The sequence below is a fragment of the Acanthaster planci genome, linkage group LG08 (assembly GCF_054643075.1).
Source record: "Acanthaster planci isolate LZ-2023a linkage group LG08, COTS_SCS, whole genome shotgun sequence".
Taxonomy (NCBI): Eukaryota; Metazoa; Echinodermata; class Asteroidea; order Valvatida; family Acanthasteridae; genus Acanthaster; species Acanthaster planci.
The window spans coordinates 2,479,945-2,622,314 of NC_141784.1; the positions used below are offsets into that span (position 1 = coordinate 2,479,945).

At 42.2% G+C, this 142,370-nt stretch overlaps 10 protein-coding genes and 1 non-coding gene across 20 annotated transcripts in view; 7 read left to right on the top strand and 4 right to left on the bottom strand.

The window, feature by feature from the left end:
- The window catches only part of LOC110976019 (divergent protein kinase domain 2A-like), a 22,418-nt gene extending 20,261 nt beyond the window's left edge, over positions 1-2,157 (bottom strand). The window contains exon 1 of the mRNA XM_087140201.1: positions 1,688-2,157. The gene's annotated coding sequence lies outside the window, so the exon portion shown is untranslated. The remainder of the gene's footprint in view (positions 1-1,687) is intronic.
- A 6,078-nt stretch (positions 2,158-8,235) lies between these two features.
- stt3b (STT3 oligosaccharyltransferase complex catalytic subunit B) lies at positions 8,236-48,967 on the top strand. Its single transcript, XM_022228934.2, has 18 exons — positions 8,236-8,583; positions 18,141-18,249; positions 19,475-19,584; positions 23,833-23,921; positions 26,989-27,077; positions 30,540-30,605; positions 31,917-32,016; positions 32,357-32,455; positions 33,886-34,032; positions 34,157-34,205; positions 35,145-35,299; positions 35,778-36,007; positions 36,599-36,786; positions 37,768-37,939; positions 39,006-39,179; positions 40,407-40,520; positions 41,417-41,620; positions 43,592-48,967. Exons 1-18 carry the CDS (start codon positions 8,270-8,272, stop codon positions 43,709-43,711), a joined length of 2,529 nt encoding a protein of 842 aa, XP_022084626.2. The 5' UTR covers positions 8,236-8,269; the 3' UTR covers positions 43,712-48,967.
- A 2,235-nt stretch (positions 48,968-51,202) lies between these two features.
- LOC110975977 (uncharacterized) lies at positions 51,203-53,914 on the top strand. Its single transcript, XM_022228867.2, has one exon. The coding sequence runs from the start codon at positions 51,753-51,755 to the stop codon at positions 52,959-52,961; it is 1,209 nt and encodes a 402-aa protein (XP_022084559.1). The 5' UTR covers positions 51,203-51,752; the 3' UTR covers positions 52,962-53,914.
- Positions 53,915-56,737: 2,823 nt separating this feature from the next.
- cul1 (cullin 1) lies at positions 56,738-87,700 on the top strand. 4 transcript variants are annotated; one of them, XM_087139914.1, is made up of 20 exons: positions 56,738-56,937; positions 61,497-61,944; positions 62,869-63,034; positions 64,617-64,784; positions 69,956-70,006; positions 70,539-70,629; positions 71,072-71,235; positions 73,468-73,630; positions 74,402-74,532; positions 75,230-75,337; positions 76,011-76,166; positions 76,531-76,662; positions 78,957-79,151; positions 80,149-80,280; positions 80,383-80,475; positions 81,018-81,063; positions 81,381-81,459; positions 82,070-82,175; positions 82,882-82,995; positions 83,769-87,700. In XM_087139914.1, the coding sequence occupies exons 2-20, from the start codon at positions 61,799-61,801 to the stop codon at positions 83,847-83,849; spliced, it is 2,322 nt and encodes a 773-aa protein (XP_086996040.1). In that variant the 5' UTR covers positions 56,738-56,937; positions 61,497-61,798; the 3' UTR covers positions 83,850-87,700. The 4 variants fall into 4 exon arrangements, with proteins under 4 accessions (XP_086996040.1, XP_022084554.1, XP_086996039.1 ...); XM_022228862.2 differs by lacking the exon at positions 56,738-56,937 and adding an exon at positions 57,396-57,554 and having other exon boundaries at positions 81,018-81,065; positions 81,392-81,459; XM_087139913.1 differs by lacking the exon at positions 56,738-56,937 and adding an exon at positions 57,396-57,554.
- Positions 57,044-57,115, bottom strand: Trnaq-uug (transfer RNA glutamine (anticodon UUG)). The gene has a single exon. It is a non-coding gene; the product is annotated as a tRNA-Gln (tRNA).
- On the bottom strand, positions 65,604-68,047 carry LOC110975975 (uncharacterized). Of its 2 annotated transcripts, XM_087139917.1 has the most exons (4): positions 67,873-68,047; positions 66,937-67,674; positions 66,280-66,597; positions 65,604-65,984 (listed from the first exon to the last, which is right to left on the bottom strand). In XM_087139917.1, exons 1-4 carry the CDS (start codon positions 67,877-67,879, stop codon positions 65,872-65,874), a joined length of 1,176 nt encoding a protein of 391 aa, XP_086996043.1. In that variant the 5' UTR covers positions 67,880-68,047; the 3' UTR covers positions 65,604-65,871. The 2 variants fall into 2 exon arrangements, with proteins under 2 accessions (XP_086996043.1, XP_086996042.1); XM_087139916.1 differs by having other exon boundaries at positions 66,937-68,047.
- A 1,881-nt stretch (positions 87,701-89,581) lies between the features above and the next one.
- Positions 89,582-94,918, top strand: LOC110975974 (uncharacterized). Of its 2 annotated transcripts, XM_087139918.1 has the most exons (3): positions 89,582-91,992; positions 92,423-92,522; positions 93,304-94,918. In XM_087139918.1, the coding sequence occupies exon 1, from the start codon at positions 89,918-89,920 to the stop codon at positions 90,902-90,904; it is 987 nt and encodes a 328-aa protein (XP_086996044.1). In that variant the 5' UTR covers positions 89,582-89,917; the 3' UTR covers positions 90,905-91,992; positions 92,423-92,522; positions 93,304-94,918. The 2 variants fall into 2 exon arrangements, with proteins under 2 accessions (XP_086996044.1, XP_022084555.2); XM_022228863.2 differs by having other exon boundaries at positions 92,423-94,918.
- A 3,728-nt stretch (positions 94,919-98,646) lies between these two features.
- Positions 98,647-113,540, top strand: LOC110976072 (ras-like protein rasG). Of its 2 annotated transcripts, none has more exons than XM_022229040.2 (5): positions 98,647-99,060; positions 105,733-105,869; positions 108,648-108,704; positions 110,159-110,232; positions 110,384-113,540. In XM_022229040.2, the coding sequence occupies exons 2-5, from the start codon at positions 105,800-105,802 to the stop codon at positions 110,864-110,866; spliced, it is 684 nt and encodes a 227-aa protein (XP_022084732.1). In that variant the 5' UTR covers positions 98,647-99,060; positions 105,733-105,799; the 3' UTR covers positions 110,867-113,540. The 2 variants fall into 2 exon arrangements, with proteins under 2 accessions (XP_022084732.1, XP_022084731.1); XM_022229039.2 differs by lacking the exon at positions 98,647-99,060 and adding an exon at positions 104,343-104,673.
- An 11,557-nt stretch (positions 113,541-125,097) lies between these two features.
- On the top strand, positions 125,098-127,159 carry LOC110975988 (dynein light chain Tctex-type 5-B-like). The gene has a single exon (XM_087140280.1). The coding sequence runs from the start codon at positions 125,761-125,763 to the stop codon at positions 126,220-126,222; it is 462 nt and encodes a 153-aa protein (XP_086996406.1). The 5' UTR covers positions 125,098-125,760; the 3' UTR covers positions 126,223-127,159.
- Positions 127,160-128,266: 1,107 nt separating this feature from the next.
- Positions 128,267-135,180, top strand: gtf2e2 (general transcription factor IIE subunit 2). 4 transcript variants are annotated; one of them, XM_022228929.2, is made up of 8 exons: positions 128,267-128,422; positions 129,048-129,301; positions 129,870-129,979; positions 131,060-131,167; positions 131,696-131,878; positions 132,052-132,145; positions 132,452-132,564; positions 133,567-135,180. In XM_022228929.2, exons 2-8 carry the CDS (start codon positions 129,163-129,165, stop codon positions 133,681-133,683), a joined length of 864 nt encoding a protein of 287 aa, XP_022084621.1. In that variant the 5' UTR covers positions 128,267-128,422; positions 129,048-129,162; the 3' UTR covers positions 133,684-135,180. The 4 variants fall into 4 exon arrangements, with proteins under 4 accessions (XP_022084621.1, XP_086996321.1, XP_022084620.1 ...); XM_087140195.1 differs by having other exon boundaries at positions 129,051-129,301; XM_022228928.2 differs by lacking the exon at positions 128,267-128,422 and adding an exon at positions 128,526-128,729.
- The window catches only part of txnl1 (thioredoxin like 1), a 13,025-nt gene continuing 5,591 nt past the window's right edge, over positions 134,937-142,370 (bottom strand). Inside the window, exons 4-8 of the mRNA XM_022228927.2 lie at positions 141,965-142,087; positions 139,972-140,132; positions 139,262-139,340; positions 138,716-138,820; positions 134,937-137,517 (exon numbers count right to left, since the gene is read on the bottom strand). Of these exons, the coding sequence (XP_022084619.1) occupies positions 137,488-137,517; positions 138,716-138,820; positions 139,262-139,340; positions 139,972-140,132; positions 141,965-142,087 (498 nt within the window). The 3' untranslated portion in view covers positions 134,937-137,487. The remainder of the gene's footprint in view (positions 137,518-138,715; positions 138,821-139,261; positions 139,341-139,971; positions 140,133-141,964; positions 142,088-142,370) is intronic.

The window sequence follows — 142,370 nt, forward strand, 5'->3', positions numbered from 1 at the left end:
AGCAGATACACGGCGTTAAACGAGATAATTGTGTGCATTTCATTGAAATACTTACAATAAAGCTTCCATAAAAATTCTTAACATACATTGACACGCACAATAACCCTCTCAGGTTTCCGTCCAACGAGGTTGCAAATCGTATGATAATAAGTTCATAGGTAAGGCCTAAGTGCTGGTGTTCTGTCTTATCACCTTTCTGTGTATTTTGGGGGGACTGAACACGTATATTATACATGTTACGCAACTGATTTGGTAAATGACAGTGCATGGAACGTTGTGTTGCTCCATTGCTCATAACAGGGATGATTTAAACCCTTTGAGATGTCCTTTTCTTCCGTGGGAACATTTCTGTACAGCGTGACTATATATAGCTCAGCGAGGGTTTAGACCATATGTACCCTCTAAACACATAGGAACTACGAGTAATTTCGACGTAAATTCCCACGCATTGCGACAAAAAACGCTTCACAGGACAATTGACGGTGCCATCATAATTGATGAAGATAGCCATGGCGTCAGTGACTCCATGGCGCCAAGACGGTTCCATTTTCTGACAGAGTAATAGTTAACTCTCTCCATTCCGCCCCCTCATTGTTACACTGTTCACTCAAGAAAAAAGCCAATAAAATGACTGAATTGTGAGAAGACATTATGTCCCGCTTGATTAGAGCATGCGGTGGGCGATTGAGTTAGCACTTTGGACAAGCTGGTTGGTTGACGGGTGCTTGACAGTTTGTTCAGTACTGAAGCACAGTCATAAAGGATTGTACCACGGGCCTAGGAACTTCTTGGATTAGGAACAGATAATCCCAATTGTCCATGCTATTAAAGGAGTAAGAAGTATCAATGCGTAGGATTATCCACATTATTTGACTGACAATCCTTAAGCCGATTATCTCTCTATTGTGACACGAGAGTGTCTTTATCTTGCGATCTTGTTTTTCCACCCCAATGAAACAGTTCTGAAAGAAATTGATTTTTATTTCTGTGGAAGCTGCTGTTCGCGAGGTAAAACCGGAACTTTCTTTTGTAGTGACTACATTCTAAGGATGCTGCTCCTAAGCATGCGTGTATATATTCCCTCGATCCTTACAAGTAGCTTTGCTAGGCTGCCTAAACTATGATGTGAACAAAATAAAGACGGGATAGGGTATAAGTGATTGTGTGCTTAAATGTCATAGGTTTACTTATCCACGAAGAGCGACGATAGGCCGTTCTTTTAACACTGAGAAAGTATTGTCAATTAATAACTATGCGGGCCGAACGGGAATTCAAGCTCAACGCAAATTTTTGCTGCCAAAAATGAATGCAGAATTTTAGTATAATACGAAATACTCTTGAACAATATAATTATGGACGTTAAACAGTGAACAATGACCCCCCCTGCATGCAGTCATATAACTCAAGGTTACACCAGAATAACGTACAATTTATATGATTTAAAAGTGTAATCTCAGGTCTCTGCTGCGGGAATAAAGGGATTCCACCGTTAGTTAAAAGCAAGGGTCAAACTGTATCTTAAACATATTAACTTACGTCTGACACTCGACGTGGTTTTCTCGAAACACTACTGCCTTCATCCAAATGGGTACTGCGCAGTGATGAGTGAAATGAGCCATCCTATTTGAAACTTTGTACCTCACCTACGTTAACACGACCCGAAACTAATTTGGTCAGATATTCCTACCTTTTGACAGCTCTTAACGAGCCCTGGTGTAGTTTCCAACTTCTCCGTAGAGAGATACTTTCCCCGATTGTTGTTTACCTTCAGGTTGCGAGGTTAATGACCGTTTGAGAGTGATGTCACATCAAACGAGTAGGCACTGACGGTCGCGCCTATTGTTGTTTGTGATTCCAAGTACAACTCCGGCCACAGCAGACAGTGGTTTTCTGTCGGGATACAGTTCAACTTCGGTTAACTTAAAATCGGAAGTTGCTGTCTTAAATAAATCTGGACGATGGTTGGCAGAACGTTCCCTGTCTCCAGTACCGACTCTCAGCTCGCTGTGTTCTGGTATGTGATGCCAGAATAGAACCCGGCATAGCATAAAGCCCTACACGACCCTTCTATTGAATACGCCTTTAGGTTACACCGCCACAAAAATAAGTCAACATCTTTTGACTACATTGTTACACACTTGCGCGGATCATACTGTACATTGTCGTATTTCAAAGGTTCTAGGGGGTATCAACGAGGCGCAGGACTTTTGTATTCGAAATGGCCTGTGGAGGAGGTCTGATTGTTAGGATGCAGACTGCAGAGACCCCCGTGAGAGTGTTACAGGCGGTGAGATGGATGCGCGCGGGGGTTGAGGATCTGCGAACCCTTACAAGTTCAGATTATGGAGAGATGACGGTGCACATAGCAGGTTTTTCTTAGTCTACGCGGGTGCGCTTTTCACCAAGATCTCCGTTAAGTTGACAAAATCATGCAGTCAGTCCAATTTAGAAGTATGTGCTTGTAGTTTAATTGATCGCTGCTTTACTGACCAATCTCTATACTCAGCCATTTCAGACATCAGTGTTCTACGTGATGATTGCGTCCCATGGTTGAAGATTAATCACCGGTCATTCCACGACTGAATCATTTCATGACTGAAGCAACAGATGACGTCCTTGCGATGTCCACTGTAATTATTACACTGATACATGCAGGATGAGGTTACGACCGGAGGTTCACGTAATTACCAGCACTGATCTCACCCTACTATCCAAATTATTCGTCACTGCTGACTTTGCAGATGTAAGCAGCAGTAAGCCGTTGATAAAGGTACAACTGTTTCAATGCGGAATTTAATAAGTTCTTTCGCCACTAATTTAAAGAAATTTCCAGTATATTTGGAGCTTTGTGCTATTTTTTACTAGCTGTAAAAAGGAATAATAGATTTCGTTTGAAGTCGCCCGTACAAGCCAGTATTGGTCCTTCATCAAGGAGACGCCCAAACACTTGATTAGTTTTAATCCACGTACAGTAGTACTCCCTATTCAAGAGCGTTGACGATCTCAAGTGTCTTTGAGCTCTCGTTCGAGGTTTCGTTAATCAATGACCCCTCAAAAACTTTTAATAAAAAATAACTGGTTTCTTGTGTCCATGGCAACAGCGGTACAGCACATTGACACGTTAAGGCCTTTCACATGCGCCAGTCTGCCACTGAGGTTGAATCGGAAGGGCTTGCCTCGTCGATCGAACACCCTGAACTTGCTATGTTGATACATTTCTGTCAACACACTCCGGTCTGCGACGTGTCAGTTCAAGGTAGCCAAGAATTGCACCCACACTGTATCCTTTGAGCATTTTTGCAGACAAAATTCAAGGGCGGATCCAGGAATTTTTGCCGAGAAGGCTATTTTTATTCGGGGGGGGGGCTGGGGGGCTGGTAACTACATGTATTTGTCACACATGGCGAGACCACCTTAACCTCTTCGCCGGATTTGTCCTCAACCGTACACTGAGCATATGACGCCTAGGCCCTATATGGCTCATACTTGTTAAGGAGGCGTCTTCCAACCAGCCGGGGCAGCCTACACGTAGGCCTCTTAAAAATGGGAAGGGGGTGTCCTTCCACCCCAACCCCCTGATGCGTGTGCCTGTGTTTTCATTTAATGAGACTGATGCTCCTGTGATGCTCCTGCTTCTAAGTTACCTGTAATGCAGCAAATTGGGTGACGCGGATTCGTATAGAGGGCGTGTGTCAATTATGACAACCATAATGTTGACACGCTGAGCCTGAGAGCTGTCAGCCACTTGAACCCAGAAGCTGAAAACGAGGTTCTACATATAAACCTCGTTTGGGACTTAGGGCTGAGATTTCGTTTAAGTTCCATGATACGAAAAATGCAAATAAATTGTCATTCCCTAAAATCAGGGAAATACTGTCTTGTGCCTCTCATAAGATCGTTCAACAGGGGTGGATCCAGGGGGCACGCCCCCATCCTGCTTTTTGCACCAGAAAAATAAATAGGGCCTAATAAATATTTTTTTAAAGAAGAAAAGAGGGACTGAGAAGAAAAAAGACGTGTCATACGGTACTGCCTGACATTGCACCATAGAACGCCTCGATTCCAAAATGGCTCCGCGCTGTACAGGCATTTCACCATTACTGCTTCAGTTACCCCCGCCCCCCTTGGGAAATCCTGGATCCGCCCCTGTTCACCTTTTAGAGTGGGCATTAGGAAGATTTTTTTTTCAACTTAAACACCCATTCCTGGGCTACTGTGTTTTAAGTTGGTGACTTTGAAAATTGGCATAAGGGATGTTGAAGAGCAAATAAAACCAAATAAAACGACATACCTTTATTGAACACCCTAAACATAAATTGCCTAAAGTGAGCCACTAACTGGTAGATACGTGTCCAATCAACCGATTGTCGGAACCGTGTGTACTACGTATTGGTTGTTTCAATTGTTTTTCGATTGTTTTAACAAGACTATTAAATTTAGAGTGGTGTGAGCTGTTTGGACAAAACGCTCTTCTTCGGCTTTGTTGTAGAAAGCATTTATCTGTTGTTTAGTATATACCAGTGGAAATCTTATCCTTAAACCTGGTTTACATTTTGTTCAAGCATGAATGACAATCCAATTAAAATAAATCAATTTAAATTAAAATTTTTTAAGTAGGCCCAGAGTAAAATCAGAAATTTGTTGTAAGCTTGATCTCTTATGCTGGTGAATGACCTTATAACAATAATATCACACTATTTATTTTCTTTTCCATCCCAAACTATGTAAAGAGCCCCAAAACTGAACCTCACACTGCATCAGAAAGACCTTAAAGATTGCATAAAAAAGCGGCAAAAAAGTTCGTCCCTCCCCGAACAGTGGTAGGCTCAATGTATGAAGATCTTCGCCAGTCTGAGATCCTTTTCTGTCCGAAAAGGACCAAAAGAGGGCGCTAGTCAGGTGGTCACGGCAGCATCACCTGTGCACCATGGAGTGGGGGCTCCTCACAACCTTACGGAATCCCCTCCACCAACATTCTATACTGGGAACACAAAATGTTTTTGTCAAAACAGAATGCCAGTATATCTCATGTTTATCACTGCAATACTTGCATCCTGTGGCTGGCTCGACTAGGAAACATTCACCCGCTGCGTAGATAGGGAACCTCTTGTCGGTTATCAGCGGGGGACACCGAAAGGATTTGTGTCTTCCACTGTCTTCGTGAACAACACTGGCGCTGTGGTCCTTGACAATACCTGGCCAGGACCGTGACACTCATAAAGCCCCATTTTTGGTCGGTCTCCCTATTTTCAAAGACAAGGTTTGAATATCAGTGGCGGTTCCGGGTTGGGGTGCGGCATACCCAGACATGCCCCCGGCCCAACTTTTTGAAAATAAAGAGACGAGTTTTGTAATTAAATGTATACATGTATTTCATTTTGCTCCCGCTCCAAATCGTTCGAAAGTTGAAATCGAGCCTCACAATTCAGAGAAACCATGAATATTGCACGAAAAAAATCAACAGTTGCTTTTCCCCCTCCCAAAAAATGCCCCCCACAAAAAAAAAAAAATTCGAAACAGCTGTTGCTTGAAATCAGTATGAGTTCCCATTGTCCGTTGGTCAACGTACGTTCATGGCGCTCATTAAACCGAAGTGAGCGTGCGCAAGATTTGCACTTAAAAACAGCATAGTGAGAGGCTATGTCTGATTTCGAGCGTTGTCTTTGTCAATGGATTTCCAGGAAACCGAGCATAAATAGTAAACCTTTTTATGACAAATCCAAACAACATTAATCATTTTGTTTTTCAGTAAGCCTGTATGACATTGATTTTGTGCCCTGCCTCAAAAAAGATCATAATGAACAATTTGGTTTTAAATCACCCCAAAATTACGGTATTTTATTTTCCATATGCAAAAAAATAGTGTCGCCAAATTTGTTCAATATTTATTAAAAATTAGTTTTCCTGGTTATAAAACTAGATATAGAGAGTAGAAGACTGTCTTAATCGATTTGCATGCAAAAATGGGAATCTGCCGGTAAATATTTTTGTAAAATAAGTCTGACTTCGACCCAAATTTTCGCGCCAAATCTTGCGAATCCAGACGTTTCGTTATGGAAAAATCTGTCACATATCTAATTAAAAATGACTTTATGTCCTACTGAAACTTAATTCTTAGAGTCAGGAGTTATTGCGTGTCGAACCTTTGACAAAAAAAGAGGATACCCTTGCACCATACTCTTGTAAGGGCAGACTATTGAGTGCAATCGTGTATGCGTGCTTACAAGTGTGGTTTAAATAAAGGAAAAAATAAAAGCGCCAAAATCCTGTGGGGAACTTGCCCATTTTACTGGAAATGCACTTTTTCGAGAGGGGAAGCCAGAGGGTAGCGAGTATACATGCAAAGTACTCATTGCGACTATGTGCTGATTATTGATTGGGGGTTGCAGTTGTTATTCAAGGGAAACTAGAGGCAAAACAGGTAAAAATGGGAAATCAAGGCGGGACAAAAAAGAAAATACAGTTCTGTTGTTCAGGACACGTAGTAATTTTTCTATTCCCTTTAGTTTTTTTAATCATGTTTTTCATTTTTTTATTTTCTGAAAAAAGGAACGGACGTGCAAATACAGCTGAAAAAAAGTGGAAATAACCCGCTTGAATAAAAATCCTGGCGAGGCTAGGCAGTCCACTTGGGCCTGTATAGCCCAGATATACTTTGATCTCCAAAGTAAGCTCGTGAAAAATACGGCTTATTTTTGACGACGTCATGCCATCCTCAGCTAAAGATATTCTTTTTTCTCTCTTTGAAAAGAACAAAAGTCTCCGTGAATTTAAATTAAGCTGAATATCAAAGCTGAATGAGTTTTCCGTACACGGAGCAGTCAATTCGCATACATGTGCAAAATTGTGCCGGGCCGGCATTGATTATGTCTGTGACCGGCGCGCGCACAACACATGCACGCCCTCATTTCCGAAACTGCCCGAGACTCTTTCGGGTGACCTCGGCTGCGGTCTGCATTGTTGAGTTTAAACCAGCCAAGGGTTTCGTTTTTCCTTTTCCTATTACCCATCTTCTTTTTTCATTTCGGGCAGAAACTTGTGCCTTGGTTTCCATTGGTTTGTAATGGCATTGAGAAAATAAACGCAGGTCAATGAAACAAATGTGGGATTTTTTCATCTCACTTAAACAAAATAAAGGAAACACGAGTGTGCTTTTCTTCTCGAAATTAAACAAATACATGGTTTATTATTCGTTTCTTTGGTGTATGCAATTTCAAAAGGTTGAACTTAACTTCAAACATTTTCTTCTTTCCTGAACAGATATTCTAAAACAGCAAATGCAATAACGCTTCATTTTTTCAGATCAAAAGGCTGCACACGAAAAATGTTTGGGCTTTGTTTAAAATTCAGATTCAAAAACAACAGACTGCAAAGGTTTGGTTTTTCTGTTTTCTTTCTTTTATATTAAAAGGTGGAAAGAGTAACAGGTTGATTTTTCTCTTTTTTCAATTTTATATCATAAAACAGTAAATGGTAATGATTTGTCTGTCTTTTCAGTTTTAAAAACAGAAAACGGAAAAGAAAGCTTTTTCATGTTTTCAGATAAAAAAAAATCAGTAAACGGTAAAGAGTTCATTTTCCTTCTTTTCCCTTTCAGTGGATTCAAAAACAGAAAACGGTAAAATGATAGTTTCCCTTTTTCCTTGTTTGGATTAAAAAAAGAAAACCGGTAAAGGGTCAGTTTTTCCTTTAATGTAAAAAAAAAAAAGAATAAACAATACCAGATTCGTTTTTGTTTTTTCCTCAACACAATTTCAAAACTTAGCGATTGGACTGTATTTACACGGACCCCGGTGTTGTTTGAGCATTTTATGGGCTCTTCTCCCCCACACTATTTATCTATGAATATCGTGTAGAAAACGTGATTTATATATTGAAATAGGGCTACAAGCTTTCAGACATAAAAAAACTCCTGCTATGAACAGTGAATCGCGAAGCAAGTGAACTGACTCGTGCCATGCGGTGGAGTTGGTGTAGAGCTAGCTAGCTGCAGTTCTCTGCGTTTCTGCGCTCACACGATAACACTGTTGATTGGTCTAGCTATTATAGCCTCGATCACATATTTACTTATTTCCTCCAGAATATACGTTTCTGAAACTACAATTACATACTTTTTGTAAGTACCAATGAATAGACTGTTTGATATTTTAAAACATTCATGCTATTGTTTGTTTAATTTAAAAAGTTTACCTCTGCTGAGTATTTGTTGCTCTTTAAATAACAGTCTTTACTGTGACTGAGGCAAAATCCATGTGTGTGCGAAACCAAAATGGCGGAACACAGTGGACAATACGATGCAGCTAACACTGGAAAACGGAGCCAAAATCAGCTCCAAATGGCCCCCAAGAGTCTGGGAAACCGCCACAGGCATGTCCAAAAATCCATCAAGAATCAGGATTCCGGCGAGGGGGTGGAATTGGCGGAATCACCTGAGAATGAGCAGCTGAGATTCCCAACGACTTCCAAAGCGGTGGAAGGCCTCTTGACTTTCCTGATTCTGTTCCTAGCCTGCCTCGCTGCGTTCAGCTCCAGACTCTTCGCCGTCATTCGCTTCGAGAGCATTATCCATGAGTTTGATCCTTGGTGAGAATTGTTCTTTGAAACCTATTGTCGTTGCTTTCATCCCTAAACCTTCTAACATGCCTATGGGCATGGCCTAGTGGCCTATAACTTTATAAGTAATTTAACAAAATAGATTAGGCCTAGGGCTTACACGTTGCACATGTACATGATGTAGCCTATGTATTTTCATCTGTTACGACTTACTAAATGAAAATGTACAAGGCTAATTTTTATGAAAAGGATTGCGGTAGTTGCTAGCCAGTGAATTTGAATGCAACCAGTGTGTGACTCAGATTTTTCCCAGCTATTTTAGCAGCACTTGCATTTGCAAAGACCTCCAACCACAAATCAGAAAAGAACTTGCCTAGGCCTACAGGTACATGCATCAGGCATGCCAGGGACAGGCTGATCAAAATTAATAGAGGGCCTGCGTGGAGCGACCTCACAGTCACAGAGGACAGGTTTTTGTTCCTGTGTGATATGCTTGAGTAGATGCCATAGTACATGTACTTCATTGTCCTCAAAATCTATATTGTCAAGATACGTCCTCTGTGAGGGTACCGGGTGCTCCATGCTGGCCCTGCCCTCTATAGCAGTATGGGGCAGTGTGGACATCCGGGATTCTTGCAAAATGGCAGGTACTGCACCGGTGAAAACAGGAACCATGGCGACGTATGCACGCACCAACCAGTCCAAGGATCGGATTACGTAATCTTTTCGTTGATCAGTACATACATGTACGCGCGCTTGTTGCAGTTGTTTTCATCGGCGCAGTGTGGTTGCTAGTTGCTACCCGCAATTTTGTAAAACTCCCGGATGTCCGCGCTGCCCCATTGTAGCTTCATCATCACTGCTTCCCCAAGTTTTCCCCATCCCAGTCCCCAGTTTATATTTGTTCTTAAATCAAAATACCACCTTTTTGAACCTTGCAGATTGCTCCATGTCAAAAAAAGTGGTCTTGTGTCTTTCTCTGTGCTACCGCAGTCCAGTACTGTCGTGTACAAATTCAATGTAAGGTCTACATGTACACACACAATGACATGTTGGTCATGTTGGTCATTCGTGTTGTTAACTCTGTCATGTAGTAGTGTGAACCATGTCTGACCTCTAGCTTTTTTCCCTGATGGCATCTGCCAGTGTACTTCAAATATCTTGGAAGGGCCTCCCTGCTGAAAAATTGGACATAGTAAATAAGTATCAATTTTGATTTGCCTAATACGTTACAGGTAGTTGTGACATAAGGCATGTAACTAGGAAAAATTAGGCAGTACACATGTAGATACTTGAGAGTAAACTACCCTATCTCAGTGCCGATTGTTTTGCTGTAGGGTAGGCCTAGTAGTACTGGGATGACACTGAACATGCAAAGTGAGTGTTTGTGGAACTTCAATTTTTACTGCGACAAATCTGTCTAGTTTCGTGCTGTTGTCATTGTGACTTTTGGAATGTGAAAAGACAGTCAGTGCAATCTAGTGCAATTTTGGCCTTTTTTTCCCTTTTTGAAAAGTCTTCCTGAGCCAATGGGATAGAAGTGGCAATTTATCCTATCAGGGGTCAACTGAATAGTAAGTTCTGTAATCTTAGAGTACCGTACTATGTGGTTTTTGTGGCCCACTATCAGACAAAAAAATGCAGGACTGGGTCATGGCTAAAAAAAATTATTCCAAGTCACCATCCACATCAACACAGACCAAACCAGTCAACTTTTTTTTAATACAGTGAAAAAAACAATCAGAGACACACTCAAACATCATGTGTATGTGTAAATTTGAGTGAAGTAGCAAATACCGGTATGCTGGATGGGGAAAATGTATGCTTCAATGAAAATGGACTTACAGTGTAACCTACAGCATAGAACCCTGACTCCAAATGCAGACTATGCAAGTGTTGAAGTATTCTAGAAGTCGAGTACACCCTGGGAACTATTGGGCCCTTTGGGGAGGCAGAACGATGAGCCTCATAGTTCTAGGGGTTCCCTTCGCACTAATTTTTGAAGCTATAATAAAAGCTTCCTGAAACTGCATCAGAAGTTTTGCTGTGGCGTGAGTGTGCCATCTGTGTGACAAGAATGACGTAAAGGCTTGCAGCTATCAGAGAAAAGCAACGGGGACAATTTTTGTTGAACACATGACCTTGATTTTTACTCCCCATAAAGAAAAAGCCTGAAAACATTCCTCATTTCTACCAGTTCTTCATCTGGTTAGAATCTGGTCTGAAAAAAGTGAGATTTCAACCCACGGGTCTCCAACGTACAGGTATTATAGTCTCCTGGTTTCCACTTGACTGAGCAAACCATTTGATTTTTGGAAGAGGGAAATCAATAATTTTGTAAACAGTGCAGTAAGGAAAAGGTTGAGGAGATCAAGACAGTTTTCATGTTTTTTTCATTTTTTGTGTATGTGTACCAACATACACAACATGTTAGCAAAATGAAACACTCACCCTTATGATGGTAAACCACATACATGTACTCGTACCGTACACTGCAGATATATTTACTTTATGTGCATGTATTTTAATTCTTTCTTTTCATTTATCAAGAGTTCCTTGACAGTCATGCATGTGTAGGTACTGTAGCCCAGAGGCTTGGGGAACCAGGAGAGAGAGAACCCTGAAAATATATTCCCGAGAGTAAAAATTACAGGGACCGAAACCCAATTCATAATGCTGAAGTGGGTGGGATTCGAACAGGATAGGAGGCAAGGAAGATATCAACCCTGGCCACTCAGTTGTCATGGCACAGTTGACATTTCATGTACTTGTTCAGTTATTCAACCCAACAGCGAACAATGAACGTCGCAGGCTAAGGCAGGCTAACAATTAACAATCTGTTATTTTAGTCTCTGTAATTTGTGCTTTCACTCACATAAGTCAAGGATGAGATCCCTTTGTACAGAGCTGATCAGTTTGGAAATTATGCATTTGCATGTATGCCATCAGGTTTGAGGACTGTTAACTTTAAATTAAGGATAATTTAACATTAAACTGAAATTTATATCATACAGTAATTGCATACAAATATTTTTAAAGTGCCAGTCATTGTTAATTATTCTTAATTGTGACCGTTTTAATCGTCTTGTATTGTTTATTAGTTTTTGTGAGTACAACAATACAATTTCCAGTGATTTGTTTGGTTTTTGTGGGTCAAGAAAGTGATCACGATCGTAAATGTAAAACACCTCATTTACTGTGTGACAGTAACAAGGAAGACATCAAATATCTATGTTCTTATCAGATTTTTACATGAGAGCATGTAACTTGAGGCATTAATACATTAGTGTACATCATGTGACTGTGCTCAAACATTTACATTTATTCGTATTTACAAATGCACCAGCTGCATAGATTGTACATGTTGATCTGAAATGATTGACATTGACAAGGAGGTGATTATCGTTGAAATGACGTATGTGCATGGGGGCGTTTAGTTATTCAACGTTCAAAGTTTGATAAAAACTATTGAGACGTTGCACTGGATTTTTATCCTGCTGCTTCTTGGTGGATTTTTTCTTGTCCCATGCCCATGGTCGCCCCCCTCTAAAAAAAAGCAAGTGAACCATAGTGCACATGTTGCAGCTAATGAACTGTGACTTTCTGCCGTTTTCATCTGGCTAGGATTGCATGTGACACAAACAAGGACAGCAGGAGACCATTCTGAACAGGGCAAAGTCAGCAAAATCATTCCTATTATTTCATGCAGTGAACTTTGACAAAGCAAAACGAACGTGGTACTTCTCATGTAATATATATTTTTTGGGGGGGTGTAGTAAAAATGGTATTTTTCAAGGAAATTGCTGTAATACATGTACCCTGCGGGCATATTTTTTACCAAAGCCCCATCTACATGCAGCAGCCTTGCCTATCATTGGTTATGGATACTTAACCGGGTAATAATAATATTGTACAGAAGTTTTAAAGAAGTAATATTTTCACAGAGAGTATTGCATAGCATATCCTGGCAGACTTGACAATGTTTATTCTCAACAATGGGTATCTGTGATGCAGATGTACATATACATATATGCTGCAAAACAAGGGACATTTGGCAATGTGCTGCGTTGTACCGTGTGAAAGATTGTGATGAAGTCGCAGATGACCCTTACGACAGACACTTGGCGCCAAATATCACAGATATGTGTTTTCATCATTCGTACAAAAGGGCCTAATTTTGTGATGACCTCTTAAACATGTTAAATTGGTCTCCATATGTGTACATACCTACCGTATATCAGTGTAGCAAATATCACTCTATGCTCGGGCCTCACGGTGTTGCAAAAATGAGGTTATGAGAAGAAAAACGGCATCATACAAATCCCGAGCAAGTGACTCTGAACATTCAGCAGTCAGCATTGTAAGAAGCAGTTGAGATTTTCAGTCAAAAAAAAGCCCACCACTCCTGGAGCCTGTACTGTGTGAAAGAAAAGTGTCCACGAGTGGTTAAACTGGGATATTCAAACGTATGGCCAAAATCTTCAGTCATACAAGGAAAGTTTCAATGTACACTCTATGATTCTGGTTATTAAACCTGTAGACAAATTCACTGTTTGCATCTGTGTGTGTACTACTGGACAGGTTGTTGACTTTTTGTCCTCTGTTGTATAGCTTTGCTTCCATTTTTCACATTCAGTTTCGGGTCACAATTTCACAGTGTCACGTTCAGGTACATCCTGATGTATATAAAGTTAACCATTCAAGCAGCTACATGGACATGTATACAGATACATGTATGGGCTTTTCAAATTTCAGTGGCTGGGCAAATCATTCCCCCCCCCTGCCACAGATCCTCATCTTAATCCCATCCCCATCCCAATCTCATCAATCCCATCCCCCCTCAGTGTCCGATACCAATTTATGCCACTGCTTCTAACCGTCAGGACCGTCAAACTGTTGTCATCATGTGAACTTGCCCCACGCTGTGAAGCCTGGGTCTCGTAACTTTCACAGTATGTAAAATTGCCGACTACTTAAGTTCCCTGGCCAATATGAAACTTTGCATGAAATCTACCGTTACACATACTGTACTCCAGCTCATTCTCTCAGGATAACTTTTCTTTAACAGAGTAGATGTTGCTGAGAGGTGTGGTTAAAAAGTGTTTGAGTCAGTACTTTCCCTGTTGGGGAAAGCTTTTATACATCCTTTTCAAAGAGAAGCACATTGACTGTGACATTTTTCACACCATTTCCTTTGTCCTTGGGGAATAGAAAAGTGCCAGCTTCTGATTGTTCAATTCCAGTAAAACAACTGCAAAGTGCCACAAAAAAGCAAGACTCCACTGGGTACGCCCCTCGAATGATTCCTCCGTGGCTCCTCCCACTATCCATTGCTTCACTACTTCAGCACTAAGAAGGCAAGAATGTCTCAGACCACATAGGCAAGAAAGCTGTAGCCTTTGGAGCGCAAATGGGAATAATTCACAGAATGATACATTCCATGCAAAGGAAGATCCTACCGAAGCAAAGACGGATGGGCCTTCTCTGGGGAGCTATTGGTAACTCTTGTTCCAATTTGTTTAAGACCTTGCTGATATTTGCCAATAAAAGATTGGATACATCCAATCTCACCAAAGCCCACACAGGGATCATCCCCAGCCTGTAGTAATAGTTGATTTAAGGCAGAACTAATGTTCCAAAAGTGTGTCAACAAAGGGGAGTCCATGGGTCTCAAGAATCATACTGTTATTTTAGTTTTTATGCCCCTTTTTTTTTTGGAAAAATAAGCTGTCAACTGAAGAAATGTTGACTTAAGAAATGGCTTTTTGATAGGGTGAGATGTTCAAGCAAAACAGCAATGCTTTCTTGGTCTAGGCTTCGGGTTGGTCACTTAAGTAGATTTCCTATATAATAGTCAAACATTCTTTCAGTTTTTCTTCAAGCGTATCAATCTCCCAATTGCGTGAATATGATTTTACACACACCCAAGGGGGTTAGAGTTAGTTAATTGATTACATTTACTGTATTGCACATGTACTTTGATGCCATCTGGACGCTTGGTAGAATTTTCCAAATAAATGGAGTTGTTTGGCGCTCACACCTGAATTGGCAAAAGATAACGTACCGGTACTCCAATTTCTGACAATAATGAGAAGCTTTGTCCTAATTAAATGTGTCTTCAAGAAGGGGGTCAGGGCCCATTTAAGCTTCATGGGCTCTCTCTTCCTTTGTCATGCTGTTGTACAATGTACATGCATCTGTACCATGCATGCACGTATTACTTCTAGGATGTATTCTAGACTTCAACTACATTTGTGTACATTAAATATGCATGTACATGTATTAGTGCTTAAACATAGAGCTACCGTAGTATGTAGGGCATCTCTTTAGGACTACACGTATCCATTACTGCAGTCCGTCAGTTGTATCCCCCCCCCCGACTTAAAGTTGGCTTTTGATGCCAGAAAATATTCATTAAAAAAATCAGTTCCTGGTTAAGGGAAATTGTCAGTTGCTGAGCAAGTGAGTCTAATTCCTACAAAGTACAAGTGAATTGGAGTTAACTTGTCAGGCCAGACAGGCTCTGTAAGTCACTTTATAGTGGGTATGATTTGATCCGCATCTTTGCATCTTGCACTCAAATTGGTTGACATTTTATTACCCTCGTTGGTTGCAATGTGAATATTGCACTCATCTGTGGGTACATTTGAATTTCAATGTGTAACTCTAAACATACTGAATGATTTGAGCAGGTGCATCTGTAGTGTAAATGTACTGCAACTTTAAAGTTGGTCTACGGTGCATGCCGAGTTGCGTGCATTGGTACACATGCATGTACCAGTCCATCCTACGGTACATGTACGTAATGTCTTTTACCAGGCGTGCAGTGTGTCTAGTATGCTTCTTTTTTCCAATAAATATCAATTTACGCATTAATGTGAAAGCTTCACTGTGAACCTCAACCAGGATCGCCATTAGAGATTGAATTCCCACTTCCATATCCAGAAGTTAACGCATGTCGTCCATCACCAATTGCCGAACTTGTCAGATCTACATTGTACAACCGATGAGTGCTCGTACCCAGCTTCTCCTCCCGGCTGTGTTTTTAAAGGGACTTGTCAGCTGATAAAAACTGAAATTAAAGCCACTTAACGGCAATTGTCACAGAATCGTGCATGTACGGGTATTCCTACCCACGCTCACCAAGACTGTTTTTTTTTTAAGAGCGTGCAGTTGATGCATACCGGTAGGTTCTCTACGGATACTAGGTGCAAAACAGAGCGGCCCTTGTGGTCTTGAATCTGGAGTCAGAGCAAGATCTGCGGATGATTTATAGGCTGGAGGAACAGGGGTAACAGATGTAGTTGATATCCATAAGGTATCAAGGACATGTGTCAAGGACATTGATCTTAGATAAGCATACACTGTATGGGTAAGTCCAGAAATGGGGGGCCAAACGTCTGACATTTTTGTGTCCCTGTGACATCTGACCTTTGTTATTTGACACGGAAATATCACCGGAATTGATTTCAAACAAATAATATTTGTTTGGTAGGTAATTTGCATTAATCCATTTGTGTCCTTCCTCCATGATTAACCCTAACTGCCAAGCATATTGTTTGGCTTACAGTACTCAGTACTGCAAAATACTAAGTAGTAGCCTGAGCCTGAAGGACCTAGCGCTACAAATTACTACTTCTGGCTAGGTTACTTCCATTGTTACTAGTACAGAGATCAATAAAGCCATGCATTCATAGTGCCACAGCACTGTATGGTACATTGTCTTTTCTATTTTATTTTATGGCTTCAGAGAACAATAAGGTCATGTCCTCTTACAAGCGACAGGACTGAATACTACATTTTACTACAAGTAGTAATTTGTGGTATACATAGGGTTAGGGTTAATTTATCACTCTTGGAAATTAGAAAATGTGTTCTGAACTTACAAAATCATACCCCTGGTATGTATCGTCAGATGTGACCGGGACACGGAAAAAAAAATGGACCCCTAATTCCTAGAATTATCCTTATGATACATGTACTTGTGCTATACAGTGCTGTATCCTCAATATACCAAACTGTACATGTACATTTTGATTAAAACCTATGCACAAGTATGGTACATGTACATGTAGCATTACCGGTTTTTGTTCTCCAACGTACATTTTTATCCAAGATTTTCACGCACTTAACACTGAACCTATTCTTGTACTGCTTGGATCTTTTGTGAATGTACATGTGTCCAGTACATAAAAGAACCTGTAGATATGTATCATGTGCATACATTTAAATGTTGCAGTACATGTATCATGTATGTACGTGTGCATGCGTGCGTAACGAATCACCTGTATCACTATTCTTGGTAATGCAGGGCTGTCATCTCTCACACTGAGTGTGAGGCTCACGTGTTTCAGGTTATTCTCACCTTCTTATGACCATGTGGGAAGTCTCACACTTAAAAAACAAAAATTTCAACTGAAACAATGAAAAACAAGTGCCTGTAATGCACTCAACACAATCCTGTGCGTTAACACCCCCCTGTAAGTAAATGGCCCCCGTTATGTTTGGTCATTACTGAAGACGTTTTTGTCCGGTGAGGAATGCACGATTCTCATCAACTGTCAGTGCTCGACAAATCTCCCCAAAACATGGTTCCTCCCCTCTCCCCGAACAACTGCTTTCATGAAAGTGGTTGCCCAGGGTTTCAGCTTGGTAGCCCAGATTAAACCTCGCTCGCTCGTGTCAATTTGCAGTCAACATTGAAACAGTGTCCAACTACTAAATGCATGTACTCTGCTGCACTCAAACAGAAAAGATTTGACATCGTGTCTGGCTGACACAGGGTAAACTGTCGCTAAAAATATGGGTCAATCATTTCTTGTACTTATTGTACATGTGCGGATGAATACACCTATATTAAGAATGGGGGGCATTCTTCGAGTGGTTTCTCAATTTTTTAGAACACACAAATAAAACCTTAACAAAGATAAAAATTATGAATGTTCACAAGATTCTAATAAAATTGTGATGTGTACAGATATCAGAAAATATGCAATGGAGACAGGTGCGCAAATGCAAAACAAAATCCGACCAAAAAAACAGTCGGCAAAAACCCACACACATAAAGTTGCTATGGTGATAATTCATTAAACACTCAGCTGTTGCACATTCTCGCCACACACAAATCACAGACTGGAATAAGCCATTTGCGAGTTGAATTTGACTAAAATCTGGCTTATTCTCACACTCAGTCCTCAATCTTCACAAGCCTTTAATGTGTAATGGATCTATGCAAGTAGAACATACAAAGCTCTGCCTCCAAAGTCATGCCTCCAAAGCCATGCCTCCAAAGCCATGCCTCCAAAGCCACGCCTCCAAAGCCCTGCCTCCAAAGCCATGCCTCCAAAGCCATGCCTCCAAAGCCACGCCTCTATCCGTAATCACTAATGCGCACCCAAGAAACCCAAGTCCAAATTCATGGAAGGAATTGTGCACAGTGCACAACAGAAAACATAGGGGGGGGGAAACCTTCACTTCTAGTTCTGCTTAAAGAATGTTTGCACGTTAATTTCTTTTGTAACTTCTTGTGGAGAGATGCTGTCGATAGATTTGACTATCTGTTTCCACTTTTGTTTTACTTTTTGCAGGTTCAATTATCGCTCCACTCATCACCTTGTGTCTCATGGATTCTACAACTTCCTCAACTGGTTCGATGAAAGGGCTTGGTATCCACTGGGCAGGATTGTTGGAGGCACTGTAAGTCACCCAGCAGAAGTGCTCTATGGGAAAAGCTTACTCTTTTGGATAGCTGAGCCAAATTTCATGGCTTTGCTAAAATCACAGAACTTTGCCTTCTCGAATATGATCAACGTACAATGCTTACAGTACCAGCACAAGTGGGCTCAGAAGATTTAGTTAGAGGATTTATGCATACACATGATCTAAACTTCCTTGCTACCTGCGACATACAGCACACTACATGTAACTGTCTGCATGGAATTACATGTAGTTGCTGTAGGTAGTGGCAAATTTTCACTAACGGTAAGCAGAGCCATTAAATTGGGCCCAGGTCAAAAATAAGTTTGAAACATTGATAAAGTACATCTTCCCCTTATAACTTGACGTTTTGGAAACTTACTTTCCTTTGCAAAATTACGTGCATGCATCGCACGTGAACTTGTCATGTACACCAAAAAAGGGTCCTTGATGTGACATGGGTAGATTGAATCAGAGAAGTTGCCTGTTGATGTGTTAAGTCTGCCAAAGGTCTAGCTTTCACAGTTATACCCAAATCATACAAAGTATGTGTACATGAACTTGTAGGGTTTCTCCTTCATGGGGAATTAGATAATTTCAACAACTCTTTTCTTTTTTTTCTTTTTTTTTCACAAGGCCACACTTGAGTATACAGTGTTAAATACATGTCGGGCAGGGCAAATCCAAAATTAAACTCTTTTCTTGAAAAGAGAGAGCTCTGCAAGTGGTTTAGAGATAGAGAAAATGCATGTACTGGGTGTTTGCAGTCCAAATCTTTTAGCGAACCTGTTAGCATTTCAATTTTGCTATCGTGTAGTGTTTCAAAGTTAAAGCATCATCCCCCACACTTTGAAAGCCATGCCGCTATTCCAAGCTTTACCTAGAAGAGGTTGTGGTACGGCACCTCAGTTTTCTGCTGTAAATTGCACATGCAGAAGAAACTGATTCAACTGGCTGCGACTGATAATAGACCCTTTTTGCGGTAGCCATCTTGCAGGGCTGTTCTTTTGTTCCACAGGGAAACCTCCCATGTGCCTACCCTGTGGAACAAAAGCACTGTCCTGCAAGATGGTAGCCATGCATACCCTCTGTACGACACATCAGTGGGAAAGAGCTGCATCCATAAGCCAGTGGCTTCCACAGTTGCGTGCGTCTTTCTCAGCCTTAGCCCTGACATCAGACGCTGCCTTCATACATGTCATCTCTCTGTTTCCATTGGCTACAGGTTTACCCGGGGCTGATGGTTACATCCGGTGCCATCCACTGGTTGGCCCATCTGCTTCACATACCAGTGCACATAAGAGACGTGTGCGTGTTTCTAGCTCCTCTCTTCAGGTACTAGTACTTGTGTCATTGACCAACTCCTGAGTTTAATTTCCACCTCTGCTGCCCGGGTTTGAATCCCGGCCCAGTCCACATGTGGATTGGGTTTTGCAGTCCCTCCCTGATTCCATGGGTTTTACCCAGAATATTCCTCTGGGGTTTTCCTCCCACCTCTAAAACTGCAACTGCTCGTCACTGTCTCCTCTCTACAGGTTTCTTCAGGCTTGCGAGCTACAGTGCCTAGGGCACATTTGAGGAATCCTTGTGTCATTACCAGAAATATAATAATAATAATAACGTGTACATGCAAACTATGTGCACAGTATAACAGCTTTTATGAAGATTAACTTGTAACTCTTTTAAGGTTCGGAGTTTAGTTCAGAGTTTATGGCAGAATGGAAGATCTGGAGTAAAGTACACGTAGTGAGAAGATTCAAAAGTGATTGTCCATACTTGAATTGCATGTAAATACTCAAAAATGAACTAAGAAACACAAGGGATCTGAATGTGATGTCCTCAGATTATTTCCATTCCAATGCCCCTATTCGGGGTTGAGAGGACATCAGACCCAGGTTTCTAATGATTAACCCTAACAGTCCTCAATCCTTCACCTGTTGGAGGACTGAGGACTGTCAGGGTTAATGGACTTTTGAGTTTTTAATTCAACTGTGGGTGATGTGAAAACTGATCAACGGGAGAAAAATCCGATTCAGACCATATGTGACAACTGCACAGAACCCAACGGTAAAAGGCCGACAACTCTGCAGACAGGCCACCTCTGTCCTTTACATCCAGACGGCTGTAAATGCAGAAACTCACGCATGGTAGTGTTGTCGTTGTGGCTGAGTGATAAACCCAATGAGTAGAACTTGAGTGTCATGGTGGACGGATGAATCCATTTTGAATGAACCTTTCTGATATTCTCATTGCATCATGGGATTGAATGGCTTCCATGTGCTGTACCTGCTTTAATACAGGTAATTTTAAAAATCAAAACTTATTTTTTTTTGTTCCTCAGCAGAAAAAAAAAAATGAAAACTGCCTTCACTTTGTTTCTAAAAGGGCTCTAGTCAAAACACGCATTTACAAGAAAAAAATGAATGTGATTGGTCAATGTTGGATGAATGAGCTTAAAGTCCTGTTTCTGATAAGCCAGGGTTAGCTTTTTGACATCAACAGCCATGTTGATGTCTGCCAGAGGGATTTCCTCTCTCATGGATAAATCATAAATTTTGTACGTTTTTAAATTGTTTTTGTAATTTTTTATTTTAATAACTATTCCGGACCAAGTAGAAAAGGTTGATTAGCAATGATGGAGAATGAATGATTACTGAATGTTCATCACATCTCCCACTGTTTCATCTGTCCAATTGCCTGAAGAGGTCCATTCACATGGACAGGATATGGTTCAGTACCGGTACATCTGTACAGCCGAGTTAATCATTAAATTGTCACTGATGAATTCAGGAAAACAGCTTTCTGTGTCTATTTGTTGGCGACTCTGAGCGTGAAGTACAAATGGGTTCTGTAGGTAGCCTAGCAACGAGAACAGAGGAAATATGCTGCATTCTCTGTGTGGTTCACATGCCGCGTGCCGTCACTAACAAGAACCAATGCACAGATACACTAGCGAGGAAAAAAGCTGTATCCAAATTGGTCTTCTTAGGGATACCGCTTCAGGTTCTTGCAGGTGAAGGTGCCATATGTGTGCAATGGCTACATGTAGAGGTATTTTACATGCACTCACATGTACTTTGCCAAATTTCCATTACACACTGAGAATTAAGTGCATTTTCCTGGAAGGCTTTTTCTTGGATATTGACAGCAATATCTGCAATTTTTGCCATTAATAGGCAGGGCATACATGTACCATGTACATGTACAAAGACTGATTCCATATTAAAATAGTTGCAAATTGTATTATGATAATCGTATCTCAGTAAAGGGGCACCGGATACAGATGATCACTGAGCCGTTACTGATGGAAGTTGAGAATAAGTTGATGCCATTTGCAACATATGCGCGGTAAAGAACTGGTACACGTATGTATTGAAGGCTTTTGCTCACACCACTGTCGTTGATCTCTTTGAATACGGGCGTTTCACTATAGTGCGCCCCCAAGAGTTTGAAACGTGTTGGCCAATCACAATGCGCGAAATCTGTCGACCTGTTTTGAAAAAGTTTGTTTTCTAGCTCTCTAGTTACTTTTCCTTTTTTTGATGTCTTTCAGAAGAAATAAAAGATTTTGTTGTTGTTAAAATCAAGTTTCAGCTTCGGCATCCCTATTCTTTTAGATTTCTTGCGACTCCTCCCTTTTTGATCCCTTTGAAAATAAGTTTTGTTAGCGAGTTCCCCAAGTGTTATGCTTTCTTTGAGTCTCTTCTTTATTTTTTTTATTTGAATTGTGCCATTTTTTCCCCGTTACAGAGGCGCGCTATTGTGAATCACCCGTATTGTGCACTTTTGACAAGAAGGATTTGTTTCAACTTGACATTTCAAACTCCGTACTCTGTCCATCATCAGAAGAAACAGCTTGTTCCTCTCAGAACTACACAACTCAAAACAAAGAGTACCAGTAACATCCATTGTGTTACTGCAAACGTCCCATATTTTGTTCATGTCCTGCATGTAAACATACCAGTCTCATTTATACGTACACGTATATGTAATTTGCATGTACAATGCACATGTAGTGACATATCAATCATTCAGGGTGCATTAGCTTTGGCCTATTCATAATACAGCAGTTACTGCAGTTACCACTTTGCCTCGTTTGCCAGACATTGTCAAGCGGGAAGAAAATGTCACCTACAGACCTGTTTACGAATTCAAAACGTACTTTTGATGGCTGTTTGTCGGTTTTGTTCAAGTGCCTACATGTACAGGGTAGTATAAACATATGAGAAGTCTTTCAGACTTCAGCCAATGCAACCTGTGCAGCCCTTAACGTGAATGTGTAAACTTTGTAAGAGTGCAAATAGCTGGAAAAAGAAAATTACAGAGACACTTGTGAAGGATTGTATGTGTAGTTTTGACAAAGGAAAAGACCCTGCCCAGCCACTGCATTGCGTGTGAAGCTGTGTTCGCATTGACCTGTTTTTGTTAAACATTACTGCTGTCAATCTGACAAAATTTCATCCAGCCTGGACCTCTGGTATGTGTGTGTGCTTGTACGGTACTTTATAAATTGTCAATTGTTGAACATTAGTTGTCGGTTTTCCCCTCGACAGAAGTACCGTAAGTTTTACAGGGCCAGCTCGGTCGCAGAAGAATTACTTTGTCAGTTTTAAGTCACCGAAAAATCCCGTGTGAACAGCTGCTAGAAAGCAAAACTTACATGCACATGTGCATTGTGACCACTTGATTGTCATCGAGGTCACCGGGCCAGTGCATGAGTGCGGCAATTTGCTCTTTGAGGCTGCGAATATTTACAGAATCTGCTGGTATGTGTACATGTATGTGTCTTATTTTTGCACAGCATGACACATAAGTCTTGTTCACTGAGGGGAATGCTATTTATGGACATGTATGTGTGGTTTACCAGTTTTTTATCCACATAGTGAAATGTGGAAACATTTAACTGGTAAGCTTGCATGAAATAGGGTTGACCATAGAACCAGCGTGGTCTTTGCTACCTCTTTGGAACCTTACAGTCTGGATTTTTAGAAATAATATCTGGTGACAGATGAGAAGGCCAATCAGTGCAGAAGAGTAACAGGCCTTGAGTCGTTGAAGTGTGAAAGCCCAGAGGAGTAACTGAAATGGAATGTGATCACTTGCTGTAACATTTCATTATTTTAAGCCCAGTCATTTTAGTGTAAATGTGGCTTAAATTGGCTCAAACTGTGGCTTCTGTCATAAATATCTGATCTGTAAACTGTACACGTACTTATTTAAAACAACTATTTTCAGTAGAAGGGGCCAATTTCATAGAGCTGCTTAAGCACAAAATTTGCTTAAGCACAAAAAACCTTGCTTAAAAAACCAAAGGTTACCAGCTCAAACTCTATGTGATTGTCATGCTAACCAAAAGACAGGTGAATATCATTCCAAAACAATATACATTACAAGAAGTTTTGGCTGGCAACCTGATTTGTCAAGCAAGGTTTTTTCACGCTTTGTGCTTAAGCAGCTCTGTGAAATTGGCCCCTGATGTGAGTGGGAAGCTTATCATGTTTCATTCATTGAGTGCTCCTGTTCTCATTAAAGTAAGAACCCGTTGAGATATTGTGGACTTGTTTTGTCTAATTCTGTTTGCAGTGGGTTAACTGCACTGGCTGCCTATGGGCTCACCAAGGAGCTGTGGAATCCAGGAGCCGGTCTTCTAGCAGCTTGCTTCATTGCTATTGGTAAGGGACCCCTCCCAGACCACCCCCCACTTCTAGCCCACTTGCACGCCCCAATGCAGAAAGGGATTACTGTGGAGTGTACATGGACACGAACAGAATCTTGTATTGGTTGCCGGAACATGCATGTGTTCAACAGTTCATTGAATGCTTTGAAGGGTGAGGAAGTCATGTCCACCTGCAGGACATTGCTTCCTTGCCCTCCAGATTGATACCTGGCATCCAGGGTGAAGCTGTGTGTCCAAGGAGTAAACAGAGGTGAGTCAGAGTAAACAGAGATGAGTCAGGGTAACCAGAGGTGAGTCAGAGTAAACAGAGGTGAGTCAGGGTAAACAGAGGTGAGTCAGAGTAAACAGATGAGTCAGAGTAAACAGAGGTGAGTCAGGGTAAACAGAGGTGAGTCAGAGTAAACAGAGGTGAGTCAGAGTAAACAGAGGTGAGTCAGGGTAAACAGAGGTGAGTCAGAGTAAACAGAGGTGAGTCAGAGTAAACAGGTGAGTCAGAGTAAACAGAGGTGAGTCAGGGTAAACAGAGGTGAGTCAGAGTAAACAGAGGTGAGTCAGAGTAAACAGAGGTGAGTCAGAGTAAACAGAGGTGAGTCAGAGTAAACAGAGGTGATTCAACAGCTGTGCTGTGATATACCTGTCAGCCAGTGCTCCACTTCAGTCTCGCATCTCTCCTGAGGACGATCAGAGCATTCTGGTCGAGTGGTCGAGTTCACACTCGCCAGTTCTTCTCAGAACCACCACTGTCATAGAAGAGATCGATTCCACATGGTGTACCCACCAAAATCTCAGTCCAGACCCCACCATGCAAAGTTTCAAATTTAAATCGTGCTGTGATATCATGCCACCAAGTAAAAAAAAAAGATGAAAAGTTACAGTGCGCCAGACTCAGAATAGTGAATTTATCTTCAACTCGTGCGCGTGTGCCTGTGAAAAACTTCTGAGTCCTCTTTGTGCATATTTACACTATGCTTTAGGTATGCATTTCCCCGAGCTGTCTAATCCAAGAGCCCTGCTTAGCTAGTGAATGAGCTTGCTGGCCACTATCAGCTGCTTTTACAACACGGGCAAGAACAAGTTGAGCTTGTTGGTCCATTAATTTGCCCCCCCCCCCAATCTCCAGAAGCAATCATCCACTTATGTCTCTGCACACTGACCCCTGACAGGCTTCTCCTCTCCCCATCCAGCAAAACAGCATGAATAGAGTATTGCATTTCCCAACAACAGGTCTCGCTTTCTGAGACAGCAGGCATCAACTTTCCCAGCCTGACAGTCAAGTTGGCATTCGCCCTGCCAATTCCTGTCTCAAGCGGCTGCGGCACAGCGATCAGAGATCGTGCATACATGTACCAGCATGTACATTTGACATTTCCAACAATGATTGTGTTGCAAGCTTTTACATCTTGTTTATCCATTGGGCACATTAGATGTGCATCTTTGACCTGTATATGCTCAGTGAACCTCTGTCTCTAGGAGCTCTTTTCTGCACCACCTTGCAGTTCATTAGGGGCTGTTTTATACATTTGGTTTGTTGGGGACTGGTGTACGTTGTATTTCTCGTCAGAGTTAACCCTGAAATCCCTTTTTAACTGCTACTATAAGATAAAGGTTGATTAAATACAGCAGATTTCATGGGTTCATTTCTTAGAGCTCATTTTATATGTATAGTAAATATAATGTATCCAACTTGAAGATGACTGAACTCTCTTCTCTTTTAATTATTCAGATTAAAAAAGTCACAGTGATATAATATACAGTTCTTTGTATGCTGCTACATGCCTAGTCTTTGTTGTACACACGGCCGGTATATGTACATGTCCACTGCTTCAAACAATGAGTTTTATTTATTAATTAGAGTAGACGCCATAACTACATTGGCACCGCACTCAGACGCACATTCTTCAGCTCGACGTGCGCATGCATTTGGCAAATCAGAAGAAGGCGCATGTAATGTGTGTCTACCACCTGTCCACGAGCGTTGTGCCACCGCAGTGATAGAAGATTCTTGTGAATTCCATTCATTTTCTGCCAGAACTGCGCCAGTGTTTGCATTACCAGAAAATGTTCATGTTCATCAATATGCCGCTCAGCATTGGAGTTGCCATGATTTCTGATCATTTTAAAAGCAGTACTTACTGTCTTATTCAAGGGAAGGCCCATTTTCCTGTGTTTGTTAAGTACATCATGTACCTTGGTTTTTTTGTCCCAAATGTTCATTTATGCGTATTTGTTTCCTCATGCATACAGTGTATTTACCAAATGATAGACGTGTGTTTACATGTATTGGTTTGTATTGATTGCCTGTTGAGCTCAAGAAAAGTCCTCCGTTTTAAAAATCTCAAACAATAAAAAAATCATTTCTATTTAAACAACGTTTACTGTCTACAGGTAATTAATTCACAGTGCATGTTTGTTACATGTTTGCAACTCCTTAAAATTGAGTAACTTTTGAGGCTTCAATTTCAGTGACGTTCTTTGAGAAAGCCCAGAGTAAAATAAACCCGCATGCAGAGACAAAAATTCTACCTGCATGTACCCTCTACCTTTAAAAAAAAAAACCCCACTCATTCTGTTATTGATGAATAGGATGAAAACTATTTTACATTCCTTGTGGGTCACGTGTAATGAAAAGGTGCACACCTTTAAACATTACATACTGTCCACGCTTTTCTGGGAACTGAGCGTGCTCTTGCTATGATGTCAATCCAGGAATACACTGTTCTTTTTAGTGGTATGGTTTTTCTGTTAGAATTGTGGAAAACACTTCTGAGAAAGGGCTGTTCATCACTTTATCATACAACAAATGACAATTCCAGCATTTTTTGTGTGCACAGATCATTGCAATATTGAGGTTTTCCTCTAGGGATGGCATGACAGTTTTGCTCCTGAATATGGAAATACTCATTAAACTAAAATCAAAAAAGCACCAACTATTCTTTAAAGTAGAAAAACATTGAAACAAAAGTTTATTAAGACACAAAAGTGCATTTTGAAGGGTCGTATGAAGGAAAATGTTTTGCCTGGACCTTTCAACTGGAGCTTTTCTTCTTTCCTTTTTCTTCCAGTGCCAGGTTACATCTCGCGCTCGGTAGCCGGTTCCTATGACAACGAGGGTATCGCTATATTTGCTCTTCTCTTCACTTATTATTTGTGGGTAAGGACTTAATCAACCAGCGGCGGCATGTAATCATCCCTGGACGTATCGTGGGACTTGAAACGCTCCTATCAGATGTTGCGCACGCCGTTTGTAATCTGTGATCATTGTGCATCTATTTTTAGGGGCTGCTTTGCTCCAGAGAGTATTGCTCGCCATAACATTCTGTACCTGAATAATTTCAGTGTGAATCAGCCAAATTAGTTTTTCTTGCTCTGTAGGGTACAAAATATCCTGGCCAAAAGGTACGAGAGGCTTTTTATATCTTGTTTTGAAGTCAGAAATGTGAATGCCTACCATTGTATAATGACACAGGTGACAGATCAAATGGCAGTTGACTTGTAAAAAAAAACTGTGTTAACAGAAACTACCGGTTTTGTAAATAATAGTAACATTTCTAGTCCCAGTTTTGTTTACTTTGTTGAGAACCCAGGTGGCAATCAGTTTTCTGTGGTCAGTCATGAATGCATGTTTGAACAGTCCCACGAGGAGCTGTACATCATAAATAATGAAAGTGAATGAACAGCAATGTAAGGAGTGACATAACAGGAGTGGCTCTCCCCTCCCCTCCCACCAAGACAAATTGGCTCCTCCCCCTCCCCAGCTCTCCCGTCTGAAATGTAAAGATTGTAAGAAAGGAGCATTATTCAGAAAAACTGGCTTCACCAGCTCAGAGTAAATGGTGCCTTGTGATAATTTGCCTTTCCCGCCCGAGTCTATTTACGTTTTTTTTCCAACTCATTGATTCCTTTATCAGCTATTTCTATTTGAATACACCTGTTGCTCAGTGCACATGCCCATCCCAGAACCAGACCTAATTTGTCAACCTAACTGAACCGCTAAACGTATACTAGGCCTACTTAACTGACTGTTTGTGCTACAGAAATCTGCACATAATCACTTTCAAAAGCAGTTTCACAGGCATTCTAGCAAAACCCTGTTAGCCCTGAACCAATAGCCACAGAGGGTAGACGTTCTCACAAGTCCTGAATATTCCATATTAGCCTACTGCTGTTGGCTAAATTTAGTGATGTGCATTTGAGCATGCCATTCGGTGGCATGGATGTACGTTTATTTACTCATACTGCGTTCCCCACTGCTACTGTTACAATCATGATTGTGCATTTCATGTCTTTGTTTATATCATCCTGCCCTTCAACGTCGTATGACAAAACACAGTTAAGGGGCCACTCATGTTAACAGCGCTTCCTTAACCCTACCCCCCCAGGGTTGCTGGCCTTAACCTTCCCCATTCACACACAGTTAAACACCCATATGGGACTTTGTGCACAGAGACTGTTGGACTTTGTTTTTCTGAGGTATGCCAAACCCAATGCAAAAGCCAGCTGTTATGGGCCTACCAGACCTATCCCCACAGAAATAAACACATTACAACTATTTAATTCTGTGTGGTTTGGGAAGGTTAAGGTTAACATTTATAAATTGTGGCCTGTGCTGCAGCAGGAAATTCGTGTGAATAAGCAAGCAGGCTGTAGTTAAAGGAAACCGCAGAGCATAGTGCTTCTGCAAACCTATCTAGTTTTCAAACCACAGAGCAGATCCAAGACCCAACAATTTTTATTTCCCTACACAGTGAAAAGAAATGGATGGAGCAAAATTCCCCTGACAGTTTTGAGAAAGAAAAGGCATTTATTCTAATTTAAAGCAGAAAGCACTCTTTGTATTGGTCTAGTTACAATGTAGTACCTGCATTGTGGTACTTGCATGTATGAAGATAAGACTGTAGAAAGCTTGTGTGTGGCCCAAATGTTAAGCCATCAGGAAACCAATGCCAGCGTGATGACAACTTTGTTACTGGCCCACTTTCTTATGTTTGTTGTTGCATCCATTTGAGTTCCATTCAAAGTTTGGATAGTGTTATTTCTTTCAATTCATCTTTTAGCCACTCTGCTATTTATTTATATATTTTTTGGGGGGAGGGGAATGTCATGATTGAGGGCCCCCTTGCCAAGTTGAGGCTGTCTCCATATTTCATTTGATTGAATTGAAAGGAGAAATTACCTTTTAGAATTCAGGCCTTCTCATGAGTGTACATATATTCACTGCATATGGCGCTCTTTTAATTAAAAAATGTCAAGGTACAAAGCTGTACAGGGTACGTGTTGCTAGAGTCACGGAAACCTCTTGTGTTGAAAGGCAGTTGTTTGGCATCTTCTTACAACACTGAGTTTTATTACAATGTAACTCAAGCCGACCAGTTTATTGCAAACGTGAGACTGTTTATATAACACAGTACACCCAACCAATCAACCAATTACATTCCCAACTATATACTCGACCATACGCTACACCAGTTGTCCGCAATGAAAGCTTCACGATCACATTGTATTCCCTGGCAGCTTGGATCCAAGTTGCTGCTGGAAGCTTTTTTCAATTTTCATTTTGATTCACTTTTATTGATTTAAATTACTGTGTTTGAAATTAAAATCACGTTTTTACCATGGACGATGTGGTAGTGAAATTCATGGTGACAGGCAAAGATCGTGCTGTTTCGTCCAGGAATGAAATTTCAGATTCATGAATAGGTGTGAAAAGTGTCTTACACTCGGCACATTCCCAGAAGTACTTGTAAGCGTGTACTAACACTCGTACATGTGAAACGCTGTTCCGAGATGTGTTGTTTTGAAACTGGAATACCTCATCTGCATAATTGTTTTCAGGGGTAAAAGAACCACTCAGGATCGGAATGAACAGTCTGACGGCAGACAAACGGCCAGATTTTTCCAATTGAATTCTGCAACCAAAAACTTTCCAGAATTTCAATTTTGCAATCACATAGATCTATTGCGTTGTTTGCAGACATGTAGCAGATTTGAAAATGCAGCTGTGGAGGCTTTATAAGGACAAATGGTTATTTTGGCTGCATATACATGTACCGGTAGCCATAGAGGTTACCATTTTTTATGGCCACATTTAAAGGGTAATCGCATAGGATTTAGGTGAATTTTTTAGTGATCAGTTCTTGAGGCGATGTACATGTAATTTCCATGTTGGTCACATCTGCAGTGTCATTTTGGGAACAGGTGCTGTTTCTGTACACTTATAGGTTTGTACTTTAAAGGGGGACATATTTTGATGGTTTATTTCTAACTCAGTTGTTCGGCCATTTGTATTCTTCTGAAGGTGCAGTGTTTCATTGGAAGTCAACTAAAATTCCTTTGTTTTTTCCTCTCTTGCTGAATGTTTTGAACATCTGGGTTCTTTTCATTCCAAGCACTGGAATTTAAACATCACCACCCCTGAACGTCAAGATGTTTCCCTAAAAACAGTTGAAGCACAAAATGTATTGGCCTCAGATGTACACAGCATCTCAACATACTTGGTGCACTTGCCCATTTCTTTAAAGTTATCAGTAGTGTCCCTGACAAAGTGCTTGTTAGATACATTTGTAGCATGTTGCATTTTCAGTAAAGAATTTGACACCTTTTTGGGTCTCCACAGTTGAAAGCAGTCAAGAGTGGTGCTGTCTCATGGTCGGCTGCGACCGCATTAGTTTACTTCTATATGGTAAGGACTGTATGTGCACAATACTCATTTCATGTCTACAGTTGAACCTCGTTAATAATATGTTAGTACAACATTCTGCTTATAACAAGAACATTTTGAGGTCCCAATCCTTTCATTTTTTTATTGCTTGAATTTCTGATAATACAAGGTTCCTGTTACAACAAGGTCATTTCCCAAGTCCGAAGGACCTCTTATTAACGAGAGTCGACTGTACTTGTGAATTACGTAGTCCATGATGCTAACAGATGGAACAAAATGCAGTCGTTGTTACAACCTGTCTTACGTTGCTGGATTTAGCAGTTCCTGGAAATGGCAGAGGAGCACTGTTACAGGCTTTTATCATGATTGAGCCATATTTGTCTTATTCCCTGTAGACCAACTGGTAATAGTAACACAACTTAACTCATTGATAAAGGGAACTGACTATTTTCCCTTTAGTTTCATTGCTTTGAATGGTAGAAAAGCAAGGTGGCCGCTCAGTGACAAAAGTCTGTTGCACAGTTTCATAGTTATCCGGTTCTCCAGACAGTAGAAAACCCACTGTTGTCTGGATTTTCTTACATTCAGCAAGATTCCAATCTCAACAGTGTTGAATGTTGATTGCATTCAGCCATGCTCTGATGTCGGCCGTGTTGGATTTTTGTTACATTACCGGGGTGAAGGGACACCTGATTTGGGATAGGATGGATATTGGCAATTGATCTGCCATCCAACCTCCTGCCAAATTGAAGTGTTAAAGACATTTTCAGCGGTGGGCTGGAGTCGGCAGGTCTGAATCACGGCCGGGCACATGTGCACACATCTGCTGATAATGTGCAGTCATCCAGGAATTCAATCAAGGTGCCATACATCAATATTACAGGGGTGTGAGAATTCAGCTTTTTAGTCGATTTTAGCTTTTTTTGTGAGATTTTGATGCTGAATTTCAGCTTTTTCGTACACCTGGTCTGTACAAAAATGTGGGGACTTTTTTTAGTTCAGCTCTGATTTTAAGTGGCCACTCACACCTCTGTTATAACCACTGTTTACCAGGCCACAAAAATTCCTAAAATGATTTCACCCCCCTGGGGAGTCTGCAGCTTGATGCTGCCATTTCTGGCGTAAGTGGCTACACAAACACAACAACCATCTAGTGGAGAGAGTCAATCAGGATTAAAGTGACTTGCCCAAGGTCACAGCACGTATAACTAGCAGCAGGATTTGAACCCCCGACCCTGTATTTGTGAGTCACGAACCCTAACCACTAGGACACACACCTTATTCCCTGGAAGTTATTCCATGTGACGTCATTGTGCATTCTCCTGACTGCAGGTCTCAGCATGGGGCGGCTATGTCTTCATCATCAACCTCATACCCCTCCACGTATGTGTGTTACTAATGATGGGCCGGTTTTCCTACCGCATCTATGTAGGCAAGTCATCTCTTTAGTTGTGGCTATGGCATCTGGCTGCTGGCTGGCTAACATTTGACACTCACACACAGATCCATATTTAGAACAATGAGGTATCTGATGTTACTTCCCCCAAATCTCTAGCCCCTTAACGGACACATTGAGGATGTTTTTGAAGTTTACTAACTGACATGAAATTGTTTTTTCTATTTATGCAAGCTTGAAAAACTTCACAAAGTACCGGTAGCCAGCCTCCACAAAGTCAATTTGATCTAGAACAGTCTTCATTTGTTAATGCATTTCTTTCTTTAGAATTTAATTTTTCATCTTGTCTTGATTTCTTTGTTATTTTCTTCTGCAGCTTTTTCTGTGTTCTACATCCTAGGGACTGTGTTTTCAATGCAGGTGCCTTTTGTTGGCTTTCAGCCAGTTCGAACTAGTGAGCACATGGCCGCAGCAGGTATGACATTTTTTTTCTGTGTTAGTTTTTTTTATTCTGTAAAGTTTTTAACTAACTTGTCCCATCTGACGGTGTGCCTGGACTGCATTTTTGGTATTTTTTTTTTATATTTTGGACCCAGTTTTCATGTCTTTGCAGTGTTCTTGACCTCCACAATAATCCTTCGGATTTTTTTTTCAAGGAGGAAAATTAACATTTGTCAATTATCAAAAGTTGCCCACTTCAACCTGGTTTTAGGTTATTCAGTCAGAATTATGCATGAACCTTGACTGTGACAAGATGACAATGTTGAATGCAGAGTGTGATAACTGGTATTTTGCTTAAGCCAAACGTGCCATGCTGCTCTTGAAGGCACTTACAGGCACATACACATGATTTCCCTTGCAGACACCCTGAATTAATTCCTATCTCCTATGGAGCACGGTTGGTGGTGCTTTTACCAGATAAATGACTCGTTCAGACAGTGAATCAACTTGTGGCTCACTGGCATCCATCGGGCTCTGACCTCTTGGCACCATAATCAAACGGATTCAGTCCAAAACTTAGAATCTGTTAGAATCCCACTGTTTTGAAGAAACGACCCTACAGTTGCCAAACCTTAATAGAGCGATTCTAGGCAGTGCTGGACAGTTGTAGAGAGGGGTTACATGTAGCTCCAGCCTAAGTTGAAGGATCAGTCGTTTCTAGGAAGACAGCTGCTTCAGCACAAAATTTGTGTAAGCACAAAAAAACCTTGCTTAACAAATCAGGTAACCAGCCAAAATTCCATGTGATTTGTCTTGTTTCAGGATTGTATTTAGCTGTGTTTTGGTGAATAGAGTGAAAATCACATAGAGTTTGAGCTGGTAACCTTTGTTTTTTGTAAGCAAGGTTTTTCACGCTTAAGCAAATTTTGTGCTTAAGCAGCTCTATGAAATTGGCCCCTGGTTCCAAGGGCTGAGTCAGCAACCAGTGTTAGGCCATTCATCCGAATTCCCTGCCTGCAGCTTGAACTTATACATGACTCTATGGATAGTGGCTGAGGCCCCTAAATACAGGGTGTCTTATATCCAGGTAATATAGACACGTGCTAGTACTATGCTAACCTGCAGGTGCTACTCCAGTCTTTGTCTTTCTGACAAGTGGGGTGTTTTGGCTTCATATGTAGGACAATCCATGCAGGTCTCAAGTTGAAGAGCATGCATGAGCAATGCCATCTTAGTTATGGACTTTCTTTAGATTGGTCCACACAACTTTCTTTAATCCATGGAAATCTTCCGACACTGTATCGTGCATCAAAAAAAAAGATCTTGTTGGGCAGCTTCCCTTAAAAATTGACACATTTAGGGTATTTGAAAACAGCCTATGACTAAGAGTTCTGTTTGGACTGAGATTGCTTTGCAAATGAGCTGACTGTCTCTGTGTTTGTTCTTAACCTGTTGCAACTCCAGGTACGTTCGCTCTGCTCCAGGCCTACGCATTCCTGAAATACATCCAGGACTTTCTCTCCAAGAAAGAGTTCCGTGCACTGTTTTTCTTTGGCGTCATGGGAACGGCTGGCGTCGTATTCCTGGCGGTTGTCCTACTCACGTATGCAGGTATAGTCCTTGGGGAGGAAGAGGACCGTTTTCTCGAGGGCCCTTGTTTTGTTTGATGTGACATTTACATTGGCTGGTTGCACTAATTGCCTTGTTATTTGCTTTGGATGTTTGTGCTTAACAGGTGTTATTGCTCCCTGGAGTGGGCGTTTCTATTCGCTGTATGATACTGGGTAAGTGTGCTTATGGCGTCAATTTTTCAAAGCTCAGTGATCGCTGTGGGCCGCCATATTTTCGCATCCCACTGGCAGGAATAAGTTTTCTTCTTCGTGGGTACACTCAAATTGAGTACAAAATAACCGAATCAAAAATGCGCTTGTGTGACAGATGTGTGTACGTTTGTTTTACCGGCTTGGGTGATCAAATGCGATTCTTTCCAATCTGTCTTGCAATTGAACAGCCATAGCAACTCGATGAGAATGATCATCATAAAATTGTTCATTCATAGCTGAGGAAATTGTCTTGGAGATTAAATCCCAAACTTTTCACTCAATATACAATGAAATAAGTCTTAAATTTGTAGCTCGGTGTTTAAGTTGTAAACAGCTTGCGTGTACAGGGTGTTTTTTTGGTGTGTTTAAGGTTGTAGGAGATGCGTGGATTTGACACTTGGCTTCAAAGAGCAAAGCCCTTGCTGTACCATTCAAAATCCTAGAGGGCAGATTGTGAAATATTTGGGCAAGAAATCAGAAAGATAGAACCCAGTCACTATTACTTAATATGGAGCTTGATATCCTTGAAGTTTGAGTGCAAAAGTTGTTCCTTTACATTTCTACATATTTTGATAGACTTCCCAACAAATAAATGCCAATTTTTTTATTGCCACTGCAAAATTCTGCACAGATTTGTTGAAAACTGCATAGGCAATATTTTGTGAAGGTGGAATTCCCAAGAGTAATACGACTTTCACAATAGTGCGCCACCAAGAGTTTGTAATGCGTTGGCCAATCACAATGTGCGGAATTTGTCGACCCATTGCGCGTTTGGAAAACGACAAATTCTGCGCGTTCTGATTGGCCAATGCACTGCAAACTCTTGGTGGTGCACTATTGTGAATTGCTCGTATTTCAGGATCTCTTGCTCATCAACCGAATTGTTTTCCCACCCTCAAGGTACGCCAAGATCCACATCCCCATCATAGCGTCCGTGTCAGAGCACCAGCCCACCACTTGGGTGTCCTTCTTCTTTGACCTTCACATCTTGGTTTGTACTTTCCCAGCGGGCCTGTGGTTTGTCATCAAGGACATCAACGATGAGAGGGTTTTCAGTAAGTTGCATCGGCCAGCCGCCATTTGTTTGTTTCTCCTTTTGATGACTTTTAGACAAATGAATCGATTGGGCCTAAGCAGAACATGGAAAAAAAATGCTCTTGACAATTTTTCAAGCATTTCACGATCAGATGAAGTTGTAACTAAAACTGGCACAAGAAACATTTTGGAAGCAGTCTTGGACAAGTTTGGATATAACTACACTCAAACCATTGTCAGACCAACTTCCCCCAAATGATAGATACTTGGAGTATCTAGTCTTGACAGCTTGAGAATGCGGGGACCACGAATGTTACAAGGCGTGCAACCAGTGGCAAAGTGTGATTGCAGTGGGATTTCACAAAGTGGTTTCAGTAGGGTTGTCCCGGTTGAATCGTTTTTGCACCAGTGGTCAAGCTACATGTATTGCTCACACTTGACTCACTGTGGTCAACAGCCTCTTTGATGGTGTTTTCTCTGTCTGTTGCTAATCGACAGTTGTCCTGTATGCGCTCAGCGCTGTCTACTTTGCCGGTGTCATGGTGCGTCTGATGCTGACCCTGACACCCGTGGTCTGTATCCTGGCCTCCATTGCCATCTCCAAGACACTGACGGAGTACCTGAACAACGAGAACGCGGACAAGAAGAAAGACGACGAGGAAGGGGGGGAGGAGACTGAAGAGGATGAGGAGGAGGTGGACCGGAAGAACCGCAAGCTGTATGACAAGGTCAGAGGTCACGACGGCCCTCGTTTGTAACAGGCAATAACAAGTGGCAACAGAGAGGTGCAAATTTCAGTTTGCGTTTGAGAGAGCGGACCGAGTTCTTTGCCATGATGTGTCTTTCAGTTCGGGCGAGTGAAAAATAATGAGAGTTTGGATTGATTTCCGTCAGGCAAGACTCTGTTAAAGGCCGTTAACTTAAAAGCCGCTCCCGTAACTTGCCACTCTTTTTGTTAGGTTCAGTCGCATTTGGGTTTGCCTCTTGCCAAGTTAAGTTGCTAAACAGTGTACACTCATTGCCGCCCTAGAACTTGCAAGAAACGAATTTAGCTCCAAAGTTGCCCGCGTTCTGCTCTTAGCTTAATGGCTGGTTTAAGCATTAGAGGAAGGGGAATGCACATGCGGGTTTGTGATGTCACAGTTAGGTATTCATGCTGCTAGCTCATCAAAGTTACACACGCCTCAAGCCAGGCATGTTTAGGGCGTCAGGTTGCATTTGTGTATCAGGCCTTTTTCACGTCCCACCAAAAATGCCAGTGAAGTGTTTCCAGGTAGAAAAGGAATCCATGAAAAAATTTGAACACTGTCACTCTTCAGGCCGGGAAAGTTCGTAAGCCCAAACTTGACCAGGACAAGGACAACGAGGGCCTGGGGACCAACCTGAAGGGCTTTGTTGTCATGGCGATTTTGATGATGCTGATGATGTTTGCTGTCCACTGCACTTGGGTGACCAGCAACGCCTACTCCAGCCCCAGTATAGTGCTGGCAACCTACAACAATGACGGGTGAGATCAAGACTTCAAATCATCCCTGCTAGAGAAAATTCTCAAGTTTTCCTTTTCTGCATCATCTCTTCCAGTTCAACCCCCAAGATTTATAGTTTCCAAACACCAGCAAAATTTTGCAACATTTATCAGGCATCGAACATTTTCTCATAGTTTTGCTAAAGCGACTTCATCCACCTTACCACGGTTGCTTTATTTCCTTATAGCAATACTTACAGATTCAATTCAGAGGGGATGAAAGAATGTGACACTCTGCCAAGACAGTTTTTACGACCTTAAAACTTGCCAACTTCATTAAAAGCTGATACTCTCCATGGTGATACCCTTGTCCTGTTCATGGATACTGGTTCCTGTCATTTCACTGTCTTGAAATGTTTTCCTATCAGTGGAAACGTTATAAGCAAGAAAGTGTTTGATTTGTTTGGCTGGGAATAAAAACTCCTCACTCACTGATGTCATCTTTGTAATCATGCCGGGCTGCAGAAACTCGTGTTGGCTCTGTCAGATTGAGTAACAGATTGCCGTAAACTCACTGCATAGGCATTTTCTCAGTTTCCACAAACTGAATATGTGTGATGCAGAACTGAGTGTCTTGAACTTTGTTGGCAAATTGCCAGAAAAGGAGATTCTCCCCATTGTTTTGTTAAACAATGATAATGCCCGGTAGTGGCGTATGGGGGAGGGCTGTGGCACTCCAAAAGGGGCAACATTTTATTTAACTTTGGAAAGAAAGGGAAAAGGTGATTTTTTTGTTTGGGGGCATTGTTTCATTTCAGTTTGTTTCATTCCATTTCATTTCCCAAAGCATGCAAAAGTCACAACATTTAACTGCACCCCTCAAAATATAATAAAAGATTACATAAAGAAATTTCAAATTTGTTGGTCCCCTCCCCTTTACAAATTCTTGCCCCTCCCTCCCCCCCTCAAAAAAAACTTAGTTCTGGATCCACCTTTGATGCCCCCTCGTGTGTTTCTGGACAGAACCCGCAATATCTTAGACGACTTTCGGGAAGCGTACTACTGGCTGAGAAAGAACACAGGCGAGCGGGACCGGGTGATGTCGTGGTGGGACTACGGGTACCAGATAGCTGGCATGGCGAACAGGACGACCCTGGTGGACAACAACACCTGGAACAACAGTCACATAGCACTGGTAAGGCTGAGACATGCTCACATTGGAGTGTTTGCTCGTGGGTGAAATCACGCTTATAGACCAGTCCACCGCATAGCACTGGTAAGGCTGAGACATGCTTACATTGGAGTGTTTGCTCGTGGGTGAAATCACGCTTATAGACCAGTCCACCGCATAGCACTGGTAAGGCTGAGACATGCTTACATTGGAGTGTTTGCTCGTGGGTGAAATCACGCTTATAGACCAGTCCACCGCATAGCACTGGTAAGGCTGAGACATGCTCACATTGGAGTGTTTGCTCGTGGGTGAAATCATGCTTGTAGACCAGTCCACCGCATAGCACTGGTAAGGCTGAGACATGCTCACATTGGAGTGTTTGCTCGTGGGTGAAATCACGCTTATAGACCAGTCCACCGCATAGCACTGGTAAGGTTGAGACATGCTCACATTGGAGTGTTTGCTCGTGGGTGAAATCACGCTTATAGACCAGTCCACCGCATAGCACTGGTAAGGCTGAGACATGCTTACATTGGAGTGTTTGCTCGTGGGTGAAATCACGCTTATAGACCAGTCCACCGCATAGCACTGGTAAGGTTGAGACATGCTCACATTGGAGTGTTTTCTCATGGGTGAAATCATGCTTATAGACCAGTCCACCGAGGTTGTCACCGTACACCAGACGGGTCCAGACATCGGGGATACCATTGTGCCAGCTACTGTGTGAAGTTTGGGGCAGGAAACAATTATTTGCTGAGTGTGCCCGCTGTATTAAACCAGGGGCATCTGTGATGTGTATTTATATCAGTTGTCTGTTTGAGCTGGCAGAGGCTTTTGAGAAAACACATGAAGCATGCTCGATGACTTTACATTTAGCAGTTTGTTGCTTTGTGATCGAGGGAATAACATTTGCAGAAGTCTATGATATACATGTAACATCAATATCATGAAAATTTCCAGTCAGTTGAAATAAATTATTAAAAAATTTTTTTAAATCCTAAAGATAATTATTCATCTGGAGAACTGAATCGCATATCCTGGAAATATCGTTGTTTGAGCATCATGTGATGAATATTCATACTTCCCTCAGGTGGGCAAGGCTATGTCGTCCAATGAGACGGAAGCTTACAAGATCATGAGGGCTCTGGATGTGGACTATGTCCTGGTCATATTCGGCGGTGTGATTGGCTACTCCGGGGATGACATCAACAAGTTCCTGTGGATGGTTCGCATCGCTGAAGGAGAGCACCCCAAGGACATTAGAGTAAGCGGTGTGTCGTTTTTTGGAAGTCGAGACCTTCTGAAGACCAGTCACAAGACCATTCACGAGTAACAGGCTGAACGATGACAGATGAATGCTTTTGTTGCAGTTCATTTGAATAGCGTGTGAGTTTTAAAGTCAGGCTCAGAGGGCTTGTGATGGTCTTGCAACAACTGCCAACCACAGCGCTGGATTGGGTATATACAAACCTAATCTACTTTGCATGGTAGGATGAAAAGTGTGTCAGGCTGCAAATGACATCATTGCTAGCTAACAAAGCACCTCCGCATGTTTCAAGTATGGAGACCAGATGCCTAGTACAATAGATTCAGAGGAAAGTATTGTATTCTGAACTTTGCTGTAATTGGCTATTAACCACTTGCCGCCGGGGTTTCTGGTATCGGACATGTATTCTTTATACGCGTGGCCAAGGTCTCCGAAATTGGACAAAGGGAACTGGGCCTTGTAGCAAAAGACCGTACTCGGAACAAAGGTCCAGGCTGCTGGGCATTACCGATATTTTTTCACTCTCAATAGTGGAGATAATCCAGCCTTGTTTTGAAACAGTATACCACGGTTTTGGGATTTAGTGCAAGCGGATTACCACCGGGGACAAAAGCGCTCCACCACCGCAGCAATGAGCCTCACAGTACCCCTGCACCTTAATCTGGCCCCTATTGAAAAGTGGTCAGCAGCGCACTGTGCCAGTTTCGCGAACAAAAGAAAATTACGTAACACCGTACAACCTGGGCTCTTTTTACAAGGCGGCAGGCCTGGCTGGAATACTCCAGCGTCAATAGATGTCGCCTATCAGATTAGAGTAGAAACCAGACAGTCCTTCAGGTGGGTGTCAGTGTCCAGTAAATGATGATAGGAGTTTTTAAAGAATTTTGACAACCAGAAAAAAATAATTGTCCAGTCTCAGCATTAACAAGATTGATAACTGCCACCGGCGCGAAATGGTTAAACTTGAGAAAAGCATTACAGATTGAGCATACGTGTAGAATGGCCACGGTAGAAAGCCATCATCAACTTTACTTATAAAGAACAGTGTTAGGCATAGACTTAAAAATGGCAACATTTCTAGCATTCACATTCACATGACTTCACTTGTAAGTCCTGTTTTCTGTCCTTATTCCTCCTAGTACCGTGAGAATACTGTTAGCAGTATGAACCTTTAACAGTGACCTTTCAACTTTGACCTTTGTCATGTGTTGTTGATCTGTGCAGGAATCGGATTACTTTACAGTAAATGGGGAGTTTCGCGTGGACAGTTCTGGTTCTCCAACGCTTCTCAACTGTCTGATGTATAAGATGTGTTACTACCGCTTTGGAGAAATGCAGGTATGCCCTGCTAACACAGAGCCAGTCACTTTCAAAATGATTCATTTCAGTTGGACAGTAACAGGATTAGCTCATGGTGGGATTTGTTTTTTTTTGTCCAAGCGTCCCAATTACTTGAGAGTACAACATGTCTGCCATTCAGAATGTTGTAGCAATTGACGTACCACAAAGTGCTCTCTGTCCAGGAAAGCTTTGTTGATTTTGTGATTTGTAAGCATGTTGTTAACGGAATGGAGGTGTACATGTAAGTCATGATTTGAACATCTGGGAAAAGACTTGTTTGGAATTAGGACCTGATGAAGAAAACAATTTTGAAATTTTGAATTGCCTTTCAGCGTAAGCTGACAGTTTGACCAACAACTTGAAAAACCCAAATATTACACTCGTGTGTGGCGTTTCTGCATCTGTGGTAAAATTGGAAGACACTGTTACTTAAAGTAACACCTGAATGTCATTTGCATTTTTTTTAGCCCATTGTCAGTGGCTGCACTCTTGACGCAGAGTCCGTGAGTTTGTTTGCATTCAGGTGAAATTTGAACGCCTGGGATCTTCTCGCATTGACTTTTCCAGGCTCTTGCAATTCAGCGCAAAAGGTTGTGATCGGGGTAGGGGGAGGTTGGGAGATTGTGAATTTACAGTGGCTTTGGTGGTCTCGTTTTATTGGTCAGTTGATCTCTACTAGTGTCAGTGAATAGAGGAGCACCCAAGCTTATGTCAATTTGGCATCCTTCTACAGTTTTCGAAAATAATCTCTGGCCCCACCCCTTCCTAGTAGTGCCATCTGCGTAGATGTCATGAGGACGACCAGTTTTGGAGGGCTCCCCCATCCTTCGTCGGACGTCCATGTGATTGCCTCTGCCAAATCGTCATCTGACTTTGTCCGTTTTCCCCTCCAGCTGGACTTCCGGAGCCCGGCGGGCTACGACCGCACCCGCAATGCCGAGATCGGCAACAAGGACATCTCATTCAAGCACCTGGAGGAGGCCTACACCACCGAGCACTGGCTGGTCCGCATCTACCGGGTCAAGCCGTTGGAGAACAGGGAGCCGTCCACAACCAAGGCCACCAAGAAGTCCAAGAGAAAGTTCTACTCCAAGAAGGTAGGGCACCCCATGAATGTCGTTTTTCAAAACTGCAAGCACATAGGGAGGTAGGGAAATAGATCCTCTTGCAGTTGTTAACAGCTGGTTTGTGTATTGTAGTGATTCTGAGTGACACTTGATAATTGCACATTGGGAACCAGACCTAAGGCTATTATATCAATCGGCAATTTAATTCATCACTTTAGGTAGTCAGCTTAGCAACTTGAAAGCATCACAGGTTCTTTACTCTCATTCCATCATATGTAGCATTTTGATTCTGAGTTTTTCCCTTCCCAACAATACTTCCCCAACATATCCCTGATGCACAGATTTCATCACTGGTCTTTGAATATGGCATCCACTTTTCACTCAGATTCAAATCAACCTCATCCCCAGAGTGACGAGCAGTGCGCCCATACATCTACGGTACCTGCTCTTTCACCCTGGTAGCAGAGCATTCGCATATCCTAAAATGTTGGATATGCATGTTTACAAGGAGTAGTTCAGTGACTGAATCTACTTTCAATCAGCATTCATTTGTGTGTGAAAGCAATTCTTCATAGCATGTTGGATCCAAGAGCATCATGTTTTAAGTTAAAATCTTAATATGTTATTCAGCTAATATGTGATGTCACAGTTTGCATCGAACAGTGGAAAAGGGGATTATTTATGAAAAAAGGGATTATTTATGGAAAAGGGGATTATTTATGGAAAAGGGGATTATTTATGGAAAAGGGGATGAGTAACACCTTGAAGGAGAGTGATTTGCCAAGTGTTGTAGTTGAGACCATCACAAGAGCTTACACAAGACCAGACAGAAGATGGTGACAAGACCTTACACAAGACCAGACAGAGGATGGTGACAAGACCTTACACAAGACCAGACAGAGGATGGTGACAAGACCTTACACAAGACCAGACAGAGGACGATGACAAGACCTTACACAAGACCAGACAGAGGACGATGACAAGACCTTACACAAGACCAGACAGAGGACGATGACAAGACCTTACACAAGACCAGACAGAGGATGGTGACAAGACCTTACACAAGACCAGACAGAAGATGGTGACAAGACCTTACACAAGACCAGACAGAGGATGGTGACAAGACCTTACACAAGACCAGACAGAGGATGGTGACAAGACCTTACACAAGACCAGACAGAGGATGGTGACAAGACCTTACACAAGACCAGACAGAGGATGGTGACAAGACCTTACACAAGACCAGACAGAGGATGGTGACAAGACCTTACACAAGACCAGACAGAGGACGATGACAAGACCTTACACAAGACCAGACAGAGGACGATGACAAGACCTTACACAAGACCAGACAGAGGATGGTCACAAGACCTTACACAAGACCAGACAGAGGACGATGACAAGACCTTACACAAGACCAGACAGAGGATGGTCACAAGACCTTACACAAGACCAGACAGAGGACGATCTGGATCTGGATGTGTGTTATACTGTGCAATCTTCTTTACAGGGTATCCTACACAGTGCGCATACGTGGTAAATGCAGCAGTTTAGTTCAGAGTTCCCTTAGTGAGTGTGATGAGGTTGCTGTTATTGATTGGAGTTTAAAGTCTGTCAAGGTTGGCGAGGTCCTAACGTCTATTGGGAGAGTGTTTGATTGAGCTGTGCTTCTAGGTAGGAAGGAGAATTTGTAGCAGTCCTTCTTTGATGACAAGACCATTCACAAGACTAGTCGTAGGTGACAGGGTGAATGATGACAATGATAATGAACCGTTGCTTGTGACTAGCGGTCTTATGTTGGTCTTGTGATGGTCTTGTGGGGTCTTCTGATGGTCTTAAGAGACAACACCCGTACAAAATGTGCATTTCCCCAGCAAGAATTTGAAAGAGATTGGGTCAACTCAGTCCCAGATAGATTCAGCCTTAAAAAGGCCTCTGCTCTTGAATCTGTACAGTCTTTCTAAAGATATCGGTCTTTCTTCCTTCTCTTTTTTTTTATAGACGAGTAAAAGAAAGCGAGGCTCCATCAAGAACAAGCCCGTCGTGAAGAAAGGCAAACGCAAGACAGCTGCCCGCAAGACCTCACCCAAGACGACCAGCAAGAAACAGCGTACCAAGTAGGCTCTGAGACGAGCACCAGACTTCTCAATGCATATATACTTTTTAATTTGAAGAAAACAATGACAAGAATCATTTGACCACTGACACATGCAGAGTTTTGGAACGCTGTAAAAATGTTGCTGGAGTTCCTTCAGCTGTTGGCGACATGAGAGCATCAGTGTGTCGGATGTCGGTTGTCAAAGTTTTCATGTAGCCGTAGATGAGATGTTCGTTTTCCCTGATCTTGAAACACCAGTGATTTGCCTGTTCTGCTTTGGGCAGATGCTGTTGAAGAAATGTCCCTGATTTGTTTTACCGTTTGTTTCAGAGAACAGTTATTTGAGAAATCTCGTAAAGCACTGTTTCTACCCCGTATCTTAGAATTGAGGGAATGTACATCAACATCACCAATGAATTATTTTGGTTAGTTTTGTACGGCGGTTGTATGACTTTTCTCAGTAAGAATTAATTCAGTGTGATGGGAAAATCTCTTAATACCGTAGCAGCATGTTAGAATGTGATGTTAATGACAACCATAGATAACAAGAAGTTTTGATCATTTTATGAAGATCCTCTCTCATGCAATTAAAACAAAAAAAGCAGCTCTATACCCCGTCTTACCAAGGTGGTTTTATGTCGCTTCCTGAATGAAAGTGAGTTTAAATGACGCCACCCAGTACTGTAAGTACGTTCCTCCAAACGTTGTGCATACATTGCTTGAAGAATTATGTTTTGGCAAAGAGCTAGTCAAATATCCCAACTGCAAGCGTTTGCTTAAGGGCTTACTTTGCTTCAGTTCATTACAAGTGTGTTGTGACTCAGATTGTTGGTCATAGTTGATGTTCTTACGAACAGCTCGCGCTCAGCTTTGCCATACCAGGACCAGTTGGGGAGAATTCTGGCCGCCTCAGCCGATGGTTTTCACAAGCAGTTTGCTACTATGTTGTTTTTCAACTCTCAAAAACCTGTGAGGGGATTTGTCATTTGAAATAAGTGTATAGAAAGTAGGAATTAGGAAGGTCTCGGTCTTGACAAAATGCATCAATATGGCATCATTTCTGTGAAATGTTTCACCCAAACAGTACAATTATTGGCAGGATAATCGAAGTCCAAGCAAGTGAAGCCTAATTTTATTCTGGGTTTTCTGGGTGTGATTTCTAGCAAGACAGGACTTGACTTAAATGCCAGCCGACAGAAATCACATTCCTTGAGTCCTAATTGTAAAAATCAGATCAGTGGGCTTCACTGTGCGAGGATGGCTGTTAATTTCTCTTGAATGTAATTATTAGAATATTGGGTGTATGATAATTTCTCAGTTTATACGACTTTGAAAAAGTTAATGGTGAGATTCTGTCTGTCCTGTCTGTATGTTTCATGCGTTTCTGATTATGTAGTGGGCACCAGTGAAAGAGATATCTCATTGCAAGTTTAATGTCTGTGGGTGAAGGGCATCAAGTGCATTGCTCTACTTTATGCATAATCAGTATGGTTCGGCAGTGAACTGTAGTCATGCATATTCATGAGAGGGAGGTCAGGTTTGCTGGATGTTTGCTCTCAGCCTCTTTGCATAGGAACTGTAGGTAGAGCTTCATGGCTCACTCTTCAGGGCGAAGACAGTGTGACCATGCGGGAAAGGACTGCCAGAGTTGTGGCTCCGTCTGCTGTCAGCTCGTCCCTGCACACTGGCAAAGACTCAGTCCTAGCTCTAGACACCTAGATTAAGACCTGGCCTGTCTGCTGTTAACAGCATTGAGCAGGGTCAATCAGTCATTAGCGCATGCTGGCTGACAATGGTAACACTACTTCAGTCGACTGTGCAGGTCAAATCTACCAAGACCAGTCTCACATATATCACAATATGCAGAGGGAACCTGAGTCATAGATTGCTAGAGTGAGGTTCGACTGTGGTTAAACTAGTGATGTTCTCTACTTCTTCACATTTTCTCCATAGTTATGCCACCAGACTACCGAATGGGCACATCTTTGTAAAAAGTTGGACCATTACCAGACTAGTCTCAGGCTTCATATAGGTCTTGCTTGTTTCACTTTTCGGGTGAAAACTGTAGAAGGAAAGTAACTTTTTAAAATTGAACTGAGAGGAGGCCTTATCTTAGCCTCAAGAAAATGTATTTTGCGAGTAAGGGCGGCATGATTTTTTTCAGTTTGTTTCCCTACAGTCGGGGTCTTTGCCATGTACTCCAATATTGCAGCGAGAGAAGTTTGTTGGGGGGGTTGAGGGATTGTGTAGTAGCAAAAAATGCTTTGCGTCTGGCTTCAGACATTCGTTAGTAAACACAGGTTCTTTTAAATACCTACCAAAATGCACCTTCCCCGTCCTTACTTAAATCATGTGACAGAATAGATCTCTATCATAAGGCGGCCATTTTGCTTGTCCACTATTCAAAGCAATGTAACCAAACTGGGGCTGGAAGGAAAAATAGTCTGTTCCCTTTAATCAACATGTGAAGTTGTATCACTATTGCTGATGGGTCTTCAGGGAACTAGACAAACATGGCAGCAGCATGATAAGGGTTATAGTAGCAAGCATTGGAGGCTTAACATTGCGACGTCATGACAAATTACAGTGCTGCATAGTTCAGGTCGCCAACAAGACCAGATATGGAAATATTCACCCCACGTTCCACTGTGTGTCCACTGTAAATATTGAATGTTACGAAGATAATTTCCTGAACAGAACACTCTGTGAAACGTAAAAAACCTTATGGAAATTTGTGAGCGGATTTATTCATTATGTGTAGGTACTTGGAGAACAGTCTGTAAACAATTTTCCAAACACAAGAGATGATTTGCCATATGCAGGTATTGATGACTTGATGTCAGATGGACGTTCAGACCACAGAATACAATCATATGCATAATTTCAGTCACATGATTTTTGACGGTCAGTGCTCAGTAAGCCTTTTGCGAGTTAAATTTGAATAGAATCTTGAACACTGAGTCCCTTAAATTCACGTGAACATAACAATTTGAATTCTCCACACTAAAGACGCTGTTGCTATACCTTGTGATTCAGGGTAAGCTTTTGCTACATAAGAGACGCCTTGCAACAATACACTGTTCTCACTGGATAAGAAGGGCACAAAGGAACCAGTCCATTCCAGAGATGGTGGTCGCTATGCAAAAGCTCACGAGGTACAGCAACAGTGTCTTTAGTCTGGGGAATTCAAATTGTTACGTTTATGTGCAATCTCATGCTCAGTGTACCAGATTTTATTCAAATTAAACTTGCAAATGGCTTATTTACATAGATGCACACTGAACTGAGCGTGCTTTCACAGTATCTCAACATTTTGGCGTACATGAAATTACCAATAAAAATACCCAGATTCGAAACTGCATGCGCCTCCATGGACATGGTACGCTTCCTGAAATGCGTTTGCCCGTCATGTTACGTCACGTGAAAAACCTCTATACGCTATGTTGCAATTCTGGATTGAGTTTTCACATTGTCTGTATTGGATAGGATGTTCAAGATTTGTTAAATGAAGCACATTCTCAGACTACATGTACTCTTAGTGCTCTCTTTGATCTTTTGTAGGTATTTACACAAGTGAACAAATGTATTTTTGTACTGTTTTTTTTGTTTTCCTGTATGCATGGTGGTAATGGGTGTGGTCTCGATACATTCAGACGTGTATTTTTTTTTCCCCCCGATGTGATGTTGTAGAGGGTTTTTCCAATAGTGTACATTTTGTTGGAAGCATGTTGTTACCCAGAGCAGAATGAGCCATGTTGTCTGTTTTGGGTGCCATGGGTTCTGTGTAAATGTGACTTTACACAGTGAGTCATTGCCTTTAGATAAGGGAATAAATCTCGGCCAGGAATGTTTAAGACCAGAACAGGGGTATGGATGCTGGAAGTGCCTGAGCTGAAGACAAGGGACATTATCAGCATGCTAGCCATGCATATATATATATTCATAAATACCCTGTGAGTCACAAAGGCAGAACAACTTTTTAAAATTATAACTTTCCAATGATTTTGCTTAGCATAGGTACATTATGTTGTTCAAACATCCCTCCAGCTGTATTATGGTATGTTTAGGTAATAGGTTACCCATAATGCATTGCAATGTCTGTTCTCAAAATTTGATTGATCTGTGAGGGTGGAAGAGATGAATGAAAGGAAGATGCAAAGCACTGTGGGTAACTTGTTGTCACAATCATTGTAAATGTGCATACATATTTCATACAAATGTTTCATTGACAAGTGGAAGTGGTCACCCTGGATCACACAGTAAACTGTGTATGTCATATTAGTGCCCAAAGAAATCATGTCCTTAATACTACAGGGCCATGAGTGCCTTCAGGACTGGCTGGAGTTGGGTGATGAGTGAATTCATTTGTATGATGCGTATTTGTACTTGCCAGAGTATTAAGGACTTTTCAGACTTGGGAGGACACTTAGGCAGCTGAAGGCAAATTTCTGATGTTCAGATCTGCACATTCCCAGGATGCCCTGAAAATAATTACAAGGCACGGAACACTTTTGAATGTTTTCCTGTTAAGCTTTTTCCCTGTCTCTTAAGTCATTTTTTTCCCATAATGTCCTGAAGTTCAAATATGGATTTTTTTCCGGTACTTTGTGATTCCAGTTAGGTTGTGTGTTTAAAAAAGGGAACAAAATTCACCTTGAAAATTGCTGGGTAGGTTAAAGCGTGCTTTAATACAGTTTTCAAACGAAATTTACACTTACTTAAACAGAGTTAGATATTTCTGCTAAGTTGATTGAAATTAAGATTAAACTTCTTTGGGCATAGGATCAGTAATATGAAATACAAATGTAAAATTTCAGCAATTCCAAGTATGAGCCTAAGGCTTATTTGTATCAGCCAAATGTTGGAAAAGTGCATTTCTAAGATCAAAAGGAATTGCGGCAAATTTCTTGATGTTTAACAGTTGGTCTTCTTATACTACCAGCATAATGTTGGCATCTTACCAAGTTAACATCAATGGCTTGTTGTTTTCTGCATAGACAAGTACCCCTACCAATAAAAAAAATTGGTTTGTGTATTTAGTGTAAAAGGGGAGGAAAATGTGATATTAATGTTACTCTTAAAAGTTCATGGTATTTCTAAGTAAGTTTAGTAAAAACTGGAATGTTTCTCTAGGTCAAAATTCACAACGATAAATGGCTTTCATTTTAAAACTTTTAATGGAGACGACTGTTTATTTGTGACGTTCAGTTCTGTACTCTTGGAGTAAACTGTCAGATGAATTATGGGATGGAAATAAAGTACATTGATGATAAAAGGTAGTTGGGGTTAAATTGATCTGCTTATGGATTTTCCGTTAAAATTTACCCATTGACAGATCTGGAGAGGTAACAGAGGCTGTCCGAATAATTGGGGGAAAATAAGGAAATAGATTTTTGAGGCACATTTTTATTTCCTTCCCTAAGCGTGCCAAGTCTCCGAAATTGAGCTCCACCCAGAAAGGCCATAAAGGATAACAGAAGAAGCTTCCAAGTCCTCCCCCCCCCCGAAAATGGCCCCCTCTGAAACTTTTTAAGCTGGATCTGCCCTTACGTCTACCATAAGATTTTTAGGATTTCGCAGGAGGGGCTTGATACCCGTCGAAAGCTTAAAAGAATCAAGTTGAAATAGTTTTTCCCTGTTGTACCTTCATAGTTGAGGATTCAGCAGGGTTCTCAGCAAAATGAAGTTTTTCAGACGGTATAATACGATTGTGGAAAATAATGCGGAGGATCACCCAAAGGAAAGTTTCATTCCTTCGAACATTGTCCCAACACCTGAAACCCAGTGGTCTTTTAAACACAATAGATGTTTCTCAGTAATTTGCGATGTGTTGTTGACTATCAAACTCTCCATTGGAAATCTCTGCGGGCGCACAATAGCTCATGTCTCGCCCCATTCAAGAGATTCACGGGCTGGCAGATCACTTTTGCGTCCCCACAAACAATTTCAACACCTTATGCATGCGTAGTGTCTTCATGCGTAAGCTGGTTGTAAAGAATTTGCCAGCCAACATTAATTAAGCAGTAGCGTTAGTGGGATTAGATGTAAATGATGAATGGATTGGTGGGGATTATCCTGTACGCATATTGACAGACCTGTCTTAACCCCTTGGGATTAATGGTATCCAGGCACGCGTAAGTTGACAATGATACGCTGTGGGATTTTGCAAACTCAAAACAAACACTCTGTGGCACTTATGCAACGATGAAACTATAATTGCACGTAGACGGTTACATAAATTGGGGGTGGGGTGGGATGGGGTGGGGAAAGGTGGGAGGATGACTTGCCCAACCATGGAAATTTTAAAAGGTGTGGGGGGCGAAACCATATATTCTATATAGGGTGCGATGTTCATAATAAAGATGTACATCTGTAATATGTATCAAATTCAGGCAGAATCTTACATCATATTTATGGCTTTTTAAAATTGCTTTCCCTTTTTCGTGATATTGCAAAAGTTTAGTCGTAGGAAAATCCTGAAAATGCTTTACAGTCGGCTTTAGTTTTTTGATCGTCACAAACAAGTGTGTGTGTGGGGGGGGTGATTCAAAATAACTCATCCTTCGCAATAAGTGTGGGGGATATATATCCCCCAACTCCTGGGATTTACGCCAATGGTTGTAGAAATTGGAATTATAGCTACTTAAAAGAAAGTGTGATGTGGTTCAAAAATACAACATTGATTTTATCTGTTTGCAAAGGGAAAGACTTTGTTTAATGTGTTGGTTGCTGGAAACTTCGGTAATGACCGGTTGATGAGACTCCTTAGCCGGGAATTTTAGGGGAGGGAATTTACTGGACAGGCAACATTCAGCTGAGAACTGTGTCCACAATATTCTTTACATGACCTTTTCGGTGGTAAGCGTAGATTTCCTGCGCTTAGCGAATAGCTCAGCAACTTCATGAATTGAGTAGATCCAGGATTGGCCGAAAGGGTACAGCTGTCTAGAGTGGGATTTAACTAGATTTTCTTTGGTCATTTCATCAGTTGTCATTTTTTTCCTTCCAATAGTTTGGTAACCCGAGGATGGATTTAACTCTTCAGATCCCTTCCATCAGAGTGTAGGCAGTCCCATTTTAGGGTAATTCCACGGTTAATATGGAATATGACGTACATCCCGATATCCCATCTTTATACAGGTAGTGTGTACGGCTCGTAATAGGGTTTGGAAGGACGGTTGCTGTATCTGTGACATAATAAAACAGACAGCACGCAGCTACCTCATTGAATTGATGTGGATGAAGAGACCTCTGCTTTACGCAAACTCATGCTAGGTCTAGTTCATGACATTCTATATTTTACTTGAAACACAGTTTTGCATGTCTGTTTTCTTTAAGAGAACGTACTAAGTTTTAACAAATCATGTTTGCAGATGCCCAGAAATTCCCGCTGTTAGACTAAGTAAAAAGACAACTTTCCCCAAATATTCAGTGTATAGATTGAAAATAAATACAAGTAAGGAATTCTTTACACTTGTCCTGTTCTTGTTATTTACTTTGGTCAAGACAGGTATTGGCAAAACGCTCATCTTTTTAAAGTGATGTATCCCAAGAAAAAAAATCACTCAGAATATAAATTCTTTTCTAAAGTCGCTTATGAGTGGCATTGCATGTGTGACAAAGATGAGCATCCCCGGGGCACACGCGCCCAGCAACAGGTGGGTCACATTTTGCTCATATTGTTATGTAAATTACAGGTAGCCAATCACTTGGCAAGTTCAGGCGTCTGTTACAGGCAGCTATGTGAGCGCGCGAAATTTGACAGGTCCTTTTCCGCACGAGTGCACCGGCTTTGCTGCTCCATTCGTGGGTAGTCATTCAGCAAAATGCCATGGAGTTGTGATTGGAAGATCATGGTGTAGTTGTTTCTTTCGTTGTTGTTGGCCTTTAGGGAAGTGCTGTTGATCCTGTCTCGTCATTCTTGTAGTGTCGGCAGTCGACTCAGTCAATTAACCAATCTGTTAAGAGCAAACACGTCGAGATTTGATAATCTTTAAATCCCCTTCCATAACCACTTCAGTGTGTGCAAGTCGATTCGCATTCAACGCTGACAACTAGGCCCAGATGACCGAAGCAGCCATGGCAGACGCTTCCGCTATCCAGTCCATACTCGATAGTATTTTAGCTTCGCCCGGGATGATCACTTCGAACCTGACCAGCTCAGTGCAGATCGAAGCGGGGCCTACCGTCATCTCAGCAACATCTATGACAGCTCCAGACGACGACGAGCGGCCCGACCACAGCTACATGGATCTGATCGTCATGGCTTTGAACAGCATGCCGGAAAGACAGGGCACCCTGCATGATATCTACCGCTTCATCTCCGGCAAGTTCCCGTTCTACACCAAGAATCGCAAACACTGGAAGAACTCGGTCCGGCACAATCTGGCCCTGCACAAGTGTTTCAAGAGACTGGACACTGACGGTGAGAACTATTTAAAGCCGCTGCTCGAAGGAAAGAAACCGAAGGTCTGTCCGCTGTGGTCCCTCCTCTGGGACCCTGCCGAGCGTCCAGACCTACACAACTCTCGCAAACGTCACGGTGATAAAAGTAAAAGCAGCTCAAAGAAGAGGAAGGGTCTGTCCGAGGAAGCCAGTAAATCATCATCGGCAAAGAAGAGTAAACAGACTACTGTTCCATCGGACAACCCTCTTCCTGCCAGCCAGACACCCACTGATGACCCCCTCACCAGGATAGCGATGATGTTGCCAGAGATTGGCTCAAGTGATGCAGTGTCATCATCACCTCCATCGGCATCATCGTCCCTCCACCGAGGACTTGTTCAACCTCCACAGACCCCCGAATCCGACTACTGCAGCCTTTCCTCCGACTACAGCCCTTACATCCCGGGACAATCTCTCTCCGCCGGCAGCACCTGCCACAGTGTCTCCGAGTACCAAGAAATCTGCATCCCATCCCCCCGAGGCCAGGCCGCCCCGGGGGCCCAGTTCCCCCCGCTGCCGCTTCTGAGCGTGGAAGACATCTGTACCGTTCTGCAATGCAACGACCTTCTTCCCAGGAGCCCTGACAGCGGTACCGGAGCAGAAATCCTGGAGGGCTTTGGGTGGTTTGACGAGCCTGCCCCCGGCGACCACCAGCAGCAATTCACGTACGAGTACCACCCACAGTACCCAGCAGATTCCTTGTTCGACAACACAATGCAGAACATGGACGCTCCAAGCTTCCAGCCCGAGCCTCCGGCCGTTTGCTTCCTCATACCCAAGGTTCCAGTGCAGCGACCCTTGTCTGTGAACACTGACTTTCCTTGGTGATTAACATTTAATTTTTGTGAATGAAATTGCCACATTTGCCACAACTTCCAGTGTGTACTCCTAGATGATAGCAATTAGTTTTGTTGAAACTGTCACTTGTTTAACGAACCATACCGCAGAACTTAACACGGTGTTTTTGAATTATTTTTATGCATTTACGAACCTTTCCCCTTGCCAAACAGAAATACCAGCTACATATGCGTTCTTCTTTTCATTGTATTTAAATTTAATGCATGCTCATAGCGTTCACACACATTATTGTCTAACTCTTGTTATAATTTACAGATGTTGTCCATCTGTCATTGGCATAATCCTACATGTTCATGTCAGCCTTTTGAGAGGTTCCTATTTCGATTTTTATGCGATTTTTTTTATCGATGCGAGTTTCTTTCCCCCGGTACATTTTCATGCCAGAATCTATGCTTCTTCGTGTACCACACCATTATTGTTAAATTTATTGTGCAGACTGAACAAGATGATTTAATGGTTGATGACCATTCCAAAATGTGATGTTCATTTATTTTATCTTCTGTGTGCGTCGTTCATTTGTGTTTCTCGTTGCTTTGGGTTATCTGTTAGGCAATTTTCCCCTCACATCAACAACTTCCGTGTCACAACCGCCGCCCTTCAGCTGGGAAACTAAAGTAGAAAACTCGTTGAGGTCAGAAGGAATAGGGAAAACACGCACATTCGATACAAAAGTAACATTAAAAATTGAGAGGAAGAAAACAAAAGGACCGAGGTTCAACAGAGCATCCCTTGACCACTACCCCGATTAAAAGTGAAATAAAATCAAAGCGCCGCAGTAATGCACTTCGTAGTGGTTCTCCCAAAATTTTAAGTGGAGGTTAAAACTGAACGTAAATTTACTGCATGTAAATTTCAGATCTACACACGTTGCAGATCTAGCTGGTAGAGTAAGTGCATCATGAATAGCGCCCCCAATGTCAATGATATGTCAAACATTCCACGCTGTTTTGAAGGTATTTATTTTTCAAGGATTTTGTCGACTAATTAAATTTCGGTAACGGAGATTAATAATCAATAGATTCGCAGAAACACCCCCTCATCGGTTGAATAGAGCCAGGTTGGTAGGGATTGTTAATTTTGCTGGTAACAGTGACGCGACCATAACAAGAGCATTAATTCGATCGTTGCCCAGCGCGGAAACAGGGAGCTGGGAAGGGCTGATGGGTGCACTGCCCAATTCAAGGGAAATTCTTCGGCAGGCTGAGGCGCTCAAAAAGTACCAAAAAGTGCAGTTTATTTGGAAAAGAGGAGATTGTGTGGCCCAAGAATTTGTGGGATTGTTAAAGAATGGCCCAGACTGAACTCCCTAGATTCAAGGGCTCCCATCCCAGGGCGAAGCATAGAAAAATGCCACTGAAAAATTGTCCCAAGAGCCTGAAAAGGTGGAGGGATGTCATTTGAAAAATGGCCGCTGACAGACTTGGGAACGTTCACTTTTTGGAAGGTGAGTTTGTTTTGGGTGGATAATTAAAAATTTCATTGGTTAACCTACTAAAAATTGAAAATCAAATGAGAGCTGAATGACCCCAGAACACTTTGTTTTTTGTTTGAGAGGCCTGAGGTACTTCGGTTGCCCGCACCGGGGCTGCAAACTTGGTCGATTTTACATTGTCTTCAATGGGGCTTCAATTAGTTCAGTGCACCCTGATGGCCTTGCACGGAGTTTAATGAAGGAACTACGTCACACAGGGTCACAACTAACGACGCGCAGCCTGAGCATTGTGGGTAAATTTCTGCCAGGCGCGCGAGAATGCACAATGTGGCGGTTATCAATTCGATACTTTTTTTCTTTTTCTTCCTCATTACAGAAAATATTCTCACTACACTTTATTAGTTCATCCAAAATTGATGAAGTTAACCAATGATTTGAAATACATCGCCAAAAGGCACTTTATCAGTGATACTTGGGGAGGAGATAAATTACCGTCATTGTGTCAAGGCCATGTTTTATTATATTAGCCGGTGCTATTGACTAAGCAAATACTTCGACAACGCCTCGCTAACAGGAAGTTATAACCTTACAGTCAGAGGTCACGCACAAAGTAGCCAATCACAGTGCAAAGGCATTAGCCCTTCCCAGCGGCCCTGTTCAGGCGCTGGACGACGAGCAAAGAGCATTCATCGCTCGTGCACCAGCGAAGTGCAGTTTCGACCAAGGAGCAATCATTGATAGGAAAATGTCGTCCCCTTGATTCAGCTCAGGGCTCATACTGTTTGTGAAAGGCCATGCCGACGCTTTAAATTTCCAAGTAAAGAAAAAACCCATGGCGATATGCTTAAGGGAGGGGACAATTTGCCAATGGAAGTACCGTTTTTAAAGTGTTTTTGCTTCCTGAAAAAAAAAGAGCAATTGGGCAACATGTTGGTCGATGCCGGGAGGGGGGTGGATGGAACTGTCTGCCCTACCCAGTGGCTTAAAGGGGGGGGGGGTGTGACTTGCCCGGCAATGGAAATTTGAAAAGTCGGGGGGCAGTACATAATTAAGGCTAAATTTCGGGGGGGGGGGGGCTGGGGGTGCACACATTTTTTAAACGGGGTACCACAAGAAACTAAGCTGTAACTGCATTTGAACGGAGATTATTCATATATTTCAAATGGGGACACCTGGGGAGGGAGGCATGGGCATCCGCTGGGGTGACCTGTTCCCCACCCCTGTAGTTACGCCACTGCCAGGGGGTGGGGTGACACTATGAATATTGATGTACAGCCTCATCTCGACTTGAAACACTAGGGACGATGATTTAATAGCTCGTCTCCCGCCAGTGGTGTAACTAGGGGGGGCACGTGCCCCACGCTGGTGCCCCCCTCCCCCATTTTAAATCAATTAACAACCTCTGCTGCAGCTCATTGTCTTTTGGTGCCCTCTTGAAAAACTTGTGTTCACCCCCCGGATACCCCGGACACAATAGCCATAGTTATGCCACTCTGCACCCTGGTCAAAAAGTGTGGGGGGGTGATGTAAACCCCCACCCCGGCTTGAAGCCTAGTGATCCATAAATGAGTATGCTGCCGGTCAGTAAGGCATTACCCCCACCTCTGGAATAGTAAAAAGCCGATCTGCATTTGCCAAAGAACAGGACAAAATGTTTCTTATATCATGGATGGAGGAAGCAGGACACCGTCTGGTGGCAGCCCAGTATATATGTGCCACAGTATATGTGACTATGGCATAATAATAATAACAGTCAGTTCTTATATAGCGCGTTATTACGGAATGTCGCTATCCGCTTAAGCACACGCTAAGAGAAATATGCAGTAAATGAAAATCATTTGAAACTTGAAACCCAGCGCCAATGCACCATCATCACTGCAGGTCGCAAATTGAGTACAGTCTGTCCTCCCCACCCCAAAACATGCGCAACATGATTGCCCGACGGAGTCCAGTTCTTAAAAACTAAACAGCCCCGTGTGCTTATCCTCGAGGCCCCCCAGTAGATCAAATAAAGTTCGGTGCTCTTCAGCTTTAGTACGACGTGCCAAATTTGTTTCAACAGTGCATGCCACGAGTAACAATTTAATTAATTGTACATGTAACATGTATGGGCATACCAATTGCTGACACGCGGCGTACATTCGATAGGAATCGTCAAAATTACACGGCAAACGCATGGGACTATCAACTCGATCAAGACAAAACCAACAAAGGGTGTGTGTAAACAGGACTGACTCACCTAACAGCACACGTGATTATAACGGTCATTGTAAAACACCCGCGGTACAATGCCTTATATGGATAAAATTTATCCTGCATATTAAGCCCCTCGCATGTGTTGTGAAACTCCCACATAACATCATTTTGAGCGAATTGCGTCTCCATGAAAAGCCGACACGGGACAACTAGTAAAAATGACTTGAAGCTTTCACGGACAGGACGCTGAATTTTGACCTTATTCGGAATTCAACAGCAGAGCTTTGTATTGTAGCCATTGCATGCACACTGTGGGCCGTAAGTATGGAAAGAAAAAGAGGAAACACTTTCTTGGTACTGTACTAAATAATTTGGTGAACTATTCCTAAAGAAAACAAAAGAAAGTGACCGGAAAAAACCAACTAGGTCTTACCGAGATTTGAACTCGGATCGCTGGATTCAAAGTCCAGAGTGCTAACCATTACACCATAAGACCGATTGATAAGGAGCTTAAATCAAGAAAATTATAGACCTTGGATCTTAATTAATACCCTTTTAAGCTGTATTTTATTACTTTTACGATTGAAATGGCAAAAGAATTTTTTGAAAGACATTTTTTTACTGAAAATAACAACTACTGCAGGTTTGGAACCAGTAAATATAACTTTTTTACACACTTTGAATATGAGGGCGCGCTAATTAAAAGCTGGTACCCTCCTCGCATTACATCATAGCAAATAGTCTTACAGCTAAGATTTGGCACCAGACTGTACCGATTCCTGTGCACTGTGTGTGTGCGACAACGACGTCGAAGTTTTCAGAGGTACATGTACCACCAAAATAGGCTAAGGCTACATGAAGATTTCTTTTGAAGATTTCAGAAATAAATGTATTGTTTGAACTGATGGGGAAAAGTCGAGTCTGTGAGAATAAATGTGAGTATATTATCCATATCGTAATGACACATTTTCTGTCAATCAGCGTGAAGAAATGCCAATAGTTTCTTCCTTACCATTCGCTCATGCACTGCATCATCACGTACTACGTTGGCCTTCGGACATGCCTGTCTCGCAGTCGCAGTGAGCCGGGCCCGCATGCATTTTGTGCATACATTAAGCTGGCATTGTGTGCACACCGACCGTTTATGGTTTTGTGCCCGAAAAAATGCACAGATTTTACAAGCGTGGGACACCTACTTTCTGAACCGTACGGCATTAGCCTGCGCTAATATTAGTGGGTCCATTGTCAGATTGTTTTGATGGTCCCGTGCACTAGACCCATAGCATTTTGAAAAGCACAGTGGCTATTGTTAAGTTGTTACGGCAGCTGTAATGGATCTCCCATTTCTATCCCTACGGCACTGCAACTGTGCAAGTGCGCCAACTTAAGCACAGATTTCAGACTTTACTTCCCTTTAAAAAAATCCTCCGAAGCCTCCGATGAGAAAAGAAAAAAAAGATTCCTGCTTAGGCCTATACAATTAGAAACCAACATAAAAAACAATTATGGTATAAAAAAATAAAATAGTCCAAGTGTGGATTCGAACTCACGCACCAGTGGTAGAAACCTTCCACCTTGACCGCTCGGCCACAAGCGTTCAGTCAGTCCAGGGAATTTTAAAATACATAAACCATCGTGGTGATCAGCTACGCCATCGCACTTGTGCAGTCCAGTGCCGTAGCAATAGAAAATGAGAAATGCGTTATGACTGTCGTAACGATAACCACTTTGTTTGAAAAGTGCCCAGCAATCATACCTGAGAAAACCACTGTTTGCGCGCTTTCTGAACCAAATCTTCCCCTAAAACTTTAAAAGCCCTATAATAATAGGTAACTTGTGTGGATCTACGGGCTTGAGTGTATTTTGTACTTTTAAGTTGTAGTGTGTAACCTACATTATTTGCAAAAAATGAGGTTTTTCTACCATCCTAACCTCTCGTCCCAGGACGAACCGAACACATCTGCATTCTCTGTGGCCGTACATCACGTGACAAAACAGGCGAGCGTAACAAATGTTTATGTCGCTTTGGATACCAGACCCAATAATTCCGACTACTCTCGTTAAGGTTATATGTCGCGGAAACTGTGGTCCGGGAACCACACAAGTCACATATCGGCTTGACCATTTTAGAAGTGGGAGGGCAGTGATGTCAGGGCGTGTAGTGTGAAATAGTGATTTGGAAGTGGCGGTACCGCAAATTTGTGCTGGGAACAGGAGTTACTGACAATTTAGGGGGGGGGGAGAAATTTCATTAAAATGTGATGAAATCGGTTCATATACTGTGATCGTATGTCAGCCCACTCCTCCACTTTTGAAACGACAGTGCTACTGTCACTTAACCATAAGTCTGAGTAATGTGCAAGTCAGGCCAAAATTTGTCTGGAGTGGGGAAAATGCCAACTGAAGGCAACATTTTTTCCTCAAAATGAGGGAAAGGGAGTCTTCAGCAAAGAGCAACCTGGGGGATAGTTAGCCCCGTAAGTAGTGAACATACCGGTGCAATTTCAGCTCAAAGAATAAAGCGGATGTCTCATAATATATTGTCCCCAGACATGCTAGATAAACTTGATCAAAAGAAATCAGTATCAATCGGTCCAGGGTCTGGTTTATCAATGAAAAAGTATACGCAGGGCTCTGTTACAGGTCTAGGTGACACCACCCTAAACCATCGTTGGGGGCCTACTACCAGAATTGTGATGCACACTCTGTGTCCCTAACAATTCAGATTTTCATTGCTTTGAAATGCTACGGGATCCTGACGGTGCCCATTTAATCTGTCTGAAACCGCACCAAAGCGGCGACCAGTCCAATAATGCAACCAGTGGCGTGATGGGTACGATCTTGCTGCGCAGTGTTGGTTCCCCGTGAAGGAATGCGCACATAGCCCATGGAGTCGAGGTTGCCAATGACGCGATGTTTCCTACGCCATTGGACCAGTCGCTGACTGGGATAGGACGGGAACAAGCCTTCTGTTCAACGGACATGTGCCACAGATTGCAACTCAAATGTGAGGATCATTTATTGAAGAGAGGCAAGATCATTAATGAACGGCCTGAAATTGGCCAAATATTGCTCGTAGACGGTCCAAAAAGCATCGTGACTGTATGGTAATGGGCTATTATTTAGTGTGGACGGCTGTTTTGGGGAAGATTTGAATGAGAAAGTGCAGTTTTAGGCAGAATAAACGGGCACGTTCAGAATCCCTTCGCGTTTGAAAGCACTGAAAATTTGGAATTTGTGAAGCACACAGAGAGTGCCTCGCAATTCTTGAAGTAAACCATTGTAAATCGCGTAAACCGTCGAAACTACATGTAAATGTTAACCTTAACAACAGTCCTCAATCATTCAATCACACAATCCTACAATTACATCCTAGGGGTTAAATAATAGGGTTAAGGGACATCATTCGTAAATATGATGAAGGTAAGGCCAAAACGAAATAGTTTGTCTCTGATTAGACTGGTGTTCTGGAATCGATGTGGCCACTTGACACTTTTTTCCCTCAAAGGTTGGATTGTACAGACAATTGCAAACACATGTTATTGAGTCATGGGACTAGACCACCTTCTTTATGATTATAAGCTGACGACAAACAACTTCCTATCCATAGTCTTCTATCATTGTTCAACATTGATCTTGTCGGGATCTACTGCCCTGAATAAAAGATTGAGCTGCCTACAAAAATGTTGAAGCAGTGGGACAATAGAGGGCGCTGTTGCAGTTCTCGCAGAGAAAAAACGTTTGTTACGGGTGCTTGAAATCGACGCACGCTGACCAGAGACAAAAGACTTTTGCTCTTTGGCCTAAGATTTAGTCACATTGAATCACTGATTAAGCAAGAGGCTGATCACCATGATTAGTGATTTTCCCTTTTCTGATTCCATTCTCACATTTTTGTCACGATCTCACGATGTCCCTCAAACGCTCACTGGGTATGTTCAGTTATGTCAGTGCCTTGTAAAAAAGCATACAACCTTTTTTTGGGGGGGGGTTCATTACTGCCCTGCTGGATTTTCTTATTCAACCAGATTTTTAATGTTTTTGTTTGTGCTTTTGACAGAATGGTTTTCTTGAATTGGGAGATTTTAAGATAAGTTTCTAATAGGAAATCTATTGTCCTGTTCCTTTGCAAGTAAATAGAAAAATAGTTCTTGATTTGTCCTTGAGTTTGTTCTCAACATTCTCTGATATACTTCAGCTCAGATTTGCCTAGAACAGTTTCTAAGAGGACACTGACATGTACAGTAGACTGAGAGGAGATTAAGTTTCAGCTTGATATCTTTAACGTTTGACCGGTTAAACTCTGCCTTTTATGCCTTTTTTGCACCCATGCAAATTGTGCTAACTGTTGGTGGCGTCCGTGAAGGCTTACGTATTCTCTTGTAATAGCAATGGAGAGGCAAAAATACATGTCGGTGTCTTATCTAAATGTTTCCCATATTTAAAGATTCTTGCAATAAGCATTCTGTCTCTATGAGAAAAGAAAAAAACGAGAAGAACACACGTATAAAAAAGGCCCTCAAAGATACGATGGAAACAGATGAGCCATCAAATATTGAAAAGCTCTTAACTTTACAACTATGAGAAATTTCACACTGATACTTGACTTGACTTTGCTTTGTTTGCCAAGGTATTTTTGGAAATTGTTTTCCCGGCAAATCTGAGTCTCGTCTGGGAAGTCCATGTATCCTAATGATTTGACCTGGAATGTCCCTAAGGATGGTGAAATTGGAAACAAACCTGAAAACAAAAGTGAAGAATTCTAATTTGTTTTTATGTGGACATTTGAAATGTCATCCGAAGTCTGTATTGTTTCCTTGGATAAGCTGAGAATGTGGGAAAACCATTATTTCTATTTCTTGCTCTTGATTCTGCAGGTTAGTTCTAAGAACGTGTCTGACATCTCGTTGCTTAATCTCAGAGGGCTGAAACACACTCTGGCCAAGTCATTGTGCCGATAATTGAACATGCTGAGCTGAAGGAGTGTTCCATCTTGCCTGCGACTCGCGCAAACCTGCTCTTCACTCTGTTCCAGCCGCGGTGTGTGTTTGTGTCAGCCACCAGCAGTAACGCCCGGTGAAAGAAGGACCTCTGTCTACGCCTCTCTGACGATACCCCCTTCCCTCCTCCCTGCCCTCCCCCAGCTCTTCACCGATTGACTCTGCCGGACGGCGCAGAGATGTCCAAGGGACCGGGCAGGGGTCAGAACCCCCACGGACTCAAGCTGACCAGCTTGGACCAGATTTGGGACGACCTGGAAGCGGGCATTCAGCATGTGTACTCCAAGCATGCGATGCTCAAGAAACGATACATGGAACTCTACACGTATCCTTTGGGAATGAAGTTTGACCAAATAGTTTCCTGCTCTCAATACTTGTTATCCTGTCAGTTTTTTTGTTAACCCTGCAAATCCTGATTCCTCAAGTTTTCATTATAATTTTCTACACGCTCTAACAGGTAAAGGTTAAAGGAAAGTGCTTACAGCAAAGTGCAGCAGTTGTAAAATGTCTGATGGACTCTGTTGCACTGAGCAGTTAACAATGAACTGCTCATGATGAGACAACATGAGCTGACCCCATTAAACAATGCCACTGTTGGATCCTGTGGTGGCTTTCAACAACAGACTTCAAGGCTGTTTGGGCTTAGGGATAGTTCACCTATTAGATTTGGTTGCACTGGGCAGGCAAGCCACTTTGACAAATGATGCAGACTGTGAGGCAGCGTTTCCAAACACAAATACCCTGGATTGTTAGGTCAATTCTACTGCATTTCATCAACTTTTTCTTTTCATTTCTCGGCTCCTTGGTTCAGTGACTATACGAGTGATGTAACAGTGACTATTCTGAAAAAGGTGTAAATTAGTCCACAGGTTGTCCCAACATTCAAACCGAACCCAAACTGTAAATGTTTAGACCTTTTCTTAACATGCTTAATGCCATTTGCTGTCATCTTTTACTGTGTAGGCCAATACAACAACTCACAAACAGTGCAATAGACAATGCATCAGATGCATTTTGACATTTAGGTGTACCTCAGGAAGATGTAAAAGATCATTGATCTGTGTCAAATATAGCCTACAGCATGTAACAGGGAGTTACAAATACATGTGCACTGTATTTTATCATTTTTAAACAGTCCAAAGGCCTATAATATATTTATATAATGGAGTGAAATATTCACTTAATTAATGATGACCCTTCGGTATTCCAGCCAAGTGTTTAATTTCCTTAACCAGCCATCTCTCCCTAGTCATGTGTACAACTACTGCACAAATGTTCATCAGCTACAGCAGTCTCGGAGCTCATCGGCCAAGAACAAGAAAGGCTCCACCCAGGGCGGAGCACAGTTTGTGGGTCTTGAGCTCTACAAGCGGCTGAAGGACTTCCTCAAGACGTACCTAGTCGACCTGCTCAAGGTGTGTGCCAATAAGCCTTTTGTGAGTTAAATTGAAATAAAATTTGGCACACCGAGTTATCTGATTGTGCATGAACAAAACAATTTGAATATTCCTGACTAAAGACACTGTTGGTATACCTCGTGATTTAGGGTAAGTTTTTGCATAGCGACCACCATCTCTGGAATGGACTGGTTCCTTTGTGCCCCTCTAATCCATTGAATGTGTATTTGTGCTAGGCGTCTCTTTTGTAACCAAGCAAAATCTTGCCCCAAATCACGAGGTGTAGCAACAGTGTCTTAAGAATGGAGAATCGAAATTGTTATATTTATGTAAAGAGCTCAGTGTACCAGATTTTATTCAAATTTATGTTGCAACTTAGGGCTCATTGAGACGGGCAATTCCATGGCATGAAAAGTCTGCGAAAGGAAATTGGGAAAGGTAATTTCAACTCGCTCTTTCAGCCGACAAAATTTTCATCAGGCCAATACAAGCTTCTGAACACCAGCCAAGTTTGAGTTCTTGAATCAAACACCAAAGTATCAAGCTTTCGCACCAGAAAAATGAAGTCAATATATAGAAAATCACATCCTCCAGCAGTCATTTCATCTTGAAATAATGCTAAAAACCTTGTTTCCCATGCCACAATTTCTTTTATTCAGTGTTTTTTACTATTTGAGGTCTTTGGGCTCTCATTACGTAGTGTTAGTTTGTGTCGTCAGTTATATTTCTGATTATTAAAATTTGGTTGTAAATGATATTTAATCAACAACATGGGCCAAATTTTGTTATGAACTACTTGCCTTGAGGAAAGGAAGATTTAATGCCACAGTCTGTTATTGGAATATCCTGTAATTGGATGTTTTGACTTGTTTTTGGTATTTACTTCTGAAAAAGCTTCACAGGAATCTGGTTTTTCTTTCAGTTACAGCACATTTCCTGAGGCTTAACCAGACATTTGACCTCACATTTCTGACCTATCTTTCGCAGAATTTACTCAACTTGGGTCAAATTGTTTCGGAACTATTTGTAGCACTCAAATTTCCTTGGCATTGTTTTGACTAAACCAGCACGTTTTCGCATTGCATTGCAGGCCAGTTACTTTGGCCAGACCTGAATAGGCGCAAGGCCTAGCATGAGTGTGAGATGGATCTCCGTCTAGTTTAGCTGAAGTAATCCAAACAAAAGCACTGTTACCAAAGAAGATGGAAGACTTGCAGCTGTTAAAATTGATTTATGTAAAATGACATTAATCCACTGTTGTTTTGAGCAGACACACAGCACGACAGGCAGTATTTTGACGGTAGATAAGCCTTTGTCAAAGCTTTGATGAAGGACAAAACACATGCCAAAAATGCAGAGGCAGTACTCAGTGCTGGATTGGCCTTTGATGATCAATTGAAAGTCAATATGTGGTTATTTTATGCAAAAAGAAGCCTCACTGTCTAGATCAGAAGTGTACGACTTTGGGTCGTTGTACAAATGCTTGCCTCCTGCAGTGATGGCTACTATCGGATCTGTGGTACATATTTGAATCCGACACCATACACAAACTCGTCATCAGCAACTCATCCAAAGTTAACCCCAACTACCCTCCCCTCAGGATGGCTCTGACCTGATGGATGAAAGCGTTCTGACCTTCTACACCAGAAAGTGGGAGGACTACCAGTTCTCCAGCAAGGTGCTGGACGGAGTGTGCGCTTACCTCAACCGACACTGGGTGCGGCGGGAGTGCGACGAGGGACGCAAGGGCATCTATGAGATCTACTCGGTAAGCATGTGGCGATGTGGCACGGGGTGCAGCCATTGCAATGGGGGAACGTGGCGATATACCTACTTGGATGGTGGGAACTCAATGCATACATGCACAACTCTGTTAATTGATGTTCATCGTGATGTCACTTTCTGATCGTTTTTTTTCTCTTTTGAATTTTTTTTTAATGACATATATTATTCTCTAAAAAAAGAATTAAAAGAAGGTAATTTAACCATTCTCTTTCACGACCTTTGTAACAATATGATAACGTCACCAAAAATTTTCATTTTAAATGTGTATTAAGATACCAGCAAGTTGATTTTAATTACATATAGTAACCAAAGTTGTAACTAAATGCTCAATATTTTTTACAGCCACTCACTTTTGATGCAGTGCTGAACACAGATCTTTTTCTCACCGGTCATGCCGGTTGGTCAGTGCCCTAGTCTAAAGTTTCAATATTAATATTCATTTAATAACCATCAATATTCATTAATTAGCAACAGTGGCGATTCACAGCTGGAACCCTGCAACAATATACACAGTGACATACGATCTTCATCTGCTTTTTTCTTTAAAAATTTTGAACATTCTTCAAGCATTCTTTGTTATCTACTGTAATCTGACATTGAATCAAAGCGAAACTTTTGAATGCTATTTTCACTGGAGTCAGCTATGAATGTACGCACATTTACATGTCCGCAAACCAGGCATTTCAGACACACTGCAGTAACTACCTATGATAACACATACATACTATACAACTAATACTGGAGAATCTTAAAAATGAAATACTGTTGTGTTGAAGTTTTCGTTTTAATTCAGCGAAAGGTTGCATCTTTGAATATAATGCATGGCTCACCGACGTCACCATGCTGCATTTGTCTTTATGACATTTTGGAGATCAAGTTTTGTTTGTAGCTATTATGGGTTCAAGCACAAGGCTTTTTATCGATGTTTGCCTCACACAAATTCACCAGTGTGAGTGCTTGTAATTGCTCTTGAACCAGTGTGCTTACTGCGGGCTCGCAGGCCAGGTGTGAAACATTTACTTGTGTACCGACCTACTTGTGAAGCACAGATTGTGTGGGTGAAAGCAACACTAAAACCGAGGGTCGACCATCTTGCAAATGAACGGATGGTTGTCGTTTTTGATATTCTCATTGATGGTAAAATCTTTGAAGTATGCCAGTCCGCTGTTGGTGATGGTCATTCCTGTGGATGTAAACAAACGGATTATTTTGAAGAAGTAAGATCGAAAGGAATTTATTACTTTAAGTTTGACATTTCTTTTAACTACAGAACTCGAAAAAAAAAGAGAGGAAACTCCATTTATTGGTCATGTTTACTGTGATGGGGCTTTGTACTCTAAAATTCAAGAGACCAAATGGTCACAAGAATGCTCGTCCATGTCATCATTCATCATAATGAATTCATTTTGGTACAGTGAGTGCAGTTTTTCAAGTCGAAAGTAGGGGCTGTCTTCTTTCTACATCTTCCTTGCACGTACCTTGGTGGATGTGCTGAGAAACATTCACCGAGCCAGAGTTGGCCGTGCAAGTGATGATGTCATCCTCACCGACAAGCCCGCAGTTCTGATCAATCGTCAGTGTCGACTGTATAACGCACTGCGAGAAACTGGTCAGGCTAATCTCAAAGCACCCAGCAGTTGAGTTGCCCAGATCCAGCCGTTGCGCTTCCTCTCTGAGGTACACACTCCAATGAATTGCAGGTCCAGTGGAGGTGCTCGCCGTGCACACGTAGCGAAGGCTGCCCATGTTTTTGTAGGTGTCGTCGATGTAGAGATCACGAACCTTGAGGTCCCAATCTGCAGTGACATGAGAAGAATCAAGATACTTGAGATGTACCGGCACTCATTTTTCTTAATAAGCGCAAGCATGCATGGCCAGTTCATTTCATGCGAGGGCAGGTATGCAGATTCCTATCTTAGAATATAACAGGACAGGAAGCCTTTTAATTTTTGCAAAACTGCGTCACAACATCAGCGTATGCACACAGAACAGCTAAAAATGTAAAAGCGCTCTCTGATAATTGGTTGTGTTACCAGCATATACGTCTATGTGCTACTCAGGTCAGCCCTGGAAAGAGTCCATTGTACACAGCCTGTATAAACTGGATGGAACTTTACACTGGAAACTGCACTCACCTAGTGACCCGCATGCGTAGAGGTTGGATATCTGTTCCTGGGAGAGCAGATGATCAAATACCATCAGATTGCTGTAGGCTGCTGTTCCTCCAAATCTTTTAGATGAAGCTGGCGGATTCCCATCACAGGGGTTCATATTCCCTAACAGTAGTCTGGTACATCGGTCATTTGGCGAGCTGGGTGGCTCCCCGCTGCTGGTAGGGGTAAGTTCCCGGCCGTCCAGGTACACCACGACCCAAGTGCCATTCAGTGTAAGACTCACGGTAGCGGCCAGGTGGAACCACCTGTCCATTGGGATCTGGCTTGGGCTGTAGCGCTGGGAGTTCCCTTTACGAATGTGCCGAGCCGCGAATAGAAAATGACCATGTTGGATTTGTTGCACCAAGACAACTCCCCTTCCTCTGTAGGTTTGCCCTCCAACTGACAGATAATACCTGTCAGGATTGAGACTTGCCGAAGAGTTGATCTTGAGCCACAGCGACCACGTCACACTGGCTGAGGTGCACGCATCAGGGTCAGAGACGCAGGTGCCAGCAAAATCGCCCAGGTCGATGAAAGCGCCTTCCCCGGCATAAGTGGAACATTTGTGCTCCACCACTTTAGGGCTGGGAACCATTCTAGAGATGCCGTTGCCCTTCAAAATTGTAACTGAAGGATTGTGGGTATCGCATGATGTCGAGTGACTAATGGGCTCAGTATTTTCGCCGAGTGTGTTGTGGTAAACCATGTTGTAATTTTCTGGAAAGAAGTCGGAAGTTGCAGGAAGATGCGTTAAAACCCTGCACATTGTCTCTGATTTCTCTATTCATATTTTGTTCACAGAAAAGGCGAATGCTTGATTTACACATTCTGACAGGCACCTGCTCTCTTTAAGTTTTGACGGTAGCTGTACATGTCCATGTACATATAGGTGTTTTCATGAGTATTAAAACTTACCGAACATGCTGTTAGGCTGCCTGCCTAGCTGGACAAATCCAGCGGCAGTATCCAGCGTTGTTGTTGCATTCAAGATACTTCTGATGTACCTGGCAAGGAACAGAACCTCAGTCGGGGAACTGATCTTTGCCAAACTACTTACTCTACCACTGATAGCACGACACTGGCAGTATTTCTCCGCGTCATGATATGAGAGAGGTGTGGGAAAGTAGCGATAACAGTGACCCTGGTGCTTCAACCATTGAAACGGGCACTGGGGACAGGTGGCCATGTATCCAGTAAACACCGAAATAGTTGCTAAACTGACGACAGTGATTCTTATCATGATGATAAGTGGCAGTTTCTCTGTCTCAAGACTTAATGGGGCAATCACAAGTTATACCAGTAAGCAAAGGCTACCTTCAGATATAAATTGAATCTGAACACGCTCTAGACGGGTAGGATCGCATAACGAACTTAACCCAAAGGGCTGATAGCTATCAACTGATCCGTACCACTACTGCCACATAATTTTGTCTTTGCTGTCATGCTGTTGAGAATGATATTGGCTACGTTTGGTAATCTTGGATCAAATTACTGGGAAGCTACAACCCAGGGCTGCAATGATTAATGAGTTTATTAAACCAACTCTTTTGGCCTTGGTCAAAGTATCCCAAGGATTTTTATTGTTTGGTATATGTGGATGATCGTGGCATTAGATGAATGGTTCATCAACTTGTTGGTTTCACCTTGAGATGTAATTGACTTGAATTGCGAAGCATTGGCCAAATTCAGTTTGGGCTAAATAAATGCAGTAATAATGGTCTAATGGGAAACCGGTATTCAGAGGTTTTGATGAGATATTTAAAGGGGTGCTATGTCTCTATCCTCAAAGTCGAAATGACTCAATCATGCTTCATTGCCTCTTTAATGGGAGGATAAGAGAATGTCATGATTATTGCCATTTATTTATTTACAGAGTTGAGGAAGAAAAGGGTCACAAGGTATAGCCAAGGAAATCTTAGGGCTGTTTTCTGTGGGGGGGGGCTCTTGAGTCATATTTCTGGAGATAAAGCAGGCTCTCTAAATGGAGCATTGAACGTGTGAGTAGCTGTAACTCTTGAAAACTAGGTTGCTCTTCAGTCCTGTATTTGATGGGAGAAATCCATATCACTTTGACAGATATATATTTGCTTCAGTGCAAAAACTGTTGCTCAGTAAATAAGGTCACCGGCCCAAGCTCTCTGTATTTGTCTTGCTAACCAAAATGTACAACTAAATACCATTCAAAACCAACATACATCAGATGGAGTTTAGGCCAGCAACTTTATTTTATTGAGTAACAGTTTTTAACACTCGGGCAAAATTTTTGCTTAAGCAGCTCCATAAAATTGGCCCCTGGTTGCAATAGCCACAGTGTTTAAACCATGTATCCATGCAAACTTGTGCTAATGTATGTACATGTACATGTGTACAGTGTACATATATAAACCTCAGAGGTTTACAAATCTTAAATGTTTACATGCATCAGAGTTGTAATGAGTCACTGATTTTTGTGAGTCGAGTCGAGTCATTTTACAGCAGAGACTCGAGTCGAGTCAAGTCATTTATCTCCAGGGACTCGAGTCGAGTCACCAAAAAATGCAACTCGAGTCGAGTCATTGCTCGAGTCATTACAACTCTGAGTTATGGTTGAATGCTTAAACAGTCTTGCAGTCAGAAGCGTATTCAGTTATTGGGCCCAGGAAGGAGGATGAACTGAATTGTTTTTCCAAAACCAAATGTCCAATCTTTAAGGTTGCAATTTTCTGAGGCTTCTGTCCAAAGGACTGCACAGCTAATCAATTGAAACTTGGCTGTAGGCAGGAACCAGTGTGGTTAAGAATTGTACTGATGCCTTACTTACATTTTGGCTATGCGTTATTACAGGTACATTCATATTGAAAGGTGTGAAGATTCTATAGAGGTTCAATATGAAGTAACTGCTTACACAGCTATGTGCTTGGCCCTGTGTCAAATTCTTCGTATCTAGTTTACTTTGAAATTTTATTTTGTTTTTAATCTCTTTTCATATTTCTGTCATCGTTGATTTTTTCCCTTCCAGTTGGCTCTAGTGACATGGAGAGAGCACTTATTTCGACCACTCAACAAACAGGTATGTCCTGAGGATGTGCGACTGCAGTTTTGTCTTTGCAGATCTATCACATTTGACAAGAACTTGATATGTAAAGCACCTTAAAGCAACTTTCTAACACCACCTTGAAATACCTCAAACCATGCCCTCATAATCCAACAGGAGCCGTAAGGGAACTCCTTTGGTAGAACCTGTTGCTCTGAGTAGTGGACTTGAGACCATCACTTCCTTAGAGCTGTGGAGTATGGGACAGGTGGCTGGTGTAGAACAACACAAAACCAATTAGGCATTACATGACATCAACTGTGTGAGCTCATGTACATGTATTCTTTATGGGTTTTCAAACTTTTTTTATCCTCACAAGAGAAATTATATCTCTGTTTCTGCACTTTGGGACAGAAACTGCAAGAACTTTTTCCAGGTTTTGTCGGTACTCAAGTTCAGAAACGGATTTCTCGACCAAAAACAGCAGAGAAGAATTTCCAAGAAAAGAGACCACGATAAAACAGACGCTCATAATTCATTTGGAATTCTGTTGTGTCTTGGTCCACAGGTCACAAATGCTGTGTTGAAATTGATTGAGAGGGAGCGACATGGTGAACCAATCAACACAAGACTAGTCAGTGGGGTCATACAGTGTTACGGTAGGTCCCACCTTTGTAATGTCACACCCTTTATGAATATTTACGTATTCGGTTTGCCAATGGCAGGTCAAGTTTAAAAGATTAGGTTATGAATACATTAGAGGTACATTTACTTGGGGATGATCCCTGACAAAGGAATCGGCTCTTTGCGGGAACAGAATATGGTATGCTTTTACAAGGATGGTCCTTTGGTAAGAACTCACTGTGCGCCCGCAAAGGTAAGCCCATTTGGGGCTTGATGTGCTGAGTACATGACGCTGTCTATGTTCAAAATGTGCTGGGCACCAAGATGAAATAGGGGTGGGTATGTTGGCCATAGTTCTTTTGAAAGATGTAGACTTGGCTTCCAGACAGGATGACCTATGATTGTTTTGTAACGATTTGATTTCAGCTCTTACGCCGTACGTTACGTCTGGTTTCAATTTTATTTCTGTCTGCGTAGTTGAGCTTGGTCTGAACGAGGACGAGCAGGCGATCCGGGGGCCCACGCTGAGCGTCTACAAGGAGTCCTTTGAGAGTCAATTTCTGTCCGAGACGGAGTGCTTCTACATGACAGAGAGCACCGACTTCCTGCAGCAGAATCCCGTCACAGAATACATGAAGAAGGTTGGTCCGAACTGGTGGTCAGTTTGCATTTAATGCTTCTGATTGGCCCTTACATAGGCACATGAAAGACCTATTGTCAAAATTGGAAAGTCACATCAGGGCGTGCTGATTGCATGCGTGTCAATAACTTAAGTAGCATCACCCATCTCGCTGAACCTTGAGCCCGTGAATTTCAAGAGATGATTGGTCCATGTTTTTTTAAGTTAAATGTGTCTGATTTAGTCTCATTCGATAATGATTCTCTTACTTGTTTGTTAACTGCGCATGTCCTGTTTTTATGGTCATTTGCATGCGTAATGAGGGCCATGGGAATTTGTGCCAGGGAACCAGCTGCTTCATTTCATAAAATTTACGTCTTATTTTCACTTGTTGGAAATAAAGATTCCCAAAATACTTTAATGGTAAGATAAGGCCTTTTCCTAATGTGTTTTGTGAAACTAAAATTGAGAAATAGTACCAGAGTGGTCAAAACTACCAATTTTTGTGAAAAGGTCATTTTGTAAGCGGTAGTTTGTTTACGTTTTGATGCAGTTTTTGAAGGCTGAAAACAAAGAATTCAAAGTTCTCCTGAAGTTTTCAAAAGTGGGCTGTGCTGGAGAAAGGTCTGAAGGGTTTAGATTTGCTGACGGTTTTGTGCTAGATTTTTTTCTCTTCCCGACCGGACGCATTTGGATATCAACCTAACTCAGCACCGATTCCATTCATCCCACATAATCTTATGGCCTTACTAATGCAAGAATTCAGTGACCCGGAAACAAAAGACGAACACAGAAGTACAGTAACTTAACATGAAGTTTATCATTTAAATCAAGGTCTATCTGTCGTTATAAAATTGCCAGGATAATCTTGAAATTACCGGTATATATCCCCTGTTTTGCATGTACTATACACGCATGAACCACATGAACATGCACACCGGCTCCATCGAAATTCCATGTACATGTATGCCGTGGTACGTGTGCCAGGCCGCACTGTACCGTGCACAATACGTGGCTGGATCACTTTTGGACATGTAAAACACATGTAGATCGCGCTGCGCAGAAGCATCAAATATCACTCACGAAAGTCGAACAAAAAATCTAGCTACATACATAGAACTGATTGTATTGTGTACTTGAGATTCTTGCCTGTCTCACTGTTGCGGAAAAACTTCTCAAATTGAGAAATTTAGTGGAAAACAGACCAAGTGATCGATTGAAAATGGAAATCATTTATCATCTTAGCAACCACTTTGAGGCTAAATATCATATTTATGTAGCATTTCTTTTCAAGATTCTGTAGTGTTTTATTCAGTCTAAGCCTTCTAGAGCACATACCGGTACAAAGAGTGTCAATGTGATCATTTGTTAACTTTGTTCAAACAAAGTCTTCAAAACAAGAAGGCTCAACAGAGGATTGGCAATTTCCGTATGGTTCACGAGGGTCCGGTCACATTGAATGAGGGTGAAACATACGCATATAAGGCTGAATCAATTTGAATTGTTGAATATTCAATTATTCAACCTTTGATTGGATGGACCATTGGAATATTCAGTTGTACCAAATTCCTGCAAAAGCTAAACAAAAAGTTTACATGTACCTGGTTAAAAACAATTTAACAAAGAAATCTTTAAGGAAAAGTAATTTTTTGCCACGGTGGGCGTAAGCACTCGAATGCAGTTAAGTTCACTCATAACGCCTTGAAATATGCTTTCAGGATGCAATTTTTCAAACATTAAAAACATTAATTTTTTTCCTTTCTAAGGAAAAATGTTAAGTTTCACCTCAAAATGTTCGATTTTGAAAGTAAACATCTAAATACAAATTATCAAATATCTAGGTATTTGAATATCAGCACAGTCCAATAACTTGAAAACCCCCACACTTTAGGTGAGATATTGGAAATTTAAAATTTAAATTCCACAATGTGTGTAAGTGGTATTTTGTCTATCAGGTTTAGGATTTACAGTGTCACAGGCCAGAGTTTAACAACACTGGCAGTTTTTATCATCGCCATGGTTTTTTGATGGCTAAAATCATCAGCTGTGACACAATGGCCGGTTCATAATTAATGCAAAAGCAAACGTCAAATATCCGGGCTGTGATTTCTCAACAGTTTAACACTTTCCAACTCAAGCAAATCTCGCTGCAAATGTTTCCCGGTGTCAAATTCCCTTCGCTTTCATTTCGGCTGAAGCATGAACCAGCCTTCACCCTTTCCTTGGGAATCGTCTCTTCCTCTTTGTGCGTCAGGCCGAATATCGATTGATGGAGGAAAGACGGAGAGTCCAGGTCTACCTACATGAGAGCACCCATGATGAGCTGGCTAAACGCTGCGAGCGGGTCCTAATTGAGAAGCACCTGGACATCTTCCATGCTGAGTTCCAGAACCTACTAGATGCGGACAAGAACGAAGGTAGGTTCTCCTGAGAACGCTCACCCATAAGGTTCAGTCTGCTACTGCCCTTCTGGGTTTGAGAAGCAATTTGACAAATGATTCATCTAGCTTAGAGGACATAAGGGAATGTCTCTAAAGACGAAAGCCAACGAACCTTTCAAGCAGAGCGTTGCTTGTTGCCATTGGGACACCCACTGTTCTGTCTTAGAGCAGTGTGTGCATGGTAACTCGTCTGGCATGCTCAGAAATACATTGTACACAGTCTTCCACAAAGGAGCATTCCAGTGGGAACAGCAACGTTGCAACATTTTTGAGGCATTCCTTAAACAAAGGAGGGTTGTTAGTGCGCGGTATATCCTCACGTGATAACCATTTTTTGGTTTTGTTTGGTTTTTACTGGTATGCAACTTACATGCTGGCTACCAAAGCTGAAGAGTGCCCTCCTTTGTAAAGTTTGAAAATTTACCTGTAAACACTTCGGTGTCATTCCCGATGGGCATAACGACTTCTTACTGATTTCTGTTTATGAAGACAAAGATATGCGGTGCACATGGACATGCTGTGTAGATGTGAAACCATGAGGTAGTTGCTACCCAGCCAAGATCAGTGTCCACTTTCCTGTGTTAGTCCATAGGGCCATTGTCATAAAGTTTCATATGAAGAACACGACAGTGGAAATCCTCCACTTTTGGGTTCATTTCTCACAACAGCTAAGTTTTTTTGGCATATCGGGGCTCAGCCATACTTAATGTCTTTGTTCTCTCTGTTTTTTTTTTTCTGGACTTGCAGACCTAGCGAGAATGTACAGTCTGGTGTCCCGTGTCCCCAATGGTCTGAATGAGCTGATGACACTACTAGAGCAGCATATCTACAACCAAGGCCTCTCAGCCATTGAAAAATGCGGCGACGCTGCATTATCGGTGAGTCCTCAGGACCAAGTAGCCGTTACCCTCTAGACCATGGTCACAGCAGTGGACCATTTCCTGTAAGAATTAAGCTAGTCACATCTTGATATGATGATACGATCGATTGGAACGAGATGTGATTGGTAAGTTTCCCTTGTGTACTTAACCTTTGCAGCCAAATGTGCAATTGCTCAACTTGTTTTTTTCCTCTACCCAAGCCCATCTAAACAGGTGACAAATCCATTTAGGCATGTCTGATTTGAGACCTGAACCACTTAGCGCTGGCTGATGAGTAAACTTCCGCAGAGATTCCCTACGTTCATAACAACGGATGTATGACATTTATATTTAATCCCCACGCTTGAGTGATTCCCCCGTGATTAAAGTTCATAACGTACACAGAGGCTGGAACTAGTCCCTGGAGGTTGAGTGTGTGCGGAGCCCTCAAGCGCCCACGGGCTGCTCATGGAGAGCACACTTGTTATGGAGATCACGCTTGTCAAGGATTTCGTGCTTCCGTAGCAAATTGTCTGTATGGCCTGAAGTGTGGGCCAGGTGGCAAGAGTCGTTGCTTTGTTACCCAGGTTGTAAAAGCAGAGCAAAATTTCCCGTTATTGAACAGAATTTGCATTTCTCATGCCCAATTCATGTCAAATGTAAAAAATGAACTCAAGTTTCTAATTGGGATTAATTGGTTTCTCTCGTGTTGCAGGACCCCAAAATGTATGTGCAGACAATTCTTGATGTGCACAGGAAATACAATGCCTTAGTGTTGACGTCGTTCACCAACGACTCTGGCTTTGTAGCCGCCCTCGATAAGGTGAGAATACTGCAAAAGTGGAATCTTACACAGTTCATTTTATTATGAATGCGTGCACAATGCGGTAGTGGCAAAACTGTGGAGCGTCAACTCTGTTGATTGACACCACGAGCGATTTCAGGTGTTCAGGATTGTTCAGGCCGTGCTGTGTTCTCACATGTTTGAGGTTTCGAGAAACTAGGAACAGAGAGCCACTGCAGGATTAATAATAACCCTTCCCTTTTTTAGCATCAATTCTTTACTTTAATACATGAATCGTTTGGCTTTGTTGGCCCACAAGTGTAATCTGTGTACCTGATGAGTCAATTAGTGTCTTGACTATATTTGATTTATCTAATTGATTAATCAAAAACAGCTCTGTGAAAATAGAGGTTGCCTTTCAGGACACACCAAGAATGACCCAAATTCCTTAAACCCCAAATCTTAAGCATTCCATGCTAAAACCTTGTCAAAAATAAACTTTGACAGACCCATTCGGTTCAATGTTAGAAGAAGATGGTATACATTGCCAAAAATAGTTCCTTCTGATTTTTTATCAGCATTAAGGAAATCTGAAGCCATTCAGTTAATCAAAGCTGTCAACAAGAAGGAAATGATGAATCAGTCCAAAAAACATTCAAGCTTCAAGGACTGTAGCTTTGGTAATTATTTTACGTCTGTTGTCTCATTCCAGGCCTGTGGGCGGTTCATTAACAGCAACGCCGTGACTAAGATGGCCAACTCCTCCAGCAAGTCCCCCGAGCTGCTGGCCAAGTACTGCGACTCACTTCTCAAGAAGAGCTCCAAGAACCCCGAAGAGGCGGAGCTTGAAGACACTCTCAACCAAGTGGTGAGTACTCCACTATTCCACCGAGTGTCATCCGATTACGCCCATTATCCTTGACCCTCGGGGCTATCGACAAGATGCCCTGCCAGAACCCATCAATTCGCATCGTTTGTCATTTTCGATTGCCGTCAATTGTTCCCAAGTGCCAAATGGGTCATTCTTTGAATTTCGGAATTGACAACGGATAATCTAGGAACAGAAAGAAACAGCCAAACAATCCCAGACAGGCTTTGTCCAACTTCGTCAGGCTTCTTTCTGCTGGTCAATAAATTCTTAATTATCCCTCTCGGCCCCTGCGTTGAACTGAGCTGTACGTAAGAGAAGTTGGAGAACATTTCATATGCTTCTTTCCTCCTTGCCGTCGCAGATGGTGGTGTTCAAATACATTGATGACAAGGATGTGTTTCAGAAGTTTTACTCCAAGATGCTGGCCAAGCGACTGGTGCATCACAACTCGGCCAGTGATGATGCGGAAGCCAGCATGATCTCCAAACTCAAGGCAAGCAAACCAATTCTGCCAAAGCTCCTCTCCTTGCTCTCCGCTCTGCATTTATCCTGAAATGTTAAATCTAGGTGGGGACCGTCGCAACACCTTATCTCGGATACATTACTTTTACTGGTCTGGACTGGTCACTTTTGTCCAGTCTGTGAACGTGTCTCTGCAGCACCGTGCGTGCAGGATATCTGCTTCATGCAGGAACAGAAGATGGCGCACTTTTAAGACAGCAATGACGTCCCAACGTCATAGGTGGGGAAATACTGTGCATGTTCAGATTTCACACGTTTGCACGCACACCCATCTTCCATTAAACTATACACCCAATTTCTGTTTCCATCTTTGTTGCATGTGCCCTGTGTGTTAAAGGAAATTCCCCAACCAGCCTGTTTTTTCTCCTATTTGTTGGTGAGCCGGTGGTTGTGGTCACAGTGGCCATGGCTTCTTATAGGGTCCATGGAAGACCTCCGTGGACAAACTGTTAATTAATTGTTTAAAGTATTCACTAGTATGCCAGTAACACAATACGGGATGTAAAAATGGAATACGATTCCCTTTGTTAAGGTTGCATTTTTCATCACTCACAAGTCTCAACCAAAAATACAACTTTACGTACACGTTATGGAGATCATTTCCCAGAACTGCAAACCAACAACACAAACAAGGCAGCCGGAGTAAAAGTATGTTCTTGGGAGCGAAACAGTGACATACAATGTGCGCGTTTTTTCCCCCTTAAAAAATGCCCGAGAAATATTGGAGTCGGTATGCCGGCTTCCTGAAAAGTACCTAGACAGCTTTGGAATGTCACCCCGGTGGCCGCAGTCAGTTGCTAATTCTTCTGTGGAGCCGACCGCGATCACCGCGGTCCGCACGTATTTAAATAACAATAGGGGCTTTGTTAGTCAGTTGCACTGATATGTAAAGTGAGCAGGACACCGCGGTCGTCGGCTTGTAACTAAGGATTGGACAAACCGCGGTGACTTCGGACAAACCGCGGTTCAACCTTTTTGCAAAGCCGCTTAAATTTGACTGACCCCTCAAATGAATGTTTTAATCCTGATAAATGATGGCCTTATGTGTGACGTACATTGGAGAACCCACAATTATAGTCAGGCACGCTTTTGGTACGTCTGGAACGGAGAGGAACATGGACATTGGACACGCACAATTTCCATTCCTGAGGAATGTTAGATCGTAAAAATATGTACATGTACATATTTACGATGCATACGCCCTGTTAAAGTATGTGCATATGCGGTACGACCACCTTATGGGAAATTACAAACGAGTATATTGAGCGGAATAGCTGTCAAACCAATTGGGAAGCATTTCTCACCCTCTCTGTTCACTCCTCTCTGTTCACTGGCTTTCTTTGATTTTCCCGAAGATCGTGGGCGCAGTGTCTGACTTCAGCAATTGATTAACTTAATCCCAACGAATCATACGTGTTCGGAAGATAGCACTGTGGCCAGAAATGTGCACTACACAGTTTGTAGCTCGCTGTCAGTCCTGACCATTTGGCTCTAATCAGCCTGACATTCAATGTCCAAATTCATCTAAATTTTGCTTCGACTGGAAAGTTATGCAGGCTTGTCCGATCTTTATAGGTGTTGCCACAGGCTGCAGCAACAAATCAGGTGAGCCTGATCTCTAAACTCATCCAAAAAAAATGGACAGAATTTTCGAACTCGACCCAAGACAAGCATTGACGTGCTAGCAGGGCCCGACAATGTCTTTTCATATGTACGTCACAGATACGCAAATTTTCTATGTTAATGAGATACCTTTCAGGGGCTGGGCCATTTTGCCAATAATTTGTTTTAATTTTGTTCTCCCATTCGTTAATCGTTAATCTCCCATTCGTTAATTTTTTAAAAGCAGAGCAGTTCTCAATTATAACTGATAAAGACCACTTTTCATTGGCCCTGTATACACTTACATGTATATACACCCCGTGTCTGGTGCTAAGTCGGGGCAGGTGTAACTACATGGCTAATGGTTTCAAAGGTAGGTGTATTCCTTATTTGGTAAGGATTGCATCCCTGTCTCTTTTCCGAGGCAGCTAAGCTCTGACTATTTCAAGGGTACTCTTCATTTATGATTATAGTGCTATTCAAAGGGAAGTTCCCTATAACCCTCCCCCTTCCAAATATTTTTGTATCAGATGTGTCAGATCAGATTTGTCAGATTTGTATTAGATCAGAATTAAGTACCGTGCCCTTTGGTCACAAGTCTGTTACAATGAGCTTTCTGTAGATCAAATCCTTCATAATCCTGAACTGTTGTCTGACCCACAGCAAGCTTGCGGCTTTGAGTACACCTCCAAGCTGCAGCGGATGTTCCAGGACATCGGCGTCAGTAAGGACCTGAATGAACAGTTTAAGGCACACCTGTCCAGCAGCGAGCCCCTGGACATTGACTTCAGCATCCAGGTCCTGTGCTCGGGCTCCTGGCCGTTCCAGCAGGGCTGCACCTTCAACATGCCCAGCGAGGTGAGATTGGCTCAGTATTGCCGGGGAGGTATTGTATTGAGAGGTTCGTTAGGTTATTAAAACCTCACAAGCAGCACTCATGTTTTTGTCTGCTGGATTTTTAAAAATTGACTTGAATTTTCCCTAGAAATGACACTAAAGGATCCTCCAAAGTGCTGTCAGTGTACTTTGACAGCCCAAAGAATCCTAGAGACAGTACATGTGGAAGAAATTATTTGGTTCTCGATCTGGATCAGTATTTCCAAGAAAACCCCTCATAATCAGGTATTTCACTGAACATGTTTCTGCCTTGGTGGCTTGGGTTTGATTTGAAACCAGCTTGCAGTTGCAAAAGGTGAGGAAAGTCACCATGCCCACTGTGCTAACCCAAATGCCATGTTGCATTGCAAACTAAGCTTGACAGTAAACACAAAGCACGGGAACGGTAGATACCTTCACATTGCCTTTTATATAGGCCGGCTGGTCATCTTGATGAGATTCTTGCAATGTTGCAATGATAAATGGCCCCTGTTCCCATTAAAGATGCCCTTCTACCTATGTGTTTAAAGCTGCTAATTAAAGAAACATAGTGAAAACAGAAAATAGTTGCTTGGGAAAGTAGGATACCAGCCCAAAACTGTCATGCATCGTATACTCAATGCAATGGGTCCCCATATGAACATTGCTCAGCGTACAAGTTTGCCGAGGAATTGGACCCTCTATGGGTGTGTTTGAGCGAGCCACTCGTGTTAGCACAAGTATACTTCTGAGCACTCAAATGGCTGGAGTACGACTTGCGGGTCAGCGAGAGTATATTCTCGCTGGAGGGGAAGTACACTCCTGTACCCAAGTGTAATGCGCAAGCATCCTACCCGTGTTAACAGAAGTAACCGCGTGAACGCATCCTGTATTATTGTTGATGTGGCAGACCTAAGACGCAGCTGTTGTCTAAAGGCTCATGGTATCGGCCAATTGCGAAATGTGCTACTGACACAATGTATTGATTATCCCCACCCAGTTGGAGCGTAGCTTTCAGCGATTCACCACGTTCTATGCAAGTCAACATAGCGGGAGGAAGCTCATGTGGGTCTTCCAGATGTCCAAAGGGGAGCTGGTCACAAACTGTTTCAAGAATAGATACACGCTACAGGTAAATTGATTGGGGAAGTTTTACTTTACATAACTGTACTCTTGTGAAAATATGTGTTCCGAGCTTTCAAGAAAACTTTCTCGCCTTGACCTCCTTGTGTAGGCGTCGACGTTTCAGATGGCCGTGTTGCTACAGTTCAACGTGTCCGATGCGTACACGATACAGCAACTACAGGAGAACACACAAATTAAAATGGTAGGCATCCTCAAAGATTGAGAGAGTAGGACTTGATAGTCCCCCCCCCACTGTGCAAATCTCTGCTCTTTGCCCACTCAGTTATGTAAGGTTTTGCTTGAAGGTGGCAGTGTTTCACGATAGTGCGCTGCCAAGAAATTGCTACACGGTGGTCACTGTACGCAATGCGCGTTTGAATGGGTCGACACATCATGACGTGTCGACTAGCAGTGCATGTTCAGAAAGGGTCGACACATTTTGCGCATTGTGATTGTCCAACACGTTGCAAACTCAGGGTGGCACACTATTGTGAAAAACGCCCGTATTAATGGAAATCTCCAGAGTCATGGAACTCCACTGAAATGTTTTCGGTCTTAAAACTTGATCAAAAGATTCTCCAGGACAAAAAAGGGTCAGTGCAGTGGACTACCAGTAGATGGAAGAAATATCTTTTTCTTGATCAACCCAACACTGCTACATGTATCTGGTGTGTTGAGTGAGGTGTCTGGTGAGTTTTTCCTTTTTTTCCTGAACCTATTTTTTCCGTTTTTATTTGTCAACAGGACATGCTTCTTCAGGTCGTTCAGATTCTAGTCAAATGTAAACTGTTGGTAAGTATGGAAAACTGGTTTGTTTGCTTCTGGTGTTAAGACTGTAGATTTTACAACATAAAGACAGCTCGTCGGCAGGTTACTGGGCTTAAAAGGGTATATACAGATATGAGGAGACGCCATTAGTGCAAGGCCATCAAACTCACGCACAGGTGTAAACTTGAGTGCGTCTATGCATTTTGGCCAAGTCGAAACACCCTGTTGGTATAAGAGAGATGTAACAGGTGCGTACCACCTGCTTACGAGCAGGATGGCCCCACTGTAATGGCCTTCATTCCAGTCGCTGGATTAGTTTGTCTTTGTCCTTTCAATCACTGATTCAACAGGAATGTGAAGAAAGTGAAGAGGACCTCAAACCTTCATCAGAACTCAGGCTGTTTACTGGATATAAAAAGTAAGCATTCCTGGGGTTGTATAGTATTGTGTTTATCAAAGTGTGGCGGTCAGATCACGTGATCCAGCCCTTCTCTGATTCTCATTGAAACATACGCTACATTTCCGGGATACTATCTCAAAATTTTACTCATCTGGAGATCAATATAACTATGCATTTTGCATTGAAAAAGGGTTCTTTAATTTTGATAAAGTGATAAAGGGCAAGCAATACAAGAACATTTCTGTTCAGTTGAAAATATGAAACAAAACCCTATAATGAAGAGTACTTGGGCAAAGAAGAATAATTTACTTGGCCAACTGGGCCTTCAGATGGAGTATGCGACATAACATACAGATGGCGTTGTGCGACGTAACACACAGATGGCGTTGTGCGACATAACATACAGATGGCGTTGTGCGACGTAACATACAGATGGCGTTGTGCAGAACTCCACAAGAGCACTGGTCAAGTTTGGTAGCAGAAAACACTCTAGAGGGCACTTCTAAAACCTGTGCACAATTACCACGTAATGTTATTACCTGAATAATTGCCTGGAGTGCTTGAGATTAAGTGGAATTCAAAAACACCAAAGGTGAACTTGAATGTAATTGGCATGTGCACATTGCAGTAAGAAGTTGCGCGTCAACATCAACGTTCCGATGAAAGCAGAGCAGAGACAAGAGCAGGAATCCACCCACAAGCACATTGAGGAGGACCGGAAGTTACTCATACAGGTAGGGAGAGCACTGACGGACGTAGGCCACTCCCTGGACTGTCCTCATGCTGTGTTCCTGGCCTGTGTGCGATGGCACTGTACGACATAGCCACCAATAGAGGGCGTTCACGCACACAGACTCTTGATCCTGAACACAGTCCTGTTAATTTGGTCGACTTCCCCCCCAAAAAAATCTTGGGGAAACTTTGTTCCGTCCAGGCGCTGCCGGATTTGTGGTGATTGCTTTACACATGCATAGCTCTGTATGCATATCACGCGTACACGCACAAGAGCATTCCTGAACATTGCTCAGTATGCATGGTATGGACGCATGTAGTGGCATGCCTACCTATGCTCAACTTGTAGACCTTGACCTTCGGTATCCACGGAGCAAATGATCTGGACTTTTGTCATTGAGTTAGACTACACCATTACATGTACACGGGGAGAAATTAGAAATAACGGTTGATGAGCTGACGTTCATTTCAAGAGCATGTCAAATTTCAGAGAATTCTAAACATAGTTGAGTTGCCTGAGAGTAGAATTCTAACCAGGTCTGTGGGCAGCCTCAGCAATTTCCCCCCACCAACTTAATAAGGCCTGATCTTGACCCACTGATGCTCAGTCAAAATGTTTTATCCCTCTATTGGCCTGTGATGACACGGTTGTTCGTTTGCAAGACTTCCAGTCGTGTTTTTCTCCTGTTGTTCTGTCTCCTTACGCAGGCTGCCATTGTGAGAATAATGAAGATGCGCAAAGCTTTGAGACACCAACAGCTTCTTGGAGAGGTCCTGAACCAGCTCTCCAGTCGGTTCAAGCCCAGAGTGCCTGTCATCAAGGTGAGGCCAGTCCAGAGTCTTGCAGACCCATTGCATTCAGTTTTCACCAGTAAGGGCTCCATTTGTGGCCTTTGCTCTTTGTCTACGTACTTACAACAAAAAGGGGAGCGTCTCAAAGATTTCTTTTTGGATAAATTTGTAACCTGCAGGTGGACCTTCTAATTCCAAAGCTTTAATTATATCACACAGTCTTTCACCTTTTCTTTTCGAGTAGCAAACACTGACTTTTGTGAAAGGCAAGATATTCCAGCCAGCTGTCTAAATACAACTAAATGCCCCCCGCCCAAACTGACTTGGGAGAGCCATTTTAGCAATATTTCTACAGTACTTCTTACCGCAACCTCACATTTTGCAGCACCCTGTGGGTGCCACCACTGAGCGACTAGTGCTGTGTGGTATCTTAAGTAAGGAGTCCAGGAAGGAGGTGTTGAGTTTTTGCTCTTGATTCGTACATGCTGGTGATGCTGACAAAGTCTTTGACTGAGTACGCACAAAGCACATATAATCCCCAGATGACAGGCTCACAATGAATATTATGCTGAAGGGTCCTTCTTTAACCAGAATGTTATGTAGCTTTAAACTCTGACCTCACGGTTTCTGTAGAGATTCCTTTCAATATTTAGTCACCCTTTAAACTAGTGTCATTCTTTTCAAAGGCTGATGAGCATAGCGATATACATGTATTTCAAAGACAGTTACTGGAGCCTGCAAACATGTTGGCAACACACAAACTTGACTTGGTTTTCATTTCTCTACCTGGTTTCTTGATACAGAAATGCATCGACATCCTAATAGAGAAGGAATACTTGGAAAGAGTGGACGGCGAGAAAGACATGTACAGTTACCTAGCATAGCTCTCCGAGTTAATCCAACCCTAACCCCTTACCCTCACACCTGCGTTGCACCCTTCCACCATAAAGGTACAGGACGTCCAACCTACCGTCAATCACCTCCTTGGAGTTCTCTCATTCTCCCGTTGTGAATGAGATGACTCTCGTTTACGGACGAACCGCAGAATGAGTCCTTTCTAGGGCTGCTGTTGGCAAAGAGCCTCTTCTCTGAAGCCACAACCGGCAGAATAGGCTGGTGAGAACGTTGCCACCTTAGTTTGTCTCTTAATCCGTACGGTTGCTTGGAGTACCCTCGGTAGACTTTGAAACCTGACCTGTGAAAGAATCGGGTATAGCTTTCCCTCAACTGTCACTGTACACACTTGGAATACATTCTTACATCTGCCATTATTTGGGCATTACTAGCATACCTATGCTCTGTCCCCCCCAAAATCAGAACAGTTGCAGAAGTATGCTGGTGCTAGTTCAGTCAAACCTAGGGTTTGTCCATCTTGACCCAAACCCCCTAGGGTGTATGTAAAAATCATATTGAAATCAGAGGATTTGGGACTGTTAGGGGCTATATTGCCAAGCACAATTGATGTGCCGTCACGGATAGTGGCATGTTCACACAAAAGTTTGGTAATGGGATTCCACAGGGGGGCATGCTAAATCGAGTGCGCCTCGTTTCACTCCACACGTTCATCCCCAGCAGGAGAGCGGTGAACCGCTAACGGGCTCTGGAACCCAAGCAATTTTTTCCCCCTGCTTAAACGCATCAGGAATTTTCATCTAGCCCGTTGGCACATGATTGGGTACTGCACCATGAAAATGCCTCAAGTGTGAATCAAGGCTGTTTAATTGTTGTTACATCTTCATGGCTGTCTCCTTACACCATCTTCTGCTCAACAGAAGAGCCATTCTTTACAGCTTTTGTGTGAAAAGGCCTTTTGTTTAGGGAAAAAAAGAAATTGTGTCCAAATTTTTGCCAATTTTCCCACTGTTGACCAGTTTGGATGGACCACCTTGTGCAATTCCATGTATTCCTCCCCAGGATTACAGGGTACCATGGCTAGCCAAAATAAAGAAGTCGATTCTTGGACATGTGATCAGTTGTGATGTACTCCTACTCGCGGCAACAAACAACTGCTTGGTAAAGTTTGATGACAAGGCACAGTCGGAAGTGAAAGGCCGCTTGCGTCGGTTAGCATAGCCACTTTCTGGTGATATGCCAACATGTTTTGGAAATTTTGTTTTGACAGATTGAGGAACCTCCAAAAAGGCAAACTGGCCGGAGAGGGAGGGAAGGGTTATGGTTAGGAAGCCGAGGTGCATGTTAGCACCCAGTGTCCCAAAACATGTGCCCATTTATCTGACTGCTGCTTCAAGCTAGCAGAATCATTCATGCCTTTGTGAAAACCGCTCTCATTCTTTACAGTTATCTTTTGTGAATTTTTTGGCCTCCTAGTTGATCAGTTGAGTATTCAGACTTGCTTAAACCCCATAAAAACAAGTCACGTCATTGCAGGGTTCGGGAGATCAGGTCACAGTGGTACACGTACGTAATGGATCCTTGGCTGCGGCATCATACATATCCCTTATGCCTCTCTGACCTGCCACCTAACGGCCGTGGCTCCTTCCTGTTTAGTTTGGTAATGTCATAATCCACAACGATGTCCGCAGAGCGTCTGAATAGGACATGGCTTGCATCAAAGGTGGCAGACTGCTAAGGATTGTGGGATATGTGATGTAGAGAGGCCATCAGGGATCTGTGCAGAACATTCTCTTGCTTGACACGCACTTACGCTGTATCAGTTCAAACACTACATTTTTCAGCCAAGCCAAGTCTGATGGGAAAGCACCGGTGACCTGGTTCAGGCATTTCTTGTGAAATTTTCAGCCCATCCTCCGTTGTTTTTTTTTCAGAAATACACCGTTTTGATTCAGACAGCTTGCTCGTTGTGGCAGTTTTTATATCACCACTGGTTTCGCTTGTGCCTTATGCAAATATCATTTACCTCTGAAACTCTACAGGGAATTGTTTGTTTCATTTAGCATTGCTGTGAAGCCAAGTGTCTCTTGTTCGGGAAGGTGAATGTCTAACTGATTATGAAGACGATATCAAAAGATTGGCCGGTTATTCCTTGCAGACAGTCTATCATTTTCGCAATAGAGAGCAAGATAATTTTTTCAAGTTTTCCCAGGAACAACTCAAATGGAATGCTAGGGCTGGATTTTTTCCCCCTGAAACTTTTGCACTTAATGTATCCATGGGGACTGACCAATTACAGGTGCAATGTGACTGACCATTCACTGCAAGTAGTGTATCTTGTGATCTGTCAAAGCCTTCGATTAGACTCCTGTTTTCGACCATAGCATTCACCTACACCCCTGTCCAATGCAAGGCCAGGTATCATTGCAAAATTTCACTTCATAAATTTCACTGTTGTGGTTTGATTTATTCGCTGGTGCTATTTCTTACGTCATTGTATAAAAAAGTTACATCGTTGGGCAAAAGATAGCATACTATTCAGCGTTGCATTCAAAGATAACCAAACAAAACCTGTATATAAAAGTATGTGTACATCCTATCTTCAGAATTGGCACATGTCAACGTAAGCTGCTAGTCTCAGATGGTATTCCTGATTCTGTATATATTATAAATAAGAAGGTTTTTCACAGTAGACAAAACTTTTCCTACTGACATACCAAACAGTGCAAACAAAATCGAAACATGTGGCCGTACAACGCTGAACGATTCCTTTGCCAGTTTCAATCAATCGCTGCTTCCAGTATTACCACTCAGTAGATAGGCAACTTGCGAAAAATGCAGACTTAAACATTACGTGTGGCTAAGTAATTAATCAGCAAATTCTGAAGGTGGTTAGAATGGGATAATTGATTTGTAATGTCCCTCTCGGTTGAAAATGAACCAAGTGAAAACTTGCGATACCCCCCACAATTCAAAAGTAACTGCTAGCCTCAAAGCACTCCCTTTTTGCTGCATTTTTTTTGGACACCTTTGCCCACTCCCCTTCAGGCTAACGTATGCTGAAGTAGCCACATTTTTGCCAGGGGAAAATGAGGTTTTATTTCTATTGGCTGCAATTGAAATTATGGGTGGGATGGCTTTGCCGTGATACAAAATCTGAACATTTACCAGTAATTAGCCTTTGGGATTATGTCGCTAGCCCCCCAAAAATATATCACTGGTCTGGCGGGAGAATGGGGAGGGAAGTATATATCCCTTTCCTTAATGCCAAGACCCCCATCCGTTGCCAGCCCCTAGAACTGTTGGCCTACCTGCTCCCTCTCCGTGACGGGAACCTGGGATATACCCATTCCTAATCAAAATGAAGAACATATCCCCACTGCACCCCGAAAAGCAGAAAGTATGACCAAAGCTACTAGGTGACGCCCCTTGAGAACGCTGACAAGCGCTCTATTGGTCGTTTGACGACATTTGGATTTATTAAAGTCTCGCTAAATTCGGACTTGTGCCCTCAACGTGTCTTAAAATTTTCGACCATCTTTTCCTAGGGGAAATCTCTAGCATGGTTGCACCTTAACATGTGAATTCTGAGTTAATTGAGCAAAGCCATATTTTATACTGGGTGATTTGAGAAGTTGGATTACAGGCAGCGTTTGTAGCAGAAGTACGGGCATTGGATTATAAAGAACGGTATTTAATTTGATTTTGACCTGAGAATGCATTTTTCGTTTTTTCCCTTATTTTTGACAGGTGTTTTTGTTGATATTAGTTACGATTGTAATAATTCTTATTAATATGTGTCATGTAGATGTGTGGAATTGTAAATTCTGCAGTCATATCGCACAGTCTGTATTAAAATTTTGAATGGAAGTTACAAACTTGATGCTCTGTCAAAAGCTGCCTTTTTCTCCATAAAGCCATCAAAATGTTGCTGATCGGAGGCCAGATTGGAGTTTGCTTGTTGGGGTGTTGGGTTATTTGTTTGTTTGTTTGTTGGGGTGTTTGTTTGTTTGTTTGTTGGGTTGTTTGGGGTTTGTGTGTATTTTGTTTTTGTTGTTTGGTTGTCTGGTTGGGGAAAATGGCTCGCATTTGCAGGCCGGATTTACTTTTAATTTTAGGGTCGCACATTTGAAATCTGCAAGAAAAGCTTGTTGAGTGAGGATTACAACCTGGTTCAAAGATTGTACCTATTTATGCTATCAAATATCCCGCTATCGTGTCATGGTATGGGTAGACTGTCACATCGATGCGTGCTCGAGTTTGATATCTCAGTGCGAAAAAGAGGGATAAAATGGTCAGACTATAACAAACACTGGGCAGTTAATGCATGGTTAAAGGTTGCTGCCTTGGGCGGAAATCCGGGGGGCGGGGGGACGGGGCAAGGCCCCCTCCCATGAATTTGGTATTGGGGGAGACAATGACGAATGCCCCCTCCATGTTTTAAGCAAAACAAAGTACTAAAGAAATCGATGGATCGAGGGTTTTCCCTTTTGAGTTTTTATAAATGGAATAAAACAAACACGGTGTGCACAAAAAAGTGTAAATTGATGTCAACCCCCCCCCGATATCGAGGGGAGATTTCCGCCCATGGTTGCTGCAATCAGTTTGTTTTAAAACAAACCTTACTATGCACCTTTACGATTATTAGTTAACCTTATTTTCAACTTTTCCTTTACTATTTCAGAGGGTATTTTACTACCTTTTAGGTTTTTACGCTATTGAATATTTCCAAATTCATGAGCAAACTTTGATGTCATCCCAGGAAGAAAACCCCAATGTGGTTTGTTCACAAAAAAGTTCTGCATTTTTGTAGATTTTGCTGAACTCGATTTTTCTCTTCTTTCCTGATTCATTATGTTTTGATAACAATAAGTAGCAAGCATCATTCCCTTTCTCCAACGGTTTCAGTGAGTAACTTCTGGGTTCACATTTTGAATAGAAAAACTGTCTTCCTTAGATAAGTCATTGTTCACAGCAACAGCGCCCTCAGTTGCCCTGGAAAGCATGGATAATTTAAATTGTTTTAAAAAAGTGCAATTTTCAAATCATTCAACCAAAGAGGATTGTTAAAGAGTTGTATTCATTGCAGAAAAGAACGAAGTTGAAGAATTGTGTCTGAGAAAAATTCATTGCAGCTTCACTTTTTTAAAATGGTATATTGATCCCGTTTCAGTGGCTGAGAGAGCATTCAGTGTGTGAGCACTTTTCGCGTTCAGCAAATACAGTGTGTAGGATCTGACCAGCCACGATTATCTCCTGTGGACTTTTTTTATATCATGGCACTCTGGCTACAATGGATAAGGAAAATTGCTGACAGCAGCAGTTTCGCAACTTCCCAACGGTGATTTTTTTCTGTTAATTTTAATAACAAACAGATAACAATCACCGTCGGGAAATATCCTTCCGCGCCCCAAATCCTGCAGCCTAGTGAGTCTACATGTATTTCCATTTTCCTGAATAATTTTACACTGCACTTCACATTTACATGAGCACTGAGGATGTCGGCGTATAAGTTCATGTTTTTATATCATTTTTCAGTAGCAGTGGAGACGCGCTATTTTATTGCCAAATTCTGCAGTGAAGTTTCCACCCTGTAAATAGCATCATTGCCAAAACAATCCGTTGGCGATGGCTTGAAACGTTTTGTCGACGTTTTAGCATGACGTCAATCTTAGAAAATAGTATCCAATGATTTTTCGACAAAACTACCATGTGATCGACATTGACCAATCCCTGTTGAGTAGGGAAGTACAGCAGTTGCATTCTGTACGCACGCACGCACATGCATCAGACTTCCAGTTTTCGTCGTCCGTGTGGCTGCTCGTACACTTCTCAAGGAAATTTGCCGCCTTTTTGCTGAGGGTTTGGTAAGATATATAAAATTGCACGCACTGTCGTTTTCTTGTCAGTCTTTGAAATTATCTCTGCCAATTGTCGTATAATTTGGCCAGTATCGAGGAGACGAACTGTGTTGTTTTTGGAACAGCGAACTGGGCCCAAGTTCTGGACCAACTGTTGTAAGATAGGGCCTACATGGTCGAGACGTCAGTGTCTGGCTAATAATATACTTAGGCCTATTAAAATAACAGTCACAGAGGAGATGGAGCCAGTGCAGTCATTTTTGGATGAAGAGTGGCCTTTCTCTGCTGGGTTTGATGAATTAGATAACAGTCAAATTGAGGATAATCTTGGCATTGAATCGGCTGTTGTAACGTTAGAGACGTCCTCTTCTCAAGCTGATTTCAACACAATTACTCTCGCAAGCCTAAACTCCTGCTGTGCTGACAGGCGTAATAGTAATAATGGTGAGAATTTGTTGAATCTTGATTTTGAAGGTGGTGCTTTCGACTCGTTTGTTGACTTGACAAGTGACACTAGCACCACTTCAAAAGCAACAAGGGAAGAAGCTTTCCGCAGCCCTTCCCCAATGTCAATGACGGCATCCCTGTCTGGGTCTGAACCGTACAGCTCTCCACGTCAATCAGAAATGGACGAGCATGAGGAGACAGATCAAGACTTGTTGGAGTACCTCCTGCAGGACTCTGGTATAAATCAGGAAGAAGGTGAACACCACGAAGACGGTGCAGCTGTGGCTAGAGAGTTGACCAGGTCGAGAAGGCAGACAGCCCTTCGCAGCACCACCAGCACTAGTTTCAGGGGAGTCAGCAACCAGAGCGGGCCGTGGTGTAAAACCAAGAACAGAAACAACAGTAAAAATGCCATCGCGGCTCGTGAGAATCGGCAGAAGAAAAAGATGTACCTCCACAGTCTAGAAGAGATGAACTCGCAGCTCTCCAAGGAGAACTGTCAGCTGATAAAAGAGTCTGCCGAGGCGAAGAAGAAAATCAGCGCTTTGGAAGGGGAAGTCCAGTATCTGCGTAAAGTGCTGTTTAACCAGAGCGCCCTCGCTGAGCTGCTGAAGAAGATGAACCAGAGTGAGGTCCGTCTTGGCAATGGCAGCGTCAGTAGTGACAAAAGCCAGCAAGAAGCCTTCTCGTCAAGCAGTGGGGGAGTTTGTCTTCATGTGAACGGAGAGGAAGCTTCCCTGAAGTTGTGTGCCAGTTGTGCCAGGCAAGATCAACCTTGAACTCGGTCTGCCGGTTCCAGACAGACAAAGTACCTGTACACTTATGTAAATAACAGTGTACAAATGTAAGTATGATCAGCTCCCTTTTCAGCTGCAAGATCCAGATGAAACAGCTGAACATGCAGGTGTAGTGGGTGACGACGTCCAGATGCAGTGTGTGTCCCCTTCGCAACTTGCGCATTTGAGATCTGAGGGAGTTTAAGTGAAGACCATTAAGTGATGTCAGCATTCAGCAGATCTGAAAACCATGTGGAGCAGTACTGGGCCAGTGACACTCTGTTTATCCAATTTGAAACTTGTTTAGTACTGTAAATGTACTGTATTGGAATTTTTGAGTGTTTTGTGACAAAGCTATGTACAAAAAAACCTGGCCCGGTATCCGCATTCTCTTTCCACTTTAACAGGAAAAATTGGTGGAACACACTTGTTCTTTCCAGTTGGAATTTAAAGTTGCATTTTCTTAAATGGAAACTTGAAAAAAAGTTGAAAATATGTGGAAAGTTTGACATCACAACTGATAAGCTTCGTTTCAAATTACGTTAATTGTGGTCCGAGTTATTGTCAAATTGAATTTCAAGAAATCTTTTAAGTCTTAATTTCATGTACAGTAACTGAATTTATTTTAAGCTGTTTCAAAGAGAACAAGAAGAAAAATGCGAAATTTCCAAAAGCTTCAAAGTTCTACCCACAGCATTCGTCATGGGCAGTTACAGTTCGTTGTCAACCGGCTATTTTCACACACATCAAAAGGAGTGTGGGTTTGATTATCCTCAAAGTCAAAGGTGTAAATGAAACCTGGCCAGTGGGCAAGATTAACAGTTGGTGAGTTGAGCCAATTGCGCTTTCTTGATAATTTTACTTCTTGCTCGTGCATTTTGATCTACAAGCTACCACAATCATCATAGCATAGAACTGGCAGTGAATCCCAGGTTTGCATTGTCTGCAGTGCATGCATCTGTGTACATATTAATCTAACACATTTAGGTCATTGTCTTTTGTTTACAGGAAAGCGTCAACCTTTTGGTTGATGGCTTGTGAGATCATGCTTATGTTGGCCTGCACCTTTTGCCAACTTAACCAAATCTTTGGTAAGCATCAGTTCGTCAGATTTTCAGCACGAAAAAAGACAGATTTCCTTTATAAAAACACATTTTTTAACATGTTTGTCTTTCCAAAATGGTACTGAAAATATAAGTTTGTGAAATAAAAATGAAACTGTTCGCTGTAAAGTACAGCTTAACAAAACTTCTGAATATAGTGTATTGAGAATATTACCATAAAGAATACTTAAGCAACATTATGATTTGCGCCAGATAATACATGTACTTCAGAAAAAACTTTAAATCACACTTTATGTACATATATCTTACATTCCAGTAACCACATGGAGAGTTTGGATTCATTCTTAAAAGTTTTTATGTGGGGGGCACATTCTTTAAAAGACCAATCCGTAGAAATTAAACAAAAGATGGAGCAATTTCTATTGACGGCCCATTTATTTTTTCCATGCTCGTGAAGCTGGAACTTCAGCCAGAGACTGTCTTGCTTTAAAGAGATGGCAGATACGGGTGTATCTTCCTGGGATACCTTACCATTACATCTCTCTCTAAGACAAAAGGTAGTATTATGTAAAGGTAATGTATAAAATGTGATGTAGTTTGATGTTTTTTGGGGGAGGGGCATGTACGTGTATGAAACGGCTTCGATTTGAACTGAATGTATGTGAACAGATGGCAAGTTTCGGTTAAAAAAAATTTCAAAAATGCAAAATTCAAACGTGGCTGAATTTGTTATTTGTGGACACGATCGATGACTGCAGTTTGAAACAACTCGACATAATGCTTCAGTAGCTCATGACGTCTTAATTTGGCCTTTATTTTGTGTAAAGCATACCCAACCTATTGATGAGAGGTAAAGTGACGCCTGAAACTTGTATCTTTGTTCAGTTCAAAGCTGTAAAGCTTTTTAAGAAAATATCAACTCTTATTGTGCATGATTTGTACTGAACTGTGAATGGTCGGGGATTTATGGGGAAAGGTTGATGTATTTCAAGGTTTGGTTTCATGACCAAACACCAGCGCTGAAGTTCCATGATATCTAATGTCTGTCCACACAATTTAACAAGTGCCTTTCTTTACCAGATCCCCTACCATTTGCATTGTGCATGTATTTGTCTACCACAGTGACATTGGATTGATTGGAGCAAATTATTCAGAGTATTGGTTCAAAATAGTCTGCCAAGTTTCACAGCACTGAATAGCTGGACGAGAGCTTTCACTGACTTGCCTTTGAGAGCCAAGCATAATGGGGGCTTGCACTCTTTCGTTGAGGTGCGATCCGCAGGTGAATGGGGTTGGGGTAGGGGTGATATTTAACATATCCTTTTGCTTCTTTGACAGATAGCAGTGGATGCAGCACTTGACAGGATTTTTCAGGTGGAGGTTTGACTGATTTGTTTGCTCCAGCCGAAGATTGGAACCATTAGGAGAAAGTCAGGGATGATACTGATAGCTTTGTGGTTGTTGCCACATTCACATTCTAAACAGAATGTGGATGTTCATGTATCTGACTGCTCTTACGCAGTGAAATTGACAGAATCCTGAATCTTTTTGGATTTACTTCTGCCTGATGAAAAATATGCTTTGAACTGAAATTAACCACCCAAAAAATATTTGTGCAGATTGCGCACATTGGAAGGAATCGTTTGTGTGACTTGGTTTTCATCATATGGCATGCATGTATAACACTTGGACAAATGTAACAATTCATTGCAGTGAAACAAATTTAATCTTTTCCAAAATGTTTGCCAAATATTACAGATCATGTTATCCAATGCCATTGGGAATGTTTCTGTAAGAGATACAAATAATCTTGAAAATCCAATCCATGTATGTTCATGCTCTTGGGAAAGAGGTCAGTGCGGGGTTGCGAGTCTGAAAACAAGTATATCAAGAAGGTCGAGAGTCGGGGAACCAAACATGCCAGGCACCCTCAGTGCCAGTTGAATTTGGGTGCTTCTATGAGGTTGAAATCTGGGATCCGAACAGTCCAGGTGCATACATGTACAGTGTACATGCACCTCAATCACACCACATGTATATTCAAGGAACAGCTGAAAGCCCTCATGTAGGGCATTTCTTTTCATTTACCTCTCAGCCCTTGCCGAGGAATGAGTTTCATTTGATTATCAATATGGAGGTTTAATAATATGACCTACTTTAATCAGTCAGGATGTAGTGTTTATACATTCCCCCAAGTACACACATGTATGCATTTGATGACTACCAAGTTGAACTCAAAATTTCTTTCTATTCCCTCCCAAGCCAGAGTATCATCCCTGAACTCCTCTGACGTGACTCCAAATTGACCCATTTGTCTGCTTTGGGGAGAAATAAAAATGGCTGATGGCTTTGCCGATGTTGCGTGGACTCTCTTGCTTTGCAAGAGAGATACTCCAACTGTTCTGCGGTTAAAGTTACCACAGCCCACAAAAAGTATTCTTGATTTAATTAAGCTAGTTAATTGTGCTTCAGGAAAGGTGAATTTTTTTAGTCCACTTTAGATTTCAGTCACTCCTTCCAAGTCTCCATGCTGTTAACTTGATACGGGGAGTATGATCAGAGTTTTATCCAGTGGGGACATGGACGCCTCTTCAAATGCTAAACAGATGGGTCAATTTCCTAATGAATAAGATCTTCACTGGGCAAACTGACTGCATTAGAAGTACTGTACATGTGTTTGCTAACACAGTTGTGCATGTACTTGAAAAATCCAAATCGTGGCTATTTCTTGCGTGGTGATGACATTTTGGAAGTATTCTGAATAATTTGCTCCAGAGTACACAATACGCTGTTCACGTGAAACACTAATGGTTCGAAATATATGTTGGTAAAAAGTTTGTTTCTTTGTCAGAACAATGGAACTCGTTAAAAAGAAATCTTGTATATACTTGTAAATATGTCAAAGCTATATGTTTGAATAAAACAGAGTACACATGTATTGATATGAAGAAAATCTTTGGTTTGCTGTATTCGTTATGAAGTTTTACTACATGCATGTAAAATCATTGAAATTTTCGGCTCCAGGACTGTTGGATGTGTTAGGACTGTTTGATCATTCTGTAAATTAGGGGTCCAATTTTTTCCTGTAAATGTACTTGCATATGACTTGATTTTGTAAGCGCAGAGCACATTCGATATTTTACAAGAGTGATGAATTAATGCACGAGAACTTGCCGAGCAGATTACAGTGCAATGTACATGTAGATCACGGTGTGCTGTAGCTATGAAGCGATTGGACTCAGTATACATGTACAATGATCCCAGGGGGTCGTGTCACAGATCGTTTCCACCTTTTTTAGGGTTCTTTTTTAGAGTTCTGCAGTACATGCGTGGATCGTGCACATACGTACCTGCGGTGTTCTTACGGTTGTTGCATACTAGCCAAATAGCGCCCTCTGTACTTCTGGTAATTTAGGCCTCCCGACATAATCCGCGCGTTGCGGAGATCATTGCTGTACCCAAACTTTTTCGCTTTTAGGGTGTGCCAAAAAAGAAAATACTGATGGAAATCAGTTCTCAGGGAACGCCTCCCAGCCCAGGGTCTAGAAATGGCAAGGTATCGCAACCCAAGTAACGGGCACTTGTGTATTTTTGGTGATTTTTTCACTTCCATGGTTACATATCATAATGCTTACATAACCAGAAAAAAATTGAAACAGAAAGGGACGGGGGACGCCAACAGGGAAGGCTAGCTGTTAATCGTTTCTTTCCCGGACCTTTGTCAGAGGTAGAGACGATAGTAGGCCTATATCCAGCAAGAAATGAGACGGGGGTACCCTTCCAACACGTCCAATCGCTATACACACTCTAGGCTACCCCCCCATATGGCTGAAAAGAATTTCCCCAGATTCCAGTGAAACAATGACCAACACCATGGGGGTTCTCTCCGTCTTATATCTTGCTTCATATGTACGATAGGGCATCTTTCCTGTTTGGCAAATGTAATTTTGCTATCACAATCAGTAGCAAACATCGGCCCTTGAAGACAGGTTGCAATGGTGGCGGCTGAAGTTGCATGTGTTCCGCATGCGACTGAGACTGTCGATGTCCTTTTGCAGCATGCACGTCGCATTGATCTTGGGGTGTGCGATCGCCATACATACAGTCGATTCTCGTTATTTAAACACCAAGCTCTGCAAATCCCAATTTCTGGAATTCATGTATTTTTCTTTGTTTTATCACTCTTTGCAAGAGAATCCTTTAGCTTTGTAATATATAGAATTGACTGTGTATGTAAATTTAGCTCATAGACGTAACCACACACATTATTATATAACCGACTCCAACCTTCACTCGGCCTAGCGCCCTCTGTTGATCGTCTAGCATTGTTTACGCGCATGAACGTTTCCTCGATATCGAGTGCCTTAATTCCAGGGAGAAGTATTGAACGACCTTTGCTGCGTGGCCTTCAGGTAGGAGGAAGGTTACTGTCTAAAAGGACTAAAAGGTCTTGCAAATTTAGCTGTGTTGATGACTTTTCCCCTTTTCACCGTGACCTAGTTGAATTGATCAGGTAAACTCGCCTCGTATCCACTTAGAAATCGCCGGAACCCACGGCTACGGTGAACAAGTACCGCGTTGGGATTCGCGGAAAGGTCACTATTTTGTGAATAAAATCACGTTTACATTTCATCAGGTGCGGTGCTTTTCTTGACTCCTAAACAGAAGCGCTCTTTATGATATATCTGTTCGCATCAAGTTAGCATCGGCTCGGGACTTTACTTCAATCAATCAGTTAGCCGTGCATTGAGTGTTGAGACTTACAAGCATTACTCTGCCCTTGAATGGTTTTCCACGAACTTAGGTGCCTGTACTAATCTTTGTCGCATCCCTAACATCAGTTCCTCGAAATTGGGCAATGTGAGGGGTCTGCTTAATTGGAAATTGTCCTGTTGAGATTGTGTTGAATCTATTGTCACAGTATAGACGAAACCGTGAAGAGGGACGTCCAAATTCCACTGGTAGTTTAGTTTTAATAAAGGCCGTACCTAGACTTTCAAAAAAGTGACGGGTTCGCTTATGGACACGATGCAACCCGTCCAAATACCCTTCTTGTGTGTAAAGCAGAAAACACATTGGTTATTTTTTTGGCGGAATGAGACGGGAAGTATGACTTTCGATATTTTCAATAAGTGGGACTCTTTGGCATTTTCTGATAGTGGCGAAGTTTTTTAGAAAAAACAAACGATAATCGTGGATTGTAGTTGCTGTAGCAATTGTAATATGCGAGTTGAAAGAGTTTACCTATTATCTAAAAAAAAATTCTCCAAATGATGAAGACTTGCAAGCTTTCATACTTGACTACACAGATACACTTCTTTTCAACTAGATGGATTTTAGATTTCAAAGTGGCATCGGGGGCGTTTGTCGCGGAGAAGAAGTATATGTTTTGGTCAGTTGTGGCAATTTTTCAGGTACTTTTAACGTTTTACATCAAGGCTAGGCATGATCATAGTTATCTGCTTATTGAACTGTAATTCACGTGATCAGGAGACTGATTTTTGTGTCAATAGTGGACAGTAAAGGGTACATTCATGATGTGAATTTTACTCGAGAACATTTTCTGTGCAATATTCCGTCCCTCTAAATGTAACCAAACTATTTTTCGTCTCTTTTCGGACTCTCTTACACTCTTCAAACGTTAATTAAACAATGCGTGTGTTTTTCCTGACAAAAAAGTGAGGGCGCTATTTATGTGATTCATTGAAGGTAGACACTGTTCGTTGTAGCGGTTAGCTGTTCAGATTGTGAGCCTGGTATTTGATCGTTTGAATATATTTGTGTTAAAAGTTTACTCACCAGCCTACCTCGTGACATGAATTGAAACAACAAATCAGCGAAGGAAACAAAATCCACCGAAGCCCAATACCCAACATTTTGGCAAATTTTAGTACAAAAATAGTTGTACATGCGTACTACTGAGGTTTCGACTTTAATGATATAGCCCTATGACGGTCCTAAGTGCTCCGTTTTCAACATAATTTTTACATACAACCAAGGGGGTTAGGGATAATCATCGCTTTTGCTTATAAAATTCAATACAGTAATCACCCAAGCAAACAGATTTTACTGCAGTCAAAAATTTCAACGTTTTTGCTAATTGAAGTAAAGGAATAGCTAGCTGCGCATGTAACAGAGGTTTCCGCCTTTGATGACACTAGACTTTTTTGTTCATAAATTTTCAAATTTCCATTAGAAGAGGCATTAAAGAGGCACCATAAAGTGTCATGAAAATGCTCAAACTGAATTTTTTAATCTGACTAAATGGGACACAAAGATGGACGTTTACGATAAATGCATAAAACAAGTGTTGACGCATATTTAAGTTGATTCCTTGCGTAATTCTAAACCAATCAACCCATTCTTTTGGCAATATCGGCAAAGGTTAATACCATCTTTTGGATGTTGGAGTGAAAACGAATCTCGACGAAACCAACGGTAGTCCTGCGTTCAACACAAAAGTAAATTATGTTTTTATAATAACTGTAATCTGTATTGACTTGGGCTTATACATTAGACCACAGAGCAACTATTATCGCCACTAATCTGCGTGGCGTATAAACAAAGAAATTGGAGCCCAGCTGCCACACAGCCGCCTGATTGACCAGGACTCCGGGAAAATCGGCTGCCTCCATTAAGACGATTGGGCTGAGTCTCTGCTCACTGATTATCGAAGCTGGGGAGACGGGCAGCGTGCGTAACATGCATGCCGAAACCGAACGGAACGGAGACGGTTGGACTTTTCATCAGCAGGCAGGGCGTTCGAACCTCAGGAGTGTGGGCGAACCGCACTCATGTCGTAGGCGCACGCAATAAGGAACAGCGGCCGATAAGCATCGTCGAGAACGCGCGTGTTTGTGCTCAGCTCGATGAAAAACAGCTCATTGAGCAAACATTTTGGGGGACACACACTTCGCGAGCGGAATAACAACCGTCACCGTGGCCAAGCCATACCGGCTGTCGGGGGTGATGCCTGTATAACGATCGCCTGTTATTTACTGAGGACTAGATGCAACAGTTTCACGTACGTCTGACGAGTTGCATTGGACTAATCCTTTCATAGAGCATCTCCAAGACCCCTTCAGACTACACCAGGTTAGTAGAAAACAGTAAATCTTGTGCATTTTTGCTCATTGTCAGTGTACTTTTCCTAAATTCTTTTCATGGACAAGGGCTTGCTTCTTAAATCTCTTCTTTCGTTTCATGGGCACATTCGCACAGCTCCAAACACTTGACTTTTATTATTCCGCTGCGTATTGCCCGTGCAAGAGAGTGTGACTCGCCCAGCTTGATTTTTTTTTGAAGGGCGGGGACTGTATATTGATTATATATTCGATAACTTCAAGAAGTGGATGTGCGCACAATATTTACCTCTGGTGTAGGTCAATTCGACCTCGCTTGTAGGGAGAAGGGGAGGGGATCTTCAAACAGTAAAGCCCTCTGGGATGGGACATCATCCCCCCGGCGTAGTCCTGTCGAAGGGTAAGGGAGACAATAGACCTGATCGTGTTATTCTAACTTCTGGATATTTACCCTCTCCCATCATAATATTTCCTCTGACGGCGCGTTGCGGCAAGCCAGGATGTAGGCGAGTGCATTATGCTCAGTGCGATGCTGATCGATTAAAATGGGGCCCCTGTACTCTACATGTACGTGTACATTACTTAGAGCAAGGTATGGTTTGATATGCACAACTATCGAAAGGTTGCTGAGAGTTGGGTGGGATGAGACGAGAATTGAAAGAGTTGGACTTGTCTTCATTGGAAAAACAAGCACATGCACCGGTGTTATTATTTTAGATTAGCCTACCCACCTTGCTCCTGGAATAAAGAAGTCTGGGAAATCCAAAGCGGAGATCGGTTGTATTGTCATGAACTGATTGATCACTATTCCTTCTTAGCACTCTCCAGAGATTATCCAGTGCACCTGAGCTCAATGGACTTCTGGTTTGGTACTGTGAGAGTGTCTTTTTGCGAGATAGGTCATTCAACTTATTTAACCGAAAGCTGGTATCACGAAATAAAAGGTCGTTACATGTAATACTGGGAATTAAGTACTGAAGAGTCCACCTCGAGACCTTTTATTACGTCTGCGGTGTAATCTCTGACCAACCAAAGTTAAAACACTGACGGTCTCTTTTATTGCCTTTCGGTGAAAGGGGAGCATTGTTGCAAAGTATACAATTTTCAAAGTGCTGTCCGAGGAAACAATGGCTTTGGGATCACAGCATAGAGTTCTACGAAGTGCTTGAAATCCCGCGATGCTGACGTTGCCAAGGATACTGGACACAATGGTGAAGGTCGTGTGGGGTTGCCAAATAATCAATACAATGCAATTGTGCATCGATACCAGCATTGGGAATGTTTTTTTTTTTGCTTTCACCGTGTCTTAACTTGTTTTTCTTAATCTCAGGAGGAAGAGACACATTTTGATTACTGATGCTATTAAAATGAAGAGGCGTCGTTCGCTTCTGCGGGTTAGTGGGCAGACGCAAAAAAAAGTGTTACGCGCAATATCTCAGTAAAGTTTGACTGTCGTGCGCTTTTCCCTACCAAACCAGACTCTTCTCGCGGGGGAGGGGGGAACAAGAGTTCCCAGAGGAAGGTATTTGCCAACACTGACACCCACCCTCCGGCTATGTCACTGCTGCCATTCTAATGTGTTTGCAAAAACACGACGCTCTTCTGTAAGAACTGAAGCCATTCTGAAAGAATGAAGCCTGCAGCGTTGAAGGAACAACGAGCGGGATTACAGTTATACGTGTGAGGAGTTCAGGCGTATACCTATCTTGGGGTTTGTAAGAAGGCATCCCAAATTCAAATCGTTCGAATCACTCCACAATGATGCATAACAACTTGAAGATAGTTGATCTGTGAACTTAGAAGAACGGGGATTAATCTCTCCAGTTCCCCTTTTACGGACGCTGATTAATACACACGACGGAAAGACGACACACTCGTCTTGCGTGACGTCCGACACTCTTTATCGGCCTACCTTGTGAAAAATCTCTCTCAGCCATTGCTTCGTTGTGTCATTAACTGCCGATCAGCAAGGAAGCTTTCTGGAACTGACCGTTGGCTGTATTTTTGAGGCAACTAGACCTTAGACAATATGAATCGTCAAGAGCACGCATGCGCCGATTGACTCGTATAGGTGTTACAGTGCCCACCTCTGAAGTTGCCATCGAACACACCTTTTTACCCGAAACAAAATGGTTTGACGCGGTGGGGGAAATTGCTCAGAAATGAGCGGATCCATTTGTCGGGTTTCCGATCACCAAAACACTTTGGATGGAATGGTATATAGGCCTATAGGTTAAGAAATTGGCCGTATTGTGGACGGATGGTTGTGGACAAAAGTAGGGCAAGGTATGGCTGAGAGCTGGCAGTCTTTGTAAGATTATGAGGCCAAAAGTAAACCCAGAACCACATTTTGGAAGGGGGGAATGCAAGGGGGAACGTTTTGAGAAAGTGTAGTCGTCTATGGTCTTTCTCAGAGTTGGGGCTAACTTTAGGGACTTAATGCCTTGGGAAGAAATAACCTAATAGGGAACAGGGCTAGCGCTGAACCAGGCAAGTGCCCAGGCAGGTTTCCTGAGACAGGGTACCATATCGTACCATGCTAAATTTCTAAACTGCTGGGCACCGTTTAGATATTATCATCTCGTGTTAGTGTCCATAAACTATTACATTTAATGTTACCGCAAATCTTCAAAAGTTAGCACTGCATGCCGAGAGCGGCGGATGAGTGCAGCTAAATATAAGCACAGGTTTCGCTGCCACAAAAAGCCTTTCATGATGGTTTAACGAGATGATAATGAATTCATAATGGCTCCTGTAAGTTCTCAGAAGGGTAGAGGGAACTTCCAACGGGGCGCCCTTGTAGGATCTTGCATAAGTTATTATGAATCTATAATATCATCTGTCAATTCACAAACGGCTATTGTGAAACGTGTGTGCTCGTTTTTACATGTATTGTGTCTTTATCTTTTGATTTCTTTCATATCTACAATCCAAGGACCAATAACAAGACTCCACTGCATCATTAACGCCAAGCGGCGTGTGAATTCAATTACAGATAACCGTTCAATTTGACAGGAGTGGATCCAGAGGGGATCAACGCGGGGGCATGCACCATTCAAAAAAAAGGAGCCAACGATTGTTTTGAAAAACAATGAGATGAGCCCCAATGCTAGCTTAATTCCTTTTTATGCATGACAAAAAAGTCCAAAATGTTAACCCCCCCTCCAAAAAAATGGCCCCTTCGAAAATTTGGTTATACCGATAGATGTTAGACGTTCCCTGACGAGGCCCACTTACATAACTATTGATAAATTTAGTTTAGAAAACGCTCGAAGCGTCTGTATTTCTAGTCAGAATGATTGACTGAAAAAGAAAACTGCACACAGAGTGAGAATTTATTGTTAAAAGCTGACTGACACTACATGGCTCAAATTTATGTTTTCTATTGTGAAAAGGGTTTTCAGTGGAGCAAGATGGGGGTAGGCTGGTTAAGAGAGTACCTCTCCTCCCCAATATTTGTAACAAGTGACCCTTTTCACGAATGGGGGGCAAACGGTGCTCCTTCCCCGGGGTTCATCCTGGTCTCACAACTCCCCCTCCCCCCGTAACCTGGACCCTAGAGTAACGTAAACCCTGCCGTGTAGCTATAGAGATTTGTATGCGGTCAGCTGAACGTCTAGCCATATCCCTGGGTTGGCTGCCCCGGGTCTCTGGTCTGTCAAAGCGACTAAGACGCAGTCTATACATGCAAAGCATTATATCCAGGACACTCTATTAGATCCACAACCACTTGCCTCACTGTCTGCAGGATGGTAAGTTTGGGATTACCATGCAATTTGCTGTAATCTCCCATCTGCATCCCTGGCAACTCAGGCCTTTCTCGGAACGGAGATCTTTTGGCACTACCGCACCCTCTCCCTTACAGAGTAAACCGCGCACTTTAATCAAAGAAATCGAGTTAGTCACGTCGAAATCATGCGTTTGAAGCCAGTGACCACATAATGCGTTCAGCCAATGCGATTCGCATTTTGTGACCAGCAACTCTGGCATAAATCCTGTTTGGCGAGATTCCAGAGCTCAGGGGCACCGTACCGTTCATTTCATGCTCCGAGTTCATCCCCATCCTTGCTTCGTTGGACGCAGGTTCCGCTGACAGAGGGAGCCGCCTGGTGTCTAACTGTCAATCAAATTTTTTATACGTGCGAAATGTGTCATTCATGCCGTCTTTGGAAGTAGGACCACCATTTGCGTCGCGTTGTGTAACTGGGTTAACGCCTCCAAAATTTGATTGATTGGGTTATTTAAGAGGGCGCCCCACTGCGAGGACGCAGCATTAACTGCTACCATGTTTTGAGCGAACGTCCTTACTTTGGCTTCTATTTGCAGGTCGTTAATCTGAGTGTTATTTTTTTCCAGGTTGGTGATATAACCACCAAACTGAATAACTGAACTTGCAATGTCACATGGCCCGATGCGTGCCTTGCGGTGTTAACAGTGGTTACTCCTTTAAATAACAGTGTCAGTAACATTACGTCATGCTGTTTAATATAGTAACATTACAAGAGTTACAAAATGAAGCTCTTGTATAAATGTTATTCATATGTTTTCATATAACCATTACTGCGTATTTCCAATGGACCTTTGCCTGCGAACACTGACAAAACAGGCCTATACAAACTGCAATGAAACAAAAATCATTCCTTCCCCCTTGTTGAAGGTCAAGTAAATCGTACCGTGGCATAAAAGCAAGATACCTTACTTCCTAACGAAAATCTAAATTCGGCTCGTCAAATGCTCGAATGAAGATTTCAGTGGCACGAATTGAATTCTTGGATTCGGCGGTTTTTCTTACCCTGGCGACATTTAGGAATGCCCCCTTTCATCCCCGATTCGGCATACATAATTCGAGACCTGTTGTGATCTGTCTCCCTCGACAGTTAACGTTAATCATGTGCCACATTGCATGGCTTCAAATCCGGATGAAAACACTTGTCAGGGGCTCGTTGAGTGGAAGATTGCGAGGCTTGGAGTGGACGAAAGCAGAACGTGGTTTGACTGGGCTTCATTGCTCCCTTGGGCAAGGTATCTGTCCCCCCCCCTCTTTTTTTCAAGCTTTAAAAGTCCCTGTCATGTCTTTCTGGAGAAAACCAAAAGCCCTCCTTTTGTAATCCCTGTCCTTGTCGATGTGTAGAAAAGGTACTTTCCAGCTACTGATTAACGAGCTGTGAGTGGAGAGAGACAAAAACTCAGCAAAGCCCGCCCCAAGGACCTTGGTGCTACAGCGGCACCCAATCCCGGCCCCAACTCCTGTGTCGCGAACAAAAGGTGATCACGGTGGAATTCTGTCTCTTTTGGGGGAGGTGGTTTGCCCACCGTCCGGAGCACCGTGCTGTTTGTGCAGTGTGGGACGATTTTAATGCATAGTTGAGGGTATTAACGTGGGGTGTCAACAGAACACGAGCAGAGATTTAGGCATCAATGGTTCGTGAAAAGTAGTCAACAAGTAGGGTAGGAGAGCTGGTTTTCCAGTTGCATGTACGCCATCTGAGACACAGCAAGCAAAGTTCGTTGTTCTCTTCAGCCAGCTCTACATATTTGGCCAATTTTTGTCACTTTAACTTGGAGGCTAGCAGGATCAGATGGCACCGTCAGTTAACGGTAACGTGTCTGAACATTTCTATGACAGGTGAGCTTTCATTCGGAAACAATGATGCCTTTTGACTTCCCGAGACTGGCCAAAAAAATCCTTTAAGAGTTTCAGACTATGTGGACATTGATTTTGGCGAAATTGTTTGTTACTATCAATGTAACATGGGTGATTAGTTTGGTTCTTCAGTAAAGTGACAGGTAAACCTGACTGAGCCAGGTCTTTTTGTAAACATAGTGCATGTAGGGTTTGTGCTTGAGCCGAGTTTACTTTTTTTCTGTGTGGTGATTGACAAACTTTCCCCTACAGTATACTCTTTTATTGGTGATATTGGTGTTGGATTTCTGTAACTTGAGGGCTCAAGAGGGTGACTGAAATTTGAAAATATTAGTGTCATTCTTCATTTTAGGACAAAGCCCTGCAAGTTGAATTCGTATTCGCACATTTTTTTCTTTTTGAGTGCCAAATTTATGTTTTTTTTAAATCGAAGCTTGAAATTTATTTCGTAGAGGTATCATTGGTTTTCAGTCAACCGTTTATTGTCTCTTTGATGTCTTCTTAAATGTTTTTGATATCTTAACGTTAAGTGCCATATTAAACTGATTACTGTTACTGTTTGGGGTTATTGATCACAAAAATTAATTAAGTATCAAGATCCTCACCCATTCGCACCCAATGATAACATCCAGAAAATATATACTTCCCCCCTGTATTTTGGTCTTGTTCGACGAGCAGATCGATTCAGAGTAGACTTTCAGTGCAGGAAGACATTGTGAGCATTTTTATGTGTATTTTGCATCAGGTTCCTCCCTTGTTTCAGAAGAATAGCTGATAGTGCTTTTCATTGGCCCACGCGAAATGCGCAATTATTAATTAGCATAAAAAGACATTTCGCAGTACACAGTCCGCAGGTGGTTACCAACATGTACTGTTCAATGTACGTGTCTTTATCGCTGCATGCTGACGAGGCACGCTGATAAAAACGCAGGTAACCAGATGGTGGGTGATACGTACATGTGGAGCTGGTGACGGTGTGGCCTGTGTAGGTAATATATACGGGTCATTATCTTGATCGTCTCTTATTGTCCTCGATTTCAGCCCACCGAGTCCGGTGGAGAAACTGAAAACGCTGGCGAGACATTTCAGCCGGTTCTACACAGACGAGATGAAGACGGACAAGAACTCACACGGGTTCCGCCTGGTGCTACTGGGAAACGACGGTGTGGGGAAGTCGGGTAAGAACTCCGAATTTCTTCGCAAGCTTCTGGTATATCTCTGTATGAGTTTAATCATTTGCTCTCTCTACATCTATCGCAAAGTGTTCATTGCGGATCTACATTTCTGTCCGCGTACCAGTTGTGCGCGCTTACTCAAACCTGAATCCGAATTTACTATTTTTTTTGCAAGATTCCTGTCTATTGTATTATGGAAACAAGCTTCAAGACCAGTCTGCCGCGTAGGGCATTGGTCGTCAGCCTGTCCTCGAGGCACGTTTCGTCGTGATGTGCGGAACAAGTTATGTTGAATTAGATTATGTTTGGTTTGTGTAAGAGCATATTTCGTTTCATTAGAGTTCTTTTAATCGTGCAGCCGTCACATTCCCGGAGCAGATTGACCCTCATAAGACTCGCACCAATCTCTAAGTGAAAAGGCGTACAGCATTTCCCCCAAATGTGTTATTGTTGCATTCCTTCCTCGATGATTGTTATCAGATCATCTGTACGATGACAGTGTCATCGCCGTACAGATTTAGTAAAGCTTGTATGACCTATTTATTTAAAGTACAGTCCATACCCTCGTTCACCGTGAAATTTTGGAACAGGTCAGTGGCGTAAAAAAGTCCTGCCAAAGTTGAACCTCATTATTACGCAGTCATTATCAAGTCATGCGTCACACATAATACTAATTGGTTGTGCTTGACACGTTTTATCTTATGAAGCATTTCCGACAAGAGCTTACAGCGATAACTCTGATTGGCTTATCAGCCACCCTCCCCCGGCAATTAATTAGTGAGCCAATCAGCCAACAGATCACTTGTAATATGGTTGTTTCCCTCACTAAAATAAACCTTTCAATGTTTTTGACATGATTTTCTTGGGGAGTATCTGGATGGGGCATCGATATGGGGGAGTTTTGAAAAAGAAGTCATACTCACAGATCGAGTCAGAAGAAACAAGTGTTGCTATTGGTGTTGACGCATATGGCTCGATCGTACCATCCGTTTTCTCATAGGCATTTTAACATAACATTTCTGTGACCCTCAAGTAAAGTTCTCGGCGCGGGCGGTGAAACCAGGGCCGGGTCGGGGGGGGGGGTCGCCCCTTCACTTTTTCGAATGAGGGCAAGCCCCCCCTGCAGGTCCTATTACAGAACACAATGGGGCGGGGCTTGATGGATCGGTCCATTAATGACTTATGCCTGATGATCTCACAACTGGCCCCACTTTGACTACTCAGCATGATGAATGAAGTCGTTCGAAATCTCCTATGTTAGATGTCAATTGGTGTGTGGAGGAATGATTGGTGACGTTAATGGTCCGATTCGCCCACAGAATGTACAAGTTCAATGATACAGCGTACAGATTAACAGTACTTGTGCACACCCGACGGCTTCGTTAAATAAACAAAACAATCAGGTCATAGAAAATCACACCTGCATGACCACACAGGTGTTTAATTTTGCAAATAATCCGATAATTACGCGAGCGCCGATTTTATGCCAACCCGATAAGTCGTTGTTGGCCGGTGTCGGAACATGTGAAGTCCTGACGGAGCTTTGTTGCAAACGACAGTTACTGGAACGTGTTTGTGTTGCTAACGGATAGTGCCTTGGCGAGACACCCACAAACACAATAGACCGGCAGGTTGCTGGTTTAACTGTTAACTGCTACGAAAATAGCGGGATCCTTTAAACGTAAGCCGAAGTCAGACCAGGTCGAGGCCCTGAATGTAGGAAGGACTTCACATTGAGTGTAGACCCACAATAAAGGAGGGTGAACTTTGAAAACGTTTTCTTGGGATTTACTGGCTCATACAATTTCGATTAATCATTCATATATTCACATGAATTGCCATAACCAACGGTGCACACGGAGACAAATGTTGACAGCGTTCATACCATGCACGCCCATAATGCATATTCAACGAACGTTCTAAACACTAAAAAGCTGAAATAATGTGAATATTATTGCATAACTTTGGACGATGTGTCCCGTCCAGGTTAGATAGGAATACGCTGGGAAATTGGAATGTTGGAATGCATTAATCTATAGGACGAAACTCTCGCACCAACCAAAGAGTAATTGTCACCCCTTTTCAGTGAGCAGTCCCCAATTATATCATTTTCTTGGAGATAGCGTGTCAACAACTATTGTGATCCGCAAGAGCCATCTCTTGGTCCACTATTCAAACCAAGCCCAATTACCTGCCTATAATGGGTCCTTGGTAGAAAAACGGGGCCATTGTGTCCAGCGCCTCCGCAGGTTACCTTTAGCAGGAGGGATTACCATAAGAAAAGACACTAATCCTAGAGTTATACGACGGGTCACTCTGTCGACAGACCAGACAGTCAGCCCTAATCAGTGATTGAGGCTCTGAAGTTATATTGGAAAATAAACTTCTCAACTCTTGTTCATTTTCCCATGCCCTTTGCCCTAGTTGCATTTTTGCTGCCCCAAAATTAACTTGAATGCTGTCGAAGGGTAAAGACTTAATGTTTAATTGTCACTAGTGATGAGGCATTGCCGTGCATTGTTCAACGTGGCGCTTAATCTTCCTTAACCCGAGAATGCATCATTTGATTGTCAGTTTGGTCAAACTGCAAATCTTAAAAAAAAAAGCCAGAGAAACCTCTTCCACTTTGCAAGATATATAGAAAATTCGAGGTTTGCTGGATAAGTAAACGCCATTTCATGAAGCCACATCTTCAAAGCAGCGTCAGTTAGGCAGGGATTTTTTTTTTCAATTGTATAGAAATTGAAGATTTCCAATATTTTGTCTTTTCTGTTTCTGCAGCCATTGCGGTTCGATTTCTTTGCGGCAGATATCTTCACGAGTACGACCCCACACTTGGTAAGTTTTACGTGGATGTCAGTGTTGAATTCAAGCAATGTTTGACGATGCAAATTAAATTGTCATGGCACCGAAAAGATCGGAAATATATTACCATCATGTGATTTGTTTGTCGATTTGGATTAAATTAGTTGAAGTGCGATGATTTCATTATAATAGTGAAATTAAGATCAGTGAAGTTATTTAGCCAGTAGGGAAATAGCCATTTAGACATTTTACATGACTGTTGTCGTGTATGAAGAAAACAAAAGGTGAATAACATTTTCATTTTAATGTGGAATTTTTACCCCTTTGTGCTCGATGACGGGACGGCTTCCAAGTTCACTCTAGCCAAATGTCACGTCGTGTTCCTATACTATAGTGGTGTATGAACCACTTATTGTAATCCTTCGAGTGTATTTACCCTGACTATCAGAGTGACTAACCACAATATCCATAAAACAAACACCTCCAAATCTTACGGATGGGACCAGGTGGCGATGTCCACCAGCAAACCTACATTCATTATTAGCGTCATAAATCAGTTTCTTTGATATTCGGTGTCTTGGACATTTTGTAATCAGAGAGTGAATAGTTGACGATACAAGGTTTAGAACGAGAAGCTGATCTCATGCAGGGCTCATGATTTCCAGTCCTGTTCATTAATGGCAATAAGTAAATGACCAATGGATCACTCGTTTCACTCGAATCCAAGTCAACTCCTTCGTCTTGACGCGTCACACTCTCTTGCATCCCTCGGCAAGGGATGAAAACACACACAGCTTCTCCAGTCGCATATTTTTCGCTTCCCTGTCTTTGACCATCTCAATTCTCCCTGCCCACACATTTCAGTCACGTACCCACCACTTGGTTTTGCGAATACGGGGTACATTTACGGGAATCGTACACTGATGGGAGAGTGCTGTTGTGCTAAGTCGTTGAGTCGGTCAGAGGACCCCAAGTGTCCATAAATGAAAAGTTCAAGCGTTACAGTCTGGGCCGAAGATCTGTTTGCCTGACCCCCCGCGACCTCTCAATAAGTGATCTGTGTGGATTCGTTCCCGATACTCTTTGAGCCAACTACCTCTCAGCCCTTCCGAGTGGAAAAATCACCGTCTACTTTTCGCCCTTTAGCGTAATTGGTCTACTGCAGTTGACGTCAAGCAAGACACAGCTGCGGGAAATTCATTCAAATTGCACGCTCACAAATCCCAGTGTTACCGCTGACTCGCTCCGTCTGGACTGTTTTGCCCTCGTCTTAACTCTTATATCTATACCATCTGACTTCCCCTAATTTTGACGTAAATGCAAATTAAGATTTCTAAATTACAAGATTAAATTCCGGGTGCTTCTGCGATTATCATTAAACATTCATGTTTCGTGTCTTCGGGTCACTTTGCGATTCAGATTTTTTCCCTCTGAAAGTTCTACTTCATCGCGTGACTCAGAGAGTTTGTTTTTGTTGAACTTTACAGAGAGCCGATACGAAAAAATGGAGACAGTAGACGGGAAAACAGTGAAAATAGAAGTATTCGACACAGCGGGACAGGTAAGAGATTCTGAGAGTCCATACGATACCCATTTTGTAGGCTGCCACACTGGTCAACACCGCCCTCTTGATGTACCTAAAAGATATCTTCGAACTGAATTATTAGTTTCGCCAGTTTGTGTGTTGACATTCGTCGATAATTTTTTTTCAGACAAATCTGGAGGACTATCTTCAAGCTGCAGATGCTATCATGTTCGTGTACTCCATCACAGACAGGGACAGCTTCGACGCCGCCAAGCTCTTCCAAGAGAGATTACAGTCCTCTCTCAAATCTCACCTCCCTATCCTCCTGGTCGGCAACAAACGCGAGTTGGAGCAAGGCAGGCGAGTGTCCACCAAGGAGGGCTTCTCCTTGGCCCGGGAAGCCGGCTGGCGCTTTCACGAACTCTCGGCGGCCACGGACAGCGTAGGCCTCAAGACGACCATCCTGGACTTTGTGCGGGAGGCGCAGGGGGAGCTGAGGAGGTTGAAGGTCAAGAAGGGGTGGAACATCCGGAGAGCCGTCAGCGTCCTGTACGGACACTCAAAGACAAGCATCAAAGAGGAGGGGACGGTTATCGACGAGGAGCCCGTGTTCACGACGCAGCACAGAACCAAGGTTTTCCAGAGGAGACAAACCTGCCCCAGTTTATGAACAGACTCGCCGACAACCTGGTACTGTTTCAGAGCCTGCGCACAGACTGCATGGGTCATGCCACTCAACCCGACCCTCCCCATACGTCGGTCTCCATTGCTCCAAGGTACCACTGTTGCGCTTGATCGGTTCTTAAGGGATGACGTCATCAGCTGTCGCTCTGAAAACAATATTGGTGCTATAAACTATTTGTAAATATTTTAAGTGACCGGTCTCATTTGGTGACTGTATTTGTTGTTCTTTTTTTTTTTGGCAATACATGTAGTGATTTCTGACTCATGTGGTCTATAAAAAGAGCGCAATTTTAATTTGTTTTTAATTTTGGTATGTAAATATTCAATCAGTTATATTTGACAAATTTGCTATTAAAAGGCACGAATATATTTCATTCTGGCTCAAGAAGACGTGAATCTATCAAAGGTATAGATTCTTGAAAAATTGACTTGCAAATGGTAAAATTGACGAGGTCTGTACTTGACCTTAGTTAGCGGTTTTCTGTAAATACAAAATATATTTGAAATGGTCCTTTGAAAACGTAAACTTGACCCCGGAGAAAGAGATCTTGAGGGCGCGATATGCGTGTTGGGGTCGAATCTTGTGGAGTGGTATCGTATGAGAAGCTAAGAATGGTATATTCGGAATTATCGTCACTGTGGTTTGAGTCGACTCTGAATATCGATATTGTTTGTGCCGTGTGTTTCTTGTGTCTCATGTTACTCGATACATTCTTATCTCGTTTCAAAGTGTAGCAAATAATGATGCGGACCCCGTTTTGTTGATTCATTGTTCGTCTGTTTTTCACATCGTTATGCCCCAATTTTTAGCGTATTCAAACAGTGGAATTCGAAAGTGTGTTTTGTGTGTCAGTGCGTATGTTTTTTTTAATTATTATTCTGTACTGCTTTAAGTCGTTAATGGAAGCTTTTGTTTTGTCGTATATTTATTCATGAGTGATTTACCATTTCAAATGGCTGTTATGTTACAAATGAATGTTACAATCACTGTAAACTCGTGAAATGCTCTGTGGGTGCTGGTGTTCATCAATGGGACTCCTGTCCACTGGATATCAGCAAAAGTGTATATATGTATGCGGAACTGATAATCAGCTCTGACTTTTAAATCAAACTAAACTGTGTTTAATTTGCTGTTCTTTTATTTCATTTTTGTGATTGTTGTTTAATGTTGGCTAAGAAGTGCCCCCGTCCATAAGGAACAGAGCACTGGTTATTTTCAGTGATTTCATCGACCAATTACAACTTTAAAGACGTACATTTAAAGTCTAGTTTCCGTGCAAGGGGGCCTTCACGATTTCTAAACAACCACGCCGTCAAAAACCAGAATACCTGTTAGAGGTTGTCCCCTTGAGCCGACAAAGCCTCCGTAGGTCATGGAAATAATGGGACATCATTGACTCATGTGCTCACGGTGGGAAAAGGAATTCCTACAGAAACTGTCGAAAGAACATACAACAGAGATATAGAATGGGCAATAGAGATATTTCACGAACCCATATCGTAGACCTTGAGGTGATAAAAGCCTGTTTAAAAGGAAATTCGAAACATTTGATTCGTCGTTATATTGTGTAGCGAGATGTTGAGCATTTTTGTTTACATTATATAATTACATGTTAACGTTTTGAGGGTTAAAGTCCATGTAGTATGAAAGTTTTCAAGGTGAAACTTTTTCGTTTATGGTCGCAGAAGGAATTGCCTGTATAACTTAAATCGACGTGTCTTTTATATGTTCGTATTTTACCCTGCTTAATGCAGTGAGCAAAATATTAGCGTGAATATGGCAAGTTAAGAGCAGACTTTATTCACATCTTATTCCGTCTGTATTCCGCAGTGCTATTTAACCTTTTCTTCGACTCTATAATTAAGTTCAGAGTCTACTTTTCTGTACTCAGAGATTCGATTGTAATCTCCAGAGATTATACGATTTTACTTTGGAAATCTTGAGTGGGATTTTTGCTGTCTAGTTTGCCGTCAGGGAGGGAGGACGCCAGACTCCTGAGACCGGTTGAGAATATCCATCCGCGCGCGGCCTTTTTATCTGATTGGGAGGGGACCGGCCTTTCTCGACCACTTCAGGTTTTTTTCCCCCTTTTTTTCTTGAAAACCGCTGTATCTCCAGGGATTTTGCACGAAAACGACAAATGCAGACGGCCTCGCTCAGCCGAAAATCTCGTCTCTAACACCGTGCATGTTTTTAATGCATTATTGATTCGTGCATATCAATCGGGCTCCTACGTCGGAATACTGGGCGAAAGTGGCTTACAGATGGAATTTATTCATTGCGGATCACTCGAAGATGTTAGTCGACTGAAGTAGAATCCCACGATCTCTGTTCCATCAAATACAACCATTTCTTGAATCATGAATAATTATGTACACACAGTATAGGGACTTACTGGCCGTAGCATATGACGTCTGTTGATGAATATATTTTACCAGTAACATGTTCACTTCCTCAAAACAACTACACCCGGTATATATCTTATGTAAGCTTGCACAAATAAGTCGTAATGCTTGGATTTTTAAAAGCTTGGTGCAACATTTGCACCTTTTGTCTAATTAGTGTTTCACCCCAATGATTATTTGCAGTGGAAAATTATGGTATAGCTGATTTATTGCAATAGGACTGCAAATAAACAGTCTGCTATTAAGGAGGACTCTGAATTGTGGATGTGCGAGCGTTGCCATTCTTGTAGATGAAAACTTCAAAATGGAGGGGGGGAATAAACTGATACCATTACAATGATAACACCTTAAAACAAAGTTTGCTCATTTGCGGAACCAGAACGGCAAAGATTACCGGGGGGGGTCTCGGTATTAAGAGAGGAAGGCGATTTGGGGGACAGTTTTATTTTCCTTCATTCCTAGAGCGTGCAAAAAGCTCCCGAAAAATGAGCTTCATTTTTCATACAGAAAGGCCATTTTTTTGTGGCCGCTCTCCCTGGAAAAATTTCGGACTCCCGAAAAATTGGTTTTGGATGCACCCTATCTCCGCCCCTTCCCAAACAGGCACCCATCCCCACCTTCAGTCCCGTATAATGATGTATTGCATTATCATAAGCACAGTCTGATTTCCGTTATGCTTACTGCGTGTGTGAACGAAAACCGGTTGCTTTGCTGCAATTTTCATGATGGCTGACACCACTGGCTGATTTTGCCGTCCACACGGGAGCATTTTGGTGGTCATGACCAGGAACTGGTTCGGTTGCTATTTACCATAGATTTTCTGTTGCAACTGTCGCAATTGGTTAAGAATTTAATTAACATTATGTTGGAAACTCAAATCCTCTAAACGCTGCTTTGTTGTGACCGCCAAAACACCCGCACCATTGCTGTGTGTGCCGTACATGTTCTTACAATCCTGGCCAAATCTCGTTTCCCCCGGCCCCCGTCTCAATGTTGGGTGTCGATGCGCGGCCTGCGCTCCAACTCGAGATGACACCATTGAGCGGGAGATTGGGGACCTAGGTAGGGTAACCTCACCTGTCTGTCTTTTGACGTGACCCAACAATCTTAGCAAGGACTGTAGAGCATATCATTCTGATCTGTGGTGTGGACCGGTGATCAAATCTCGGAGAATACTTCGCCCAGGAACTGATGTTATGCTGACTAGATTTACCTCACTTTCCACGCCGTGATCTTATCTTGAACACATGTCATGTAGTACTCGTTACGGTACTTATCACCTATCAAAGATTTTATATCACTGTAATAAAATAATATCTGCCGATTCGACGATAATTAAGTCATGATTTGTTCTAATATGGCAGATTTTCTCTTTCCTTTGCAGGGCCTAGACCTTAAGGGTTAAGCCTTGGCCTTGCAAGGCTCGCGGGTCAAAGTCTTGGCCTTTAGAATCAAAACCTTTGCTCCAACGTCACTGGCTTGTACTCGGACTGACATATATGAAATGGCAATACGACGTAATCGTATGATATATAAATAAATTTTGAATATTCACTGACAACCCATCTTTACCCCGATTTACATTTTGACACTCTGAATTTGCAAGTGTTTATGGAAAGGATACCTGCAATCAATTAGTTTTAACGCAAACCTTCAGAATGCACCTGTCTGTCTTCGTTACCCTTACTTTCAACTTTTACAATTTCCAAAGGGTGTTTCGTTGCCTCTTTTGCTTTCATGCTGACGAGTCATATCCATATTCGTGAGTGCAACTGTGATGCTATCCCGAGAAGAAAACCTCACTGTAACACTGGACTGTAAAAAAAGTGACTGATGAGACAATGCAAGTATTTTTAGGAAGAAGAACACACATCAGATCCACCATACAACACGTGTTCTTTGGCAGAACTATTGGGTTCCTGGTTCGGCTGTCATTTTATGACAGTAAAGAAGACAAGAGAAAACACTCCCCACCCGCTCGCCAAAAGGAAAAAAAATGGCGTGTCATTCATAATTTCATAATACTATAAAAGAGTTCAGACCTGTAGACAGGGGTATAGACGTGGTCCGGGGACTTAAAAATAGTAAAGAGAAGCTGTCAGGGAGAAAGTTTATTGTTGACGACTATTGTGTATTTTTACTACTTGATGCACTATTGTAGCGTGTTAATCACTCAGTCTTTACACAGCAACATTCTGTGCAGTAAGGTTAATGATTTTGTTATCTCCTTAATATGAACAGCGCGCAAAAAGCAACATCTCCGAAATGGCCGAGTGGTTAAGCTCGCGGTTATTAGATCGTTAGACGGTGGGTTCGAATCCCAGGGGTGGCTTTTTATTTTCCAAACGCTCGCTGTCAGTCAGTAGCTATAAGAGACGCTAAATTCACCCCGTCAAATACCAGCAGTACCTTAGCCTACTGGATAAGCTCTGCGGCTGGCACTGTCCGCGAAGTCCAGGTGAGCGCCTTAGTACAGGTTCGAGACGTTATGGCCCACTCGGCGGCCAGGGCTTAGGGGCCTGTCTCGTTTCCTCCCTTGCATGGTCGCTCGAACCCCTTTGGGGGTTAAATGGATGGGCAGGGAGGAAGTGCGGTGGGCCGGGAACCCCGAGATCCCAGAAGAGTCCTATATGGAAGCCGGTAACTGCGATTCCTTGCGAATTTCAGGAGTCCGTGCGCCTGAATGCTTGGTCAACACCGCATAACTTTTGGTTTTTTCCCTCACCACATTTTTTTTTCATTTCCCATTTTTTTAGGTATGAATACAGTGAGCTACAGGATTGATGCTGATAATACTTCATTTCTAATCTCAATTTCTTGAATTTTCAACAGTGAAACCGATCCCAACCGTGTTGATTTCATTTCTTGTAAGTGATCTCAATATAAAAACAGCAATGTGTATAGTGAATGTTTATTATTGATGATTGAATAGAAACAGATCAAGGGTTGGCACAGTTAGGCGGAACTAGCTTCCCAGCTTTATTGATGGAAATACATTTTCATTTCTTATAACAACAAATTTCGTTTGCGTTCAACTGCAGAATAATTTGACATTTACAAGAGAATTTTCACAAAAGATACGTCCCATATCTTCTTGAGTCACCCAAAGTTGCAACAAATGCGTTGCAACTGCCGTTCATTCTTGTGAACGGTTGATCCCTCACTGGCCAGACAGGTCTGCCCAAAAATACAAGGAAGAAAATGATGAAATAAACACGAAAGAAACGAACAATCCCTGGTTGCTGGAATTTCAACAACAGAAAATGACATCGAGAATGCAATGGATGTCAAATCAGTATTAGCTTTGGGTTTTAGTCCGTTCTCGTCGCAAGAGGCGCTAAGCACATTCAGTTCCCCCCACGGTAACCTACGTTACATTTCATTTTGATCTGACTGAAACTTAAAGTAGTCACTTTAGTAAGCCCGTGCGTCGTTGGCCATAAGTTAAAATCGGAATTCGGAGTTTCAAACATGGCACTGCAAAAAGTCCCATAATCAAATAATTGTGTCCCCTTTAGAACCCAAATAGAATACTGCCAAAATGTACCATTCATTTCTAAACAGTTTCTACAAAATAAATACAAGTATTGATCATTCCGTATTTCTACAGTTGCTGTGCATGAGAACGGCATGATGGACACTGTAAACTGTTTCTGTACCAAAATGGGCCCCTCACATTAACGAAACATAATTTTGCACAGTTATGGGCAGAAATGCCATGGTACATTGTCTACGATGCACTCCTGCAAAACAGTTGTGACTGTACAGTCACGCAAAATATAAATTGGATTATAATAATCTTGCTTTTCCTTGTACAATTTGCCCGAAATATACATTTGTCTATACTTAAATGTCTGCTGTCATTTTTGTTTTCCACAAACAACGCCAGAAAACACTCACCAAACGACACGGTAAACACAATGTTGGGTCTATGCGCCCGGTCTGCGCTGAGGCTGGACATGGCAACATAGACCGGGGGAGGGGGCTAGAGAGCGTATGGCTTTTGCCAAGTGTCTTAACAATTTTGTCCAGGATATTGCAGCTCTTTAGTTTGCCAGGGAAACCTGGAGACTACTCCCGATCCCTCCAGTGTCGTTTTAACTGTTCGAGCAACGGAGGTGGAAACTGCACGATCCACGGTACTCAGCTCCATCCATGCACAAGTTCGAGCGACGACTATAGTTTGACTGACACCGCCCAACAAAAATGGATGGTTTGGACTATCTAGCATAGACCATTTGGGACCAGGCCTAAGGGCATGGTCGCACCGTTGGTAATCAATAGCCGATTTCATTTATTATTACTGAGGGAACCATTCACTATAACTGTAGGAGATTTCAATGACCATGTACGCTGTGAGAATCGCAGCAAACGGTGAAATTTGAGAAACGATGAGATTTTTAAAATAGACCAACAGGGGTCGTTGAGTGTAACTGAGTTGCGCGTGCGCATTGTCAAAAAGCAACTAACTACTGGTCAAAGTATCGTTGGTGCCGAACTTGTGAATGGCAGAAAAGGGATTTAACTAAATTAATCACAATGTTCGAGCTTGAGTGAGTGTGAGGTATGAAAGTCCATAAAGAACAGAGAACTAGCTCCGTACGCCCTTACATACAGGTCCTTAATGTGTTCATTGTTTTGTGTTCGGATGGACATTAGTGCTCTGTCACTGACTTTATTGGTCTCGGTGAGGGCGCACCATACGCATGCAGGCTTTATATTCACACCCAAGCAACACTTTAAATCGCTGTGCTCGCCGCTCTAAGTCAGCGATTTCCCTTATAATCCACCCCTTATACTCCACCCCTATTCATCATTTGCAGACTCATCAGCCCCCTCAACCCCATCATTCTGATCCCGATTGCAAGCATTGCCCGTTGACGGAAAAAGAGAGTTTGTTTACCTTGCCTCAATGCCACGGTGTTGGTTTAACGTGGCATCGCCACCCGGCAAAACAAATTTTTTGCCAGAGAGCGGCACCTCTGGAATGTACCAGGACAAACGGGCGTAATGGGCTGGGACATACCTCTGACACGTCAGAGAGAAAGTCAGGTTGTTACCGACAACAGAGAGTGGCAGATTCAGTTTGACGGACAGATCTTGTGAAAATATTTTTCTGGCCCCCCTCGGGTTTGTTTACGACTAGCCTTCCTTCTCGCCACACTACATGTTCCAAAACAAATATCCATGGCAACATGTTCCAAACCTCATTATTATTTTGTGACGTCAGAGTCCGAAGAATCACTCGCTGAGTTTTGTTGTTTTCGTTTTTTAAATTCAGAATAAAATCCAATATCTAGATGTGCATGAGGAAAATCACGACGATTGGTCGGTCATTTACTCAATTTTGTTCTGGTTAGCAACTGTCTTCTCGCAATTGATGTTCTACTTTCCATCATTGACAAATTAATGGGACATCTTTCAAAAAATAACAAAGAACTTGTCCCTTTCAGTTTTCCAGAAGGCACTCTATAGCAGAATTATAGTTAAATAATTGCAAGCGAATGTGCGAGGGTTCGGCCGCAATGGTACAACAGTCGCAAGTTTTACAATACTAATTAAAGCGGTTGTTTGTTCCCGGCGTTCGAGCGGCTGACCCGCGAACAACAAATCGAGTTGTTAATGAACATGCGGGAACAAGCCGCCTGAACTCAGTCTTAGGCTTCCGAATCTCTTGTCTAGAGCTAGGTCTAGGTCTTCACTCCACTGGAAATGCGTGGAGACGCGTAGACAATAGAACTAGCCGTAGCTCTGGAAGCCCGTTTCGGACACGGCCATAGTGTTCATTTTGTTGGTAGTGATGCGACCGTAATGCATGCATTTCATGGTCGTTCGTGAACCAGCGAAGTGCATTTCCCACCAAAGGGGCCTCTGTTAACAGGAAACATTGCGCCCTCGCTTGGTCCAAGTCGGACTCATTATAGCGGGTGCAATCGAGACCAAACTCTGGATGTTTAAAAAGACTGTTTATGCAATTCCTGTTAAGAAAACATAAATAGATTTTTAAAAAGTTTTTCCCTCTCCTCTTTTTATGTATTTTTTATTTTTTCAAAATGAAAAATAACCCATGAGATCCCGCCTTGCTTGGACAATGTTTCGACGCTGCCTTTATCAAGCAGCACAGTGTGACGGAATGGTGCGCCATGTCCGAATCAACAGTGGCTGGCTTTTTCAAACGCCCTGCAGACTCAAGGGTGTGGTAAGAGGAAATCAAAAATAACAGCCGACTGTATATTTACTGTAACTGTATATTTCGGGCAAATTGTACAAGGAAAAGTAAAATATGGATCCATTCTGTATTGTGCGTGTACAATCAGAACTGTTTTGCTGGAGTGCATCGTAGGCGAACCATGGCATTGCTGCCCAGCTGTGCAAAATCGATGTGTTGTGTTACAGCGAAGGGCCCATTTTGGTACAGAAACAACTTCATATTTTTCCTATTATTCATCCGAGGAATGCAAAGGTGATCCATCAAAACCTCGAAAAATAGAAGAAGTGAGAGACTCGAGTTCTTTAATGACTTCTTGTGGCATCGTGAGCGCTAGCGCGCGCGAGCGCCGTATCAATTTGAGGACGTGCAGCATGCCCTGTTCAGCAAAGGAGAAGAAATGTAATTTTGTCTGCACAGCGTCACAAAAATAGGGTATGCATTATCAGCTCATTGTCCCTATTTCTTCAACTTGTTGACACCGTTAGTTAACAAATTTGAGACTCTAGAGTCCTTCGATTCTCTAGTCCTATCGATGATATCCAAGGCCCTCCCCGCATACACAAAAGCAGGCGCGTATAATGAACTCAGACATCCTAGTCAAAATTGTTAAGACAAGTGTCAATAGCCACACCCTTCCCAGGTTGCACAGACCATGAGACACAACATTGAAAGGAGACAGGGGAGGGAGGCCCGGTCAATGTTGTGAGATTTGGCTGGGAAAGTTATAACCACACACGCCTCTATTTTCCACTGGTACGCCCCTCAACCACACCGAAGGCCATCTTATCGTCTTCTCAGAAAACTCCATCCTCCGAGGGCGCGCCGTGTATCTGCTATTTGTTGGCATTTTCTTCAGGACAAAACCCAACGCATTTAAAACCACGTTTAAACTTTGCAAAGTGCTACAATTTGAAAATACAGTTAGAGTTTAACCCATGGCTTTGAATGAGTACCTGTCAATTCTAGGCCCTTTCATTCATGATGGTGCATGAACAACCCCCGAGTAGAAATCCGAATGACTTGTGTTGGGTTTATTAAGTGAAATGAGTTTTGCGAAGTTTTACGGTCACTCCAACCGACGATGTCCATCATGCCGTTTTCATGTATAGCAACTAGGGAAATATGGAATGGTCAGTACTTGTATTTGATTTTTGGAAACTTTTGAGAAATGACAGATATACATGGCAGTATTCTATTTGAGTTGGTATTTGTAACGGGGTAATTCCAGAAAGTAGGGGTTCAAACGCGTGACATTTTCGTGTCCCTGTTACATCTGATCTTTGTTGTTTGACATGGAAATATCACTAGACTTGATTTCAAACGATTACTATCTATTTGGCAGGCAATTTGCATTAATTCATCACTCTTGGAAATTAGAAAATGTGTTCTGAACTTACAAAATCATATGTCAGATGTGAGAGGGACACGGAAAAATATGGCCCCCTAATTTCTGGAATTACCCGATGGTGACTTTTTGCAATGTCATTTTTGCAACTCCCATTGCATTGCCGATATCACTGATTTCTGTTGTTAAAATTCCAGCAACCAGGGGTTTTTCGTTTCTTTTGAGTTTATTTCATCATGTTCTTCCTTGTGTTTTTGGGCAGACCTGTCTGGCCAGTGATGGACCAATCATTCACACGAATGAGCGGCAGTTGAAACGCATTTGTTGCAACTTTGGGTGACCCAAGAAGATATGGGACGTATCTTTTGTGATAATTCTCTTGAAAATGTCACATTATTCTGCAGTTGAACGCAAACGAAATTTGTTGTTATAACAAATGAAAGTGTATTTCCATCAATAAAACTGGGAGGCTACTGCCGCCTGACTGTGCCACCCGTGGATCGGTGCTTATTGAATTATCAATAATAAACATTCACCGTACACTTCACTGCTTAGAAGAAATGAACCCAACACGGTTGAGATCGGTTTCATTGTCGAAAATTTAAGGAAAAAATAAATTTCCCCTAGGGAAATGAAAAAAAAATGTGGTGAGGGAAAAATCCAAAAGTTATGCGGTGTTGACCAAGCATTCAGGCGCACGGACTCCTGAAATTCGCAAGGAATCGCAGTTACCGGCTTCCATATAGGACTCTTCTGGGATCTCGGGGTTCCCGGCCCACCGCACTTCCTCCCTGCCCATCCATTTAACCCCCAAAGGGGTTCGAGCGACCATGCAAGGGAGGAAACGAGACAGGCCCCTAAGCCCTGGCCGCCGAGTGGGCCATAACGTCTCGAACCTGTACTAAGGCGCTCACCTGGACTTCGCGGACAGTGCCAGCCGCAGAGCTTATCCAGTAGGCTAAGGTACTGCTGGTATTTGACGGGGTGAATTTAGCGTCTCTTATAGCTACTGACTGACAGCGAGCGTTTGGAAAATAAAAAGCCACCCCTGGGATTCGAACCCACCGTCTAACGATCTAATAACCGCGAGCTTAACCACTCGGCCATTTCGGAGATGTTGCTTTTCGCGCGCTGTTCATATTAAGGAGATAACAAAATCATTAACCTTACTGCACAGAATGTTGCTGTGTAAAGACTTAGTGATTAACACGCTACAATAGTGCATCAAGTAGTAAAAATACACATTCGTACAAACAATGGTCGTCAACAATAAACTTTCTTCCTGACAGCTTCTCTTTACTATTTTTAAGTCCCCGGACCACGTCTATACCCCTGTCTACAGGTCCGAACTCTTTCATAGTATTATAAAATTATGAATGACACGCCATTTTTTTCCTTTTGGTGAGCGGGTGGGGAGTGTTTTCTCTTGTCTTCTTTACTGGCATAAAATGACAGCCGAACCAGGAACCCAATAGTTCTGCCAAAGAACACGTGTTGTATGGTGGATCTGATGTGTGTCCATCTTCCTAAAAATACTTGCATTGTCTCATCAGTCACTTTTTTTACAGTCCGGTGTTACAGTGAGGCTTTCTTCTCGGGATAGCATCACAGTTGCACTCACGAATATGGATATGACTCGTCAGCATGAAAGCAAAAGAGGCAACGAAACACCCTTTGGAAATTGTATAAGTTGAAAGTAAGGGTAACTAAGACAGACAGGTGCATTCTGAAGGTTTGCGTTAAAACAAATTGATTGCAGGTATCCTTTCCATAAACACTTGCAAATTCAGAGTGTCAAAATGTAAATCGAGGTAAAGATGGGTTGTCAGTGAATATTCAAACTTTATTTATATATCATACGATTACGTCGTATTGCCATTTCATATATGTCAGTCTCAGTACAAGCCAGTGTTGGAGCAAAGGTTTTGATTCTAAAGGCCAAGATTTTGAGCCGCAACCCAAGGCCAAGGCTTAACCCTTAAGGTCAAGGCCCTGCAAAGCAAAGAGAAAAGCTGTCAAATTAGAACGAATCATGACTTAAAGGATCCAGGAAATGAATTTTTCTGAGAATCACTTATTGTGTATCTCTGAACTCTTCTTCCTTGTATGAGGACAGTTTGACATCATTTTTTTGAGTTACGTGAACTGAACGGTACACTTTTTCAAACATTAAAAATTGAGCAAGCTTTCCGGACAAGTGAGGGCGCTTTTGCTTCGATGTAAATCCAGGGAGACCTGGGCCGTTTTCCTGTCTCAGGCTTCGTGTAGGAAGCCAATCCACGATTGTGGGCCTGAAGCGTTTAACTTAAATTGAAGTACTGTAATGTTTGGCTCTTTTGCATCTTACTTGATGTTTTGTGGCACTATCAGACTTACTATTGCGCTTAAAACCTCAAAGTCAGGCAGTAAAAAAAAAATAAAAAATAAGTTGAAGCCTGAGACGGAGCCCAAGTCGAGTTTTGGAAAACAGCCAAGGTTCGGGTTACATGTTTTCATGTTCAAATTGCGAACCCCAAATTTGCTATCTTAGAACATTTCTGTGAAAAGGATTTTTACTGGATTATTGGCATATACTTACACAGCAATAAATGGCCAAAGAAAATGAAACCTGCCATAGCAGTGATGAAAAAAATCTAGAAATTTTCTATACACAAATCACATTAAGAATCACTGCTTTGGATGACATCATAGTTCTGCTCTTGAATATAGAAATATGCATTAGCATAAAAACCAAAAAAGCATCAAAATATTGGTTAAAATTGCAAAACAAAAATTTAAAATATGGCTTCTTGAAACCCAAAGAAGCAATTTCAAGCGTTTTTAGTAAAATTTATAAAAGTATTTCTATTTTGTGGTTCCTTTAATTTTTGTCGAATCGGCAGATATTTCCATTGGCAACCTTTTTCGTTATTTGATTACAGTGATATACAATCTGCGATAGGTGATAAGTACAATAGGCACTGCATGACATGTGTTCAAAATAAGATCACGGCGTGGAAAGTGAGATAATTCTAGTCAGTATAACATCAGTTCCTGGGCAAAGTATTCTCAAAGATTTGATCACTGGTCCACACCACAGATCAGAATGATATTTTCTACAGTCCTGGCCAAGATTGTTGGGTCACGTGTCAATAGACAGACAGTTGAAGTTACCCTTCCCAGGTCCCCCAATCCCCCGCTCAATGGTGTCATCTCGAGCTGGACCGCAAGTCGCGCATCGACATCCAACACTGAGAGGGGCCAGGGCCCAAAGAGATTTGGTCAGGATTTTAGCTGCCATCACACATGCACAGAGTGACCAGACAGGATAAGTGGATGATGCACCACTTGCTGGTGGCTTACCCACGGGTGCAAATGTTAGCATCTGCGCAGCCCCAATTCAGAACTTTGAATGGAGTACGGCTTGGTTGCTAATTACATTAGCTACTGACATTTTGTCCACGATGTTTCCTGGCTCTGACAGTGGAGTGCAAACGTGCATTCTTCTGCGATCTTAGAATGTATTGGAGATACCCATTTTTCAAATTAGTTTCACAGGACAGAAAAACAATTGTTCTCTTTGAATAGGCCTTAGTGCTAATGCTGCCGGTTATTTTTATGAGATTAAGCAATGAACAAACAAGGGGAGAATTGACAGTTCAAAGAGCCTTTGTGGATTGAATCTTCATGTAAGTTTGGAAAGCGCAGATGATGAGAAGACAAAATTTAAAGGAAAAAAGGGAAAAACGCTACACCATTGAACGATCATTGCAAAGACCACCAGCAACTGTGACAAACATCCTTTTACAAAGATGTAGATTTCAAACCAAAGTTGCCGTATTCGATTTTTTTTGTGTGTGTCCATGAGGAAGATGTAATCTTACAATGACACTCTTTCCTGTTTGGTCGCAATATTTTTGGATGTTTCATTTCACTCAATATCACAAAGTGCTGGAAAAAATAACGACAGTCCGTCTGTGATGAGGGAGATGGAGTACGCATTGTCATTTTAATGACGCTACATAATGAGAGTCACAATGGCCCATGTAACGAGGCGTGTTATGGGCTATTTCTTAACACATCAAGGAGGCCCATCATATTCGTAATGATGCAGTATTACTGCGATGATAGTCCTCCCTGCCATAATGCAAAGAATAAAAATGACACACATCTACGCTTCTGCAGCCTAGGGGAACAACACCGGGTCTCATGAAAACTCTCGCTTGTTTGCCGAAAAGTATCCCTTTTGTCCGGGACTAACTGGAAGACAAACATCATGATGTGCAACTTAAACAGTAGCTTGTGGACATTCAGAGAGCAAGAACGGAGACAAACGAAGGCCAGGTCGGTGTGCTCTCTTGATCAACAAACTTGTCAAACACGGGTGCCTAAGCCTATTTTTTCTGATGCCTCTCGTGTTTGAGGGCGGACTGGTGGCGTTGTGGGCAGCAATGATACGCTGTTGGCAGGGAGAGATGATTACCCTCCCGATGAATGTTAGAGACGAAACATCAACAGAAACTTTCTGTTTGGATTAAAAGCAAAGTGCCTGGAGGATCCACCGCAGTGCGGCTCTCGGTCCGAAGCAAGCCGTGGTCTGTCATTACATCCCCGCCCTTGATACGTTAACCCGGCGGAAAACTGATGAAATCGCCTCAGATGATCGTCGTTTGCAACCCTTGTGATCTCGGTAACGTCTGATAAAAATAATTGTATTCACCGAAGATTTGGATAGCTTCATTGCTCTTCCTCTGCCGGTATTTCCACCTTTGTTCTTCCCCTCCCCTCCAAAGAAATATCTAAACTGTTGACTGCAGCTGATCAGAAAGTCAGTTGCGCTGAGTTACTCCCTGGAACTGGGCCGCAGGTGAAGAAAAAGCTTGCTTAGACGGGTAACGAACTTCGCTATTTGAGTAAACTTCGCAGGCTAGGTGTACCCATGTCTCTGACTGCTAGCAAGATGGAGCCAAACACGGGAGGTCTACTGGCTCTTGCCTTGCAAGAAAGTAGTGAGGACGGTCGGTCCTCCAGCCCCCCAGCCTTCGAGCCTTCCTTCCGCATGGATGGGCCAGGCCACCGCAAGTTCCGCGAGCTGGAGGTTGGTAGGCTGGTGGAGGGCATCCTGGCCTCGCACCTGGCCGACGAGATCTACGATCCGGTCCGCTGCAAGCAACTCTCTCAGGACATCGCCGGAAAGATCAACCAGCGGGTCCGCGAGCTGGACTTCCCCCGGTACAAGCTGGTGGCCTTGGTGAACATCGGGAGCGCACGGGAGAAGCCGGGCACGCACCTAGGCAGTCGGTGCCTGTGGGATGACCGCACAGACTCCTCGACTACCGCCAGTTTCACCAACGGATCTTTGTACGCTGTTGCCATGGTGTATGGATTGTACTACGCCTGATATTTCCTCATTTTGACAAGAGTAAAACAAATTTTGTTGCAAGGCCATTTTAAGTGAAGCTTCCAGACCAGAGGCTGTTGCTAATAATCCTTTTGTATGAAAATAGAAAAGACTGAATTTACTTGGATTTATACTTCACAGGAAAGAAAGATTACACACTGATGTGCTGTAATGGGTCTCATGTCATGTGACTGTACTTTCACAAGTTTACGGTCATTTTCGTCCATTTAAAACACATTAGAATAATTATAGGTAAGTCTTAGAAGCTCATTACAACGAACTGTGCTATTTTCTTTCAGTGCATTCTGAATGCTTCCAGTTTACACGAAAATGTTTCTCTATGCAGACTGGTCGGAAATGTAAAATCCAACTCATAACTGGGTAATTCCAGAAATTAGGGATCCAAAAGTGTGGCATTTTTGTGTCCCTGCTACATCTGAGCTTTGTTACTTGACATTGAAATATATCACTGGAATTGATTTCAAGCTATTATTTTTTATTTGGCAGGTAATTTGCATTAATTCATCACTCTTGGAAATTAGAAAATGTGTTCTGAACTTAGAAACTTATATGTGAAAGGGACACGAAAAAAATGGACCCCTAATTTCTGGAATTACCTAATTACTAAAGACATCGAATACCATACTTGGGTAAGGCTGCTACAGTGCCGCTCAAGTCAATGGACACTGGACATATTTTCTCAGGAGGTGCCGATATCTATTGCATTAAATGTAGACCGTCCTGCCCGATATGTGTTAAGCTATGGAAGACAACTGAATCGATGATATCGAGTTCTTGTCAATTTAGTGAAGATCCCAGAATGATGTAAATAATTATTAACGCATTAACAATAACCAAAACCCTTTAAGAAAGCAAAGTTGCTCCCCGCATTTTAAAAGCGGCAACAAACTCGACGTCATCAGGAAAGGGGTAAATAAAAAAACATGTCTACACCTTTGTTTCTGACATACCAAATTTTGATTTCAGTTTTTGCTATCATTGTATATAAATTGTTTGCTTTTAAACATAAGTATTATATTGTGCAGTTTACTGTAGTTTCAAAGACCTTGCTTTCCCTGTGTTGAATCAACATAAGTTGAGATTTTAAGAACGTACCCATAGGGTGACCATCTTCCCGTTTTTTTTATTATTCTCGTTCTTGTCACATGACCTGGAGTTTATTACCCATATCACCCCCAAGATTGGCAGACACGCCTAGTGACACGGACGAACATGCGCAGACGCTTGATGAGGACTTAAGAATTCTTGAACAATGTTTGGACTGTCACCGGCTCTGAAACGACGATTTTATTCTGTGGAGACCTGGACTACATGCAGGTTTGCTGTGAAAAAGCCAAGCATTTATGTGGTTCATTGCCATCTTCATCCCTAACAGTCTCCAACTAGAGTCATCAAAAAGGCGAAGAATGGAAGACTCCTGGAGTTAATAATGAATAAACTCCCCAAAAATACGCCATTTGTCTTTCCTACAGTAACAAGAGTTCGAATTTCTCCGGACATTAGCAATGGCTGTTTAACATTCACAAATAAACCTTATGGTCGTCAGTATTTACTTTATTTTTGTACGGATCAATATGGAGGCATGTCAATTTGCCGTTTCACTTGTTTTTACCAATCTAGCATTACAAAGAGGCGGAGAGCCAGTTGGTCATTAACCACAGGGGATATCCCCCCAATGGAGGTGAACACAATTATATCAAGGCGCAAATTTTCAGTGGCATCTTCTGTCTTAGAAGTTATCAAACAAGATGAGAGCAAACCAGAGAATTTTAAAAAAATGGAACTATATATAGATTCCCTCTTAATTAAAACAGAAAAATATTTGGGCATCGTGTGTTCCCCACTCAGGACCCAGTAGGCACTAATCGTGCTAGAGTGTTCCGGAAATGCCATGATTCAATGAAATACTCTAATTCTTATACAGATATTCAACCATAGTATTAGCTAAGCCTGACAAAAATAGTAACTTCTACTTCACAGGCATTCTTCAAAGCCGCACGTATGGGGGCGCTATATAATACAGAGGAAGCAACGACAAATGAATGAAACAGTGGGACCCTCTTTTTTGTGTCATTTTTTTCCCGTTTACAGCGTAGACAAGCATTCGTTGTAATACAGAACCCTCTGCAAAGCAGACAGTTATCATGAGAAATGTTTATGAAGAAAACAGGGACTGTTGGTAAGTTTTATTGGGGTGCAAAATGCAGCCGTTTAAGAAAGATTGATATTGCTCGAGGATTGTCTTTGTCACCCTCTAGAGGGCGCTCTGAAACAAAGAATGTATTGATGACACGATTGACAATTTTATCCCTAGGCTTCGCAAGGAAAAGACGTACATGTACGTGGCTCGATTCGTGTCGCACAATTTTTAAGGTTCCCACATTTACAGAGTGCGAATCAGGCCGAAATCTGGCTCACTTTGCTCTTTTAAAATCCTTTGCTGTCATCTGTCATAATTTACATGTATGACTGGCCAAACCATGGAGGTAGGAAAAAATGCTGCTTATTTTTAATAGCAATGCTAGGCCTAGTTCAAGATGCAGGTCAAAATTCATCAATGGAGAGGTGCGGCTGGAGAAAGATTTCTGCAACTTAATTATTAATTTACAGAACTCTACCCTCTTGTTTATTACGTGGACAACGTTGGCCAGTTTCTAACCATGACTAGCACTGAGCAGTGTGCATGACCTGAATTTTGAATTATGTTGAAAACACCTCTCCATGGCAACCTCTTGGTGGCGCACTGTATTGTGAATCACCTGTATTGTAAACTTAATCCTCTTTTCTTGTTCATTGGGCCACAGCAGTAACACTGAGTGCCTTGTAGTGCAGCCAGTCTGCAAGTAACAATCCAGGTTAACTCGCGCTACCCCAGCAATTCTGACCAGAAGTTGCAGAACAGGCAGTAACCTCTTCAAGATGGACGCCGCTCTACTGAAGGAGAGGGAAGCCTTTCGCAAGCGAGCTTTGGCGCAGCCGGTCATTGAGAAGCGGTCCAAACCAGCCAGCTCCTCTCAGCAAGCCAAGAGGAAGAAGCCTCTCAGCGCAGGCACTCATGGTAAGTCTTGCAACTCCTTCAGTTTCTTCAATTCTGGGACAGCTGTTGTTTCCAGCCATCAAAAGTCAGGTTAGTTGCTTTCCCAACAAACTTGCATTTCTTCTACCTGTGATTTAATGGCTTAACCCTAAACTTCCCCAACCACACAGAATTCAACAGCAGTAAAGTGTTTAATTCTGTGGGGATTGGTCTGGTAGGCCCATAACAGCTGGCTTTTGCATTGGGTTTGGCATACCTCAGAAAAAAAAAGTCCAACAGCCTCTGTGCACAAACGCATTAACTTTGTGTGAATGAGGAAGGTTAGGGCCAGCAACCCTTGGGGGTTAGGGTTAATGGCGAATGCCAGACAAACTGATGGCAAAATATCAGTGGAAAAACTCCAGGAGGTTTACCACATAAGAAATATTTGAGAAAACGTGGGGGGGGGGAATTTGACCCTGCCGTAGCCTTCCTTTCCTCCTCAGCCCTCCTGTGAGCGACAAAAAACCTCCAAAACCTCCAGGTGGATGTTGAAGTATCTTAGGCAGTCAGAATTAATCTGGTACCGTTGTTTGTTACTATTTGAAAGGCCATGGTCATGGAAGTGGCTCTACCACTGGAGGATTCAACTATAAGATGATGCAAGGAAGCTCCAAGTACAAGTTTGGCGTTCTGGCCAAAATTGTTGACTACATGAAGGTAAAAAAACATAAATGTTAGCGTGAAAGCTGAATTGTGTTGGTGTAAGGGTGTAGACCCTATGTTAGATCTGACGCCAACCTATTTAAGTTTTGTGCCAGATATATTTAAGAAGTGCTTCAGCGTCACGTAGACTGCAGCATTTTTATCTACAAACTTAATGGCCCTAGTTGGACTAGTGTTGGCCGTTGTAGTTGCAAAGTTCTATTTGTTTACCTTGGAAATCCTGCACTCTGTGAAGTGTTCCAAGTCTTGTCCTTCTCCCTTGTTCCTGTGGCTGTTGCACAGACATTGCAAAACTCATTCAAACAATCCTAGCTTTTACAATTGAACAAATTATCTGACGTATCCTCAACAAGCACAGGTTGACCATTTTTCACATTCTGTTGCATCTAGTGATTATAGCCAGCCCAGATTCCCTTATTGTGAGCATCTTCGAATCTGAACTAACAAGTTTAAAAGGTAAAAGCACGCTGTAAAGCAAGGTTTTGCCCACAGGGTGTCTTTGAGTCTCTTGACATTGTAGGCCGTTTTTGATGCATCATTTTGTTGTGCGGATCTTCAGTCCAAACCTAATGAAATGCTTATTCTCTTTTCAAAGAGCATGTTTGTTCTGTCATTTTTCCCCCAAACACTAATGCAATCCCTGCTGTAGAGAATCAAGCTTAAATTTCGAATTTTTTTCCCATCATGTGACATGCTACTGGTAGGCTACGTCCCCTTCTGTTACTTTAGATACTTGCAGCTACCGAGAAATGTTGCGTCGGCATTACTCTCGGATCACATTGCACAAGTGATCAAGAGCTACATGTACCTATCAGCCATCTTGAAATAATCAGGAGATGTAATGGTATACTCCCCATCTGAGTAAGAGTATACTCTCGCTCACCCAAGGATTGTACTCCTGCAGTTCATGCACTCGGGAGTGTACTCGTTAAACATGAGTAACAGGCTCGAACCCAAGCCCAGTTTACTTTGTGTGGCGAGTTGTAGCCTCCTGTCGCTCAAACAGTTTTTGTTTGATCTTGGTTAACAGTTGAACAGTTGGTTTCTTTTCTTGTCGGATTTCTGACATTGTAGCAGCGTCACCAGGAAGGCAATACCTTCCCTCTCAGCATCGAGGAGATACTGGACGAAACCAAACAACTGGACATAGGTGCCAAGCAGAAAATGTGGCTGATCAATGAGGTAAATATTGCCAACTACATAGCCTTTTCTCAAGGCGATCGCAGAAATAATGTTAGACTCACGGAACACATACAGCATTTCACAAGACTAGCCTGCCTTCACTAACTTGTTTTCGGAAGCTTCACGTTAATGAATGTTTTTTTAAATTTTCCAACATTTAGGTATCTTCCAGTTTGAACTGGTTAAGCTTAAGTCCTGGATTAGTGCAATCACTCGTGCTGCTTTATATTTCATGGCTTTTGCAGATGTATGAATTTCATGTCAAATTTAGAGACTGCTGCTGAATTGTATGGTAATTTGTTCGGGAAAATTTGGGTGTAGTTCTTTTCTTTCTCTTACCAGTGCAAGACTGATTCTAACTCCATTGCGCAAAAACTTAGTAGCACATTTGGCGTACTTGAACTTTCAAGGGGCACACAAAAAACCCTGCTTGTGAAATAATAGCGACTGGGCTGTATATTGCTTACTCCTCAAAAAGTCCTCTCTTTAATTCAGCTGTTGATGACTTTGTGTTCCCAACGTCCGTAGGCCCTGCCCAACAACCCCAAGATCGGCATGGAAGATGGCAAGTACTTCTACAAGGCAACTTTCGTTCTGCGGAGTCGCAAGAGCCTGGAGCGACTCCTGAAGAAACACGACCAACAGGGTCTAGGGGGCATCATGATGGACGACATACAGGAGAGCTTACCCAACTATGAAAAGTGCATCGAGGTATTTGGAGTTTGCCTCTGTAAGAAAACCGTGCACCATCAGAACTAGAAAACAAAGAAAATAAAGACAGTGTACCGCAACTTGTCTTCATTGTTAGCAGACTGTATTAACGGTGCTCTTATAATCAGGGTTCATCATTTTTACTGATGGATGTCTTTCTTTGCGCATGCCAGACTCTGGGTGATCTTGTCATCATTATAACGAGGCCAGACAAGAAGAAAGTGGTCTTCTTCAACGACAAGTCAGCCCAGCTCAACATCGATGAAGGTAAAAGTCAACATAAGTGCCAGGACTAGACACACAAACAGTCACAGATTGTTTGATGGTCATGTGCAGTGCTGACATAAGAGCCTAAAGGACGTTTACAGCCCGTGCTCAGAAACCTAAAAAAAAAAAAAAATTAAAACCAAATAAAAATATATGAGAATGATCAGCGAGATGATGTAAAACTTTCCTGCATTTTCAAAAGTTTCCTGTATTATCAAAAGTCCCCAAGGAGATTCGACCGGTTCTTGGCTTGGGCACACGTTAGTCTCCTGTAATCATCATTCGCTGTTTTTTTCACCCTTGCAGAAATCAAAGAGTTATGGAATACAACGGCAGTAGATTCCATCGACGAGGCAAAGATTGAGGAGCATCTAAGGAAGCAGGGCATATTCTCCATGGAAGATCTCAGCCTCAAGCATGTGAGTAGAAACCAGAATGGTGATCGAATCAGTCGCAGTCCCGACTTAATCTTTCACACGTCATTGCAAGTGAGTTACAAGTCTTTCATTATAAGGTCAAAATTGTAGAGCCCTATGATGGCAAACCATCTTGAAGGCATGTACGTTCTTTTATTCACATGGATAGGCAGTAGATAGTAAATAGGATACAGCACACGGATAGAGTAGAGCCTGTAGGTATTTTATTGTCGCTGAACAGATCTTATTCGTGGAGAAGCCATTTCTGGTCTTCTTCCCTGCATCCATCATATTCAATGTAATCTGTTCAATAGGGTGGAGACAGACTATTTGGGGTTCCAAACCTCCCTTTCAGTGTTTTAAATATGGCTTATAATATTTAGATATAATTTATCACACATTTTAAATTGTTCTAAACAAAAACTGGCATGAATTTGTGTGCTTTTTTAGTTTGTCACTGTTATTTTACACGTGGGATTTCCCAAACGAAAAGGTTTACCTCACTTTCAATTCAAAATGGCCGACACAAGAATACGGTCTATTAGAACGGCAGGGACGAGCTATGTATGCAATCACACGTATGAAGCCAAACCACGGCTCACAACCATGCACAATGCATGACATCTAGATGCTCAACCAACCATGAAAACTTCACGTGTGAAATTAGGCTCCTATAACACTCGGGCTTTATTTTCCTTAAAAAAAAACCTCCCTGCCCACAATTTTGACCCGGGAATCGAACCCACACCCCATGCATCACAAACCATTATGCTGTAACCGCTTGACTTCCGCAATTCACACAGGTTGACTGTGTTTTTACTGTTCATATACCGATGAACGGCTGCAACGTAAGTCTAATCCACATTGGGCATGCCCAATACAAACACAACCATCGTGGTTTGGCTTCATATATATGGATGCATATATATCTCGCAGGGACTGGTGGCAGCATTCAGAGGGTCTGCATTCTTCTGTCTGATTGATGTTTGTTTGCTTTGGTTTCAGGTACCCCAACGTAAAAAGCGAGCTGGCAGGAGAGGTCCCAGGAAGTTCAAAACTCACAATGATCACTTGGCAGGCGTCCTCCAGGACTACTCGCAAGAGAGCTCCAAACCGAGCTGATCACAACCTCCAAGATGGCTGACATGGAGACAGTTCCAATTTTCACTCTGATATGTACATTTTCACCCCAACCAGGACATGCGTCATGCACTGTGAAGGAGGACACGAATGCAAGGCGCCAGCCTGCAGCGCAATTTTTACGTCGATTGCTGGGCACTTTCATGGGACTTTCATCTGTTTCACAGAAACCAGGGACAGATGTGAATCAGTGTAATATGAGCTTGTTTAACTTCAGAGACTGGATTTGTGATGGCTTTGTGCAGCTTCGGGTGATAATGACGATGCAGCATGCTACAATACATATCTTCTCGTAAACTGACTGCTGGAGCAAAGGCTACAAAAGTATGCTTAAGGGTAGCCTCCTTTTTCTGCTTCAGTTTGGACAATTTTGCTGCCAAGCAACTCTGTGAAAGTGATCTATGTCCATTGGAACTGGAGCAAATCTTGAAGCCTTCCTGGAACTATCAAATCCATGTCATAGCCCCTCCCCCCAAAAAAAATACAAAGTGAGAGGATGGACAATGGCTGTGACTGGTATCTATGTGCCAAATGCAACCGATTTTTACATCTTGAAAAAAACACCCAACAGTTGCAACCACAAAGGAGAGTATCGGAATTTAACGAAGAAACATTGTTGAAAAATTGGGGGGCTTCTTCAGAACCTTGAGGATGTCCTTTTGAATTTGTCACAGGATGCTCGCCGACTTGGATTCAGCCAGCACAAGTTCTTGGACCTCCGTTACAACTGCACGGGACCATTGGAAAGAAATGGCCGTAGTTTCTCTGTGGACAGATTTATGTGCTGGCATGTTAAGCTGTCTTCTGGTGACAACTTTTGCCCAGATATAAGATTAGTTGTCATTAATTTTAGAATGTTACAAGATTTCGAGGTACAAGTGTTTTCATTATTCCCAAAGTTATATCACTGTACTTGGCTTGTTGACAAACAAGCCCTACAAGATTGAAATAAAAGTAGATGAAAAAAAAATCTTGCCTTTCTTGCACGTTTATCATTTCATCTTCTGGGACATATTTTCTTCCTGGTAACCAGTCTGTTCGCTTAACTTTCACAGAAGCAGACACCAATTTCCTGATTCTACTGACCACAGAATGCTACTCCTGTAATTACCAATCAGCGGAGCTCTTGAAAGCACAGACACTGCACGTGTTCAGGAAGTTTTGGCCTGCTCAAGCACGTGGCTACAGTGTGCTGGAAGCAATGTCCAACTAATTACTCTTTTTTTTCTTGGGAGTTTATCTGAAAACGTGTTGGATCATTATTTTTATTGGCCGTGCCGCCTTTTCAGAGGTGAATTACATCTACATATATGTATTACCGGTAACCAATACAGGGATCTTACAGCAAAACTTAAGACGTGAGAAACTTTGTTCGAATTAACTGTTAATGTAATTAATCTACATTAAATGGCAGATAAATACTCTAATGTAACAGATTAATAGTATCGCACCTAAGATAAGATTAAATATTTGAATCTTCGAAGTGATTGGGATCCACATCATAATTTCAGTGTTGATGTATGAATGTTGAGCATTTATAACTCCATCACCTCGATGCAATCATTTTTAACAACTTGGCTACTTGATGTTTACTATTTTGATGTACTTGTGTCGGGCAGATGTTAAATCTATTATTCAAAACTAACATCTCCCCGATGCAACATCTTTGGAGACAGTCTGCAGCACCCGCTGCTACATCTGACTCGGACTGGCCAGCTGACCCAGCCCAGCACGGTGGTCGAGTGGTTAAAATGTCTGCACTAGTAAGCAGGAGGTTGTGGGTTCGAGCCCCACACAAGTAAGCTTGTGAATTGTTTTCATGAGCTTACAGACGCAACTGGACACACAGTATTATGAATATACACTGGTGAAAGGGCAGAAATATTTCTGACTGAAAATTAACATCTCTCCTGTAAGTGCATCTTTGACAATCTACATGTATGCAGTAAAACCTGTATTGTGATGCAAGACCACAGAAATTACCACAAGAAATTGGCTGACTGGATTGGTCAGTTGACCTTTTCACTAATAAATTCATAATTATGTATACATGCACACAAATGGCCTTGGCTGCAAGAAGTGTGAGCAAGCCATTGAAAACGCACAGGGGTGTCATTTTGATTTTTTTCTCTCAGGTTTTCCGTTTTTGTTCATTTTTTTCTTCAGAAAGTGCCATTACAATGTAAATCATTTTTGCCATTTCTAATCTCAGCGGGATATTAAGTGCTCTTGTAAAAGACTTTACAATCGTGATTTTTCCTGTGCGCACGAGATTGCCGTATCTAAGCCGGTCTCCTTTCATGCTGTTTTACAGCCAAAATGATTTAATGGGATAGTAAGGCATACACGAACAAGATGCTGCTTGGGCTTCACATACAATATTCCGAACCCCCCAGGAACCACTGAAATTATACAGAAATTATTCCGACTTTTTGTTAATTTTTGACAGTAAAAAAAATTACAGGAGGGGGGTAATTATATCTACCCTAAGCCTCCCCAATCTTTCAAAATCTGCCAACAGGATTTTGGAGTTGTGTACAAGAGCTTCGCCCCATTTACTTTACACGGTTTTTAATGCCCCTCAAAAGTACAAAGACCATACCAATGGTTACCAACACAGCTTCCTACAACAACTAACAAGCCAGTTACAGGTTGAAGTTTTCATGAGCAGTTACGAAGTTGAATCCCACCATGTATTTGTACATGTATGGATTGAAGATCGTTACATGCTGTAAAATCTAGCCCCCTACTTGCGGTTTTAATTACATAACCTCCTGACTGCACGGTCAAGGTTATAATACCTTTTAGAGTAGGGCTTTAGTTGAATAAACATTTCCAGCGTTTCCATAATGTCCCAATAACAAATTATTTTGTCCCACTTAGAGCTTTTAGGATGTCCTTCAAAGCAGAAAGCTGTCAGTGAAAGAGTGACAATTTTCCATAGAAATGACACACATGTCCGTACAAGACAGCAATTTTGAAACGGGTGAGCAACAGGTACGAAGAATCCCGACTATAATTCTTCTCTAATCGTTTTTCTTTCAAGTAATTTTTTTCCCATAATATGTCAATGGAATGAAGATGGGACGCACTCGGAAACAATCCATAATTTTGCTTTGCTTTCCACAGTAACAGTTCTCTTTCAAATATGAGAGAAATTCACACCTCCCTTGACTTCTTGACACTAGCACATTACTTTGACAACTGTAGCATGACATACCTACAAAGCATTTCTTTCAGCTTAATCCTAGTCTGGTTCCCTTATCAAAAGATCCTACCTATATCAAGAGATTGTTGGGTCCGGCAACTGTCATGGTTATTTGACCAAAACTTCCTCCTGTTTCCACAAATTTCTGACTGGCCCATATTCTCTGAACCTATTTTGTTGATTTTGGGTCCATCGTCAATATCTGCAAATATTGGATGTGTACAGGTTGCTCCTTTCTGCACATCCCCTCACACGCATCTCTATTTTAAAAAAATTCCCTTGACTTTCCTTGTTATATTTTGCATATTGAACTCCACTTTTGCACAACTTTGATTACATTGACAAGTCAGAAACTAATGAACGTGTTCGCACTGCACCTGAAAACAGAAGGAGCATCCTATGTCAGGTTATACTCTGTTTTTGTGGCTGACGGCTACTTGTCACATTTTGGTCATGGCAGGGAACCAGCCTATAATCACTCCCGCGCTCGCAGTCACTTTGTAGGAACTGTGTTGAAATCCATAGAAAACTCCTGATAGAACACGTACTGCCCAGTCACCATGGCTACGGATGCGTTCTCAGTGACTCTCTCCCGACTTTCCAGAGATCTGAGAAAAGAGAAATTGTATTTGAAAATCTGCCTCCAGTGGATTCAAGCAATGACTTCCAGATGATGTTTATACATGTAAGCTCATTGCACGGTGAGATTTGGAGATGAAGAGAATTCTAACAAAAATCCAACACAGGAACGGCAGCAATGACAACAATCAAACCTGACTTTTCAGAGCTTGAAATGGCTTTTTAGCTGACAAGACTCGAGTTCTCTCCCAAACGGAAATGATTATGTGAATCTTGCTTTGGGGGTTTGTACTAAGTGCAAAAATAGTGGCAAAAACCTTAATGATTAACCATAACAGCCATCTGTTCTCTGACAGGTTACGGATTGAGGACAACAAGGTTTAAACCTCTACAAATTCTGAGTTTTGGGGGTAAAAAAAATCCTTCAATCCCTAAAAATCCTGACAATCCCATCCCAATATCCTGTTGTGCAGACAAAGCGCTGTGCATTAATAATGCCAACAAGCTTCCCACAATGCTAGACATTTCCTCCAAAAATCTGACCACAGAAATTAATGGTTGGCAGCATGGCTAGGATCAGTCGCCAACAAATGGGAGGTAAGAGAGGATGAAAGGGCTTCAGCTTAGGTGACAGTACATCTGTACTGTATGTCTACGGCTAGGTCCAGGAGTCTTTGGGTTGCAAAAATGCAGGCAGTAGCCACAGCCATTACTCTAAAAGCCTGTTTCAGACACCGCTCCGTGCTATCCACTGAGTTTGATACCCCTCCAGAAAAACTCCTGCCAACAGGTTAACAGTACTGCCGTTATTCTACTACCTGGGATTATAGAGCTGTAATCGCCCTGAGTGGCACCAAGAGAGGGCGCAATTTTCCCAGCAACAGAGGCTCCTTTGGTTGGACCTGCACTCTGCTGGTTCACGACCGACTACAGCATGCAAGCGTTGCAGTGGCATTGCCACCAACAAAATGAACACTCCCACCAAAACAGCTCTTTGCAACCAATGAGGGGGTGCTTCTGCCCAAGGTGGGCAAACGGCTGTTCATTATGTGTACAGTAGAGCATATTATAAACTATTATAAACAAACTGTTTGTGTCCACTAGGGCATACACCTGCCAGTTTGTTTCTGACAAAGATGACACGTATGTCACAACTCTCTCTGTACATAGCTCTGCCTGGGATAGGTTACTGGGTGTAAGCAAAAACCATGCAGCGACTGTAATTACCCTCTTGAACTCTCCCATGTTTGTAGTGCTGATGGGCAGACCAATGAAAGCCAGGTGCCTGATCCGAGTCGTGTCTTCCATTCCTTGATTGTCCCTCACAAATAACTGCATTATGGAGACAAAACGGGAGAAAAACAGGTGGATCAAATCGGCCAAACGCTACGATTGTTCAAAGCATGCGGACTGCACGGAAGTGATGAGTTTGTCAATGGCAACTCCCACTTAGTATTGATAACAAGAGGGTAAGAAAAGCGGTCAGAAGATCAAGGAGTGATTTACATGTTAAGGGACGACTCTGAAATTTAAATGTTCCATGTTATGTTTGAAAAAAATGCACATGTGCTTTCAAGCAAATGAAACGTACAAACTTCTTGACACAAGTCTCATTTTGTATCATATGTTATGATTTAAAGGGAATTTTTAACCGGGGAAATGGCCCTGCCTTCAGGAATCTTCAAAATAAATCTCCACTATTTATTTTGAGTGTTTTGCTTCGAACTGAAATATGAATTAAGAAGGAACAATCAGAAATGTAACGAAACTTACTGTCACAGAAGACACATTCTGGAACTTGACAAAGCGCAGTGGAATAACAACGTCCTCGAGCACGTCATCTTTTGTCAAGCTGACAACGAAGCACAAACAGTGTTGACAACTTAAAAAACAGTCAATGTTCCCTTAGCCCCATTTGGAGCCAACTACAGCAAGCCACCAAAACACACCGTGCCCTGGCCACAATAGGCCAAATAAAAAAAAAATTGTGTTTCTAGTTAACCGACTGGCATACAAAATGCAGAAGTGCAGAACCTGTCTTTCTCGTTGTTAAACATCATTACAATATAAAAAACCACACAGCACCAATCCAGATCCTATGCTCTGTGCACATCAATTTTTATAAAAACTTTACTTTTTAAAGCTGGTCAACTTAAGAATAGGTTTGCTTTTGTGTATTTGTGCATGCGACCTATTTTCTTAAAATTCACATATTCCTTAAAAGATTCAACCAAACATTATACAGTGAAGATTTGTAATATTTACATGCACAGATAGAACACCCAATCTCACACTTTCACTTGTAAACAAACAAAACAAGCACATGCCAATTGGCCATCATCCTATCCTGATATATTTGCTTGAAACGATTTCTAGTCAAATAAGATCAGTCCTACCACACCATCCCAATTAGTTTTTCAATGTCAATAGGAAAAATAGCTACTTTTGAGCTTGGCTTGGAACTTGACTTGGAATCCACTTACTCCAACACCTGTACTGCCTCACTTTTCTCCGCCTTGTCAAAGTCCAAGGTCTTAATCTGGTTGATGAAAATCTTGACCGTCTTCGGGACGAAGCCTTCGGGGCCTGTAATCTTCAGCGAGTGCAACTTCACATTCTGAATAAAACCTACGGTAATAATCAACTGGGGAACAAAAAACACAGCAAAGGAGTTCCAATCAATTCAAAATTTGGCCAATATACATGTACACATCTTAAAGTCCTTTTTTAGTTGGAAATAATACTGGAAAGGTATTGGATATTTAGCCGTTGTCGACAAATCTTACTAAAAGTTTATTTGATGATTTGTGTTTAAAAACCCGTATCCTCCTGACGGATCCCTGTTCACCACTTCCCAGGTTGCATAGTGTATTTCAGGCGTGATCCCTGGCTATATGGTGTTTCAGGTTTTATGGCTTCCGACTAGCGTCCCCAAACAAAGATATTAACAAATGGGAAGAACCACCAACATAGGGCTGGATAGCTCAGTTGGTAGAGCGCGGGACCGTATTCCAGAGGTCACAGGTTGAAATCCCGCTCCAGTCAATTTCTTTGTTCATCTCTAAGAGTTATATGTAAACACCTAATCAGTTTCCTTAGATAGTTTGTTTGATAAAAGCTACTTAGCCAGGCACGTGCGCAGTAACTGTTTGTTGGACTTAGAATTCTTACTGTAATGAATCTTAGTCTGGGTCTATTCCAACATAGTTGCTGTCACTACATATTGACGAGGCGGACTACTTTATAACTTTTGGCTTCTTTCCCTAAAAAAAATTCTCCAGAGAAAATGTAGTACTCGGTAATTAAATGTTGGAGTCAATTTTAAAGGGTAGCTGCAATCAATTTGTTTGAATGCAGACCTTCAAAATGCACCTTTGTGTCAAAGTTAACCTTATTTCCACCTATTGTTTCACAAGATCAAAAGGTATTTTACTGCCTTTTAGGTTTTTATGCTAATGAACATTTCCAAATTCATGAGTAAAACTGTGATGTTATTTCAGGAAGAAGCCTCAGTGTTACATTAGTTTGGACCCAAAAAAGTCCTGCATTTTGGTAGATTGTCCTGGACTCGGTTTTCTCTTTTTTGCTGAATCATTGATGTGCACAGCAACAAGATAACATCAATGTCTTTCACAACAATGTTTTCAGTTAGAAATTTCTGGGTTCACAATTTGAATAGAAAGACCTATGAACTAACCATGTCCTCCCAAGATGACTTCACAGCAACAGCGCCCTCAGTTGTCAGGGAAAGCATGGATAATTTTAATTGTATAAACACATGCACCTTTAAATGCATTTAACCAAATAGGAAGTAAAAGAGTTTTCATACATATAAGAAGAATATAAAGTTTAAGAAAACTTGTGTCTAAGACAAATTCATTGCAGCTACCCATTACAAAACAAAAGAAAATATTTTTAATTTATTGAGATGCAAAACAGGAGCTGGCAGCTGGGACTCGAACCCAGCTGGGAGCACTTTGCGTACATTCTCAAGATGGACACACTATCCATTAAAACTATGGACCTCACCAGAGGGATATAGGTCATCTAATAACTTTATATCCAAACCAAACTGGGCGCTGTCTATTTGTAGATGGCCAACTATCGTCCTGTAAATTTGCTGGCAATGGCTAAATATCCACTACATGAATTATAAACCACTGAAATCTCACATACTCTATCTTGACTGGCCAGAGTGCCTCACCTGGTATCAGCAATGTTTATGAGTTTAATTGACACTCCAAGGATAAGTAAACAATAGGCCTACCTAGTTCTGAAGAATTATACAATGAGGACCATTGTTATGCATTATTTATCAGTGCATGTATGCTCATGGCCTGTGCATAGTTTGTAGCCCCTATGTTACACTAAGTCAGTGGAAACAGATTCAGTGAGGGATAAAGCCAAATCCTATCAAATCAGATCACAATCATGGCTGATTAAATCCAGAGACCAATTCGTACACGGCTATGATACCTGTTCATCGCAGTCAGATTCCAGATATCTGTCATCGTTTGTCAGGCATGCTTCAAAGTCGTGCTCGTTACTCTGGTTTAAACACTCAACGGACGACTTGTCGATTAATGACACCAAGTTCATCTGTGAAATTAATTTAAATATTAAGAGAGACTTAATGTAAATTGGAGAAAAGATATGTTGCATCAATTTCCTCTCTAAGAGACAGCACTGTAGTTGAGTCAGAGTTTCAATGACTCAACTTGAATCCAACTGGAGTCACAATTTTTGACAACTAAACTCGATTCCCGACAGGTAAATCACTCGACTCGAGTCTCTGTGACCAAATGACTCAACTCAGCTCAAACTTTCATGGAGACTCGACTCGAGTACAAACTTATAAGACTCGAGTCTCAAAAAATTAAAA

What these genes read in the sequence shown, in the direction of transcription:
- stt3b (XM_022228934.2), top strand. Translation starts at nt 8,270, where the DNA reads ATGGCGGAACACAGTGGACAATACGATGCAGCTAACACTGGAAAACGG. An exon ending in CATTAGTTTACTTCTATATG is followed by an intron (nt 30,606 to 31,916) that starts GTAAGGACTGTA and finishes TCCTGACTGCAG; the next exon opens with GTCTCAGCATGGGGCGGCTA. An exon ending in GCAACCTACAACAATGACGG is followed by an intron (nt 36,787 to 37,767) that starts GTGAGATCAAGA and finishes GTTTCTGGACAG; the next exon opens with AACCCGCAATATCTTAGACG.
- LOC110975977 (XM_022228867.2), top strand. Translation starts at nt 51,753, where the DNA reads ATGACCGAAGCAGCCATGGCAGACGCTTCCGCTATCCAGTCCATACTC.
- cul1 (XM_087139914.1), top strand. Translation starts at nt 61,799, where the DNA reads ATGTCCAAGGGACCGGGCAGGGGTCAGAACCCCCACGGACTCAAGCTG. An exon ending in TCACAGAATACATGAAGAAG is followed by an intron (nt 71,236 to 73,467) that starts GTTGGTCCGAAC and finishes TTTGTGCGTCAG; the next exon opens with GCCGAATATCGATTGATGGA. An exon ending in AGATGCGGACAAGAACGAAG is followed by an intron (nt 73,631 to 74,401) that starts GTAGGTTCTCCT and finishes CTGGACTTGCAG; the next exon opens with ACCTAGCGAGAATGTACAGT.
- LOC110975975 (XM_087139916.1), bottom strand. Translation starts at nt 67,723, where the DNA reads ATGTGCAGGGTTTTAACGCATCTTCCTGCAACTTCCGACTTCTTTCCA. An exon ending in CTACGCATGCGGGTCACTAG is followed by an intron (nt 66,598 to 66,936) that starts GTGAGTGCAGTT and finishes ATGTCACTGCAG; the next exon opens with ATTGGGACCTCAAGGTTCGT. An exon ending in TTCTCAGCACATCCACCAAG is followed by an intron (nt 65,985 to 66,279) that starts GTACGTGCAAGG and finishes TTACATCCACAG; the next exon opens with GAATGACCATCACCAACAGC.
- LOC110975974 (XM_022228863.2), top strand. Translation starts at nt 89,918, where the DNA reads ATGGAGCCAGTGCAGTCATTTTTGGATGAAGAGTGGCCTTTCTCTGCT.
- LOC110976072 (XM_022229039.2), top strand. Translation starts at nt 104,627, where the DNA reads ATGGCACCGTCAGTTAACGGTAACGTGTCTGAACATTTCTATGACAG. An exon ending in TCTGAACATTTCTATGACAG is followed by an intron (nt 104,674 to 105,732) that starts GTGAGCTTTCAT and finishes CCTCGATTTCAG; the next exon opens with CCCACCGAGTCCGGTGGAGA. An exon ending in CGACGGTGTGGGGAAGTCGG is followed by an intron (nt 105,870 to 108,647) that starts GTAAGAACTCCG and finishes CTGTTTCTGCAG; the next exon opens with CCATTGCGGTTCGATTTCTT.
- LOC110975988 (XM_087140280.1), top strand. Translation starts at nt 125,761, where the DNA reads ATGTCTCTGACTGCTAGCAAGATGGAGCCAAACACGGGAGGTCTACTG.
- gtf2e2 (XM_022228929.2), top strand. Translation starts at nt 129,163, where the DNA reads ATGGACGCCGCTCTACTGAAGGAGAGGGAAGCCTTTCGCAAGCGAGCT. An exon ending in AAATTGTTGACTACATGAAG is followed by an intron (nt 129,980 to 131,059) that starts GTAAAAAAACAT and finishes CTGACATTGTAG; the next exon opens with CAGCGTCACCAGGAAGGCAA. An exon ending in AAATGTGGCTGATCAATGAG is followed by an intron (nt 131,168 to 131,695) that starts GTAAATATTGCC and finishes CAACGTCCGTAG; the next exon opens with GCCCTGCCCAACAACCCCAA.